Source organism: Arachis hypogaea, chromosome 2 (genome assembly GCF_003086295.3).
Source record: "Arachis hypogaea cultivar Tifrunner chromosome 2, arahy.Tifrunner.gnm2.J5K5, whole genome shotgun sequence".
Taxonomy (NCBI): Eukaryota; Viridiplantae; Streptophyta; class Magnoliopsida; order Fabales; family Fabaceae; genus Arachis; species Arachis hypogaea.
The window spans coordinates 7,045,389-7,189,567 of record NC_092037.1 but is presented as its reverse complement, the minus strand read 5'-3'; the positions used below and the strand labels follow the sequence as shown (position 1 = coordinate 7,189,567).

General features: G+C 32.9%; 9 protein-coding genes across 16 annotated transcripts; 1 reads left to right on the top strand and 8 right to left on the bottom strand.

The window, feature by feature from the left end:
* Nucleotides 1–14,195: 14,195 nt before the first annotated feature.
* Nucleotides 14,196–17,064, bottom strand: LOC112735481 (UPF0481 protein At3g47200). 5 transcript variants are annotated; one of them, XM_025785022.3, is made up of 3 exons: nt 16,842–16,972; nt 16,538–16,683; nt 14,196–15,740 (listed from the first exon to the last, which is right to left on the bottom strand). In XM_025785022.3, exon 3 carries the CDS (start codon nt 15,717–15,719, stop codon nt 14,271–14,273), a length of 1,449 nt encoding a protein of 482 aa, XP_025640807.1. In that variant the 5' UTR covers nt 15,720–15,740; nt 16,538–16,683; nt 16,842–16,972; the 3' UTR covers nt 14,196–14,270. The 5 variants fall into 5 exon arrangements, with proteins under 5 accessions (XP_025640807.1, XP_025640802.1, XP_025640815.1 ...); XM_025785017.3 differs by lacking the exon at nt 16,538–16,683 and having other exon boundaries at nt 16,842–17,064; XM_025785030.3 differs by lacking the exon at nt 16,538–16,683 and having other exon boundaries at nt 14,196–15,736; nt 16,842–17,064.
* An 8,423-nt stretch (nt 17,065–25,487) lies between these two features.
* LOC112735473 (hydroquinone glucosyltransferase) lies at nt 25,488–27,318 on the bottom strand. The gene has a single exon (XM_025785010.3). The coding sequence runs from the start codon at nt 27,026–27,028 to the stop codon at nt 25,547–25,549; it is 1,482 nt and encodes a 493-aa protein (XP_025640795.1). The 5' UTR covers nt 27,029–27,318; the 3' UTR covers nt 25,488–25,546.
* Nucleotides 27,319–38,008: 10,690 nt separating this feature from the next.
* On the bottom strand, nt 38,009–42,682 carry LOC112735467 (UPF0481 protein At3g47200). Its single transcript, XM_025785005.3, has 3 exons — nt 42,440–42,682; nt 40,015–40,937; nt 38,009–38,858 (listed from the first exon to the last, which is right to left on the bottom strand). The coding sequence occupies exons 2-3, from the start codon at nt 40,896–40,898 to the stop codon at nt 38,198–38,200; spliced, it is 1,545 nt and encodes a 514-aa protein (XP_025640790.1). The 5' UTR covers nt 40,899–40,937; nt 42,440–42,682; the 3' UTR covers nt 38,009–38,197.
* A 13,671-nt stretch (nt 42,683–56,353) lies between these two features.
* LOC112735460 (UPF0481 protein At3g47200) lies at nt 56,354–58,525 on the bottom strand. The gene is made up of 2 exons (XM_025784997.3): nt 58,173–58,525; nt 56,354–57,901 (listed from the first exon to the last, which is right to left on the bottom strand). Exon 2 carries the CDS (start codon nt 57,876–57,878, stop codon nt 56,466–56,468), a length of 1,413 nt encoding a protein of 470 aa, XP_025640782.1. The 5' UTR covers nt 57,879–57,901; nt 58,173–58,525; the 3' UTR covers nt 56,354–56,465.
* A 4,431-nt stretch (nt 58,526–62,956) lies between these two features.
* LOC112735440 (uncharacterized) lies at nt 62,957–73,331 on the bottom strand. 2 transcript variants are annotated; one of them, XM_072205914.1, is made up of 6 exons: nt 72,311–73,288; nt 71,613–71,690; nt 71,013–71,112; nt 69,024–69,145; nt 68,835–68,934; nt 62,957–68,429 (listed from the first exon to the last, which is right to left on the bottom strand). In XM_072205914.1, the coding sequence occupies exons 1-3, from the start codon at nt 73,145–73,147 to the stop codon at nt 71,107–71,109; spliced, it is 921 nt and encodes a 306-aa protein (XP_072062015.1). In that variant the 5' UTR covers nt 73,148–73,288; the 3' UTR covers nt 62,957–68,429; nt 68,835–68,934; nt 69,024–69,145; nt 71,013–71,106. The 2 variants fall into 2 exon arrangements, with proteins under 2 accessions (XP_072062015.1, XP_025640765.1); XM_025784980.3 differs by having other exon boundaries at nt 67,926–68,429; nt 68,835–68,955; nt 72,311–73,331.
* Nucleotides 73,332–92,137: 18,806 nt separating this feature from the next.
* On the bottom strand, nt 92,138–94,548 carry LOC112735433 (oxygen-evolving enhancer protein 3-2, chloroplastic). The gene is made up of 3 exons (XM_025784972.3): nt 93,427–94,548; nt 92,582–92,877; nt 92,138–92,355 (listed from the first exon to the last, which is right to left on the bottom strand). The coding sequence occupies exons 1-3, from the start codon at nt 93,740–93,742 to the stop codon at nt 92,257–92,259; spliced, it is 711 nt and encodes a 236-aa protein (XP_025640757.1). The 5' UTR covers nt 93,743–94,548; the 3' UTR covers nt 92,138–92,256.
* On the bottom strand, nt 94,544–97,166 carry LOC112735424 (transcription termination factor MTEF18, mitochondrial). Of its 3 annotated transcripts, XR_011867129.1 has the most exons (3): nt 96,794–97,149; nt 95,133–96,532; nt 94,544–94,995 (listed from the first exon to the last, which is right to left on the bottom strand). XR_011867129.1 is itself a non-coding variant. In XM_025784966.2 (2 exons), exons 1-2 carry the CDS (start codon nt 97,108–97,110, stop codon nt 95,392–95,394), a joined length of 1,458 nt encoding a protein of 485 aa, XP_025640751.1. In that variant the 5' UTR covers nt 97,111–97,166; the 3' UTR covers nt 94,544–95,391. The 3 variants fall into 3 exon arrangements, 1 of the variants encoding a protein (XP_025640751.1); XR_003168506.3 differs by having other exon boundaries at nt 95,133–97,160; XM_025784966.2 differs by having other exon boundaries at nt 94,544–96,532; nt 96,794–97,166.
* A 22,118-nt stretch (nt 97,167–119,284) lies between these two features.
* Nucleotides 119,285–122,869, top strand: LOC112735414 (homeobox-leucine zipper protein HAT3). Its single transcript, XM_025784955.3, has 4 exons — nt 119,285–119,858; nt 120,064–120,404; nt 120,847–120,926; nt 122,191–122,869. Exons 1-4 carry the CDS (start codon nt 119,657–119,659, stop codon nt 122,546–122,548), a joined length of 981 nt encoding a protein of 326 aa, XP_025640740.1. The 5' UTR covers nt 119,285–119,656; the 3' UTR covers nt 122,549–122,869.
* Nucleotides 122,870–124,530: 1,661 nt separating this feature from the next.
* LOC112735406 (actin-related protein 2/3 complex subunit 5A) lies at nt 124,531–127,307 on the bottom strand. Its single transcript, XM_025784948.3, has 4 exons — nt 126,876–127,307; nt 126,672–126,744; nt 126,175–126,275; nt 124,531–124,777 (listed from the first exon to the last, which is right to left on the bottom strand). Exons 1-4 carry the CDS (start codon nt 126,971–126,973, stop codon nt 124,642–124,644), a joined length of 408 nt encoding a protein of 135 aa, XP_025640733.1. The 5' UTR covers nt 126,974–127,307; the 3' UTR covers nt 124,531–124,641.
* Nucleotides 127,308–144,179: the final 16,872 nt, after the last annotated feature.

The window sequence follows — 144,179 nt, the reverse complement described above, 5'->3', positions numbered from 1 at the left end:
TGTTATTATCTTAAGGTATAAGCAATATTTTCAAGTCTGTAATTTATTGTTTGTGTTGAAATGTAGCTTTCTTTGGATTGAAATTGAATTCAAGCATGTGTGATCCTCTGATTTGTGGATGTTGTTTTTTTATGTTGAAAATTGAATTCTAGCTTTCTTTGTTATTTATCTTCCATGAGCAATTAAGATATGATTGGTTATATGATTAGAGTTGTACACTTCAGCTTATGCCTTCTATAAAATAGTAGTTAGTCTCTTTATGATTAAATTTGGGGATTGGAAGCAATAGTGAAAAACTAGAAGCTTTTATTGATATGAATTCACAGTTTAGACTTTAGTTGCATTAGTTCTCTTTGTTTTTATTTGCATTTTAGGATTTGACTTTATGTTCTCTAAAAAATTAGAAACTTTTATTAATTTTTCGGGTGTTTCTTTCAGAATAAATGGATGTTATGCTGTATGAATGTGAATTATATGTGCCATTTGAAACTTGGTTGTTGCCTAAGGAGTCCAACTCTCCATTTTGGTATAAGATAAGTGGTTTAGGTTGATGATTATGTTTCGTAATTCTGGAATATAGTTGGTGCTCGATTACATAAGTTACTAACCTTTAAATTTAATTTGCTTATCTGTATTAGCGAATCATATATTGGGAGGGGCAACTGAATCAAATAGATTAAGGCATCCTAATCCATATGAAGACCCTGCGGTGCCCTCTGACGCTAAGCCTGACTAAAAGAATAATTAATTGATTTGTTTTAAAATGTTTCTTAAATCTTTTAGTGAGATTTTTTGCTTTTTGTATAGGTGACTATGAAGCTGTTAATATTTTTTTAAAATTAGATGCCTAAAGTATGATAACTACAATGTATAGTGGTGTTGTTTACAAGTCTTTTATTCAGGTATGCTGTTTGCTCGTGTATTATCAATCTCAGAATATGACATAATATAGTACTGTTGCTTACAAGTATTTTATTTAGACATGTTGTTTGCTCGTGTATTATCAACCTCAGAATATGACATAATATTCTTCTCAAATTTAAAGTTTATTGTTTAGTTTGAAGAACTGTAAACTTTGGGTTGTAGTTAGTTATGTTAAGATCATATGAAAAATAATTATTTATTTCTTTTTTATTTTTGTAGTCTTAATCAAAAGTTGGTCCTCTTTACTAAAGGCACGGGCTTATATTCAAAGATTAGATTAGGGTGCGCCAGAGCAAATCTAAATTTTATCTGATTTTAAGTAGTTATGAAATTAATAACACATTCAATCAAGTTTTAAACAAAAGATACATCCATAACAGACACAGCCAAAAAAGTTTGAAACACAAGACACAACTATTAAGGACACATCTAAACATTGAAGACACATCCAAATATTAATCGGTTAAAATAAAATAAGTGTTTAACAAATGTAAAAAAATATATTAATATCTTAATAGAGGAGACACATTCACACTTAAAAAAATTTCACAAAGAGTCTCAATAGAGACACTCACTAATAAGTCCAACAAGAAAAAAAAAATCCGGGTCATAACCAAAGAAAGTCCACAAGCCTTGAAAAGTACTTTTGAAGTTCTAAACAAAGGATGCATCCATTAACAAGACATTTGAATAAGTTTTAAATAGATGACACATCCATTAAAAGTACTTTCAACAAAAAATACATTCATTAAAGACACATCCAAACAATATTTAAACAGAAGACATATCCATTAAAGATACATCCAAAGATTAACCGGCTAAAACAAAACAAGTGTTCAACAAAAGCACATATAAATAAGCACTCCTTAATATATCAAAAAAATTAGATATGTACAGTGTGTATGATTTTGTAAGTTCTAAAGATAAAGTTCCACATGTTTAATTAAGGACTTGTAACATTTTGAATCTTTGAATTAATTATTATAAAAAGATTTACAGTATTATTCTGTAACTTTATTTGTTACTAAATTCAAAGTACATCAAACAAAGCAAACACCATTAAGGTTAATTAAAAACAAAAATATAAATTTGTCACAAAATTATTATTTTAAAAAAATTTAAATTAATACAAAAAATACATAAATGATTGTCTTCATTTTTAACAACTTTTCCTTGTATGCTAATTAATCAAACAAAGCATCTTAAGAAACTATAATACAATAATTTAACTAAAAATAATAGCTCTACCAAACTAGTACTATTTCTGCTTAAATGAATTCGAAGGACACAAGGGAATGTTATGACATTCTACTTCTTGTTTTGAAGAACATACAAGTTGGCTTTCAATAAATTTTTTGAGCATCTCATCATTTGTAAGATCAGGTGAGACAAAAGTCCTATCAAAGAATTCTCTATACTGCACAATCTTTTGTTTCTTCTTCATCTATGCATCTCCCAAAAAATTGAAACAAGCCTTCTCTTAGAAATTTATGTCAAGCACCATGTGATCAACCATTTACAAGTTCTTACTTTGCCCCTAAATCAATAACAGAAGAAATTCACCATGGTTATAAACAAAGACTAGCTATTCATGACTAATTCAACATCTCATCATAAGCATATAGAACGTATAAACATACTCTGCAAGTGGATCAATTAGGTAGATATTAGCAATAAAGCTTTCCAAAACAAATAACTTGAACCTTAACTCAAATTGACACATCTATCCCAATAGTCTAAACTAAGCTGCTAGATACTTGTCATGATTCATGATGGTCATTACTTCCCCTTAATTGGTGATGTTCATTACACTGAAAACTTATGCACCAAATAATAAAGCCTCATTTTTTTTGTTATTATCTGAATTCTAAATGCAAATGCTACTACACAATTCTAAGTTCTAACACCTAGATAATGACAGATTTTAGCTTGTTGTAACTAGCTTTTGTGTTTACCAATTAAGAGTATGGACTATGAAAACAAAAAAGTCTACATAGATGGTGATCAATTTGAATAATAACCAAAAATATTCCAAAGAACTTACCTGAGGCAATGTAACCATATGATCCAGCAACCTTGGACATGTCATTGACACCAGCACTAGCACCTCCTTCGCCAGCCTCACGCTGCAAGATCTTTGCAAGCCCAAAATCCGCATCATGAGGCCTAAACTCATGATCAAGCAATATGTTATTGCTCTTCACATCCCTATGAACTATAGCAGGCACACAATTGATCTAAAAATCATCTTGATGAAAAAGTTAAAAAATTAGTTATAGTTATTTTTATTGTTCATTATACATCAATCGTTCATAGACATCTACATCTAGGTTTGTGAGTCCTTAAGATCCATATATCATTACACGCACAAATTAACTCGTTTATCCTTTACCTAAAGAAGGAAATTAAAAAATATATATATAAAAACATGTTTACTCTGTAACTTATTAAGTTGGTGTCGTGAATATAACTACTTTCTATTTGCAGATCCACTTCTTTTCAATGTTGATTATTGAAGCATAATCTTAATTCAGAAGTTGTGGGTGCTCATAATAAACCAATTTCATGTTAACAATTAAATTCAAATCATATATCAATCTCCCTAAAATTACATAAAATTAGCATTCACAAAATCAAAAAGAATAATCTTGTATGAAAGTGAAACCCCGTGACATGCACCCAAGATAAACCAGGAACAATCTCTGTTTATCACAATTAGGAATTACCATTAACCTATGAACGCGACGACGGCGGCGAAGGAGGGACACCATGCGGGACGTGTCTCGGAGGCGAGGCTGGGAGCGTCGCTGGCAAGGGATGTGCATTGCGAACAGCAGCAGCACTTGCTAGTGCTTCGACGATGCAGGGAGAATTCCACCGCGGATGGATGCATCTTATTTAGTGGGAAAATTAATTGATAGTTAGGAAATAGACATTTCTATTATGCAGTATAGTAAATTAGGTAGTTAGGAAAATTGAGCTAATGTAGTTGCGTAAATTACTGTTAAGTAGTAGAAGCTAATTTAGTTGCGTAAATTACTGCTAAGTAGTAGGTTAGATAATTTTTAATTATGCAAATTTTGCTGTAACAGCCACTATATAAGACAAGTGTGACTGTTAGTGTAAAGTGTGATTTGATCATTATTTCAATTGAATTCATTTCCATTTCTCGTCTTCTTCTCTCTGCTCTCTCATCTAATTGTTTTTTTGCATCACCTTGCAGCACCTACAACATGGTGCGGTGAGCGTGGAACCAAGGAGGTGATCGCAGTTGAAGCAGAGATTGAGGAAGAGAAAAGCTCAAGAATTTGAACCTACCACAGTGCGAGATTCGAAGCTCAATGATGAATCCCCATCAACAATCTTCCAATTCCAGTGGAAATCCAGATCCAGATCGAGCAAGTTCTCTCCAAAGCTTGGATCCTCAAAGAATCGCAGCTTTCTTGAGTTAAATCTCGTCGATTCAAGCTCACCTCAACAAGAACAATGGCAATCCGAATCAGGATCCGTCAAGCCCCTACTACCTTCACCCATCCGAAAATCTTGGTATTTCTCTTACCTCCATAATTCTTGATGAAAAGAAGTATAATAATTAGAGTAAGGCTATAATATTCGCATTGAAATCCAAAAATAAGATAGGGTTTATCGATGGAAGCTTAGAAAAACTTGAAAGAGCCGATCTTTTATTTGCTTTGTGGGATAGATGCAATACTTATGTTTTGGCTTGGATAAATATTTCTTTATGCTCTGAAATTTCTCAAAGTGTTATTTGGAACAACATTGCCTATGATCTATGGGATGACCTGAAGCATAGGTATTATCAAGGGGATAAATTTTGAATAGCCGAAGTTCAGGAAGAATTGTATGCAACTAGATAGAGAGAAATGAATGTAAATTTTTACAACATTAAAGGCATTGTGGAAAGAACTGGACAATTTTAGACCAATACCTTCATGCGAGTGTGGAAACCAATGCAAATGCGAACTAGGCAAAATGAGAAAGTTTAAATCAGAAGACCATGTGACAAGATTTCTTAGGGGATTGAATGACCATTATGAAAATGTTAGATCTCAAATAATGTTGATGGAACCCCTACCTCAAGTGAAGACAATTTTCTCCCTCTCAACTCAGCAAGAAAGACAGAGCAAAGTCTTGGAAGATACTTTTGAACCCAAAATTATTACCTACTCTACCAATTTCTCAAACACTATTGAAGCCTCGCAAAGCAGAGGGGGAGGGAGGGGTAGAGGCGGTAGATTCCAAGCTGGTGGAAGGGGACAAACCGGACGAGGCATAATGCAATGTTATTACTGTGGAAAAAGTGGTCACACTATTGATGTGTACTACAAAAAACATGGTTTGCCTCCCCATTTGAAACAAAAATATAATGCTGGACGAGTAGGTGCAGTGAATTTAGCCCAAATTGGCACTGAGAGAAGTTTTATTGAGCACTCAGTTGACTCTAGTTGTATGGAAGGAAATGAAACTTCGAACTTTGACTTTACTCATGAGCAAAAATCAGCTTTGTTGGCTTTGATTAGTAAGCAAGATACAGAGCATATCAATAGTGCTAACCAACTCATAGTCATACAACAAGCTTCTCTTCCATGTAGCTTAGTGCACATCATGCATTTCAAATCCAATATATTGGCCTTAAATATTTCTGCATCAAAACATGGTTCTTGGGTGTTAAATACAAGGGCTACAGCTCATGCATCTTACTTTCTTGATGATTTTCAAACTCATTTTAAGATAGCTCCCATAAACATTCAGTTGTCTAATGGTGCTCACAGAATTAGCAACATAGCAGGGACTATCAAATTTTCAAATGAACTCTATATCACAAACGCATTATATATCCCTTCCTTCAATTTCAAGTTAATTTCAGTATCCAAAGCCCCAAATCATTTGCAATATAAAATGAGTTTTACTGATGATAAATGTGAGATACAGGATTTACAATTGAAGAAGATGATTAAAGCAGCTGATGTCTGTGGTGGTCTTTATACCTTGAAGGGAGGGGTAATGAAATCTGAAGCTGCACATGTTACAATAAAGGTTTGCACAATTGCGTCAATTCTCAACATTTCCAACACACACCTATGGAACTATAGATTAGGTCACATTCCTTTATACAAATTAAAAGAAATGAAAAAAATTCGATTTCATTAGTTGTAACACTGATGTACAGCCCTGTGATTCATGTCACATGGATAAGCAAAGAAAATTACTTTTTTCGAATAGCAATAATATTTCAACAGCTCCTTTTGAATTGATTCATATGGATATTTGGGGCCCTTTGTCTATTCCATCTATTAGTGGTCACAAGTATTTTTTAACTGTTGTAGATGATAAAACCAGATTTACCTTAATTTTCTTCATGAAGCATAAGTCTGACACAGCTCATTTTGTCAAATTCTTTGTGAATTTTGCTAAAACTCAGTTTGGCAAACAAGTTCAATGTATAAGAACATATAATGGGACAGAATTTTTAATGCAATCTTTCTTTTACGAAATTGGAATTTTGCACCAAAAGTCATGTGTTGAAACTCCTCAACAAAATGGTATTGTTGAGAGAAAACATCAACACATACTTGCCATTACAAGAGCAATTCTATTTCAATCAAATGTACCAAAATATTTTTAGCATTTAGCCATTGGCTATGTTGTTCACATCTTAAATAGATTACCATCACATTTTCTTAAAAATTCATCCCATATCAGCTTTTATATGACACACTGCCGACCATTTCACACTTAAAGGTATTCGGGTGCTTAGCATTTGCAAATACTCTTCATGCTAATCGAAAAAAGTTGACCCCAAATCCAGGAAGTGTGTGTTTCTAGGATACAGGAAGGGTATTAAAGGATACCTCCTCATTGATTTAAAGTCTAGGAAAATATTCACTTCCAGGAATGTTTCCTTTTATGAAAATCCATTTTTTTATTTTTCGTTCAGTAATGCACCCAACAATAATAATCAAACAACTCACTCTCCTCACTCATGCATTGATCCTTTTACCTATGATATGTATTCACCATAAATTTCATTCAATCCTAAATCCACACACACACAACTGAGATACACAACATTATCTCACCACAAAATGAACATGAAAAACAACCAGCACCTATTCCACATGATCAACACACAATAACACCACCTTCCGAAAATCACAATGTAACACAATCTCCCACACCACACACTGTGCAACAACATCTCCAACAACACCATGTGCAAAGAAAATCCTCAAGAATCAGAAGGCCTCCGTCTCACTTGAGCGACTATCAATGTTTAAACACCATCACTGACCAGTCTCTAACTTCACACTATGAAAGGTATCCAATATCTAACTATTTGTCATATGAAAAATTTTCTGCATCTCATACTGCATTTTCTTTGGCTATCTCCTCAAATATTGAACCCAAGCACTATAGTGACGCCATAACTCAACCTTGCTGGATCAAAGCCATCAAAGACGAACTTACTGCACTTGAGCAGAGCCAAACTTGGAAGCTTACTTTCTTTCCACATGGCAAGAAGGCAATTGGGTGTAAGTGGGTGTTCAAGGTCAAATACCATCCTGACGGAATAATAGAGAGGCACAAGGCCCGCTTGGTAGCAAAAGGGTTTACTCAAGTCCCTGGTAGTGACTATCGTGACACTTTCAGTCCAATGATGTGTAATACCCGGTCTAACCGAAATTAATTAAATAATAAGTTAAATAGGAGCGAATATGGTTGGAAGATTTGACAATTGGAATTTGATAATTTAAATATGATATTTGAATTCAGTAAATTTTTTCGAGTCAGAAAACATAGTTTTCTGCGTAAAAATGCGCAGTAGAATTTTGACCGGCAATACCGGCTAAGATTTGTCTGGTACTGCAGCTGAAAAAATTGATTATGAGTAAATAAGATTAAGAAATGAGGAATTATAAATAGGGAAGGTAGAAATATTTAAAATGCAATTTAGAGCGCTAATCTTAAAGGGTTTTGGCCCAAAATTGGGCCAACGGACAAAATAAGTGAACCGAACCTAAGTGAGCCTAAGACCCAACATATATAAACATTAGTTATGAGCATTTCAGCTTATTTTACCCTAAAAATAAGAGGAGGGGTGCTAATTTGGGAAGAGAGAAGAGAAGAGAGAAAACCTAACTCTCTTTGATCTTCAAACTACCATAACTTGAGCTACAGAGCTCCGATTGACGAGCTGTTTGCAGCCACGCATCGCTCTTCTCATCCTCTACAATTTTATCTAAGTTTTGTGGTGAGTATTCTATTCATCTCTGTCCAGTTTTTGAAATTCCCCACTCTTACATATTTTGGGTAGTTAGTGTTAAAATCTTGTGATTTTGGGTGTTTAGGGATACTCCAACATGGATTCTAAGCGGGTTCTATCCCTACTTCATATAGGCTGAGGTAAAAAGTACTCAAACCCTTGTGATTTATCATTTTTATGAGCCCTAGGTTGATGTATATATGTGAAATTGGTTATGTTAGTGTATTTGGTGATTTTGATGCACAATTGGGAGGTTGGTGTTGCTTATGGAGCTTTGGTGAGGCTTGGAGCTAAGGGTTGGTGGATACTTCCATAGAAGAGGCTCAATTGGTTTGGCTACAAGAGGTACGGTTTAAGTTTCATTTAAGTATCGTGTGGTGTGATGAGAATTCCTAGGCTAGATTCCCCTAAGATTAAGTTTGGATTGTATAAATAGTTGGTGCTAATATACATAGTTGGTATGTAATGTGAATTAATGATTGGGTTGAGAATTGTGTGGCCTTGTATGCTTGGTGTATTGAAAATTTGATGTATTGGGTAATGAGTATTGATTTTTAGTTTATGCATTTAAATTGTGAAATTGGGCCGGAGGCCGGAAAGAGGTAAGGAAGGTAAGTTGATGTGTCCTTTATATGATGACACAAGTGATTGGATGAATTTCAGATAATGAATACATGAATGATTGGGTTGGTTATTGAATAATAAGGTTTGAGGAGTTGAAGTGTGGAATTTGGTAATTTGGGGTGAAATTATGTAGATGAGGTATGTTTGGTTTTGGTTGAGATATATTATGTGGTCATATATGTGATTATGATTATTGATGCCTTGATGGTATGATGATGCATGAGAGATATGTATGTTGTGATATATGCTTGAGAAATGATTAAGGTTGATTTGTGGGTGAAACCATGTGATAGTGAGTATGATATTGATTATGTATAATGATGGTTGATTGAAAATAGTATTGTTGGAAATTGGGATGAGGAAGGATGTATGACATGTTAATGTGTTTGTAATTTAGCCATTTGTTTGAAATGGGTAAAAATGGTTATATGGCGGTTTTGTGAATTGTGGTAAGGTATTAATGTATGAGTTGAGGAGGCTTGATGCTGATTTTGGTATATTTTGATTGATTTCAAAAAGAGTTGAAATTGGCATGCTTTGGTTGATTTTGAAAAGGGTTGAAAATGGCTTGTTTTGAAAATGGCACTTTGTGATTTTGTATGAAAATATAGTTTTTGGGCATACTTTGATGGAACATGACTTGGACTCTGGATCCTCGTTTTGTGCCAAACTTGTTTTAAAATAAAATTAGATCCGGGGTGTCTATGCCGTTTGAAGAATGGGAGAAAAATGATTTAAAACGAAGAAGTTATGTCCGTTGAAAGATTGGGGGTTTAATCTGTGAATTCTGCAGCTTTTAACTTAGAAAAAATTTTCAGCAGAATGCCCCCTACGCGTAGGCGTGCTTGACACGTACGCGTCACTTTTCAAGAAGGCACCATCCACGCGTGCACGTGGTGTGTGCGTGCGCGTCGATGCGCTGCACCCAATGCTGAGCCATTTTTCCCGAGAGTTGTGCCGAAGTTGTGCCAGTTTTGTGCGTGGGGCACAAACGCACCCACGCGTATGCGTGGCTGACGCGTGCGCGTGCCTTTGCTATTTTTCCACCCACGCGTACGCGTGGGCGACGCATACGTGTCGATGAACATTGTCCCCATCCACGCGTGCGCGTGGAGGAGGCGTACGCGTGGCCCTGTTTTCATGCCAAATTTTATTTTTGAGTTTTAAAATCCAAATCTCATATTTCTAAGCCTCCGATCTGACCCCTTATGTATTAAATCATTATGATATGCCTAGCAATGAGAAAGGAGCTAGGGGATGTGGTAACTTGCGAATGAAGCAAGGGGAAAAGTTATGATCAATGATGATAAAAAATGATTATAAGAGATATGGAGGATGACGGTGGAAGTACCGTGCATGCCATGAGCCGAAGAGCTATATTTATTGATAAATTGGCTAGTTCTGAATTGAACTGTGAGCCGGATGGCTGAGTTATTGCCGGGTTACGACAAAGCCATTATTGATTATGGCTGAGTATAAATGCATATATGATTAATGAACGAATATGATAAATGAATAATGATGGAAAATGTTGAAATGTGACGTGTGACCTCGAGTAGTAAGCAGTGGCATTGTTCACTTGCTCCGAGTATGAGACGGGAAAGGATGTTTATGATAAATGAGTTTAATTATGGAGTTTTGAATGAATGTATTTGTGATACCTGGGTAGTAGCGAGAGTGGTGGTTCGTCTCGCTTGCTCCAGGTTAATGTTTGAGATTTGATAACAATGATGATTACTCTTAAACTGAACGAATGTATGTTTTGAGATCCTGGGCAGTAGCAAGGGTTGTGGTTCGTCCCACTTGCTCCAGGTCAGAGATTATGATGCTTGGGTAGTAGCGGCAGTAGTGGTGAATCCACTCACTCCAAGTTGAGCTTTTAAACATCCGCCTGGGTAGTAGCCGCAGTAGTGGTTATTTCACAGGCTCTGGGTTGAGCGAGTAGTAGTAAGGGGGTTGTAGCTCAAACTACTTGCTCCGCAATGGGTGTTTCTGTCCAATGGTTAGCTACCAGGACATGTCGGGTTGGCTATATAATCGACAGATGATATCATCAGCCATAGGGCAGGCATACATCATTTGCATATGTTTGAATTGTTTGGGTTTGCCTATTTGTTTTGGATTTCTACATCATATATGCTATGTTATCTAATTATGTGCTATTTGTTCTACTTGTACCTTATTTGTGTATTACTTGCCTATATTGCTTGTGTTTGTACATCTGAGAGGCCCCTCATGCTGATGTCGGTAGATGTTGAGGGCTGTTCTTGATGAGATGAATTGATGATGCGATTGCATGATGATGATGATCATTGAATGAGATAATTTGAGCTCCCTGGGTAGACGCAGTGATGTGGTTTCACTAGCTCCAAGTGAGGGTATGATGTATTGATATAAAATTTCTGAGGTAAAACAACTGGTGATTGTTTTGCTTATGATTCTGAGTCTGATTCGTGGAAGAGTCAGCGAGTTGGGAAACATGTGAAACATGAATTAGATTTAGCACTCCCTTATGACAGTTGCCTATTCATGGATTAGCGAGAACCTATGATGGATAATTGGTGAAGAAGTTTAGGATGCTTAGTGAATTTTTATTGCAGTGCATTGTATTTATTTGGCACTTTTACCGTTCTGGAACCCATGGGTCCGGGGTTCTCATTCCGTATATATCTCTTATTTTTCAGATACAGGTCCAGGTGCTCAGAAGTGAGTTGTGGGTCGTCTGAGAGACGGCAAAGATCTTTATTTTCTCTACTTTGTGTTTTGCTTAGAATCTCTCCACCTTTGTTTTAAAAAGATTATATTATGTATTGAACTCTTTTGAACTTGCCTATAGAGGCTCTCATGTTTCCTTTGGGAGAGATTAGGATATACTGTTGTCAACTACTTTCATATTGTATCCTAGCCGGCCTAAACTTCGCGGGTCGTGACTAGTGGCTATTTACTTATGTTATATATATCTATCTGCTATCTATCTCTTAATCTCCTTTATGCCTTGTCCGTATATCACTTTCGGCTTCACGGTTTATCTTTTTGTTGTCGAAACGTGAGTGATACGTCTTCGCGATTTTATTTCTACTCTTTACAGGCTTCTCGATTAATACTCCTTTCGAAATTACCTATATTTATATATTAAAAATCCACCTGAGAGTCGTACCACTGTGGTATCATTGACTTATGACTCGAGTATAAGGATTTGAATATTAGGGTATTACATGATGAAGCTGACTAGCTTGAGAATTGTGCTGGCTATGGCTGCTGCCAAGGGTTGGTATCTCAAACAAATTGATGTTAATACGGAATTTTTACATGGTGATTTGGATAAGGAGGTGTACATGCGACCACCACCAGGATTAGATGTGAAACCTGGCCAAGTTTGTAAGCTTGAAAAGTCTTTATATGGTCTCAAACAGGCAAGCAGACACTGAAATTCAAAGTTGAAGTCAGTTTTGATTGAAATTGGTTATGTGCAGTCTAAATCAGATTATAGTTTGTTTACCAAGAGATCTGCTTTGGGTTTCAATATAGTCTTAGTTTATGTTGACGATTTAGTCTTAGCTGGTAATGATCTAAATGAGATCAATGCTATTAAAGCTACCTTGGATGATCGGTTCAGGATAAAGGACATAGGGGACTTGAAGTTTTTCATTGGTATGGAAGTGGCTCGGTCCAAGAAGGGCATCATGCTTTATTAAAGAAAGTATGCTTTAGATTTGCTTCGGGATGCATGTTTTGAGAATTGTAAACCATCCACGACTCCTATGGATAATAGCAACAAGCTAAGCAAGGATAATGGCACCCCACTGACTGACTCTGGTGAATTTCGAACACTGATTGGTAAATTACTCTATTCGGCTAATACACGACCAGACATTAGCTTTGCAATTAGCAAGCTAAGTCAATATTTGGATCACCCGACTAATGCTCATCTCACTGCAGCTCACAGAGTATTAAGATACATCAAGGGCTCTCTTGTCACAGGCATATTTTTTTTCTGTTGATTCAGACCTTTGTGTCACTGCGTTTACTGACTCTGACTGGGCTGCATGTGCATATTCAAGACGATCTATTTCTGCTTATTGCTTCTATGTCGGCAGTGCTTTAGTCTCTTGGAAAAGTAAGAAACAAGTTAGTGTGGCATGTAGCTCAGCTGAGGCTGAATATCGTGCTCTTGCTACTGCCACCAAGGAAGCCATTTGGATAAGCTTTCTTATGAAGGATCTTGGGATGCCTCTCACCAGGCCTATTAGCAACTATTGTGATAGTCAATCAGCCATTCATATCGCCTCCAATCCCGTCTTTCACGAGAGAACTAAACACATTGAGGCTGATTGCCATCTCGTTCGAGACAAGTTCATGGAGGGTCCCATTCATTTGCTGCCAATCTCCACAACCGAATAGGTCGCAGACATTTTAACGAAGCCATTAGCCCCAACTACATTTCATACATTGTATGGCAATTTAGAATTGGTAAATTTTCACACTCCTAACTTGAGGGAGGGTGTTATCTAGTGAAAAAATTAATTGACAACTAGGAAATAGATATTCCTATTATGCAGTATAGTAAATTAGGTAGTTAGGAAAATTGAGCTAATTTATTGCATAAATTACTGTTAAGTAGTAGAAGCTAATTTAGTTGCGTAAATTACTGCTAAGTGGTAGGTTAGATAATTTTTAATTATGCAAATTTTGCTGTAACAGCCACTATATAAGACAAGTGTGACTGTTAGTGTAAAGTATGATTTGATCATTATTTCAATTGAATTCATTTTTATTTCTCATCTTCTTCTCTCTGCTCTCTCATCTAATTATTTTTTGCATCACCTTGCTGCACCTTCAACAATGCGTCTTCAAACGGGGGCCAACGGCGACATGCAGGGAGCAGTGGCACTGGGGCAACTGCGAGGAGCAACTCGCGAGGGCGCTGGCTGGTGTTCTGGCGGCATTGACTACCGTTGACGGCAGCGGCCGTTGATGACTCTACTGGAGAGGGTTTGCGCGATGGTGAAGCTTGAAGGTGTGAGTTGGGGAATATAGCTGCATGGTAAAATAATTGGTAAATTAGGTTTACAATAGTAAAGGAGTGACATTAGGATTAACTTAAATTAATTGGAGATGTGACTTTTTAAATGAAATGAATTTTGGAGTCCAACCCAATGAAATTGGCAAGAGTTGGGAGGATCGTGTTGGTAACGTAGCGGAATTGCTAACTATTATTAACTCGATAAAAAGTCTAAAAAATTTTACAAATATATAACGCAATTAATAATAACATAGGCATAATTATGTATGCTACAATCTATTAATCTACCTACTTATAAATCGCACCAATATTTAGATAAATACAACTAATTAAGGATAATTTGTTAAAGTAACTTGCATTGTGGCTTACACAAGATTTATTCATACATAGATAGATCATTAACGTGTAGAGTAGTCAAGTAACTAACAAAGGGAATCCACGAAGAACACGATAGAAGTTGAAAATGGCGAATATAAAGACAGCAATGCCAACAAAGGTAGAGCTACATCTCCAAAGATCACGAAAGTAAACCCTCCTGAGTGTCCCCATTGTCCACTTCCAATTGCTGTTATAATGTTCATTCAATTCACCCATTAACTTATGGTAACATGTCTTATTCGTCACAACATGCATGCAAAGACTATTAACCAAAGTTGCTACTTCATTATCACTTCCAAGTTCATGCACAATAGCCTCCTTCTCAACCAGCAACTCTGCATCATCTTTGGTGTGAATCAGAGAATCAACCAAGGAAACATAGTTGCATATGTAAGGCTCCTCAGGGTAGTGGCACTGCTCGAACGCAATCAGGTTCCGAAGAACACATTCAGTTCTGTGGTCTATTCTCAACTCCGGGAACTGAATTCGAGCCTTGAAGAACTTAGACCATGGAAATGGACAGCAGCCAAAGCAGAGTAGGTAGCCGTAGAAGGGCCTCGTCTCGAACCTGATGTCGAGAAGGCGTCTGTGTCGAACCTTCTCGAAGCTTACCCCGGCCTGGTTCAACTTGCTTGCTGTTCTTATGAAACAGCAATCTTGATGAAGATCCTTCTTCTTCTTATTATTATTATTAGGGTTTTGGTTATTATCATCTTTCATATAACCCAGATCCTTCGGGTTGGGAACGTAAGCGCGCCGGATCAGATCAGTGAAATGCAGAATCTGGTGGTGGTCGAGGTCTTTGGATTTCTCTGTTAGTTCGGAACAAGGGTCCCACGATCGAAAGTACTTTTTCGCGAGATCAAGAAAGGCTGCGTGTTTCTTGAAATCCACAGCAGCCGTTTTATAGAGCCTCTCAAGAACATACATTGGGATTTGATTCTCAAGAAGTAACAGATCCTTCTGAATGCTTTTGCTGAGACACGGTCGAGTTGTTATGTAATCATCTTCTTTGTTTATGTGATTCTTGCACTTGCAGTGGTAGTCATCATCTTCTCTCAAGAACAGCTCCATGATGAAAACAGAGTCCAACTGCATCATCTCTACAAAGCTTTTGCTGTTGATAGAGTCGAGTAGTTGTGATTTTTGGTAACAAGATCTTATGGTTGTCTCTTCTGATTCGAGGAAGGCTTTGTATTCCTCTAGAAGATGATCTTTCCGGAGGGAGACTAGGCGGCCGCGAAAGGAATCGAAGTAGCGGCTTTTGAGTTCTTGCATGTCCTTGAATTGTTTTCTGCCATAGTGAAGAGGACCAATGGAGATCAAGAGAGGAGTATAGGCTTCTCTTTTCACAGTGAAGAGACTCTTAGGAACCTTGTAGATGCATGGACGAGAAGCAGGACACTGTGAATGATCAAACTTTTCTGATGTGATCTCAATAATTCTGTGCTCCAGTTTCATGCCATTCCCTACACAACATGCCATGTTCTTTTGCTCTGCTCCTACCTTACTTAACATGCCAAATTTACCATCAAAAGCATATTCCATTAAGGAAAAGTATAATTAGACAATGAAAATACTAAATAATGTGAATAATGGATATATTGGATATTCATTTCACTACGTGTGTGGATGTTTATTCTAATATTAAAATTTAAGTGGATAATTTGGAGGTGCAGTGTGTTTTTATTTTATTGGTGGTTATTTATGTTGTTCAAAAAAATCATTGGTTACTTAGCATAACTCTTCTATTAATAATTAACAATTTAATTGCAATTAATTTTTTTAAAAGGAGTTGAATTATCACTAATTGTATAATTATTTGATTCAATCTAAAACTAATTCAGTGATTCAACAATTTCACTGAATTTGTCAATTCCATTTTAATATTTTTATTGCATGTATACTTTTTTTTTCTTTTAAATTTAAAAAAAAAAATAGAAGATAAATTTGTCTTCTAAAATAATGATAAAACAATTGACCTCTTCTTCTAGTAATAGAAAAGATTTTTTTCAATGCTTGTTGAAATAAGAATAGTGGTTGGTGTTTGAAAATAAGCATATATGCATATAGTTAGAGATGAGAGGGAAGGAAATAGAAGTAAGAGAAGCCTTTTGTTAAATAATAATTTAATCAAATCTATTAAATTATTTAACAATTCTCACTTAATAATTTCATTTGAAATTAATTATACCTGAATTTTTATCTCTATATATTCACATGACAAAGAAAAAGTAAATAAGTGCACATATATTATATTGCTAACTATGACTCCAAGCTAAGCTGAAAAAATAATGAAGGACCTGATGGAAGCTAATGTGGTTTAGTCAATAAGCTAAGCAAATTCTCAGTCCCACGCTGCTCCTTCTATCTTGAGCTCTCTCTAGCTTAATTTTTGCTTTGAACAAGGACCACATATAAGAAGAGTATGCCTTATACAAGTAGCGTGCTATTATATATTTTAAATGAAACATAGAAAATAACATTTATTAAGAAATGAAATAAAAAAAAGTGGCAGTATTTAGATCGACGAGAAGAAGCAGAATAATCAAATGCAAGAAAAACAAAAAAAAATCACATAAAGCAAAAATAAAGAAAGGATATTACCCTTTATTATATATAGGATGAGAGGTGAGTGTCCTCCAAGAGCAAGAGTTGCCTACATGATAATTTTGCTCCACGGAGAGAATAATAATTGAAGGAAAAGGAAGAATTTTGTATGTGCTTTTTAGTTGAGCGAGGTTGCCACTATATTTATATATACACTCATTTTGTTATATTTAACTAATCCCAATAATTAGCTTACAATAGCACCTTAATACTCTGATCTACTACTATACTAGATATTTATCTATATATGTATGGAGTGTGTTCATATATATTATATTTTATAATTATAAAGGGCTCATCAAATTCTAAATAATGTTGACCTTTTTCGTTAGCTATAATGTAGATAAACAGAAATGATGAATAAAATTTGGGAAAAGTCTAGGGACAGTAATTTTTGTATTTTTTGATCAGCACTTAACCATCAAAATAAAAGTAAGTGATCTCTCACTATTAAATATAATTTTACACTATTAAAAATATTATTAATAACTAATAATAATTATAAAATACCAAAATTATTGTCCCCTAACATTCCTCTAAAATTTATGTCGAGAACCTACTAATATGACCCACAGGTGCAAAAATAAATAAAATGGGGACAATGAGGTCACAAGGAAACGCAATAGCCATGAGGTCATATATCACCAACAATGCGTTTAAATTTATTTATGTTAAATATATAAAAAATTAATCATCAAATCAGTTATTTATATAAAATATTATTAAAAATAAATTAAATAATACATTCAACGACAAAACAAAGATGTCTAAAGTGACCATGATCCTCAGATCCTTCTAATTTTTTAAAAAATTACTATTATATATAATATGTATATCATTGATTAACTACAGGTTAATATATTAAACATAAGAAACTATAGGTAAAAAATTCAATATGTATAATATATATTGCAATATAGCAATAGCAAGTAGTTTTTTGAAAAATAAAATAAAAAAAGTATAAATGTATTATATATGCATATGTAATAAATATAAGCCAAAATAAAAATAATAAGTTAGTTTATTTAAATATTAAGATGGTCTAAACAAAATAAAATTGTAATTTTTTAATAAAATTTCATTCTTTGATATTTTTCTATAAGCTCCAAATAAAAAAATTTAAATTTTTTTTAATCTTCCTTTGATAGCAGCATCAATTAATGAACTTTTTAGCTATGAAAATTATTTAAACAAAGTTTTAAAATAAGATAAAAGTTTTTTTTGGTAGAATATTATATGATCATATATATTAAAAATAAAATTGCTTCAAAATGTTGATAACTAATGATTTTAATTCCATAAAATATTGGAAACAAATCTAAAAATACTAAGATCTTAAAATATATTATTGAATATTAATTTTTATATAATATAATTATATATAAATTATATTTTTGTTAATTTTAATTATATTATATTTTAATTTGTTTAATTTTGTATTTAATTTGGTGTCTTATAAAATTTTTCATTCTATCCTTTAGCACATATATTTTTGTATATACATAATATTTATATTTTAAGTAATATAAGAAACTTTAAGCTGTAATCGTTACGTTATTATACAAGTAAAACTTTAATTAAAACCTCGTCATATTAAAAAAAATAAGAATAATTTATAAGCATAAAAAATTAATTATCAAGTATTTATATATATTTGTGAAATTTAATTATAAATACAAATATAAAAATATTCTGTACTTTAATAAATAATTAATTAATCACTAATGTTGAGTCTTTATGTAATATGATTGTATTTAAGGAATGTATTTTAGTCGTAATTTTATACAAAGTAGTATGAACATATAAAATATTGAAATTAATATAAAAATATTAAGTATCCAAGTTTTTTGAGTAACTAAGTTTAATTAAGCTGTCAATGAGTTATAACTCAAATAGCATAGTTTTTTCATATTCATGTGAGAGGTCGTAAATTCGAGTCTCCTTATCTTTTGTATAAAAAAAACTAAGTTTAATTAAGTTGTTAAAATTTAAAAATTATTCAGGCGTCACTCTCTCTTTCTCCTTTAATTTAAGAATAGTTTATTTTAGTGTATAATACATAAATTTTAATGTACAGCATACATAAATTTTAGAGAATTACATACTTAAAATATTAATTCACCCAATTATAAAATATATTCACAAAAAAAATTTGTATACAATGCATAAAAATTTGTATAATTTCAGTTTCATTAATCTATGACCAAATTATAATGAAAGATTTTATAAGGAGGATAATAAACAAGAAACCTTTAATTTGTACCAAAGTAAAAAAAAAATAAAAATATAAAAAAATAAGTTAAAGTAAAGATAAATAATGATATAGAGAGAAAGAAAAGAGACTGAGAGAGGGAGAAGAGAGGTGGAGAGAAAGAGGAGAGATGAGTTGAATCTGATTTTTTATATATTAAAAACTAATTTTAGCATATAAATTAGTTTAAATTAATTTATTAAATTAAAATTAGTTTTATTTTTATGAATTGATTTAAATTAGTACACTATAGTATAAACTGGTTTAGAATTAATTTTTATGTAAATAGCTAAATCACATGAACATTCTTAACTATATCAATGAATTTGTGTAAAACTTTATGTGTTATATTTTGAAAATTTATGTACTATATTTTAAAAATTTATGTACTATGTACAAAAATTTATAGACTATATCAATAAATTTGTGTTATGTGCAAAATTTAATATAAAATACTTCAAAAATTTGTGTACTTATACTTCAAAATTTATATATTTCTAACAAAAATTTATGTACTACAAAAAATACAAAAAAATATAATACACGTTCTAATTAAACACATATACGTGATATTTTGATAATATCTTTTATTGTTAATGAACTAACTTAAATTTAGTTACTAAAATAATTTGTACACATAACATCACTGAAATTAATATGCCTATTAAGAATGTGTCCTAGGTGGGTGGGTTTGGTTCATTATTTATTCCACATGACCCAAGTAGAAAACACGTTTTGATTCTGAATCAAGATATCAAGCTAGAAACCAATTAGGGGTGAAATTGGAAATTAATGGTTGTACTGTTATGCTGTAAAAACTTAGTATTCTTCTCAGATCCAGTACAAACAGCTATTACAATTTACATACACTCCTGACCTCTGTACATTTTTTTTTTAATTGAAAAAGGTTAATATATTATTTTCTTTATAAAATTCGTAAAAATTAATGATTTATAAATAAATTTTATTTTATTTTATATATATAAAAATATTATGTATATACAAAAACTTAAATACTAAAATAATTATCGTATATTTATATATAAATATATATAATATTTAATTTCTTAATATATATTTTATATTTTAATATATATTTTATATCGATAACGATTGATTTGTTAAGTAATAATTTATATATATATATATATATATATATATATATATATATATTACTTTAACCATTATATTAAGAGAAAATCAGATTAATTTTTCTTCTCTCTGTATTACGTGAAGAAGATCTAGCAAAAAGAGAATTTTATTTATTAATAGTTTTAAAAATTATATAATGATTTAATTTAAATAATAATTTAATTATAAATTAACTTTATTATAATTAAGATATTAACTATTAAGTATAATTGTCAATAAATTATAGCTCAAATAACATAATTTTTTATATTTATTTAAAAATTCACAGATTCGAATTTCTTTATTATTTTTAGTAAAAAAAACTATTAAGTACAGTTAATAATTAAAATAAAAAGATATTATTTTATTAAAAATTGATACGTTATAAAAAATAAATTATATATTTTAAAAATATTGGAATAAAATTTACCTTAATATATACGTACTGAGATAGAAACATGTCTCTAATAATTGGTGAGACCCATATAATAAAAGGTGAGAAAATGAGAAATAATGAGAGGAGGAAGAAAATATTTTGTCCTAGCGGAGTAAAATTATCACGGATCAGAGGTCTTCTTTCTTAATAATGGTGGAGGCCCAGAGGCTCAGAATTGAAGGCTCATGACTCATTCATGAGTTTGTCCCTTTCTGTTTAGCCATCGGTTCCACATCATCATGTATTATCCATAGATGCATATTACAACGAAGTTTTATTGTTTTTATGTAAAAATATTTTTTTTTTAACTTTTAGATCATAGATTATGTTACAATATGGATGGATAAGGATGAATACTTATTTATGGGTGGATCTGATTTTCTATGTTGGAAGGAGCAAATTCACATGACATAGTATAATTAATAAAGTTTGAAAATTAGAATATATTTGCCTATAAAAACATAAACGAGACAAAAAGATTATACACATATAATTATAAATATTTTCCTTTCTCTCTCTTTACAGCAATAAAATTATCTTCTCTCTTTGTACGCTATTAATAATTTCTTTCTATCTATCTTTAGTATATAAATATATAAATTATTTTATCGAGTTAATTATATTAATATTAGAGTTTTCTATTTACATATCTTTATTTTATATTTAGAACATCTTTCTTATTTATTTTACAACACGTTATCAGCACGAGACTCTGATCAAATTTTTAGGAAGACTCATATAACAAATTTTTCATTATATCGAAACTTTCTCATCTTGAATTCAATGCTCTTGATATATCTGGAAACAATTATTTATCATAGATATTAGATGTTGAAATCCATCTTGATTCAATGGATCTTGAAAATACCATTAAGGTGAAAATAATGCATTCCAGAAGGATAAAGCCAAAGCCATGATTTTTCTTCGTCGTCATCTTAACGAAGGGTTGAAAAATGAATATCTCACATTAAAAGATCCTGCAGATCTTTGGAAAGACCTTGAAGAAAGGTACAATCATAAAAAAACGGTGATACTTCCTCAAACTCGATATGAATGGACGCACTTGCGTTTACAAAATTTTAAATCTATAAATGAATATAATTCTGCAATGTTTCGAATCACCTCACGAATGAAATTATGTGGGAAAAAGATAACTGATCATGATATGTTGGAAAAAACTTTCTCAACCTTCCATGCCTCGAATGTGCTCCTGCAGTAGCAGTATCGAGAAAAAGGGTTTAAAAAATATTCTGAGTTAATTTCTTGTCTTCTTGTTGCTGAACGCAACAATGGGTTGCTCTTGAAAAATCATGAAACGCGCACAGTTGGCGCCGCCCCATTTTCTGAAGTAAATTCGGCAAATCATTACCCCAGAAGAGGTAAATGGCAAGGTTTTAATAACAAGAAAAATTATGGAAGGAAAAAGAATTATATTCAAAAGAAAGAATCTCACCAGAAGTGGGATAAAGAAAGAAATATTGGACAGAATAAATCAACAGAGGATAAGTATTTTCGTTGTGGTGGAAAGGGCCATTGGTCACATACCTACCGTACCCCAAGGCACCTAGTCGATCTTTACCAGGCATCCTTGAAAAAGGACAATAAGGGAAAAGAGTCGAATTTTGTTTCAAATGATGTTGAAAATTCCACCACTCATTATGATGTATCTGATTTCTTTGAGGATCCTGAAGGAATGATTGGACAAAATAAAAAGAAGCCATGAAGGCTGAATTAGACTCACTTACAAAACGTGAAGTCTTTGGATCTGTAGTCCGTACACCAAAAGATGTAAAACCTGTTGGATACAAATGGGTATTTGTTAGAAAACGAAATGAGAAAAATGAAGTTGTGCGCTACAAAGCCCGACTTGTGGCACAAGGTTTTTCACAAAGGCTCGGTATAGATTATGAAGAAACGTATTTCCCTATAGTGGATGGGATAACATTACGTTATTTGGTCAGTTTATCTGCATATCATAAACTGCATATGCATTTAATGGATGTGGTAACAGCCTATTTATACGGCTCATTAGATCAGGATATCTATATGAAAGTCCCTGAAGGACTAAAGATATCTAAACCATCCAATTAATATTCGCAAGGGTTATACTCAGTCAAATTGCAAAGATCTTTATATGGTCTGAAACAATCTGGACGAATGTGGTATAATCGTCTTACAGAGTATCTGGCCAAAAATAGATTATTCAAGAATGATGATATCTGTCCATGTGTTTTCATAAAGAAATCTGCATCTGGATTCATTATAATTGCTGTGTACGTTGATGATTTAAATATCATTGGGACTCGTGAAGAGATTCCAACGATTATAAAAACTCTAAAAGAAGAGTTTGAGATGAAAGATCTTGGAAGGACTAAATTTTATCTCGGCCTGCAGATCGAGCATATAAAAAATGGAATCTTTATTCATCAAACAACATACACAGAAAAGATCTTGAAAAGATTTTATATGAATAAGTCACATCCCTTAAGTACCCCAATGATCGTAAGATCTTTGGAAGTGGAGAAGAATCAATTCCGTCCTAAAGAAGAGAATGAAGATATCCTTAGTCCTGAAGTACCATATCTTAGTGCCATTGGAGCGCTAATGTATATTGCTAATAATACGCGACCTGACATATCATTCGCGGTGAATTTACTAGTAAGGTATAGTTCATCTCCAACTAAAAGACATTGGAGTGGAATCAAGCAAATCTTTCGATATCTTCATGGAACGGTTGATATGGGATTGTTTTATCCCTATGGATCCAAGTCACAGCTAGTTGGCTATGCAGATGCTGGCTACTTTTCTGATCAACATAAAGGGAGATCTCAAATAGGATACATGTTTACATATGGTGGAACAGCTATATCATGGAGGTCCATGAAACAGATGATTGCTGCAACATCCTCTAATCATGCTGAAATACTAGTGATTCATGAAGCAAGTCGCGAGTGTTTTTGGATCCGGAGTTTGATCCAATATATTTTGTTATCATGTGGATTGATTGATCATAAGATAGCTCCAACTGTCCTTTTTGAAGATAATACAGCATGTATTGCTCAATTTAAAGGCGGATATATCAAAGGTGATAGAACAAAACATATTTCTCCCAAATTTTTCTTCACTCATGATCTTCAAAATCAAGGGACAATTGATATCCAACAGATCCGCTCAAGTGATAATCTGGCAGATTTGTTTACAAAGTCACTCCCAAAATCCTCCTTTGAAAGATTGGTACATGAGATTGGGATGCACCGATTTCGAGACATTAAATGATGTCCGCAAAAGGAGGAGACTGTACTCTTTTTTCCTTGGTCATGTTTTTTTCCCATTGAATTTTTTTTGACAAGGTTTTTAATGAGGCAGTCCCCATCACAAAGGATATTATACTCTTTTTCCTTCATTAAAGTTTTTTTTTCACTGGATTTTTGTTTAGTAAGGTTTTAATGAGGCATATTCCTAAATGAGCATCCAAGGGGAAGTGTTACAACGTGGATGGATAAGGATGATGCTTATTTATGGATGGATCTGATTTTTTATGCTGAAAGGAGCAAATTCACATGACATAGCACAATTAATAAAGTTTGAAAATTAGAATATGTTTGCCTATAAAAGCATGAACGAGGCAAAAAAATTATACACATATAATTATAAATACTTTCCTTTCTCTCTATCTTTACAGCAATAAAATTATCTTCTCTTTATACACTATTAATAATTTATTTCTATCTATCTTTATGTTACTGCATATAAATATATAAATTATTTTATCGAGTTAATTATATTAATATTAGAGTCTTCTATTTACATGTCTTTATTTTATATTTAGAACATCTTTTTTATTTATTTCACAACAGATTAGATAGTTAAATGGTTAAATTTTAATATTTATAAAAGTATTATTTTTATTTAAAATATGACTAAATAAATAAATTATACTTTTAAATAAAATATCTTCATAAAAAAATATTTTTATCATTTTTATTTAAATAATTATTTTATCAATACGTAGTGATTTAATAATTCTATCAATTCTTATAATTTTATAAATTTTTAATTAAATTTTTATAATTTTTATATTTTATTAAATTTTTATAATTTTATAAAATTTATTATGATATAAGAATTTAATAAAAAGTATAAAATTTAATTAAAAATTCAATAAAACTATAAAAACAAATCGAATAATTAAACATGGATAGCTAGGTCCGTAGTAGGTGTATACGGATATATGTCCTCCTTTGTTTTATTATTCTTATGGTGGAGCATATGCACTTTGCTGATAATTAACCTAACCATCCATATATAAGATTAACTAGCTTGGTTAGAGTTAGACAAACGATCTTTATCCCTTTTTTTTTTTTGGAATTTTTCTATAATATAAAATATAAATTTCGGCCTTGAGTAGTAATAGTATTATCCATTCTGCAAACTAGGTAACAAAATTGTTAGGCGACTTCAATGTAAATCTTCAAAGTATCTAAATTTTTAGTGAAATTGTTTTGCTTTAATTTGAAGAATGTATACATTAATGTTTTTTTTTTTGGTCCATAGTATTAGATCAAAAACTAATTTAATTTATGATGAATTTAAACTCTATTTAAAAATTTATTATTAGCCAATAAATTGTTATATGTATAAAATAAAATTTAAATTTTCGATACTTATTTAAATAGACGAATAAATTGACTATTCTAACCAACCTAATTAGTTCATACATGCATATTGTTACTACTAATTAATTTGTACAGAATTCTTATTAAACAAAATATTTTTATAAGTAGTACTAAATAATAAAAAAAAATAAGGATCCCAAACTTGGTTGTTTTGACAAGTTACATACATTATTCATTTATAGAATAATATTACACCACATAAATGTCATTAAACAATTTTCCATTTCTGTTTAAGAGTAGAGAATGCCTTAGTAGATGAACCATTTTGAGTGAGTGCAGCAGCAGCAGCATCACTCAAGTGTTCGATTCTCTTTCTAATTTTCAAACCTTCTTCATTCTCCTCCATCATTCTCTTTATAACTCTTGCAATTTCCTCTCTTTTCACTATCCCATCTCCATCATTATCAACAACCTTCTCTGGCATGAGTGCCACTTTAAGCACCTCTTTGAGCAACACTGCATTCATTCTCTGCTCAGCAAACAATGGCCATGCAATCATGGGAACACCATGGACAACACTCTCTAGAATTGAGTTCCAACCGCAATGACTCAAGAAAGCACTTGTGGATCCATGACCAAGGATCTCAACTTGTGGGGCCCATGATGGAACCACCAAGCCTTCTCCTTTGGTTCTGTCTACAAAACCTGATGGTAAATGGTGTAATGGATCCTCTTTTTGTTCATCAAGATAAGCACCTCCACCATATTCATTTGGAGCTCTCACAACCCACAAGAACTTGTGTCCACTCATTTCCAACCCAAATGCAATCTCATTGAGTTGCTCTTGAGAAAATGTTCCACCACTTCCAAAACAGATATACAACACTGATCTTGGTGGCTGATTATCCAACCATGTTAAACACTCTAACCTGTTTACCTCATTACTTGTCTCACTTTGAATGATTGGTCCAATTGGGTAAACAAAAGGAGGAACTTTATCAGTGTTTCTATCATTGGCTTCTCTTTGTTGTTGTATGGCTGCAATGGCTTCTGATTCCAAATGTGTGAAGGTGTTCACTATGGCACCATCAACCAGAGAGTGTGTTCTGCATACATTGAGAAATGATTTGTAGACTTCACTTGATCTCTCATAAAGAACTGGGTCAGGGAGATCCTTGATCTGAAAAGGGACAACACAACCTGGGAAATTCACAGTTTCTGTTAAGGACATAGTATTATTAGTAGTAGAGAAAACGGTTTGATCAAGATATGGAAGATAAAGACAGAATGATAGAACTGAAGCTCCAGAGGCAAAGAAAACATAGGTTAAGAGATTGAATTCCTTGGCAAGATCAAGAACATCGGTTGCAAAGATGCTGAAGACAAGAGCAACTATGTGATGAGTAGTGGAACTCATGAATGAGGTAAGTTGTTGATGGATGAGTGGAAGAGAATGCTTCACTGCAAAGCGTATTTGAGTTGAAGTTTGAGACTTCACAGGAAGGTCTTCAACGTTGACTTGGGGAAGAACAGTGAAGGTTATGTTTGGTGGGAGATCAGAGTTGTTAAGAATGGAATTCATGGAAGAAGAAGAAGAAGAAGAAAGTGTTGGAACTATGAACCTCACATTTAACTCATCATCATCATGAACAAGCATCTTTGCAAACTCAACAAGTGGAATCAAATGGCTGAGACCAGGGGAAGGAACCATCACTATGCATGGATGTTTCTTTTCCATCATGGGAATCATAATAATAAAGATCAGAGAAGTTTTAAATATATAATTTGTTTCCAAGTGAAATTGCTAGCTACTTGCAACAAATTAAATAATGAAACATTATTAGTCAAATGTCTCTCCGTACTCATGTAAGAGGTCGCGAATTTAAATATTTTTATCTTTAGTAAAAAAAAAAAACTGTAGAAGAAAAACCGTTGCTATATACAAAGGATTCATTGCCTGGTCCACTGCAGATACCACACACAAAATATGGCTCTACCGCTTTGTCTAAAGCCACTATTGTTGTTTTGCAAATTAAATTTTAAATCTTAATAATATAAAAATAAAATATTGACCAATATTATCAAAAAGTATTGGCGTCTAATATTTCTCATAAAACTATTATTAAAGATAAATACATGTAAAAAATTATTTAAAAATTATTAAATAATCTAATATGTTTAACAAAATTATTTAGAGTTGTGATTAGGAATTTTAACTTACCATCTAATTATGTTCTTATTAATATTTAAATAAATAAAAATTTAAATATATATTATTTTTTAAGAATGTTAAAAAATAAAAAATCAAAATTTTTCATTAAAAATTAAGAAAATAATTTAAAAAGTAAACTAAAACTTTTAATTATTTTTTAATTACTTAATACAATATTGCCAATAATTTAACTATTATTTTTGTATAAAAATATCTTTATACATGAGTAGTCACTGTTATTAACTAAATACCACTTTAAAATTAGAGCAAAGGGCAACCCTCAACAAATAAAATAAAGAAAAAATTATGGAAAATTATTAGTTTCAACATCAACCGATTTTAAATTTTAGAATTTATAATTTAAAATGTATGGTTAAAAAATTATTATTTAAAATATAAAATAATTTTAAAAAATTAGTTAATATTGACCGAAAAGAGTTCGTTAACTATTATTACTCTAAAATAAAATAAACTATGACGTCGATTTTTAAAAATGAAATAATTTTTTTAACAAAACATATTAGTATTTCTTTTTCTCTATAAATTTATCTCACAATTCTTTTCAACATATACTTATCTTATTAATCTTTAATTAATTAATTTATAAACAATATTCATCGTTAGAAATGATATACGTGTGTGTGTTTATTTTTTTCATGAGGTGCATGGTTAACACGTTACAATCAAGATGCCATCCCTACCTTACATACAGCCACAGATATATAAACTGGAATAAAAATAATCAAATTAAAATAACATAAAAAGCCAGAATATACAGCATCATCAGTGTACTCATCAAATCGCGGGACCTAATGATTTGGAATTGAAGGGACCATTTTCTCCAATAATTATAGGTGTCGATGATGATGATAAACCTGAAACAACTTGCACTACTGATAAGCCTATCTAAAACCGAGCTTTATTTAAATGTGCATTTGGTCCTTCAAGGTTGAAACTTGAAACAATAGTGTGTTCCATCCAAGTTTAAGATTTTTATTTAATTTGTTATAAAAGTTTGGGTTTAACCATCTTTAGGGTATAAGATAAGGTTATTGTTAATAGTTTTTTTTTATTTTAATAAAAACACAATATATAAAATGAAATTTTAAATTTAATTTTTTTATAATTCTTTAATTAAAATCTTTGTTAAAACTTTTTGTATATTAGGAATAGATTTTTTTTCTAGAAATACACTTTTTGTCTCTCAGTTATGAAATCATTTTAAAAAAAATTAAATTAATAATAAAAGAAATATAAATAATTATATTTTTAAGTATTTTTTAGATTTTTTGATGATCGAAGTTCGAATAATATTCCTTAAAATTATTTTTCTAAAATATTTAAACTAATATAAAAATACCTGAATAATAATATTTTATATGAAAATGCAAACATATATTAATTATATTTGTATTTTTAGTTTTCGGTATTAAAAAACTCATGTTAATAACACTTATAAATAAACAAATCATGTAAATACAACATTATTTTTCTATGTACAAGCATCTAGAAAGGTTTGTCGTTTCCCTTTCAATGGCGATGACTGCTGAAGGGAGGCCCATTAGTCCATTACTGTCATCTTACCCTAGAGAAATTATATCTTTTTTATTTGCTGCACCTACCTTTTTTTCTTTTTTTGATGATGTTACAAAAGGGAATTTGACCCCTTTCTTTTCGGAGAAAAAGTAATAATTAAAAATATTAAAAATATAATTATTTATATATTTTTTATTAATTTAAAATTAAAAAATAATATAATAATATAATATCAAAATTTTTATAATTTAAAATCTAAATTTAGGTTATTATTGAAAAGAAAATTAATATAAGATCATAAGAAAAACTAAAAAAAGGAGTTCACAGCAAAACAAAAAACGCTAGGGTGCCTCCTCCTATCTTTCACTGTTGAAATCTCAACGGGATAAGCTAAGGCCCCACGGCTATTGACAGGCGTATTCAATACAAGGACCCATTCCATATAAACACAGCACTACAACAAAATTATCGAATAGAGTTAGATTTATTGGCGAATTTATTAAAAAATCTAATGGTAATATGTTTACTATTAGATTTAGTGACAAAATAAATTTAATGTTATAAATTTTGTTGGTAATTATTTATTAATAAATTTTTTTATTTGTTATTAATTACCGATGAATTTAGTGGCAGATATAGATTTTTATTTGACAAAATTCTTGAGTTTATTACCGTCGCATTAATGCTTTAGTAAATCCGACGATAAATTTAAATTTAATTTCTTTTTTAAATTTGAATGATAAAACTTCTTTAGATGGTAACATTTTTTTTTACAATCTTAACAACTAGGGCTGCACACGGGTCGAATCGGATCGGATATAGTCTAAAATTCTATCCGTTCTGCACTGCACCCATCGGATCGGATCGGATCAGATACGATATCCGCATTTTTTTAGGTCAGATCGGATATCGGGTATATCCGCATAATTCAAAAACCTATTTTAAGATTCTGTTTGGCTGTTTTTACAAAAAAATATCCAAAAAATTTATTTTTCACCTGTTTAAGCCTATTTATTTCTAAAATATTATCAATATAAAAGTTCTCTTAAATAACAAAAACAAAATAATAACACAAGATTTAAGTTTAATTATTTTAAGTTGAAATACAACATAAAAAATTAAAAACAAGATATCATAAAATTCATAAAATAACACACTAAAATTCATATCACATTATGATTTACTTTATTAACCTATGCTATTTATATGAGATGTGCGAATATGCGGATCGGATCTGCGAATATCACTACTAAATCCGCAATCGATCCTATCATAGTACGGATCGGATAATATCCGCCAAATTCAAATCAGATACGAATAATTACCGCGGATATGCAAATAGTATCAATCCATGTGCAACCCTATTAACATCCAAATAACAATACTAAATCTCACTTGTATTCTAATATAAAAAAGATAAGACAGAACTTTCATTTTATTTATTTTCAACCCAACAAAGCTTTATTTCTCTCATTAGCTCGCTCTCTATTAAGTAATAGTATGAATTATATGTATCAGGGTTAAAATAATTATAAAGCATCATAAATATATATTTTTTAATTTAATTCTTTGTCCTATATCTAATTTACTAACTTTGTAATAATTACTCATAGACAATTGCTCTTCTAAAAATGAGGAAGTCACTAATCAAGTAGTGTTTCAAGATCTAATGGTGACCACATTCAAATGTAGAATAAATTGATGTTCAATGTTAATTACTATAACAACAACATCAAATTATGTCATTAAAAAAAAAAAGAAAATAGCAAGCTCATATTTGTCAATTCATTCAATTTATTTGTCTAAATTAGGTGATTTTTATTTTTTAAATTTTAAATTAAAGTAACCTGAACCTTTTTTAAAATAGTATGAATAGAAATAAATTATCAACAATTTATTTAATTCTGTCAGTAAAATAATATCAATTCAACTTTTTTCACATAAATGACATATAATTCAATAACAACAAAAAATCATTCATATATTTTTTTATATTCAAAATTTTAATTGTCAATTGAACTAAAAAAATTAACATATTTAATATTATTACATACCATTCATCTGAACGTATCACAACTCATCAGTATCCTCATCTTCAACATATGGTTCAATATTTAATTTGATAATACCTATATAATACTTAGAAACAAACCAAAATAACTTAACACAAAACTAGAATAATCTAATAAGCAAATAGTTAACAAAAATGACAAAAAATTATCCTGTCTAAAATAACTCAATAGCAACATGAATATTAAAATGATAAGTTGCCTAAAAAATTACAGCACACAAACAACTTATTTAAAATAATTTTAGGTTAATGAATAAGAACACTAAAATAAAATTTATTATGATAATAATAAAGAAACATAAACACACATTAATAAAATAAAATTAACTGAAGAAAGTAAAAACGGGATTAGAATAAGGATTCAAAAAGGGGTTACGGTTTTTTTTTATTGAAAATGAAGTAAAAACGAGGATGGAATAGGGAGAGGGATGAGGACAACCTACCTAAAAGAAGGAGGAGAGACGCAGCTCCGGCGATAGAAAGTGCAGCAGTAGCGACAGAAACAAAGAGAGAAGCTCCATTTCAGACAACAAAACAGGATCACGATGAGTTCATGAAGTTTTTGGAGAAGAATGCAGGTAGCCGATGCTGGCAGAGGGTGGACAGAAGGACTGTCAGAGGTAGAGAGAAAGAGAGAAGAAAAGAGAGAGAGAGAGAGAGAGAGTGTGTGTGTTTCGAAAATGAAGGAGGAGGTTCACGTTTTGAATTTAGGGCAAGTTTACGGTCAGATTTGTATTGCGGGTCACCAAAACACAGTGTTCCACTAATTGGGTTTATCGACAAAAATTTCTACTGGTAAATCCCACACTAAATTTCGCGTCTATTTTTTCTATTTTTCCTTCAATTATTACCAAAAAATTTATCGTCGAAAAAGAAAATCTGCCGATAACAGTTTGACCTGACGAATTTAACATCTAAACTGTCGATAATAAAGTCAATATTAATGTGTGACGATAAATCCGACCATATTCAATATTTTTTTACAGTGCAGGTTTCTACTTTTCACTACCCTTAATTATTAATGTAAGTACCAAGTATATCCAATTGATCGAATGATTAGCATTTTTGTTCATAGTAAATATTAGAAGTTTAATTTTTATTTTATATATATAATAATTTATTAACTAACAATAAACTCTTAAATAAAATTTAACTTTACAGTATATTAATTTAGTTTGTCAAACTAGACGATAAAAAAAATTATTGATGAACATATGTCACTCCTTTTATTTAACTTTACAGCATATTAATTTAGTTTGTCAAACTAGACGATAAAAAAATTATTGATGAACATATGTCACTCCTTTTTCTTTTTTTTCGTCTCCATCCAGGTGATGGAAATATATTTGTCACCACAAGATTATTATTTTTATTTTAAATTAATTTGAGTTAATGAAATGGTCAATTCATTTATCTGTTTAAATAAATATTAGAAGTTTAAATTTTATTTTATATATGTAGTAACTCATTTATTTATTAACAATAAATTATTAAATAAAACTTAAATCTATAATCTATTAATTTTTGATTTGTCGAACTGAAAAATATCGTGAGACACTAAAAATTTTTTTATTTTAAATCCTCGATCTCGTATAATTGTATTTAGGATGTCTACTATGTGAATGTTATTTTTTTATTTTTTTAACAAATACGTAATGAATATATTAAAATTTTAAATAATAATTTTAACAAATATTCTAAATTGAACTGCATGTATTTATCTCCGTTAGCAAGTTTTATCATATCTAGCTAGATAATACATCGTCAAATCATTTAATATAAATTTTTTATTTAATCAATTTGAGTTAGATTAATAGTTAATTTATTAATTTATTTAAATAAATATTAAAAATTTAAATTTTATTTTATATATACAATAATTTATTAGTCAATGACACATTTTAAAATAAAATTCCGATTCACATCAAATTAATTTTTAACTTACTAAACCGAAAAATACCGTTAGGAAAAAAAAAAAAAAACCTTATTCCGAGACAGTATTCATCTACTTTTTTCCCCTTTCCTTTTGGTTCGAAATATTCTTCTACCTTCGTCATAAAATTGTAGGTTTTTTCGTGGCCCGGTGACCAGGGACGGATCTATTCTTACGGGTGTGGGGGCAAACGCCCCCATTACAATTTGGAATTTTATTGAGTAGTATATAATAATAATATTTATTTGCCCCCACTAAATTATTAAATTTGACCCCACAATAATTTTTTATTTAACTTTCGACACTTAATAGTCAATTTGAGAATTTCATATTAGATGTTCAATATAATGATCAATTTTCAAATTTAAATAAGATTGGTGTTCTTTCTTAAAAATTGACTCGAAAGAATATTATTTATCCATTTGTATTTCTTCTTTTAAAATTAGCTTTAGTTTTTTTATAATAACTTCACTAATTGAATAAACTTCTTCAACTATAAATATCATCAAGTGCTAATTGTATGAAAGTTGAGTTTTAAATAATTATTTAACGACATATAAAACATAAAAAATTAAATTTTAAATTATACATTACTATTTAAATTACTATTTTAGTATTTTAATTTATAACTAAATATTTTAAAATTTAATCATATTTTACAATAACAAAATATAATTATAACAACAATTATCCTATGTATATACAAAATAATCACTTGTACAAAATAAATCTTAAAATACAAATTTTGAAATACAAAATACATATTAAAAATAAATTAAACAATATATGTATTTATACATAAATTTATAGTAGATAATTTGATAGTTAATTTTTTATGTAACCACAATATTTTTATTATAAAAATTATTATCATGTTATATATATTTCGCCCCCACTATCAAAATTTTCTGGATCCGTTACTGCCGGTGACATAACATATATCTGTAAAGTTAATGTTAGTGCTTCAATAATGAAAATCACCCTTCAAAAATCAAAAGCAAAGCAAAGCACGGGACCTTGATCACTTATTTTATATATTTGCATGCATGATAGGAACTTCACGTCACTTTATCTTTGTATATATTATTATGATTAGCTAAAATAATTTAGTTAATATAAAATATTATTTTATACTGCTACAGCATTAATATTAAATTCAAAGAGTATCACAATCAATTAGAAAATGAAAAAATCTTATATGACTAATGATTATTTTTTTAGTCAATAGTTAACAACCTCATTTATTTTTTTTTATTTACAAAAAAGACATACTTGATTAATAAATTTATTATTTATTATATATTATTAATTTTACAATTAAAATGTGCCACATGCCACTCTCTTATTGTAATTAAAATCAAAATTTTTTCTTTAAAATTAAAGAATTCTCTCCTCCTTTCTCTTTTTTCTCTATCTCTCTCATTTTTTCACTTTCTCTCTCTCTCTTTCTCTCTTATATATCATTATCAATGACTAATTATAAATTTGATAATTAAAAGGTACAATATGACATTCTTTAATTGTAATTAAAATTGAAATTGAAATATAGCTATATTATATTACTAATTTAACAATTAAAATATATTACATAATACACTCATTAAAATTAAGATAAAATTTTTTTTTCTAAAATTAATAAATTCTCTTCCTCCATTATATTCTCTTATCTACCTCTCTCTCATTCTCTATTTCTCTCTATCCTTCTCACTATATATATATATATATATATATATATATATATATATATATATATATATATTATTAATTTGACAAACTAAAATATATCATAGATATTCTTTTATTATAATTAATATAAAATTTTTATCTCCAAAATTAAAAAACTATCTCTGTTTCTTTTTTTTTATCCTTTTTTTATCTTTTTTATTCTTTATTTCTTTCTACCTTATATGCTACAAAAAAATAAAATTATATAATTTTTCATAAGATTATAAAACATATATATTAAATTTTATAATTAAATATAATTAAAAATAATCACACAATATTATTCACATAAAAATATATTATTATTATTATTATTATTATTATTATTATATTATGCATATTTTTTTATTTTTTATTTAGTTTTAAATTTTTACCATTTATGGTTCTAAACGAATTTTTATTTCTCTTTCTTTAAATATTTATTACATATAATTTATAGAAAATACTAATGTTGTGATTAATAATTACTAATTAGAGTCAAGATTCAATTGTTTCAAAAAAATTAATTTTGTGTTAATTTATAACTATCAATATAAATTTTTTTATTCTAATATCTAATTTTATATATATATATATATAATATTATTTTTAAATAGCAAGTATGGAAATTAATTATTTTTATTTATGTAATAGACTTAACACCTAATTAAATATAAAAATATATACATTAACTTCTTTCGTAATGAATGTTAAAATTAATTATTAGTAAAAAATTAAACTCTTTCACATACAAATTAAATAATAACTAAAAAGTTTATTATTTATTTTTTTATTTACGAAGATACTGTTCTTCTTAGTCGACGAAAACTTTTGTCCCTGCAATCGTTTTATAAAAGTAGTTTAATTCTATAAATCTTTTATGCTATAATATATAATGTCATGACAAAAACAACTAGTATATTACTAATTTTACAACCAAAATATGACACATGTCAATCTCTCATTACAATTGATATTAAATATTTTTCTCCAAAATTAAGAGTTCTCTCATCCTCTCTCTCCCTTTCTCTAGCTCTCTCGTTCTTTCACCCACTCTATTTATTTTCTATATCATTATCAATAACTAATTACAAATTTTACAATTAAAATATGCAACATGATATTTTTTAATTATAATTATAATTATAATTATAATTGAAATATAACTAACTATATTATTATATTACTAATTTAACAACCAAAATGTATCAATGATATTCTTTCATTAAAATTGAGATGAAATTTTTTATATTACTAATAATTTGACAAATTAAACCAAAATTTTTTATATTACTAATCCTTGTCTATTTCTCTCTCCCCTTCCTACTATATATATAATTTATAATATATATTTTATATTACTAATAATTTGACAAATTAAACCAAAATATGTCACGAGATATTTTTCATTACAATTAAAATAAATTTTTTCCTCCAAAATTAACAAACTCCCTCTCTCCTTTTTCTTTATCCTTCTCTCTCTTTTTTCTCTCATTTTCTATTTTTCTCTATCTTCCTATTCTATAAAAAATAAAATTAATAAAATAATATAATTCAAATAAATTCATAAAATTATAAAAATATATTAAATATAATTAAAAAATATCCCACAATACTATTCATATAAAAATTATATTGTTATTTTATACCTATATTTTTAATTTTTTATTTAATTTTAAATTTTTATCACTTATCTTTTTAATTTATATTTTTATCCTTTTTCTTCAAATATTTATTGTATATAATTTAAAAAATACTAATGTTTATTAAAATTTAATTATTTCAAAAAAAATTGAGTTAATTTTATAACTATCAATAAAATCTTTTATACGAAAAAAAACTAGTGTTCTCTATATCGTTTACCAACTGTTGGTGGCACATATCATACATGAATTTCACTTGACTAAAGATGTGTCAAGGCATAAATCGATTATCTTATAAGAATAATGTGCTATATTTGATATTAATATAATGTGTTGGGAGCAAGCTAGCGAGATGTGCTTACATCTATTATTTTACATTGCAAGCTTATTCAATTTCACATAAATTTTAACGTGATTACTCATATCAATATTTTCATATAAATAATAGTTAAAATATAAATATATATTATATTAAATAATTTTTAATAAATGTATTAAATTATTTAACATTTTTAAACTATCATGCATCACCACATAAAGATGACGTAATCACCAACTTGAACAACATAATATTTTATAACTACTTTTAAACGATCAATTTTGTACGTCAAATTCAAGTTTCTTTTATGGCATACTTAAAAAGTTTTTTTGCCAATATATATAACTAATTAAGTAACTAACACTCATAGAGATGCAAAATATAATAATCCATATGTGTATGTTCTTGTGTGTTTCAAGATCAAATAAACCCACACTTGTTTTGTTGTTTCATCTCAGCAATGTGAGTTAGTTTGAAGGTAGTTTTTATTTTATTAATATTTTTAAATTTAAATTAAAAATAATAATAGATCTATAATGTTAGCGTAAAAGACAATTAATGGATTATTAAAATAAGAGCACTAATTTCTCTCTAAATATCTAAAAAATTTTCAACTAGACAACATGGTTATATTACAATTCAGGACATACGCATAATAAAATAACTAGCATTTTTTATGTATATTGTTTTCTTTTTATATTCTCTCGTTTTTTATTAGTAATTTCTAATATCAAAAATAAAAAATATATAGAAAGAGATATGCAGAAAAATAGAAATTAACTAAGTATGTTATTAATTATTTTTAAGATATATTTTATATTTTAATATGTATTTTATATAAATAACTAATTTATTGACTGATTTTTTATGTACATATAAGATATGCACAAAAATAGAACATATAAAGTGCCTTTGAAAGCTTTAATAAAATGGAATTGAATTGAATTCTAGAGAGAATTCTCACACCAATTCTTAAATTTGAAACAAAAAAATTAAATGAAAAAGAAATGGTTGAAATATATATAATACTACTATGTTGCCCTCTAGCCTCAATAAGAGGGATCGGATGAGAAAAAGAAAAAAAAATGGGTATATTTGAAAAATCAAATTATGTTAAGGTGGATTTAGATATTTTAACTTCAAATACAAATTTTATTAAGTTGGATTTACAAAATCAGTAGACCTATTTGATTTGATTTATTTTTGTCTTGAAAATGAGAATTAAAATTTTCAAAAGAGTTTAAATTTATGTATTTTTTATGTTTTAAAGTAAGAAAAAAATTCAATTCTAAAGATAATTCTACTTCTATACTTTCCAAACACAATAGTCACATTATTATCTCTGTAATATATAATCCAAACTCAGTCTTCGTTAACAAAAGAAAAATCTTAAAAAGGCAACGCTATTTTTTTATTATTAATCTACATTTTAGAACAAGGCCTTATTTTTATATTATTAAAATTTAAAAATAACCGAATAAAAAATAATAAATTTTGTTCATTACTTACCATCACTCTTAACGAAATAATTAAGAACCCGGAGGAAGTTGAAGACAGCAAAAACAAGGACAGCAATCCCAACGACGGTGGAGCTTGCTCTCCATGGATCTCTAAAATACACCAACCACAAGGCAGCCATTGTACGGTTCCAAGCGTTCTGATAATGCTTGTTGAGATCATTTATGACACCATAGTAACATGTCGTGTTGGCCACAACATGCCTGCACAGACCATTCACAAGAGTCGCAACTTCCTTGTCGCTTCCAAGCTCGTGCACGATCACTTCCTTCTCAACCAGCAACTCCACGTCCACCTGCGTGTGGATCAGCGAATCAATGAGTGACACGTAGTTGCATATGTACGGCTCTTCAGGGTAGTGGCACTGCTCGAACGCGATCAGGTTCCGAAGGATGCATTCTGTTGTGTGGTCAACCTTCAACTGCGGTATCCGAAACCGTGCCTTCACGTGATTCATGTATGGTAAGCATCCAAGGCAGAGGAATGAACTCAGGATTGGTTTCTTCTCGAAGGTTATGTGTAGCAACCTTCTGTTGAGAACTTTCTCGAAGGTTATCCCAGAGTCTTGGAGCTTTGTTGCTGTTCTTAGAACACTCTCTGGGCAACCACTCTCTTCAATTTCTTTGTCCGGAAGGTAGAAGTACCTGATGATAAATTTTTATTGTTCAATCACCTTGCTACAAAATTACATTGTCCCTCAACTTTAGAGAAATTATTTTTCCAATAAATAAAAAATTAGAAAAATCTTGTCCAAAATAAAATCATTTTACTTATATATAAGCAGTAGATATACATCTCTTATTATTTTTTAATAAAAATGTTATTTGCAAATAAAAAAAAAGCAATTATCAAATCAATCACTACATATTTGTGTATAAATAAATATAATTTAACTTATTTTTAATATATATTATTTTAATATGTATTATTTTTAATATATATTATTTCAATATGTATCTTATATTAATAATTAATTTTAATGTGCATTTAACACAATTATTTTTTTAATGTACCTTAAAATCAATTATGTTAAGTGTACATAAAAAATTAATCATCAATAGATCGCTACATATAAAAATAGCGTATTTAGTATCTCACAAAAATTTTTATTATACTACGGTGTAAATAAATTTGGTTATTCGTCTATTATAAATTTAATTATTTTACTAACATATTTGATTATTTTAGTGATTGATTATTCATGATATACACATAGCAAATTTGCTCAAAAAAACTATATACATAAAAAGTTTTTAAATGTACCTAAAATATTGGTATTTCAATTATAACTATTAATTTTAATTAATATATATTATATATATTTTTTATAATTGAGATCTGACTATTAAAATGATTAAAACACCAATATACTTAATACATTTAAAATTCTGCGCTACATACATATCTTTAAAGATATCTTCTCATTAAAGATTTAGTGTGTACTGTAGTGCTTATAAATTATACATGTTCCAACTTCCTAAAGAGTGAGCTCCATGATAAACAAAAATATTACTTTTATACTAAAATTAATAGTCAAAATCATTTAATATAAATTTGTGTATAAATATATATATTAATTTAATTTATTTTTGATATATATTTTATATTTTAATTTATATTTTATACCAAAATTTAATTTTAGTAATTAATTTTAGTGTACATCTAACATATAATTTTACTTTAAAGATTTTATTTTCTGGAGATGTAATAATTGTGACAAAATTTTTCCATACTTGACAGATAATGCATTTCTCCATTTAACGGTTAAACTATTCTGAACTAGTTAAGAAGAAAACGTACCTGATCAAATCAGTGAAGTGCTTGGGGTTGCTGTAGCCATTGTCTCTGTCCATGGACTTAGTATTAGCCTTCTTTCTAGAACCAAGAAAGGATCCATTGAGGCTATCCTTTTTCTTCTTAGATTGATTCCTCTCCAATAACCTCTTGGTCTCTTCACAAGAAGACATCTGAGTATCATAGAAAGCAAAGTAATGAATCGCAAGTTCAACAAAGCAACTATAGTGCTCTGTCATTTCTCTGTTCCTATCATTAGGGACAACAACATCATCGTAAAGCTTGTTCACCACAAAGAACGGAATCTGGTTCTCAAGAAGAATCAAGTCCCTTGTTATGTTCCTGTTAACCCAAGACTGTGTCACAATGTAATCATCACTGTGATCGCTCTTGAATGATTTCGTTGCACGGTACTCTCTCTCGTGTTTCGATCTATCCAGCTTCCAACAACTGTTCCTCAGAAGCAACTCCATTATGAACACCGCATCTAGAAGCATCATGTCCACGAACTTCTCCTTGCTGATCTCCGGGAACTTGTGCGCGTAGCGCTGGCGGATGGTTTCTTCATTGCTTTCGAGAAACTCTTTGTATTTCTTCATGGCTTGTTCGTTGGAGACGCGGTGCCAGAAGAAGTGGAAGTACCTCTGCTTGTGCTCTTGCATTGGCTTCAGTCTTTCTTTGTTGAAGTGGATGGGACCAATGGAAATCATCTCAGGGGTGTAAGCTTCTTGATTCACCTTCCTAAGGTTGCAAGGGACATTGTAGATGCTGCACTCTGATAGCTTCAAGTCTTGAAGGACTCTAACATCGATTACATGTTTCACCATCTCATATTCTGTTTCGGATAATGGGAATGTTGAACCGGTTTCAGTAGCAGCAGTAGTTGCCATCTTGATGCAATTAACCAAACTTCTCACTTTCTATGGTCCCTATAGCAGTGGAGAAAAAAGATCACTTTAAAATAGAAACAACAAGAATGACAGTTCTAGTTTTATTTCAGTAGATGAAGCCAGCTATATGAATAAAAAAACATGATTATGGTAAGTGTACTCTAAAATTAACTACCAAAAATAGTTATTAGTATAAAATATAGGGTACTAATATATTATCTATTAATTTATTATTAACAATAATTAATTATTATATTTTAAACACATATATAAGGAGACACATTCAAGAAATACATCTATAAAGATACTTCTATTAGACACAGCTATAAAAAAAACATTTTTATTAGACACATTTACAAAGACACTTTTATTAAACATAGCCATAAATAACAATTGGCAAAAATCAACAAAAATGCTGTTGGTAACATAACGGAATTGATAAAATATATGTTAGAATATAAAATATACATTAAAAATAAGTAATTAATTTTAGTGTATAAATAATATTTTCGATAAAAAAAATTAAATATTATGTACACAAAAATAATTAATATATGTGTAATTTAATTTATTTTTAATTTATATTTTATATTATAATATATATTTTGTATGAATAATTAATTTAATAGTTAATTTTTTATATATCTAGTATGATTGATTGAGAAATATAAAGTTATCTAAAGGAAGAAACAGATATGGAAGTAAATATAGTATTATATTCTTGTATAAAGATAAGTAAAAATAGTAAAAACAAAAAATGAAATAAATATCTTATCTTTGTTTCAATATTTTCATCCTAAAATATTGGCTAGTTAAACACAGCTTAAATGAGTGATATATATATATATATATATATATATATATATATATATATATATATATATATATATATATTATAATAAATGGAGTCAAGACTTTGTGTTATATATATCCAATAATGTTCACCTTTTAAAATCACTTATTTAATATATACAAATACAAACACTGTCACACCAAATAAAATGGGCTGTTACATCACGGACAAAAGTTAGATTAAAGATATTCAATTATGGCAGAAACATTTACCCCACAAGGAACAAACTTTCAAGGGCATTATATATTCAGCAGTAGCACTGAGTCTGACTTATTGGTATACTATAGAAGACATGAAGAAAAAAAGAAGGAAAATAAAGCAAAGAAAAAATAAAAAGGTGAGGAAAAAATATATCAGTTGATAATTGATCTTTAATAAACTTTAGTAGACCATTTAACCAAACAGAGCCTTTATGTGTGTGGTGAACATAACATATCAGAAAGGAAATTACTTGATATGGAAAAAAAAGAAAAGAAAAAACATTGAGGAGATCTTGCATTAGATCTCAATATAATTAAGAACAACAAATTGAAAAGTAATTAATGCATTTTGAAGGAACTAATTATGCAGCAAGTTACTAATCATCAGTTCTAAATTATAAAAAGAAATTACAAGACAATATCATTAAAAATCAAAGAAAAAGAAATGGACAACATAGTGAGACTACTAATGGATATAGACTAAGAACCTGTTTTGTGAGAAGAAATCAAAGTCTCAGGTGAGCTCTTGAGTAGTGACCACCACACTGAGTGTTTCTGTGCTTGGTTCTTGTGTTATGTCTCTTCTCTTATGTTGGTTGAGAGTGATGACCTCAAACTCAATCACTCAAGTGAAGACTTCAATATACTTCATGCCACTTTAAATTATCAAGCTTTATGTTTGTTTGGTATCTGAGCCTATCAATCTTTTTTTTTCCAAGTTTTTACAAAATAACATTTTCATTGAAACTTTTTTAATATAAACATTAACAATATTTTACTTTTATATATATTCTAAATTATTAGTAACTTTAGAGTATTTGTTTACAATCTTTTTTGTTAATTTATTTTCAAGTATATTCGGTCAATGATCTAATATCATTTAAACTATTTTAGTGAAAATGACAGATGTTCATAGTCGATTAATCAATTTTGTTGATGATGCAGGTGGTGATTTACTTCAGATATGCATCACATTATATAAAGAAATAATTTACTATTAAATTATTAATCTATCATTCATTCAAGTCTATAAGTCTATGGGTAAACATTATTTAATTAAAATAGTAGGTACATACAAAACTAAACACTTAATCACAATTTTATATATACAATAACCAATTTGATGGTTTATTTTTTATACACATAATATTTTTATTATTGATATTGGGATTTGGGAGTCTCTCATTGTAGTGTCATTGTTCCCTTTTTTTTTTATTTCTTTGCCTTTGCTTTTTGAGTGGCATTGACCGCTAGCCCCTTTATTTTGCACTATGATATCTTCTCAAATCAAATTAATTAAGTGGAATGTCCCTCTCTATTTTTCTCTCTTCAATCATACAGCTAGATACATATAGAATAGTATATACGAGTTAATGCATTTTTAGGTGAAGCCTGAAGATAGAAGGTGAAATATGGATTTGATTTTGATGAGCTGGGTGGTGGGTGTGGAACGAAGCATGTGTTGCGCTGCGAATTGAAGAACTCATAAATATATTACTGGCTATAATAATATATAGTACTCATCCATAAATGAAAATCAATCCCTTCAAAGTCCAATCACGTGTATCTTCCACCTTCCATGAAATGATGCTTAAACCATTGTTTAATTTATCACTACTTCTAATCTAAAGCAGATTGTTATAAATTACTATTATCTATGTTAAAACGTGTTTTTTAACCTTAAAATTAATCCCTCAAATCGGTCACTAATAATAAATATATATATTATTTAATTTATTTTTAATATACATTTATATTTTAATATATATTTTATATTAATAATTAATTTAGATAATTAATTTTAATTAGTATATACTTAATATGATTGATCTGTATTTATATTTTTTAACACAGATAAAATATTGTTTTTCTACTTATATAACTTTTTAGTTAAATTTTAATTTTGTTTTTATGATTAAATTATTTTTTTAAATCCCTTATTATTTATTATTATTTTTTATTTCTTTTACCATTTTTACTCTCAAACATAACAACAACTATAATATCAAAAAAAAATAACAACAACTATTATAACTACTATAATTATGATTGAAAAAGTATAGAGGTCAGCAACTTTTATATTTTGTGGCTAGCACTTAATCATCAAATAAAAAGTGAGTGATCTCTCATTATTAATGGTCAATTGATAATTACAAAACATAAAAATTGTTGACCCTCTAACACTTTTCATTATGATTATTATTGATATTTAAAAAAATGATTATAAAAAAATAAAAAAACAAAATTAATTTTAAATAACAGACTAAATAAGATAATAAAATATTTAAAAAATAGATTATAAATATTAGAGATAAAATTCATATTTAACCCAATTATTAACACAAACAAAACAAGTATTTTGTCTTTTCTAAAACTAAATATACTTTGAATTTAATTTTTATATATTTTTAATATAAAATAATTTTATACAAATATTTAGTTGTCATATTAATAAAAATAATTATTTTTTAAATATTATTTAAAAAATTATTCAAACACATAAATCTAATTTTATAACTGTATCTTATGTCAAAATCAAACTTATGTGTTGTTAGTAAAGTATGATAAATTCTAAGTAAATGTTATGTTGTTTAAGATATGGTGTCTAATTTATTAAAAAAGACAAAGAAATAATATTTAATAAATTTTAAATATTTTATTTTTATTTTATACATTTTATTTTTTATTTATAAAAATAAGTTAGACAATTTAAATACCACAATAAAAAGACACCATAAAATCTACCTAAATTCTAATAGTAGCGATTGAAAATAAAAGTTGATGTTTAGAATTTTAGGAAAAATCAAAGGCATGTGCTTCACGACAAATTAAAGGTGCATATTTAATTATGAAACTGTTCATCCTTAGACATTGTAGTCCAGCTGCCCAACTCAATGCACACACTCCAATTCTATTACTATATTCTGAAGAATTTTCAATGCACATTTGAAAATTTTTTCTATAGTATATTCTAATAATCAGTTGCATACTTGCATCTTTCATTCCATGTTTTTTCGTCAGGGACGACGACAACTTGGATCTAATTTAATGAAAATATTTCTAGCTGAGTTGACTATCTTCACTTACGTTCCCTCTTTGTACCTTCTACCTTGTACATGCTAGCTCACACTATTTTCACATACACTAGCTAGATATCTATATTATCAATTATATTATGTGTACATTAAATTAGTCATTAAATTAAAGTTAGTCATTAATATAAAATAATATATATTAAAAAAGTTAAACTATATATATATATTTATACATAAATTCATAATAATTAATTTTAGTGACTATTTTTAATATACAAATATCATTTTTTGTTATATTATATATCATAAAAAAAAGACCAATATCTAAATCAATTAATTTTAAATAATTTTATTTAATATTTATTAATTTTAAATCATTTTTCAAAATCAAAATCTGATTAATTGGCATTAATAACATTTTTGAATAATAAGAATTTGATAAATTAAGTGCACTCTAAACACTTCTCTCTCGTGCATACTGTGACTTTGCTATTGTTGCAGTGCACCATTGTTCTCGCCGCACAGACGATTGTGTCGCTGCTTCCGTGGTGCACCGCCGTTCTCACTAGTAGAGGAAATTCTCACACGAGTTGTGTCTGTGGTCCGTCACGCATTTCACGTCACTGCTGCAGTGCGTCACCATTCTCGTCGCACAGACCGCCGCCTTGCTGCCATCACATTGAGCCGCACAGAACGTAGTTCATGTTGCCGATGCAGGGATAAGAAACATCCAATCTTAATAAAAGAAACATCCACTTTTGAATAAACATCTAATCTCGAATAATAAACATCTAATCTCGAATAATAAAAACCTCTCATACGAAGCATTCTACCTAGTTTCCGAACCTCGGAATAGAAAAGAAACATCTAGTGAACCAAAAAAGGAACATCTACTAACCTTTGGAGTGATACAGTTCGACGGCGTGACGGAGTTGAAGGAGGACGCGCTGGGCGGTGGAGACGGGCGAGGAGTAGATGCGATGGCATGGCGTGGAGGTGGAGATGCGGCCCGATGGAAAAATGGAGGCGGCAGCACGACGTCGCGGGTTTCAGGTGAGGAGGAGCCCCCGCGGCGACATTGATGTGCGTCATATGTAGCGGTGGCGATGCTGACTTGCATCGTTGACAATGACGGCGTGCTCACGGGTCTAGGCAATGACAGCATGATTGCGAGTCTGGGCGATGACGGCGTGCTCGCGTGTTTGGGCAACAATGTCGTGATGTGCATGAAGCGGCGGAGACAGCGCTGAGCAGCGTTGTTGACGGCGACGGAGATGGCGTATGAGGGAGGGTTAGTAATGCGACTGTAGTAAAAGAGTGGAGAAGATGAACAGCACATATGTGGTGGTGAAAAAGGGGTAAAGTGAAAAAGTGGAGTGAAATCTGAGTTAGGATTTAGGGTGGATAAATAGGGTTTTTTTTGTAGTGAGCTTTGAGGTCCAGCCCAATAGGAGTTGGCAGGAGTTATCATCGAGCTCCGTTTGGCGTGAGTCTCCACTATCTGAGATTGTTGCAGAGTGCGATGGACTGCGCCACCGTCCTCATTCCTAATCGCTGCAACGCGCCATTCTCCATGCAACATATCTTCGGTGCGATTAGTCCCTCCCCGTGGAGCGCCTCTTGCTATTTTTAGGTTGTCGCATGAAGCAATCACAATTGCAAAGGCTCCATAGACAAGGTAACGCTGTTTGTGTGGCGTTTTTTTTCTTGAACTTTTTACCATTGATGGTTTCAGTGGCTAAGAGAAGGGGGGTTGAATCTTAGCCCCCTTTTTTGCTTGTTAACACTTGCTGGACTTAGAGAAAACTTTTCTGTTTTTAGCTCGTCCCTAGCCACGAGACATTTTCATTTTGTCTTGTCACTTTACACGAGACATTTTTTATTTTTCATCTGAACAGTAAAAACAGAATTGAGTAGGAAGAGAGGTAGAAGATTACACCCAGATATATCCTGGTTCAGCTGCTAAGTGCAGTGCAGCCTACATCCAGTCTCCATCACAACAATGATGAAATTTCACTATAATAATCCAGATTACAAATTGTAAAGTGCTAACCCAACTTACAAGGGGATTCCCACAGAATCATGAAACACAACACAGATGTACAAAGGAACTCTAAGACATCTATGGCTTTTTCTTTTAATTTTGCACTCTCTGCCTTTTTCCGCTCTATGGCTTTTTCTTACAAACCTCACTGTTTGCCTTTTTCCATGAGACTCAAGACATGACAAAATTAAACAGAAAAATACAAAACAGAAAACATTGAAGGAGAAGAAGAACTGTTAGCTTAGGTAGCTCTGAGAACTCTGTGTCTTGCACTCTCAAATCTTATTCCTTGCTCCAAACAGTGGCCGTTCTCTCTTTTTAAAAAAGAGGGAAGCCTCCACACTTGAAGCCAACACCCAAACCAACTTCTTCCTCCTTCAAGAAACAGAACCGATTCGGCCACATAGAGAGAGAAGAGATAACCATGCAAAACCCAACATGCAATTACCTCTAGTCCTTTCTTGATCATCACTCTTCATCAATCAGAGCAAAATATTCATAACAGAGTAACAAGAGTGTATCAAAGTAACACAAAGCAGTGAGTATCAAGTCATGCTTATACAAAAAATAGATTGAGCCTAATGAAGCCAATATCAAATAAAAGTAAACAGCAGCCATCAATCATCAGAAAGATTGTATTCTGAACCGGAATCAGCTTCAAAATTCCCTGTTCCCATTTCATCATCAAAGCTCTTTATCATGAAGCCAACTCTATCATGGCATTTCTTCCAGGTCCTTTCCTGTTCATATTCCAATTTTCTGGCAGTCTTGTGGGATTTGAACATTAACTTGGACATGTTGCGCATCTCATTGAGAACCTCTCGGATTGATGTAGTAACATTTGAGGGTTCAGGATGGCTCTCCAGATCACTGAGAGATGGTTCAGAGGGAACAGATTTCTTGCCTTTCTTGCCCAAAATTCCTCCTCCTTTAATCATTGAAATCTTGTTCTCAACAGTTTCATCAGTCAAATCAACCTTAAAATACTCAAATATACATGTGAGAAACATGCCATATGGAAGGTTAGCCTTTTTTGTACTTTTCACTGCTTCCCACATATGGCGTATCATAACATAAGCAAATGAAATTTGGGAAGAAGTAAGAAGAGCAAATAAAATTATAGAATCAGAAACTGTTACTCTGTGGTGAGAACCGCCTTGTGGTGTGAGAATGTGAGTGATGATACGGTGCAACAGAGAGTTCTCAGGACCGAGTGCTCGATGAGTTGGAATTAGTCCATCCAAACCAGAGAGATTTGCACAGATGTGTTGCAAGACCGTTTGTTGTGCAATGCCAACTTTATCATCCCACTTATCAACCATGTAAACTTTTGGCCCTTCTTCTTCATATCCAAGAGCAGCGCCTATGGTTTGAGGATTGAGGGTCATGTAAACACGTTTGACATAAGAGTGAATTGAGCCATCAATCAAACGCATGTTTGCATAAAATTCCCGGACCAGCCCCGGGTACACAAGTTTCTGAATGTGAAGCAGTGGAGTCCACTTCAGAGCATCAAATATGGAAGAAAAGTTGATTCCTTTGGTTGCCAGTTTCTCAAGATTTACCAGGTATGAAAGACAAAGAGGGCGTTTCAGCAAAACCTCTTTATGAAATTCATAGAAAGCACATGAGTAGAACCGAGAGGGATCAAAATGGGAGTGTGTTTTGTGAAATTTGTTCTTGAAGTCGAGAGACTCCAAATTTGCAGGTTCTCTTGTATCATGCAGATCAAAGCTTTTCGGCCTTTTCTGAGAGCTTTTTGTGGTTGAAGTAGATCTTTTCGGCAGTGATGGTGGTGGAGAAGTATGTGATTCCTCTTCTTCTTCTTGAACGCTAGGCTCCTTGTTCTTTCCTCTCCCTGAAGATTTGTGAGCGATGACTTTGCGACGCATGGTTTCGGTCCTTTTAGAAGGAGGTGATGGAGTAGAAGAGGAGGTAGAATGAAGATGGATATGTGTATGAGTTTGAGGTGATGAGAACGGTGGACTTTTTGGAATGGTGGTTTGGCCACTTCTCTTTTGTGCCGTTTTCTTTTTCATGTTAGGAGGAATGGAGAAGTTGAATATGAAAGGGTGGGAGTGCCGAATGAGAGTGAGGAGAGAGGAGGTTAGTGGTGCAATTAATGAGGATTGGAGAGAGATGATGGAAAAGTTAATAACCATAATGGTGCGGTTATTAACCAAGGGGTTTTGAAAAAGTGGTTTCCTAGTTTCAAGGGATTAGATGGAGAGAGGGATTTGATTTGACAATAACCACTTCCAATGAGATTTGAAATGACAATCAAAAGATTTGATCATCATAAAATGAGGAACCAGTAAAAATTCAATGAGGGGTCAAACTTGAATATGTGGGGCCCATTAGAAGCAAAGTCTGCGCAGCCTCCCCCTTAATCATAGCTCCTCCAGCATGCCTTGTTTTTATCTCGTCCATTCCTACGAGATAAAACTGGACAGAATCAGAAATTCACAAATTTTCAACATGATTTAAATCAATCATTCCCAAACTTTTCCTTAACAAATAGAATCTATCTTCACAGAGGGGTTTTGTAAAAATATCAGCAAGTTGTTCTTCAGATTTTACAAATTGAATATCAATAGTACTCTTTTGCACATGTTCTCTAATAAAATGATATTTGATTTCAATGTGCTTTGTTCTTGAGTGCAGAACAGGATTCTTGAAAATATTTATTGCACTCATGTTATCACAAAATAAGGGTATGCTATTGATTTTTAATTTGTAATCTTCCAATTGAGTTTTTAACCAAATTAATTGTGAACAACAAGCAGATGCGGATATATATTCAGCTTCAGTTGTGGATAGAGCCACTGTGGCTTGTTTCTTGCTTGACCACATGTTGAGTGAGCTTCCAAGGAAGCAACACATGCCCGAGGTGCTCCTTCTATCCACTCGATCTCCCGCATAATCTGCATCACAAAACCCTACTGCACAAAAATTATCAGATTTTGGATACCACAAGCCATAATCACATGTTCCCTTAATATATCTAATGATGCATTTAACTACCGATAAATGGGATTCTTTTTGGTGAGATTGAAATCTTGAACATACACCCACACTTTGAACAATATCCGGTCTAGAGGAAGTAAGATACATTAGTGAGCCGATCATTCCCCTATACCGTGTCTCATCCACATTTTGGCCATCATCATCCTTTTCAAGTTTAGTGTTAGGATGCATTGGTGTTTTCATTGGTTTGGAATTTTCTAAGCCAAATTTCTTTATCAATTCTTTTGCATACTTTCCTTGGTGAATAAAGGTACCACTAGGAGTTTGTTTAAGTTGGAGGCCAAGAAAGAAAGTTAGCTCTCCCATTAAACTCATTTCAAACTCACTAGTCATGAGTTTTCCAAACTCTTCACACAAGGACTCATTGGCCGATTCAAACACAATATCATCAACATAAACTTGAACAAGAAGGATGTCATCATTAGAAGCTTTAATGAACAAAGTAGTGTCAGTGGTTCCCCTTCGAAAATGATTTTCTAATAGGAAGGCACTAAGCCTTTCATACCAAGCTCTAGGAGCTTGTCTAAGGCCATAAAGAGCCTTTGAAAGTTTAAAAACATGATTAGGAAAATCTTTATGTTCAAAACCGGGGGGTTGAGCCACATACACTTCTCTATCAATAAAGCCATTAAGGAAAGCGCATTTAACATCCATTTGAAACATTTTGAAACCCTTATGGGCAGCATAGGCAAGAAGCAACCTAATTGCTTCCATTCTAGCTAAGACTCATCAAAATCAATTCCCTCTTCTTGATCGTAACCTTGGGCCACTAATCTAGCCTTGTTACGAACAACTTGTCCATCCTCACCAAGTTTATTTTTAAATACCCATTTAGTACCCGTTACCTTCTTACCATTCGGATGAGGTACTAATGTCCAAACCTCATTCTTGTCAAATTGAGCAAGCTCTTCTTGCATGGCCTTGACCCATGATGGATCTTCAAGAGCTTGTTTGACATTGTTGGGCTCCATTTGTGACAAGAGAGCAAAATTGCTGGGTTCGGTTTGCCTTTTGGTGGAGGATCTTGTTGTTATTCCTTGAGAGGGATCACCAATGATGAAGTCATGAGGATAACCCCTCATAGACTTCCATTCTCTAGGCTTTCGGACAGGTGTAGAAATTTGATGAACTTCTGGTGGTCTCACTGTTTCAGTTGCTCGTGTCTCCTCAGGAGACAAAATGGAAATGTCTCCTCCAATCTGATGAGACAAAACCGGGCTGACAGATTCTTCATTTTGCACAGATTTGGGATGTTCTTTATTTGTTCCATCTTCTTCACAATCTGATTCATTATCCTTTACAGTACTGGGAATTAAGTTAGAATCACAAAAAATAACATGTATAGATTCCTCTATGGTTCTATATTCTTTGAGATAAACTCTATAGGCCTTGCTTGTGGTGGGATATCCAACAAACATTTCTTCATATGATTTTGGATCAAATTTTCCAAGGTTTTCCTTATTGTTAAGAACAAAGCATTTGCATCCAAAAACATGGAAGTACTTAAGATTTGGAGGGGTTCCTTTCCATAGCTCATAAGGAGTTTTCTTTAACCCTTTTCTAATGATTGTTCTATTTAAAATATAGCATGCTGTGTTCACAGCTTCAGCCCATAAAAATTTAGGAATTTCATTCTCACATAGCATGGCCCTAGTCATTTCTTGAAGGCTTCGATTCCTTCTTTCAACCACCCCATTTTGTTGGGGGGTTCTAGGGCATGAAAAATTATGAGAAATCCCCAAGTCATCACAGAATTTTTCAAAGTCTTGATTTTCAAATTCTCTTCTGTGATCACTTCTCAAATGGGCAATTTTCAAATCCTTTTTATTTTGAATTTTTTTGCAAAGGGTAGAGAAGGCATAAAATGCATCATTCTTATGAACAAGGAAAAGTACCCAACCAAATCTAGAGTAATCATCAACCACCACAAGACCATAATGTTTACCTCCCAAACTTTGAGTTCTAGTGGGACCAAAAAGATCAATATGTAACATTTCCAATGGCCTTTTGGTTGAGATTCCATCTTTTAATTTAAAAGAGGATTTTACTTGTTTGCCCAATTGGCAAGCATCACAAGTAAGATCCTTATCAAACTTGATGTTTGGAATTCCTCTAACCAAATTTCTTTTGACTAGCTTAGAAATTTGGTACATGCTAGCATGACCCAACTTTCTATGCCAAAGCCATTTTTCAGATTCAAGAGAGGTAAAGCATGTTACATTTTGTTCTTTTAAATCCTCAAGAGTTAATCCATACACATTATTGCATCTTTTAGCTTCAAATAGAACATCCCCAGTTTTCTCACAAACAACTAAGCAAACAAGCTTCTTAAAAATAACTTCAAAACCCAAATCACACAATTGACTAACACTAAGTAAGTTATGTTTCAAGCCATGTACAAGAAGGACAACATTTATACAAGATGAGAGATTTTTACCCACTTTCCCAACAGCCACTATTTTTCCTTTTGCATCATCACCGAATGTGACAAATCCTCCATCATATTCATCAACCTTTATGAAGAAGGTTGTCTTTCCGGTCATATGCCTAGAGCATCCGCTATCCATGTACCACATATTTTCCTTTTTCTTGGATGCTAGGCATACCTGCTCTACCTCATTTGCCATGAGACAAGGCTGTGACTTAGTCTCAGATTCTTCATCATCATCATCTGAGTCATTTTCCAAATCTTCCCATGAAGCCATCAGTCCCTTTTTCTTTCCCCTTTTTGGCTTTTCTTCCTTTTTTAATTTGGGACAATCAGATTTGAAATGCCCCATTTCCTTGTAATTGTAACAGATTACTTTGCTAAGGTCCTTCTTCATCTTCCTTGAGCTGCTGCCTTTGCCTCTGAGTTTCACCATTTTCCTGAATTTTTTTGCAAACAACACAAACTCATTTTCAGAAGAATTATCACTGGATTCATCATCCAGAGGGTTAGTCACAGAAGAAAAAGCAATTCCTTTCTTTTTTGAATCCTTTTTTAAATAAGTGTTTTCAAAGGCAAGAAGATTTCCTCTCAAATCATCAAGTGTCATGGAATCAAGATTACTGCTTTCAGAAATAATTAAAGCTTTTGTTTCCCACTCTTTAGTGAGGCATCTCAGCACTCTTCTCACAAGCACAGAATCAGAATGTGTAATTCCCAGAACATCCAAGCCAACAATAATAGTGTTGAACCGTTCAAACAGTTCATCAATGGACTCTCCTTCCTTCATTGTAAACATTTCATATTCTCTGTTCAACATATCTGTCCGAGTCTTCTTTACAATAGTGGTTCTTTCATGAGTGATTTGTAGCTTGTCCCAGATTTCCTTTGCCGTTATGCATCGTGATACCCGTCGATACTCCTCAAAGCTGATAGCACAGTTAAGCAGATTTACTGCCTTGGCATTTAACTCTACCTTCTTTCTATCTTCCTCGGTCCATCTTGCTTCGGGTTTGAGAGAGACTACCCCTTCAGCACTTGTAGTAATTGGAAATTGAGGCCCTTCAAGGATAATCTTCCAAAGTCTGTAATCTACTGCCTGTACAAAGATCTTCATCCTCTCCTTCCAATAGGTATAATTTTTCCCATTGAAAAGGGGAAGTCTGTTGCTTGATTGACCTTCAGTCAGACTGTAAGACACCACATTTGCGCCATTGTTTTCCGCCATGAGGATCTTTACTCTAAGCTGCAAAGCTTGATCTCTTTGAGACCAAGCTCTGATACCAATTGATGGTTTCAGTGGCTAAGAGAAGGGGGGTTGAATCTTAGCCCCCTTTTTTGCTTGTTAACACTTGCTGGACTTAGAGGAAACTTTTCTGTTTTTAGCTCGTCCCTAGCCACGAGACATTTTCATTTTGTCTCGTCACTTGACACGAGACATTTTTTATTTTTCATCTGAACAGTAAAAACAGAATTGAGTAGGAAGAGAGGTAGAAGATTACACCCAGATATATCCTGGTTCAGCTGCTAAGTGAAGTGCAGCCTACATCCAGTCTCCATCACAACAATGATGGAATTTCACTATAATCATCCAGATTACAAATTGTAAAGTGCTAACCCAACTTACAAGGGGATTCCCACAGAATCATGAAACACAACACAGATGTACAAAGGAACTCTAAGACATCTATGGCTTTTTCTTTTAATTTTGCACTCTCTGCCTTTTTCCGCTCTATGGCTTTTTCTTACAAACCTCACTGTTTGCCTTTTTCCATGAGACTCAAGACATGACAAAATTAAACAGAAAAATACAAAACAGAAAACATTGAAGGAGAAGAAGAACTGCTAGCTTAGGTAGCTCTGAGAACTCTGTGCCTTGCACTCTCAAATCTTACTCCTTGCTCCAAACAGTGGCTGTTCTCTCTTTTTAAAGAAGAGGGAAGCCTCCACACTTGAAGCCAACACCCAAACCAACTTCTTCCTCCTTCAAGAAACAGAACCGGTTCGGCCACATAGAGAGAGAAGAGATAACCATGCAAAACCCAACATGCAATTACCTCTAGTCCTTTCTTGATCATCACTCTTCATCAATCCGTGCTCTCCATCCTTGGCTTCCTCTCCAAGATGGATTTCTGGCCCTTGATGCTTCATGATGATGATGACTTCATCTGCTTCAATATCTGCCTTAGCCATCACTTCGCCACTCTAGCTACTTCCTGTGGTGGTTGAGCAGAATCAAAGACAAGCCATGCTTCAAGAATCTCACCTTGCTGGCCGAATCTTCTTCTTTCCTTTTTGAGTATGAAGGATCCGAGATTACCTCACTAAATCTAACCATATTTGGTGATTATCTCAGCCACAACATACTTTTAGTATTCTTTTTCTTGCCATCATTAACTTGATGGCCTTGATGCATGCAACTTCTTCTTTTTCTTTTTGGTAGCTTAGTGTAGCTTCCATGGTTTCCTGTGTAATAACCGAAGAAAAGAGAAGGAGAGAGAGAAGAAAGAGAAAACAAAAGCAAGGCTATGAGTGTTATGATGAATAAAGTAATTAGGTGCACTTCTCCATGCTTTTGTGTAGTAGCGTGTAAGCTACCATTAATTGCCATCAAATCACTTTGACATTTTCTCTCTCATGTTCCCCATGCTAGTGAATTAAAATTCAAATCCTTCCAAAGAGTGAAATGGAATCCGTTGGAAGCATTTAGGCCTTTTTCTTTGTTTCATGGATTCGGATAAAGCATGGAAACATTTATTAATGTTGGGCTTGGTAGCAATAGATTTCATTTTGGCCCAACTTCATTTTTCTTTCGGACCATAGCATGCATAAAACACATTGGGCTATTGAACTTTGGCCCACTAAAAGCATTTGCCTTCCTGGTAAGTTTGGTTTCGGATTAAGTACAGGAAGCTTTCATCAAAAATAAATATGGGCTCAGTTGCAATAACATTTTGTTTTCCGGCCCAATTAAGAAACTGCATCACAAAATTTTCAATTAACATATGATTAATGAAGATTGAACTAATAATTTTGCAATTAAATATTTTAATAATGTTTGTTCATCACAAATATTAATTTGGAGTTTTCCAAACTCATCAACCATTTTTTTGAATGTTTCTTTCTGAGTAAATAGATATTTTTTATAGGGTTTCGAATGTTTATTTTCGAGTAAATAAATATTTTTTAATGTAAGTTACTAGATGTTTCTTTTATATGGTTGGGATGTTTTTTTTTCGAGAGATTTGTTCTTTTTTTTAATTCTTTATTTAATTATTTTTTTAAATATTTTTTTTGAGTAAATGGATGGTTTTTTTATGTGGATTACTGAAGGTTTTTTTCCTAGATTTTGGGATGTTATTTTTGGGGAAAGGATGCGGCGCACGATGGGTAGGGGTGGTAATAGGTAGGATAGGGTAGGATTTGGAACTATCCTAACTCTATCCGTGGATTTGGAAAGTGTTCGAGAGGAATTATAGATGAGTGCATGACGTCGTGAGAAGAGCAAAAAAAGAAAAAAAAAAAAGGCCGATGAATTCAAAATTAAATAATTAAAATATAGTTATTTAAAATTAAAAATTTTTAAAATTTAAAAAATTTATTTTTATTGGTATCCAAATTAATTATTTAGTAAAATTATTATATTTTTAAATAATTATTTATATAATTAATATAAAATATAATTATTTTTTATGTAATATTATATAATTAAATACATACATAAAATTACTCGACAAGGATCAAAATTAAATTTATATATATAATTGGTATTTTACCTATTATACTTATTACTTTTCTCTATGAAAATATTTTAGTTTAGGCACTATTATAAGTAAACTAAATTTCTACTTAATTAATAAATAATAACTAGAGAGAAATTTAATCATCACATACATTAATCATTTAGTAATTAAACTGATCACACAATTATGCATAGTTTCATAGCTAACTGAAATTTCTTAGAACATACACTTTGAGTTTTAGGGATGAAACACACCAATGACCCTGAGGAAATTGAAAATAGCAAACAAAAAGACAGCAAATCCAACAATACTGGAACTGAACCTCCAAGGATCTCGGAAGTACACTGATCTCAGCATCCCCATGTAGTGCATCCAACAATTACTATAATGACTATTCAGTTTCTTGATAGTTTTCCCATAATAGTTTGAAGAAACCACAATATTCCTGCAGAGACAATTCACAAGTGCTGCTAATTCAGTGTGGCTCCCAAGTTCATGAACAATGGCTTCTTTGTCAACAAGCAACTCAACATCCTCATGAGTGTGAATCAATGAGTCTATCAAAGACACATAGTTGCATATGAAAGGTTGATCTGAGTAGTGACACTGCTCCAATGCAATTAGGTTCCTCAGAACACATTCTGTTATTTGATACACTTTCAGCTGAGGAATTTGCAAACGTGCTTTGAAATATTTGGTCAATGGTAAGAAACCAAAGCACAAAAACCAGCTTAGGATTTTGATCTTGTGGAACTTTATGTCTAAGTAGCTTCTACCTTGAACTTTCTCAAAGCTTACCCCAGCTTCATTCAATCTTGTTGCAGTTCTAGGGATATGATAGTCTATTGGATAAGGGGTAAAATCGTCTTTTGGGTTCACACCATTTGTCTGAATTTTTCTGGGTAGGTAGGTGAATCTGATTAAATCAGTAAAGTGTTTGCAAGTTTTGTAATTTTTGATCATATCTGCTATATCACGAGGCTCATTCTGTGGATAAAAATCTTCAAAGTATTTAAAAGCAAGCTTAAGAAAATTAGCTTCATGGTTTTTCTTGTTGTCACCATCACTTAAGAGTAACACACTATTGTATAGTTTCTCCAACACAAACATTGGAATTTGATTCTCAAGTAGCAACAAGTCCCTTTGTATGGCTTTGCAAATCCATGATGTTGTGAACATGGGATCATGTTCATCTTTTTTCTCTTCTGAATTTCTCAGAAAGAGTTCCATGATGAACACAGAATCAAGTAGTATCATGTTCATAAAATCATTATCATTGCAAGGCTCAACAAGCTCTGAATAAGAGTCTCTTATAGTTTTCTTTTCTTGTTCAAGATAGATTGTTCTGTATCTCTTCAAAGCTAAAGCCTGTGAGTTATTTAGGCGCTTATAAAAAGCATGGAAGTACCTTTGTTTCTGATTCTCTTGTCTCAGTTTTGAATCTTTGCTGTGAATAGGGCCTATTGAGATGAACTTTGGTGTGTAAGCTTCCTCATTTAACTTGAACAGATGAGAAGGAACCTTGTAAATGCAACATTCATCAGACACCAATGGTTCAAAATGTTCTGGAATGTTAATCAATATTTCCTGAATCTTAGGTTTTGTTTCTCCTTCTAAAGCATTATTGTTGTTAATGTTTGGAGAAGCCATTGCAACCTAACTTTTCTTCTTGCCTAATAGAATCCATCACAAAGTGAATATTCAATAAATCACTTAGCTTCAAATATATTATTAACATAAATAATCTTGAAAAGGTAGAAAACTAAACTGAATTTCTTTTAATTTATACAGATTAGACATATAACAAAAACAGATAAACTTGAAAAACAAAGAAAATAAGCATATATAACAACCCCAAATAATAATGAAATTTGTTTCTTTTTCAATGAAAAAATAACCAAGCAGCAAGCCTTAATAGAAATAAATAGTAATATATATAATTACCTTGAATGAAAAATATTCACTGATATGGTTGGAAGGAATGGAATTATTTCTTTCAGAATATGTGACTTAGATGTAATGCTAATTCTCTCAATCTATATGCTAGTGCATGTGGTGATGTGCATCAACTTCTCTCAAGTGTGTTTCAAAAACTTACATAAACATATATTGATTTGATGCATCAGCACTAGCTTCTATTTATATATATACCTATATATGTTGGATTTGGTAGTTAATTATGATGGCTTTACTTGTTGGTTGATATTTATGATGTTACTTCAATTCATTCACCTATTGTATTAGTTAGTATTTTAATGAAGGGCAAAAAATCAACAAAGACTTCTAGACCAAAGAGCAAGACTTTTAGGTAAACTGAAATATTGATATATATGTTTTGTATGTACTGTGTTGTTTTTGTCACCATCTATGATGGATCATGGAACCTTGTTACAATAATGAGTCCCCCACAATTAGTAGGTAGTAACCACTTTTTGTGAATATTAATACACGATTCAAACAACTCTTTTTGAATTAGTTTCACCATAGCCAGCTGAAACTTAAAATTATTTTTATTATAGATGATAATAAAAAATACTATATAAATTATAGATATAAAAAAATTAGTCATTAATATATATGATTATATATTTTTTTACATAAATATATATTTTATATTTTAATATATAAAAGAATATTAGAGAATTAACAAAATTTATTGTTTTTAGTCAAAATTTAAAAGTATAGACTAAAAATATATTATTAAATTATTTTACTAAAAATATTAAATTAATGACTAAAAATAATAAATTTTACGATCCATAAACATTTTTTAATATATATTTTATATATACCTAATAATATCATTGTTACCAGTAATATTCTCCTTAATTAGGATTGCTGTGTGAAGCATGCATGATATATATCATTATCATGAGGTGACTACTTTGGTGTAAATTTAAGGTGTTTATTGATTTGAATTAATGAGTACATACAAGTTAAAAGAATTAAATAAAGGATAATTTAGGTTACAACCGGGACATGTTTAATTTAGACGTTAAACCTCCTTAAAATAAAAGAAGAATGATATGTATGTATGCCATAATAGCAACAAAAAAGAAAAATAATAATGTGATATCTATCTCAGCTGACTTAAGAAGATAATGATATATTTATAACAGTAGAATTTCTATATCCGTACTCCATTTCAGATTATTTATATTAGCCACTATCTATCCTCGGTCTTTGTTTAATTATATATCCATTCTCTCTTCCCACATGCATATATAATATTTGTATAGTTCATCTCAGTATTCTCCTAGTTGCAATTAAATTTTACCAGAGTTGTCATTTTGTTTAGTGTTATTCAAGTTGCAAATTTTACCAGGTCAGAGTTGTGTTATTCACTCTTAGTTAAGTAGTTTTCAATGCACTGAATTATATTAAGTTGATAATCATCTTATAACTTAAGTTGGTTGATTGATTGGCTCACTTATTAGTTTAGTTAATTATTAAGAAATTTAAATTTTATCTTGTACATGTAACAATTTATGTGATTGATTGATTGACTCACTTATTATTAGCTTAACTAATTATTAAGGGATTTAAATTTTGTCTTATACATATAAAAATTTATTAATCAACAATAAATATTAAAAAATTTTATTTTCTTAATCTTATAGAAGAGTTATTATTCAGCCTCAATAAAATTTTATTAGATTTTAGTTAAAAAAATCAAATAATAATTACATATTAGGATTTGGAAAAATAAATCAACATGATAATCAAGCTAAAAACTGAGTCTAGATAAAGAATTAAATTCTTTCAATCATACTTAAGAGTCGTAACAAATTAGTTCTTGTCCTACTAAATTGAGAGACATCTTGAAATTAAAAAAAATCTTAATTAATTGTTGCAAATTTTCCCACTTAACTTCTGTCAATTTGTTTTATAGCTTTGTGTTCCTACATGCATTTTTAGTTTTTTTTTTTTTTTTACATAATCATTTGTGAAAAGTAATGCATAATTCACACGGGGTCATTGTGCTGACTTTCTTCGAAACTAGCTAGGTAAATAGTTTAGGTTTACTTTAAAATTTAAATCATGGTCAATGCAGATTGATGGAATGGTGAACATATTTTTTAAGAGTATGAACTCATTCATAAGAAGGACATGCCTGTAATATAATGTCAAGAATTAATTAATAATCCGCAACTTGTTTGGCAAAGAAAAATCAACCATTTTATATGTGAGGTTATTAATCTATAATCATTATTTTACTTTATATATATATATATGTACACTTCTTTTTATGTATTAAATTAGAGTGCACTGTTATGAAACGGAAAAAGTAATTAAGATTGCAATGCTGAATAGCAAATAAAAAAGAATAATAATAATGTTATATTCATAACCTACCTTATAAAATTATTTTACAAGACTATAGACGACATCATTTGGTTCATAAAAAAATTATAAATAAATTATTACAATTAAGTTCAACTTGTTAAGGAAAAAGTAGTATATAGATTATTTATACTAACACAGAACCCCGTCGAGTGTTTATTAAATCAACGATTATGATTACACATTTTTACTTTTTGAAAGCACAAAACACTAGAAAAGTCAAATTTTGAAGGTACTTACTTGTTGGTCAATATTACCAACCCTAAATTTGTCCATTTGTGTGGAAATAGATAGGAAAAACTTGAATCAAATTCTTCAATTTGTGTTATTCAGTTATTATTATTTCTTTTTTATGGATATTCAGTTATTATTTTTGTTATCCAAATTTTTATATTTCAAAGTTAAAATAAGAGTTATGCATTCTTCATAAATCATAAGATAATGTTAAGGAGACAATCACAATAATTTAAATTATTTTATTTATAATTTAATATTTATAATTCTATATATGTAATATTTATAATTATATATTTATTATATCTAATTAATATTACTCAACTAATCTAATAATAACTAATGAATATAAAATAAGATAAATAATAATTAAAAAAATTACAAAATAAAATAAACAATTAACTCATGAGTTATTAGCACTTAGCAGCCAAACATGTTCTAGATTTCCTTGTTTTTCGTCACTCTCACATGTCATTAACTTTCCTTGTCAACGCTGCTCACATACTCTCTTCTCACTTTGTCCAAAATAGAAAATTTCATATTAGATCTCACGCTTTCATATTTTCCTCAAATCCTTAATCAATGCAACCTCAAATTCTTAACTTGAAAGCGTGGCTGCAAATACCACATTCAAAAATGTAAATGCTTGCGCTATATACATAGAGCAATGTTACATCACTAGTAAATATTATATTTTTATCAATATTTAATTTGGTCAGTAATAATTTATATTTATATTTATAGACATTTTATGCATAAAAAAAGTATATAATTTGAATTTATATTTATCAAAATTTTGAACACATAAATCTATATAATTTTTACTTACGTTTTTCAGAGTTTACACATATAAATTAGTAAAATTTATTTGTCAAACCCAATTTAATAATTTTACTGGTTAAATAATAATAAAAAATGCTAAAAATTATGATTTCCAAAAATTTCTAATACACATATACTACTTTATCTTCCTTGTAATGAAAAAAAAAGGATTATATTTACTAGAATAAATGTTCATTATAATAATAAAAGAAAAGTGTACATCCAACAATCATCTAAAATCTTACAAATAAAAGTGTTTGTTATAACAACTAATTTAAATTGATATAATGATTAGTTTATTAGTTTTTACTAGTCTGTGTAAGTAAGGGTCAGAATATTCGAATATAAAGCAAGTGGATGAGGATGTTAGAGTGAGGGTTGAATGTGATGGGTTGTAAGGGTTGAGTACAAGAGCAGTGAGAATTTTGTGACTTGAACGATGTGAATGAAGTTAGAGAGGAAACATCGCAGATGGAGTGAATGACTGAACGTGTACACGGTGTTTTGGGGGTTTTTGGGGAAAAGGTTTGAATGGATTTGAAATTAGTTTTTTTTTTTTACTGTGAATTGGATCCCAAGACAATTTATTGGTTGAATGTTGCAAAAATTTTCCTCAATAAATAAAAAATATCTAATCAAGTTTTCAAAGTGTGATACTTAGAGTTTTTAGAATATTATTTTAATACTTTCAAGAAGTGAATTGATTTATAATTGAAATCCTGAAATTGAAATTAAAACTAACATTAAAAATACTTTTAAAATTAGGTTATAAGAATGTGATTTTTTCTTTTTTTTTTGTCCGCGGTATTTCTTAACCCAATTTAAATCCCTAACACTTATTTAAACAGATGAATAAACTATCCCTCAACCCAATTCAAATAAACGGATGAATAAACTGATCACTCAAAGTTCGGTCAATTGTGAACTAAGTTACACACGAAATGGAATCCTGTCGTGTTCTTCGTGATAGTCTTTAATTAATAATTTAGATGGTGTAGTGTTCTTTGCATTTTGGTTCTAACTAAAAAAAGTAAAAATTACACCACATATATCACTTTCTTTATTTTCAAACATCACTTTTTTTAACACTATAAAAAATTCTTTATTGTTGTAACTAATTTTTTATTTCCTTTATTTAGGTGAATCAGCCTGAATATTGCAACCAGAAATTCGTTTTTTCTAATGAAATTGAAAACCTTTTTATATTAACTAATAGTTTATATAATATAGTGGTAAATACATATACAACATGGTCTTAGAAAGGACCCCAAATCCCAGTTTAATTCCCAAAGATAACAATACTCGAGAGAGAAACAACTAACTAAATACACCTGAACGAATAATGATTTGGAAGCCTTTATATTATTTGATTCATACATGATTTGAAAGGCCTTATATTTGACCAGATATTACAGGAAAGATATGAGGATCAATAATAACATAAATTAAATAGATAGTTCAACTCCCTAAATCCATGCCTTCCCATTGGTTAAAGCTTCTACTTGTAGTTGCAAAGGCATGTTTCTGAGACTCACCTTCTCATTATATTGTGATTACTCCCTGTATTTCAAAATAAATATGATAGGACCAGTAATAGCAGAACGGTCAAGCTTTATTGATATACAGGGATGGTCAATTAGCTCTCCCTAAAAGGTTCTACACAGTTGAAACTATCAACTTAGTGAGAGATTCTCTCTAACTTCTAACAGGATTCCTAACCTAAAAATCTCCTCTACTAACTATAACCTAGTTATTTATAGGCAATGAGCACTAGGGTCTAAAAACCTATCAGCTAGCTAGACATGCTAACAATTCCTACTTGACCTCTACTTACCTTTCCTTTTGTAACACAACCCAAATCTGTTAATAGTAGCCTTTTTATCAATACTCTCCCCTTGGACAACCACCTTGTCCTTAAGGTGGAACTCCGGAAAGGTGGCCCGCAATGTCGCCGCTCGCTCCCAGCTGTCCTCACAAGGAGAGAGGCCCAGCCAGCGCACCAAATACTCCAAAGCCCTGTCCTTTGCGGTTTGTGATGCCACGATCTGAGATGGATGCATCACCAGCTCGCCATCCTCAGCTAGCCCCGGTGGAAGCGTCTGTACCTGCTGCTGTGGCGGAATGGCCTTTTTCAACTTGCTAACGTGGAAGACCGGGTGGAGCCTGCACCCTTGAGGCATGGCTAACCTGTATGCCACTGCCCCTATCCTCTCAACCATCTCAAACAGTCCATAGTAACGAGGGCTTAGCTTTTCATTGACCCTCCGCGCTAGTGTCTGCATCCGATAAGGTTGCATTTTCAAATAAACCCACTCACCCGACTTGAACTCGACATCCCTTCGATGTCTATCTGCTGCTTGTTTCATCCGCTGCTGAGCCTGTACCAAGTGCGTCTTCAGCTCTGCCAACACTGCATCCCTGGCTGCAGTCAATGCTGCCACCTTATCAACATGCGATGGAAACGTCTCTCCACGGAAAAGAACAGGTGCTGGCACACCATAAAGTGCTTGAAATGGAGTTGTTTGTGCTGAGACATTGTAGGAGGTATTAAACCAAAACTCCGCCCATAGTAGCCATTCTAACCATTTCTTTGGGTAGCCCCCCACAAAACACCGCAAATAAGTCTCCAAACAGCGATTCACCACTTTGATTTGGCCATCGGTTTGCGAATGAAATGTCGTGCTGTACTTCAATTTTGTCCCTGCGGCTTGGAATAGTTTGGACCAAAACTTACTCGTGAACACCTTATTCTTATCTAATATGATTGACTTGGGAAACCCGTGTAGTTTAACCACCTCCTTAATAAAGGTTAGTGCCACCTCCTTGGCTGAAAATGGATGAGCTAAGGGGATGAAGTGAGCATACTTAGTTAACCGATCGATCACTACCAGGATAGTGTCCATGCCTTGGATTTTGGCAATGCCACCATAAAATCCATCATAATGTGTTCCCAGACCCTCTACGGGACTGGTAGGGGCTGCAACAGCCCTGCCGATTTCATCGCTGCATGCTTGTTTTACTAGCAAGTGTGGCAGCCCGCAACATAATCCCTGACCCGTTGCCTCATGCCGCGCCAATGAATCGCTACCGCCAGCCTCTTATAGGTTCGAAAGAAGCCTGAATGTCCACCTGCCCCACTATCACGAGACTCAGCCAGCAAAAGTGGGATTTGAGAAGAATTTGCAGGCAACACTGCTCTCCCTTGATAAAACAATCGACCCTTGTGTAGAGAATACCCTGGATATCATCCAGCCCCTGCTGTAGGGCGGCCACAATCTTTTGTAGCTCTTGGTCGTGAGCCATCTCCTCTTCCACCATTTCCCAGAGGTTCATGTGCACTACTGAGATTGTCCTTGCCATCATTTGTCGTGACAACGCATCTACTGCCTTATTCTCAAGGCCTGGCCGGTATCGGACCTCAAAATCCAAGCCTAACAATTTAGTGGTCCATTTCAAGTAAGCTGGGTCCATGAGTCGCTGGTCCGTGAGGAACTTCAGACTTCGCTGATCTGTGAGAACAATAAAATGGCGACCCAACAAGTAATGCCGCCACTTTTGGACAACGAAGACAATGGCAATCAACTCCTTCTCATATGCAGATTTTTGCCGGGCCCTTGGAGATAGTGCTTGGCTTAGGAATGCTATTGGTCTGCCTTGCTGGGACAGCGCTGCACCCAACCCCTCACTCGATGCATCAATTTCCAACATAGTCTTGATTGAAATCCGGGACTGTTAGAGTCGGTAGGTCTGCCATCAGTCTCTTCAATCTCTCAAAAGCTTCTTGGGCCTTGTCATTCCATTCAAACGCATTTCGCTTTGTTAACTCCATCAATGGCTTGGCGATCATCCCATAGCCTTGCACAAAACACCTATAATAGCCGATAAGTCCCAAGAATACCCTTAACGCCCGCTGGTCCGTAGGCACCGACCACTCTAGCATCGCTGTGGTTTTGTTAGGATCCGCCGAGACCCCTTGTGCCGAGACAATGTGACTCAAGTATTCCACCGAGCTCACTGCGAATGTGCTTTTCTTCTCATTCAGCACCAGCCGGTTCTCCATTAAAATCTGGAAAACTTGTTGGAGGTAAAGGGCATGGCTCGCCATATCCTGACTATAGATGAGGATATCATCGAAAAAGACCAAGACGAATTTCCGCAATAGAGGCTAAAGAATGTCATTCATCAAAGCTTGAAAGGAGCTCGGGGCGTTGGTAGAAATTCATAATGGCCCTCATGAATGCAGAAAGCGGTCTTGTGGATGTCTTGATGCCTCATCCGAATTTGGTGGTACCTTGATTTTAAATCCAGTTTAGAGAAAACTGCAACTCCCATCAATCCATCGATTAGCCTATCAATGACAGGGATAGGAAATTTATCCGGAACCGTAATACCATTTAACGCCCTATAATTGACACAAAACCTCCCGATGCCATCCTTTTTCTTCACCAACAATATCGGGCTAGCGTAGGGGCTGGAGCTTGGCCGAATTATCCCTAAGGCTAGCATTTCTCGCACCATTTGTTCAATCACTGATTTCTAATGGTGCGGGTAACGATAAGGTCTTATATTCGAGGTTGCAGCTCCTCTCAATGGAATGGCATGATCATGGCGACGATGCGGTGGCAGCTCTAGTAGTGTCGGAAACACCTTAGCATGAGAAGCTAACACCGATTTGATCACCTGCTACACCTGTGATATAGTGGCCGCTTGCAAAGTCATGGGCCACAGTTGGACCATTAATCCTTCTCCCCCTTCTTGAATGGGCAAAACTGCAAATTGAAGGTGCATACCTCCATAGCACAGCTCTGGGTCCCCCTGCAAAGTAACCATGTTGTCCCCATTCCGAAATTGAACGCATGATTTTTTGAAGTTTACGATGACGTCTCCCAACTTATCTAGCCATGCAAGCCCCAGGACAAACTCCGCTTCGTTAGTTGGGAAGATGAAGAAGTCTTCCTTGATTGCCAATTCCTTGAATTGGAGAGTGACACCCAAACACCATCCTTGTCCCCCTTTATTGCTGTTGTCCGCTACCCTGACCTGGAACTTACAGGTGTTGTCAATCCTTAAGCCCAACTCGATGACGATCTCCGGTGTCGCGAAATTGTCCGAAGCTCCACAATCTATGAGAACGCGTACACTGCGGCCATTTATCTCTACCTAGGCTTTGATGGACTTGTGATGTCCACTCAAGCTCACGAATTTGAGTTCCAATTGTCCCTGCTCCCCTGTTTCCAGAACTACCTCATGCTGTAACCAATCCGCTTCAAAGTCTGGCTCCATGATTAAAAGCTTGAACTCCCTATTCTTGCAAATGTGATATGTGGTGTACGGTTCATCACAGAGGAAGCATTCCCCCCTGGCGCGCTTCGCTCTATACTCCTCGTTGCTGAGATGTCTCAATCCGCGCCGTCGCAAGGGATTTATCGTCAACTCTACACCGTTGCTTGCTGCAGAGTTGGGCGCTGTAAAGGGGTGCACTGCTTTGGTGGCGGTTGAATTGGCGATGACGAAGTTGGGAGCCAGTGGTTTACTGCGTCCCAATACCCCTCGCAAGGCAGCATTGCGGTTTTCTACCTTTTGTGCCAATTCCATTAACTCGTCCACTGACTGGTATGGGAACAGTTTACATTCTTCCCCCACTTCCGGTTTCAGCTAATTCAAGAAGAGGTCCATCAGCAATTCTGGCGCAATTCCGCGGAGGGGCCGCGCGTGAAGCACGAACTGGTCACCGTAGTCCCGTACCGAGTTCATCTGTTTCAGCTTCTGCAGCGCTTGATATGGGCTCTGCAACCGTTCCGGTTGAAAATGCCGTAGCAGCACCGCACTGAGGAACCACCGCTACAGCACCGACGTCGTCCCCTCCCACCACCTAAACCATGTGAACGCCCTTCCTTCCATTGCGAAGGTGGCAACCGTGAGCCATTCCTCATCTGGCACTGTGCGCAGCAAGAAGAATTGCTCCATGCGTTCAATCTAAACCACCGCGTCATCTCCGCATAAGATCGGAAATTCCAGCTTTTGCCATTGCTCCAGCGCGCCGCGACTTCTGGCCGACGAGCCTATAGCCAGGTGCTATCCCGTTGAACCACGCTCGTTCTGATTAGGCGCGCGATTTTCGAACGAATCCATTCGGGAATCGAAGCGCTGCAGCGTCTCCTGCATCGATTGGAACATCTCCATGCGCGACTCGATTGTGTCAAATCATGTCTCCATTTTCCTCGATCTCGATTGGACCATTCAGCGTTCGGATCCTCAAGCTCTGATACCAATTGATAGGACCAGCAATAGCAGAATGGTCAAGCGTTATTGATACACAGGGATGGCCAATTAGCTCTCCCTAGAAAGTTCTACACAGTTGGAACTACCAACTCAATGAGAGATTCTCTCCAACTTCTAACAGAATTCCTAACCGAAAAATCCCCTCAACTAACTATAACCTAGCTATTTATAGACAGTGAGCACTAGGGTCTAACAACCTATCAGCTAGCTGGACATGCCAACAACTCCTGCTTGACCTCTACTTACCTTTCCTTTTGTAACACAGCCCAGACCTGTTAGTAGTAGGCACCTCTCTATCAATATGTCACCTTGAAACTTTGATAACTTGAAATATCAATGTATTCTAAACATATAACAAAAATATAAATAAAGGTGGCGTTTGTTTTTCAAAGGGAAGTAGTACATCTGAAGAGTCAACAAGTAGCGAAACCAACGACTGAATCACTCTCAAGAAATGCAGCATCAGCTATTTTCCTTTGGCCTTTCACATGAAGCGCACAAACTCGAAAAAAGTTTGATCTGAATAACAAATATAGAAAACAATATAAACACTGAAGAAGCCAGATTTCATCAAAATATGGAAATGGTATAAAAGTATGAAAGTTGGTCATGGAAAGAATAGAAGGCAAATATGGAAGTATCATTACTTGGATATCTTTCTAAAAATCTAATAGGCCAAATATGCAAGGATCCGAATATAAGTATAAAATATATGACCATAAAATACTACTAAACCCCTCAAAGTTTTAACATTTACAATATTTACACATATAACATCTTAGATTATGCATCCATCTCATACAAGCGCACGAAATCCTGGCCAAAACATTTTTAGGACCAACAAGAACCAAAATGGAATAAAATTTAAATGTATATACTTGATTGCATTACTTAGTTTACAAGTTTGGCAACCAAATATTTTACCGGTTGAGGTGCAGGAATCGTAGTGGCATTCTTATCTGCATGTTATTGATAAGCTGCAGCATCAAGATTCTTGTCCATTGTAATCTAGAATATATTTGATCTGATGGAACAGAGACAGAAACTAAACATACTAGGTAAGTTTTTAACTTCAACCAAACCAATAAGAACTTAGAATGCATTAATGCATACCATTTCATAATGAACTGTGTTCAATGGCAAACGCGCAGCACATGAAGAATTTGAAGCATCCAGTGAGCAAAGAATAGATCCATCATTCTGTCATATCAACCCTATTATACTTTCTCCATTTGCTACAATCAGAAAACAAGTACATGTTATCCTCGCGGCGTTTCATAGTATGATACATTATAAATCCTGTGCACAAAAACACATCATTGACACATGATGGCTAATATCAAAAGTTCAAAACAAAACAAAACAAGTATATATTATATCATATACTTGAAGAGCAACCAAGGACTTCATATTAAACTAGTTATTAGCTACTAAGCCATTGTTATTAGCTATTATGCCATCCAGAAAAATTGGATAACAATAAACTTTTTACATCATTTAATCAATCTTTGCAGGTTACTCATTTATGCAGAGGCATTGATTAGGAGAGAGAATGAAGCACAATGGAAGAAATTTACTAAAGAGACAACAATACAATACTTCATGATGAATCAAGTTTAAATTAGGGTTTTCATATAGTTTTCTAGGCCTTCCTCTTCCTCTAACTATGGACTACTCTCCATCTGATTCACTCTGCTTGCTAGGGCTTCTACAGGCCTTTTCTTCATATGTCCAAACCATCAAAAGCAGGACTCTACCACCTTTTCAAACAATAGGCAAGAACCCCCATCCCCCTTCCCCCCTTTTATTCATCAACATAGCATCCTCATTTCTGTCATATTTATCTTATTTTCTTGTTAATTTCCTTTTTAGCCACCTGACAGTTACTCTCATGATACCATTGGTCTTATAGTTGGTGCCATTAAGAAAAATCTTAAGATTTTCTGATTCTTATTTTTAATCACAAATGATGAGCAAAGCACTCATTCTTTTCAACCACCAACTTGGATTCTATAGTTTACAATCTTTATTGAGGAAAGGACAATGCATAAACAATCCAAGGGCAATGAGAGTATATCCTGCAAACAAGTAAAAATAACAGACAAGAAAACTAAGAATGCAACTCAATGACAACAATTATGCGTATCACACAAGAGTCAAGAATGAAAGAATACTTTAAATAGCATCAATGTACAAGCAATTTCTTTGTCTTGTCTCAAATATGATAAAAGAAACAAATATACTATTAACAGCAAAAGATAAAATGTTCTGTGGTTTACATATTCGAAAGTGCCAGACAAACAGGCCCTGATATCAAAAGAAAACTATGCACTAAAGGAACTCTTTCAGATGTCAGAACTATTTAGTTTTCTTAAGGGTTGAATGTAACAGTTAGATTAGATGAATGCACACGGCATAAGTAAAATTACAAATTACATAAAGTCCAAGAGTTATAGTGTTTTGTTTCCTGGCATTAATGTGCCAGCTCGTTCAAGCAAAAAGTTAGAGAGAAACAATGTGGAATCTAAAGCCCTTAGATTTTGTATAGACATAAACATGGTGATGACATCAATATCTGACAGCGCCAAAATATTTTAAAGAGATATAGAGAAAGATTGTGCAATTAGATTCACGCGCACATTCCAAATACCAGAGAAAGGGAAACTAAACAAATCAATACCATCCTCATCCTCCCATTAATACATTGAAATTTTACTGGATCCTCTCTAGTATGTCAAATATTTAAAGTTATACTCCTTTTATTATTTCTAATAAAATTAGCCCATGAACACATCAATAGTGATATGCTTGCAAGTAAACCACGATGTCAAAAGATAGGATGAATTATAGGGAAAAACGAAAATATATAATATATAGATATAGATAAAGATACTACTAGAAGTCCATAAATTATAAATACTTTGACAAAGAAACCCGACGGAAAAGCATAAATAATGTACAATGCTGACTGACTACTTATAACCACTTGACTACTAGAACAGGTTGGTTGTTTCTTATTAGGTGCCTCGAGGAACAGATAATAGGCACAGAAACAAACATTTATTTTCTCTTCTTCTTATGATCTGCACTATATGGTAATACCTTCTCCGGATGTCACTAAGACAGAACAGTTTGATATTCGAAGATGTCAGAATTTCAGAGAACATTCTGATCCCAGAACTAGCAAGTGAACACCCTAACCCTGTAAAAAACAAACAGATTATCAAGATGATCACCATATTGCTCCAAAGAGTAACAATATCATTTAGTGAGAACTTGAATGAACACTTGATTGTTGCTAATAAAATTTTAACACATCAAACAATTATTTTTTGTTCTCTTTTTCGCTCTTGGAACAAGTGGTTTAGATTAGCTTGGTGCTTATTACAATAAACACCAACCACTATGTTCAAATAAAGCTCATCTAAAGTGAATTTGTACCAACATGAACTAACAAGGGTGTATCCACCTTTAATTCAAGCCAAAGTGCATCAGAATCTTAAACCATACATGATTGAAAGGAGGATACACCTTTATATTTTCCCTTTAGATACAAACTCACTTTAGATACGTATTGTATTGCCCCAGATGATCAGTTAAAAGCACAAGGATCTTTTTCTTCTTCCTTTTCGCGTTCATATTCATTTCTTCATCATCTAGGCAAACAGTCAGAGAAGTAAAAAGATATATGAAGGTGAAAACCTTAAGAGGTGGGTCAGGAACTTGGTATAAATCAGGGGTCACACTCACACTTGTCAACCAAAGGCCAGGAAAAACTGCCTGCAAAATCACAAACATTAAGATCTGCATTATCATCCTCAGGAAAACAAACCAAACAATCCTACCCCTACCGTCATATATCATATAACACAACACATCATATAAACACAAGGAAAACCAAATCATCATCACGTCATGATTATATAATTAAACAAAGGGTTTATGGTTCAAATAAAAAACAAGCTTCAGCACATGAAATCCAATATAACCAGCAAAATGGATCAAATAAAAAATTAAATAAAGGGAATTGGTGAAATTGATCGATGATTACATCAACACCAGCATTATCATACAAATCAAACAACATAATTGTCTGATCATATCAAGCATTGGGGGAAAATATTTAAATTCATCAAATGAATACCACAACAGCATCTAATTACAGATACAACAACTAAGCATGTGAGGTTGGCTACATAAATCACACAAGATTTAAGAGTATCATATTCTAAATCATATCAGCATCCAAACCAATAACCATATAATCAAATAGCTACAAGGGTAAAAGCTTAACAAAACAAGCAGAAGCAGCACATGAAATCCAGAACAACCATAAAAAAAAAAAAAATAAAGGATGGCAATGGAATAATGAAATTGAGAGAATGAATGTATGATTTTACATCAAGCTGCTTCTGAACAGCCCTAGGTCTCTTGTTGGGCTTCTTGGGGGGTTTGGCAGCAGTGACCTTGAGAAAATCCTCCTCAATCTCCTCTTTTGTCAGTGTCAATGAGAGCATTGCCGTCTTCAACACCACCCCCTCTTCCTCCTCCTTCCTCCTACCACCATTCTCCTTAAGCTCCTTAAGCCCCCCATTCTTACCCCGACTTGATGAACCATGCCGCACCCTGCTTCTCGTTCTGCCAGCATCATGGCCCAACGAGCCACCATTCCTACCCTTCACTGCAGTTTTCTTCTCCACAACCTTCCTCGGCCTTAAATTCCATGTCTTCACCAAAGGGTTACTTTCTCCTTCCTCCAAAACCTCAGCCTCCTCAACCTCAGCCTTAGCCTCAGCCTGGGGTTCAGGTTCAGGATCAGCACTGGGAGCAGAAAGGTCCCTCTTTTTCACACAAAACCGGAGCAAGAGGTTGTTTGTGCCCTTATCCTCAGGTGTATTCTCCGAACCCTCAACCGGTTCAACCAAAATTTTCTCCTTTGGAGGAGAAGCAGCGAACCGGTTCGGGTTAGAGTTGGGTTCAGGGTTGATAAGGAGAGCGCTACGTCGAGCCGGGTTCAGAGGCGACAACCCGAGTCGGAGAACCGGGTTGACACCTCCGGTGGTAGGGAGTGGCAGCCTTCCGAATTGGAACCGCCTGGGGATTTTGGCGTTGCGGTTGCGGTTTCCGAGCGCCCACCTTAAAGAGAAGGAGGCGGCAAAGGGCCTCGGTGGCACAGGTGGTGGTGGCGGCGGCGGTGGTAGCTCGGGGTGAGAGTTGGGTGGGTGATGATGCACCATTGGAATTGGGATTGGAATTGAAATGAAACGATGAAAGTGAGTGAATGAATGAATGAGTTGTTGTGTATATATAATAGTGAAAATGGAAACATTGTTTATGCATTGAATTGAATTGGATTGGATTCAGAGAACAGAGAGAATGAATGAATGAATGAATGAATGAATGAAAGAAAGAACGAAGAGTGAAGAGTTGGCATTTGCCATGCAAACCTTATTAATGACACTTTCTTCTTCTTTCTTTTTTTGTTTTTTTCTTATCTTTTTTTTAAATATTATTTGACTTTTCTCATTCAAAAAATATTTTCTCTTTCTTTCAAAATAAATGCTGTTTTGAATTTCATCATAAAACAATGCTGTTTTAAATAATTTATTTACATTATTAAACAACAAATATTTATATATGACATTGGTTTTCTTTCTTTGTTCGACAATAAATTGCCACTCTTTTTTTTATAAAAAAAAAAACTTATTATTAAATTATCAATTATATCCTTGTTCAATAAAAATCTTGAAATTGAATTTTATCATTTTCTATTTTCATTAATTATGAATTGTTTAATAAAAATTACTCTTAATTCTCAATTTACTAATAAATTGTATATTCAATCAAAGTGAAAGATAAATAAAAAAAGTATATATTCAAATATACAGATACATAGAATTAAAGATGTATAAATCCAAATCTGATTTATAATATTGTAATATTTATCTATATTTGATTGTAATTCGTAAATATAATCCAATTTACTGGTTTATTGAATCGGATTTCGATCTAATTTACAATTAAATATGGTTAGATACAGATCCACAAATATAAATAATAAATAAAAATATAAATAATAGGATATTGCACTTTTTTGAAATGTTAATATTTTAAAATTTGTATTATTATTTGGTTGTTGTTGGAATTCGAATAATTCGATTTGGTCGTTTTATTTTTATTATTATTCACATATGTTTGATTGTTTATTTCTATCATTTAAAAATATTAATAATATTTTAAAAATAAATAAATCTAAAAAAATCATTTTTAAATTTGTTTTGAATTTTTTAATAATTTTTTTAAAAAAATTATCAATAATATCTGATATCTAATTCGATTAAATCTATAAATTTTGGATCGAATTTGAGCCTAAAAATTAATAACAAATTAGTCATTTGATGATTTTTTTTATTTTTTTTTTTGAAATATATTAAATGCTCCAAACAATGAATAAATCTATTTATAATTTAAAAAATTTAATTATAGTCTACCGCAATTTAAAGAAGGATTCTAGTCTACCAAAATTTTAATTATAATTTAGCATTAATTATGTAGGTCAAGTCAACACAAGTATTTAATTCGAACTTCCGACACTTATTTAAACGGACTAATAAACTAACTATTAAATTAATCCAATTTAATTAAGTGAATAATTATTTATTAAAGTAAATATAATATATCCTATTTACTTGTGTAACTTTTTATTGCAGAAAAAATATTTAAAAATGATTTATGTTAAAAAAAATATTATTTAAAATTATCTTATTTAGTTTAATATTTTAAATTTTACATATAATATTTATAATTATACATGTATTGTGTTTAAAATTATTTAATTATTTAGTAATTATTAAAAATATAAAAATAAGATAAATTTTGACTATTTTAAATTAATTTTTTTCAAAATTTTTCATTCAACAATAATATATATATATATATATATATATATATATATATATATATATGCAACAAAATAAACTATATATATGAAGGTGATATTATTAGAAAAAGCAGCAGGTAGCCGATATTATTGCAATATTTAATTTCTATCTCTCTTCAATAAGTGCTGGAATTTTGAATATTATTATAACCACAATTTTTGTAAAACTTCATAATATATGTGAATTATTACTAGTGAGATTTTATTAATGACGAGTGGTAGCCTAGAGTAGAGAGTAGAGACCCCGCCTTGATTGAACTCACTCTTTTTTCACTCGAAATGTTGACATGTTTCATAACTAGGTCAGAAAACATTATTATTATTATTAAAGTTATTTTTCTGATGTTTGAATTTTAGACATAAAATTAAAAATAAAAGAATGAATCTTATATTTTTCTATTTTTATTTTTAAGTAATCTAGACAAAAAAAATTATAGATACTAAAAAATCTATTATTAATGGATAATATGTATTAGTGTGTTTTTTTTTTACCATTTAATGTCTGTACTACCAAAAAGAATGTAATATATATATATTAAGATAGTATAATTCTTGAAAATAAAAAATTATTATGTATTTTTGTTTTAAAAAAATGGATACCCATTTTTTTATCTCTATATATATACTAGAGTGTTAATAGACATTATTAATTTATATTTTATTTATTGAATATGTAGTATAATAAAAAAAACATATTGTGATTACATGTTATTATAAAAGTCTGATAATTTTGTAATTTACGGTTATGAGTTTAGGGGTAAACTAAAGGCAATCAAATTTTATAAGATTTTATCAGGATTTAACTGACCATTCTCACTTGGTAACAAAATATAACTCGTTTTTGCTAGGGTAAAAACCCAATTATGGCAATTAAAAAAAAAGTCTAAAACATTGTTACCATTATCATGGAGACCGCGTATTCATTTAATAGCTAGAATGTTTTAAGTGTAGAATAAAGAAAGAAATCTCATTTCACTATATTATGTATTTATGTTTGTAAAACATAAATTCGTTACGGATTTCATGCCATTTATAAACGTAGAAGTAATTATTTACCATTTTATTATTACCTATATTTTTCATTTGTTAGCACACTGATTATAACAAGTTATAAAACAATATGATTCTATTCCATAAATATTTTCTTCATGAATTTATTCGTGACCTTCAAATATTTTCCCATAAAAGAAAAAAAGAAAACTTCAGATGTTATATACGTTAAGGGGGAAAGGAAAAAGCAATTGATCATATGAGGGGCAGGGAGAAATAGATTAAAAAAAAGTATTTGTACTTTTTAGAAACATACAAAATATCTTAAAAGTTATGAATACTTTTAAAAATATCTAAAAATATATTTTTTAAAATTAATTTATGGTTATCATAATTAAAAAATTTAATATAATTTTATATATTAATAAATATTAAATTTTTTATATTTATATTTATTATGATATTTAAATTTTAAAAATTATTTTATTAAATATAATTATTATTATTGTTATTTATGTTTATTAAAAAAATTTACTTTAATTTATTAAGTATGCTATAATTTTTTAAAAGGTGTATTTAACAAATTAACTTTAATAAATTATTTTTAAAAAATAAAAACTTTATCAAAATAAGCGTTAAAAGTACTATCGGTTGCGATTGGAAAAATAAAATATAAATCAATATTCTCTAAAGTAAAAAAGTTAGTATAAAATAATAAAATAAAAAATTAATTATTTTTAAATTAAGATAATGTGACATATATTTTATAAAAATTATAAAAAATCAATAATAATTAACTTCACAAATTATCACCTAACTTTTTTATTTTAAAAAATTTAAATTCATAAAATATACATCAACAAATAATATATAATATTCAATGCTTTCTACTTGTAATAAACTAATAATATGTTAATATGATTGAATTATTAACTTTCATAAAAATTAAATTAATGAAAAAATTGAATTTTTCTTTTTTTTTTCTTATGGAAACAAATTGGATTGTTTTAATAAATTACTTTCCTCACTATATTGTTCTCGTAACGTATGCACAAACTAATGCATGTTACTTTCATTATTCATATTTTTAGAAAGGCACTTATTTTCTAAAACTTTGTAATTTTTTTATTTTTATTTCTTGCCATACTCATTACATGTATGACACTTACGGAGTTATGGCGTTGTACATTAGTAAGGGCTATGCTACACCGCACCGGATTCGATGGTCTCAAAACGTTTGGACTATTAAATAATCATATAACAAAATATATTTTTAAGTTTTTTAATAATTATTAAATAATCTTTTTCTGATTTTAACTATAAATTAACTCTATATATTTTATTTAATTATAAAAACTATTTTATAAATTATTATTTTATCATTCATCTATTATGTTTATTAACAATCAAAAACAAAAACAATAACGAATTAGATCTTCGATTGGTCGTAATAACTTTTTGGCAATTCTAATCGATTAAAAGTTTATCTTTGATCCGTTACATTCCTCGAGCGTTATAAAATCGTGTTGCAGAGAGAATCAATCAATTGGATTAACAAAATAATCGATTAAATTTCAGGTTTCCCATAATTCAATATATTGGATTGGACTTCAAGTTATCACAAAACAATCTATTGAAATTGCAAGGCAGTATGGTTTTCGCAAAAATCAATCGATTGGTCATACTACCCAATCGATTGAACGATGACTAGAATGTGGGTTTTTTATAATTCAATCGATTGTTTATATTACCCAATCAATTGAAAGCTTCAAAGCAACTTTAGGTCTCACAGTTCAATCGATTGGTTGTGTTGCCCAATCGATTGAAGTTTGTACGTGACTAATGGTATATTCCAATTCAATCGATTGGTATGAGAATTCAATCGATTGGAATGTGATGTAAATAAGTTTTTTTCTGCATTCAATCGATTGGTAAGATAATCCAATCGATTGAATTTTGAATTGCGTTATATATTAAACCTGGTAATCATGCGTATTCAGACTCTCTCCCCGTTTTAAAACATAACATCACCATTTCTGCACCTCTCTTCTCTTTCTAAATCCAGAAAGCTTCTCTCTTCTTCTTCTCCAATCTCACCAACATCCACTCCAAACTACATACATATTATTAGTCCTCATCCAAATCCTTACAAAATCCACCGAACCAATTTCCCCAAAATGGTCAGAACTAAGAATGCCAAAAGAGTTAGGATTGAGGGTGAAAGTTCTGCATCCACCAGACTAATTGTTTCATCCCATTACATGGCAAGGTGGCTGCCGTCTCCGAGGATATTGAACAACTATGTGGAGAAGTTCGAGCCAAGGGCAATTGTTCCTCCCAGTTACATAACAGTCGAGTTCATTCATGATAGACATTATAATTTGGTCTGGAATACTTTGCAAATACAGCACTTGACTGATTTTGTACAAACTAAGGATGATTATTATCCGCACTTGGTTAGGGCTGTTTATGGTACTTTAAATTATGTTGTTTCTGAAACTGATGAAGATGATGAGGAAGTAATGTCGGTGATTGAGTTTGATTTAGGGTCACGACATTATAGAGTTACTTTGGAACAATTAGCTAAACAATGGAATTTAGTTTATCATGGGGCAAAATTTACTGGAGGTATTGCGGCAAATGAGAGATGGGGTAAATATAATAGATTGGTTGGTTTGCAGAGTTTGCAGTATGAGAATCCACATATGGATGCTAGAGGTAATATAAGTTGCAGTGGTTTGGGTAATGAGCAGTGTGTATTTTGATGTATTTGTTTTTATACATGTTGATTCCAAGAAAACATAATCATGGAATCTTGTTTAATAAAGATATTCTAGTGCTTTGGACTATGGTGACTGGAAAGGAGATAAATTTGCCTTATTTTATGGTTCATCATATGCTTGAAATGAAGAAAGGAAAATCAAGTGTTGGTTTAGGATATGCTTGCCAATGGACTAAGATTTTCAAATGGCTTGGAATTGACTTGAGTGAAGAGAAAAGTATCGTCTTGAGTAATGTAGCCAAGATTGATGACAGCACTCTAAGACAGATGGGAAGAGATTCGGATGCCCAAGAACCTCAGATCCAAGGGCAACCACAAGACCCTGAGGTGCAAGCACAATCCCAGTAACCCCCACCACCACCGCCTCCTTCGCCAACAATGCGAGATTTGATGGATGAATTGCGAAGCATAAGATTATATATGGAGGGGCAATTTGCTGTGAGGCAACGTCAAGACAGGCAAACTGAAGCTATCAATCGTCAAGGAAAAGCAATTGATCTTCTATACACTAATCTAGGCATCACAAACCCAAGGGGTATCATCCTAAGGCCTGGACCATGAAGAAAATGTGTCGAAGAATGAAGAAAATCTGTTTCAGGGTCTTGAAATTGTTTCAGTTGTTCTTGAAATCAATTGATATGCATTCAATCGATTGAGTTAGGAAACCAATCGATTGAAGAATGCTTGCAATCAGGAGTTTGTATGTATTTAATCGATTATTTTGTTAGTGAAATTGATTGATGTATCGTCAATTGCTGATTCAATCGATTGTTTTGTTAGTGCAATCGATTGAAGTATCCATAATTACTGATTCAATCGATTGTTTTGTTAATGAAATCGATTGAAGTATCTAAAATATTTTGTTTCAATCGATTGGTAAGTGCTTGAACACGTATAATGCTATTCAACTAGTTTAATTAATTATTAGTGATTTCTCTAATCTTATTATTATTATTATTATTATTATTATTATTATTATTATTATTTAAGTATTTATTACTTAAAAATAATTATATATAAGATAAAATCATATGAATTAATAAAATTTACTTTGTTAAATTATAAAATAAAAATCAAGATAAAATTTAATTTGTATTTTAATTTTAACCAAAAGATAAGATAACATAAAAAATTTTAGAATTGTTCACTTAATTTAAAAGTTTAAAAAAAGATAGAATTAAAATTTGATTATTTTTATTGAGTGTATATATATGTGCTCACTCCGACTAATTTTTTATACTTTGACCAATTATTTTAAGTATTTGCCTTTCAACCAAATTTGCTCATACAATATTCTTCAGTTCATAATAATCATGGATATTCCTCCTAACGAAGATTCAGTCCCCAATGATGCATGTAATACACAGAATATGTCACTGGTTAGAGGCTGTGATCTTATCACACTTGATTTTGGTGATCAAATTGGAACTACAATTCCTAACGCTAAGGTAAGACGTAATGGGATTTTAATTTTTAGTAGAATATATTATGAGTAATTTAATCTATTATGTTTTCTTTTTACAGTATGACCTAGTTATCAATGACGATGTTATTCAAAACAAGGATCTAAATAAAAGTGAAGAATTTCTAGTAAAGTGGAAGAGGTCCTTCTTAGCATGCATGTAATTTAATTTGGCAAATAGTAATGCAATTTATATTATGTAATACATTTTATATATTATAAATATTTTTAGGCTATTAGTTGTGATTAGAGAAATCTTTGTCTTATTCCATTGACAATCTCATCAGAACAACCATAACTCTTTTTGTATTTTTACATTTATATGAAATTATTTTACCTAAAATATTTACAGTCAATGAGAGTTGTAAACATGGCTCGAGATGAAAAAATTGATTAAATCCTTAATTCTGTAAGCCGCATTAAGACAATGATATCACAACTGAGTCTGAACAATGATTTCGAGACTCCGACAAAACTTTCTTCATAAAAGACACGTCCATTCTCAAATAGATTAAAGGCTAAGAGTTCGAATATTGATATTCATACTGCTATATCAGACGATGAGGATGATCTTATTGAACTAGACAAAAGGACTTTCACTCATGATGATGCGTTCAACATCAAAATCAATATGGACACACCAGTATCCCCAACTATAAGAGCCGCAACGAAAAAGAAAAATATACCAAAGGTATATGCATGTGTAGTAAAATTCATGCATCATATTTTTTACTAGTATATTCCTAACATGATAATAAGTGTTTATTGACCTATTATTTTTCTTAGGGTAAGACTATTATAGGGATACAGAAAAAATTACTGTTCACTCCCCCAGCCAGAGTAAGAAAGCTAAAGATTGAACCCAAATTATTCAATAAATCCAAGGCGTCTTATGCATTGAGCCAACCCACAAAAGACTATAGAAGACCTATTTATTTCTTTTTCATCACCAACGTAATTACCTCTTAGGCACCAATCTTTAATTATCTAATTTGTTATGAGTAGTGCTAATTAACCATCTAGTCTACAATGAGTATTGCTAATACTCTTGTGTTAAACTTTGTAGTCAATGAAGTGTAAATTTATGCCAATTTCAACCATGCGTCTTTTAGAAGATTAGATAAAGGCCTGTGCATATGCATTTTCAGTCTCGCTAGATCCATCGTAAGTTATTTTGATATTATCCGTCTTGTCGATCAACGAGGACCCATCTAATTTGTTTTGATTTTTAATTGAAACAGTGAAGAACTTGTGGTAACAGACACAATCAGAGCTACTAGATCAAACTTTGATCATTTTCTACTTGACAGACCCATTACGGATAAGGTACATAAATCATCTATTAATTAATTTACATTTGATTTTTCGCTCAATTCAGTAATATATTTAGATTATGGTTCAGATTCTTGAATTAGTGGCAATGAGATGCACCGATGAGCAATTTGATGTAAGTTTTAAGACAACATGGCAACTTCCACCGAAATTTGTGGTATGTTCTATAACACCTAATAAGATCATTTTACTAATTATAAGTTATAAATGTAATGCTGATAAAGAATCATGCTTTGTCATGTAGTAACAGTTATATGAATGCATTAATGTTTTTAGGTGGATGTCTTCAACAAGATACATTTAGAACAAAAGATGCAACACTATATATACAAATTTATGCACCCTGATTTAAAATTTGTAAGATTTTTTTTGATATTTTTTGTTGAATATAGTTTTTCCTTATCAACATACATAACACACGGGTAAATTTTATGATCTAGATATATGTTCCTATTCAAGAGGATGATCATTGGTATCTAATGGTAATCTCGGTTGACGATCGTACAATCTATCACTTGAACACCTATTTTAATGATGACAGAATTTACTATCATGAACGTGTTATCAAGACCCTAATAAGGCCATAAAAAAATTTTATAAGCTTATTTGCTTTGTATTTTTCGTTTCTATTATTTAACTAGTTAATTGAAATCAGGCAAACGTACTATAGCAAATCATCATGTCAAAATTTTACAAAGATAATGGCATTTAAGAGTATAATAAACAATTTCATGACTACAAAATTATAAGGCCAGAAAATATACCTCAATGTAGTTCAAGCTAAAACTCTGTAACATGGATAATGAAGTGGATGGATATGACTTTTGAGTTTAAACCAAAAGGTAATAATAAGGTGAGCAGCTTTTACAAATCCTTAATATTTATACTCTATTTTTTTGTCCTAATTCATAATAAATAAATTACAACTTGAGGATCATGATATTCGCATAATAATCACTGTGCATTTACTCAAGAGTCGGATCAACCAAAAGAAGTCACGAATTATAGCGTCGGCCAATGAGTTTTGGAATATACACACAAACCATGAGATGTAAAGATAATAGTAGTTATTTTGATAAATTACAATACTTTGGTTATTGATTATTTATTTGTTAGGTTTGGTGGATGTGCTTCTTTAGTTATTTTAAAATGACTTTTTAAATAGATATTTTTTGTTTTGTGGCTTTTACAATTTCACTCTATTTCTATGCACTATATAGATATCTTAGTTTAACAAAACTCATATTTTTATGATGAAGTAATGTCATTTTCATTTATTATTTCAGCAACAATGACATACAAATATTATGTATGGTGAATTATATTTTACTTTATACAAATAATTTACTTTAAAGATAAAATTTCATATTTTAATTTCTGTGCATTCTATTTTTATGTTTTCATATATTCAATATTTGAACTAGTATGATAAATAATCTTTCACTTCCCAAAGGGTTTTTTTCTTAAATCCTCTTCCTTATTTATATTTGTGAGGCGTACATTAAATTTATTCAGTCCAAAATAAAAAGAAATTTCTATTAAAAAGGATTTTTAAAAATCTATTAACCGATACTATAATATTTTTTATGCAAATGAGATTGAAATTGTCAATTAGAAACTAGCAAATTTAATTAGAAGTATTTATTACAATGGTTTATGTTAACCGTTCAAATATCAAAAGTAGTTGTAGATTACAAGTTTACTAAGACCATTGTATTCAATCATCACACTCAAACATTTTTTTTTCGAATCATGTAATTGACACAGAGCGTATTTCTTGATATTTGATTAATCTTTATAATAAAACTCAGAAGTGAAAATAGGAGAAGAATAAGAAAATTGAGTGAGAAAAAATGAGAAATATTTTATTTAGCATAACAAATAATATATTTCTTTCATTTCCATCCAATGAGAAATATATGTGGTTTTACTTAAATTAAAATTGTATTATTTTATTTAACAAAGATTATTAGGAGAATTTTAACAACAATTATAAAATGATATAAATTTGTAGTTTTGAATTAATTTTCTTAACAACAAAATAATTTTAATAATTTGTAAATTTATATAATTTTGAATGATTATAGCTCAATGAAAATTCAGTGTGCTTTACTTCTTTAAAAAATTATGGATTCTGTAATTCCATAGTTCCATGCAACATAACTTAAGTTCTTATCCATATTCTTCCGATATCAAATTTCAATTGACATGATGACAAACAAATTTTTTAACAATATGATCCTCCATTGTGGCTGAGAAAAATGTCTCTCTACAAAAAGGAAGAGAGGTTTGAAAAGCTTTTGCTGTCAAGCTGCGTGTCACCTACGGCCAGGTCAATGGATATATACATATAAGAAGGTAGATACAGAAGAATCACATTCTTGAAAAAGTCTGTTCAAAATACCTTGAAGGCAGCAATTGGCTTGATAAAGAGATATCGCCAGACAAGACCACTAACAAAAATAAAAAAGAATTCTTAACAAGTGAAATCTCAATTGAGTTAGGGTACAATCACTTTATTCAAAAGTAATGATAACGCACTAGTGATCTTAATTACTAACCTGTTACCAGAAGGAGGCATAGAGCAGACAAGGATAGCTCCTCTAAGCTTTAGATATGTATTTTCTAGAGTTAAACCTCAAAATGGTCCCTGAGATTGGCGTCGTGCACTAAAATCATTCTTGAGATTCCAATTGCACTAATTACGTCCCTGAGATTGAGAAAAGTGCACCATATTAGTCCCTGACGTGATGACATGGCTTGATGACGTGGACGGTAAGTGACACGTGTCACTCCATGATTTGGTCAGGTGTAATGATATGATGATGTGGTGACCGGTGACACATGGCATGTTGATGTGGATAGTTATGCCACGTGTCCATTTGTGCCACGTGTTGCAACAGTATTCGTCCACGTGTCATCCATTATGTCATCGTTGTAGATGCACCAAATTAGTCCCTCACTTTGCATTAAGTGACCCATTTTAGTCTTTGAAATTGAATGTCATGCACCAAACTAGTCCCTTCACCAATTTTTTCTCAATTTTTTTTAAATTAAAAATTTCAATATCTTAGATGCACTAATTTCAATTCTATTTTTTCATATATCGTTTAAATACAAGTTCTTTCATAAAAAAATTTTAAGATTTTAGTTTTAATTATATAATTTTTTAATAATTTAACATTGGTAAATTTTATGATTAATTGGACACATTTTTTTCATAAAAAAACATGTGCTTTTAACAAGAGATCAATAATTAAAATATACGTTTTTTTTATTCTTATGAAATACACGTTTTCGTTATATGTAAATGAACTAGATTGAAGGTACTTCAAGCACTCTCACTATCATCTCCGGCCTCTGCAGTATAAACGAAAGAGGTCAGAGATGGTAATGAGGGAAGCTTGAAATGCCTTCACGTCAACTCCAAGACGTCGGTTAGGGGTATTTTCAAGAGAAAAAAATATTTTATAAAAGCACTGAATGAGGTCGGAGATAGTAGTGAAGGTGTTTGAAAGGCCTTCACGTCAACTCCAAGTTGGCGATTAGGATATTCGCAAGAGAAAAAATATTTTATAAAAGCATTTTTATTTGAATAACATGTGAAAAAATAAAATTGAAATTAATGCATTCAAAAATATTGAGAATTTTGAATTTATAGAAAAAAAATGAGAAAAAATTGGTGAAAGGACTAGTTTGGTGCACGACATTCAATTTCAGGGACTAAAATGAGTCACTTAATACAAAGTAAGGGACTAATTTGGTGTATCTATAACGATGACATAATGGATGACACGTAGACGAATACTATTGCGACACGCGGCAAAACAGGCACGTGGCCAAATAACATTGTGACACGTGGCACAAATATCCACGTCAGCATGCCACGTGTCAGTGGTCGCAACATTATAATATCATTACACGTGGCCAAATTATGGAGTGACACGTGTCATTTACCATCCACATCATCAAGCCATGTCATCACGTCGTTAAGAGAAAATGGGTCAGGGACTAATATGGTGCAATTTTCTCAATCTCAGGAACGTAATTGGTGTAATTGAAATCTTAGGGACGATTTTAGTGCACGACATCAATCTCAAGGACCATTTTGGAGTTTAACTCGTATTTTCTATTAGTAGAATCAAACTCAATCAGATGAAAAGCTTCAAGGAAAGTAGGTATCTGAGACTAAAATGATATATATGATATTCATATGATGGGGGGATTAGTAACATACTGGTACCTTAATTGACTACAAAAACATGTAGCAGCAGAATTAGAAGGAAATTGGAAAGTACCTTGATGGTTGTTGCTTCCCAAAGAGGAGATATAATACTGAATGATAAGTACTCCAAATGAATGTCCATTCAAGATAGGTGGTGACTGAACCTTATGATGGACGAAATTTGCAATATCTTTTACATGCGTCTACTGCAAAATCAAGTGTATTCAGAAAATTAAAGACAATAATTATTTAACACCTAGAAGATAGAAGCATAGAACAAAGCAGATTCTTATCAAGAGGGAGAGCAGCTCTGACCGGTGAAACAGAGATGGCGCCGGCGACGGTGGAATAGAGCTTCGCGACGGAGGCAGGAGGCGAACCCGGCTACTGTGCTTCCAATGCAGAATCGTTAGCTGCACAAGAAGGAGTGAGGGAGTGAGCTTTGAAGGTCCACCTTGCGATGCGGTAGGAGAAGTCCGGCGGCTGAATGGAAGTGAGGGAGTGAGTGAACTGGCATTGAGAGGAACAACGAGCTCGAAGCTGATGGGAGGGAGGGAGTGTGTGTTGCTACTGCGTCGTTGTAGTGAGTTAGGGTTGCTGCGTTGGTAATTGTTAGGGTATTAGGGGATCAGCACACAAAACGGCAGCGCTTTTGGTCAAATTCAAAAACCCAGTCTGGTTCCGGTTCGGTTCAACCTATTGGTTTTCGGCCAGTTTAACGGTTTAATTCCGATTTTCTATTTTTGTGGTTTTAATATATAACCGAATCGTAATTTATATCGGTTCGCGGTTCGACCGGTTTGTCGATGCCAATGGATTCAATAAAACTTTTATTAACAATAATTCATATAAATTAATAATTCTATGAATTAAATAAATCATTAATTTGTTTATTGTCTAACCAATATTTATTTGACAATCATTTCAACTAAAAATATAAGCACGAATATTGGAAGAATATAGAAAATTTTATTAATATAGTAAAAAAAATTTAAACATGAATATGTAAGTGATTCTCTATGCAAAAATATTAAGTTCAGGGAGGTTGCTAACTATCACTATCTAAATCAGGAGTCAGTTCAGTATACATGTCGCCGTTATCTGAACCATTAGCTTCATCTTTCTTAACGTGGTTGTCAATATCCTTTTGCCAAGGACATGTTGTCTTGTTATGTCCTTCCATTTGAAAAACACTACAACGTTGCCGCTTCTTCTTAGATGGTTGTCCTGAGCTTATATTGGTTTGATGTACATACAGATTCCTACTTTTAGCTACACCTGACTGAGGTTGTGTAGTGCCTTCGTCTGCAGTCTTGTAAGATGAATACAATCCCATAATAATGTCACGTGTCTCTTCAAATCTCTTTGGGACTTTAGCAGCAATAGCAGCCAATTATTTAGAAAATTCTATCAAGGCACTTTGACGACTAATAACAACAGCATCCCTAGTGAACCCACCTGCATCATTGAGTGCTGATTCACCTTCTTTGTCCATCTATCCAACACTAATGATGGAGAAATCTCACAAATGTCTCTGTTAACCAGAATTTTCACAATATGTTCTCAAGGAATTCCAAATGACTCCATTCTTAAACAGGAACACATGAAGATCATTTTTTCTTGACGAAATTCAACGGTCCACAGAAAATCAGGCCTCCCATACTTACACACAATATACTTTGAGCGATCATTGTTATTCTTTATGTTTAGCACCCGCATTGATCCAGTTAGATATAAAAAGAAATGGCCGAAACAATAGAAATATCTCATGAGTGTATACCTCAGTAGCAAATCTCTCTAGCAGCTCTATACAAGTCTGCATGACGGGTACCCCACGTGTAGATTCATAATCAGCATTAAATTCTTTAAAGTGCAAGTGTGCAACACACCTTTGAAAATGCTCTACAAAATTTGTCAAATCATACTGCTACCCCACATACCTTGCCATAACTGAGTGTAAACCTTCACATCTTGAGGTAGTTCTAAAGCCAGCAAAAAACTTACCTCTTATATATGCAGTAGCCCACATATGCTTCTCTTCATACATGTTGTTCACCCACGGCTTATCCTCAAGGCCAAATTCTTCAATAAGTTGAACCCACTTATGCTTAAACACGGTAATCTCGTAGTCTCCCAACATGATTTTTCTGAATTTATATGTAAACAATGGATTTCCAACATTGCTAGTCGCATTTCGAATAAGGTGCCAAGCGCATAATCAATGTCTGACTTTGGAAAATACATCTCTTATTGCATTCCTAATCGCCATTACCCCATCAGTTATTATTGAGGTCGGGGTCTTACCCTTCATGGCAAATATGAGGTGACGCAGGAGCCAAATATATGTATCAGTAGTTTTGTCCACAATTAACGCAGCAGCAAAAACAATTGTTTGGTTGTGGTGGTTAACCCCGCTGAATATGACTAATGGACAATTATACTTGTTCTTCTTGTACGTAGCATCAAAAGCAATGACATCTCCGAAGAGTTGGTAGTCTAGTTGGCTAATCCCATTAGACCAGAACAAGTTACGTAACAAACCTCTTGAATCATGACACGCCTTAAAATATAATTGTGGATCCTTCAACCGCATATTCTCCAACTTCTTCAACACTCATTGTACATATCTCTGGGACCATAGCCGACAAATTCATATCCGCCTGCTTAACTAGCTAGAAGACCAAATATCTGTGAAGTGCTAATCCCAAACTTTAGCATGTTCATCATTTGCATAATATCTGCCTCTGTCATTTTTCTGTGGGCAGGCAACATAGCACTAAATTGTGTATCTAATAGATCATGGTTGTGTTCATCAGAGAAATAAAAGATATGCCACCTTCCAATTTCAGATACAAATTTAACATCAATTCGGGCTTCACACCAGTTCTTGCTTCCAATCTAGGCTCCTTCTTCCTTTTTTCTATCGTGTAATATTTCTCCTCCCGAAATCCTTGTCTATGACATACAAACTTTTGTTTGTAAACCTCGCCAATACTATTCTTGAAAATCTTACTCTTCCTTGCACTAAAGCCCTTCGACTTTGAGTACTTCAGATAAAAATCAAATACAAGCTGCAAAGTAGAAAAGTGATATTTACCAATTTTTTCCACACAATTTTCACTGAAATTCAAAGTTGTAATGTCTTCCATAGAGTCAACCGCATAAGAAGCTTCAAGGGTATCTTCTGACGGATCAGATTCAGAAAAATACGCTCCCTCAGTAAATTCATCTCCAAAATCTTGTTCGAATTCATTCTGTTCATCCATCATATCTTGGTCACAAACTAGCTCTTCTTGTTGGTTAATATCATCCTCCTCCTGGTATTGCTCATCCATCTCAGTGTCCGTAAATATATCTGACATCTTAAAAATGTCCAATGAAAAAAAAATTTTCAGTACACTCCATCCTATAACATTACAAAAAATAAATAGCTTCTAATATTGCTACTTTGCTAGCTAATGAATAATAAAAAATAATAAAATTTATTTACCTTTTAGTATTTCTCAATGTCTGTGAATTATTAAAAGATAAAAAAATATTTTTTTATTACACAATCAATTTCATGAATAAAGTATCGAAATGAAGAATTGCAAAATTAGAGATTCTATTTACTAACCTCGATTTTGTAATCAAAACGGTGGATTGTTTTCTGAACACTACAATGAAAAAATTGATTGGACCTTTGCTGATTGTTGCAACTATAATTATCAATTAATGATGAACAAATATTGGATATTAAATAGACGGATAAATAATGAAAAAAATTGGATATTAAGTAGATGGATATCCAAAAGAAAAATAATGAAATTTTTTATAATCAAATAGATTGATACACGATTCCAATTGTGGGATTGACTAATTGGTGATAGATCACCAATTTATAATCTTAATATTAAAGAAAAGATAAGATTAGAGTATCTAAATCAAAATAAAAACTTAAAAATTGAAGATAGAATTTTAAAGATAAGATAGATGAATAATAAGATAATTTATAAAAATGATAAGAAAAATGAGAACAGCATAGTGCATAATTCAATCGATTGGATAACACAACCAATTGATTGAATTGGACAAATCCATATTGCTTTGAAGACTTCAATCGATTAGGCAACACAATCAATCGATTGAATTGTGAGACCTCGAGTTGCTTTGAAACTTTCAATCAATTGTTTATATTACCCAATCGATTGGGTAATATGACCAATCGATTGATTTTTGCAAAAACCATACTACCTTGCAATTTCAATCGATTGTTTTGTGATAATCTGAAGCTCAATCCAATTGACTGAGTTATGGAAAACCTAAAATTCAATCGATTGTTTTGTTAATACAATCAATTGATTCTCTCTGAAACACGATTTCACAACGCTCGAGGGATGTAACGGATTAAAAGATAAACTTTTAATTGATTACGATTGCCAAAAAGTTATTACGATCAATCAAAGATCTAATTCGTTATTGTTTTGGTTTTTGATTGTTAATAAACATAATAGATGAATGATAAAATAATAATTGATAAAATAAAAAATAGTTTTTATAATTAAATAAAATATATAGGATTAATTTGTAATTAAAATTAAATAAGGACTATTTAATAATTATTAAAAAACTTAAAAAACATGTTTTGCTATGGGACCATTTAATGGTCCAAACATTCTGAAACCATCTAATCCTTTTCCATGCTACACCCAAATATTTTTTCATCCAAATTTTATTTAAGTAGGTATAACACCTCACCAACAAAAATCACTCTCATTAAAATAGTCTCATTACACGCGCTTTATATTCTTTTCCTCTCCCTCGCTTCTTCTTCTCCCCTATGCTTCTTCTTCTTCTTCTTTCAAATACATGCATACATCATCTTCTTCTTTCAAATTCACGTATACCTCCTCATTCTCCTCTTCCTCCTCCTCCCCCTTCTTCTTCTTCGCGCATGCAGATTCTTCTTCTGCTTCTCCTCCTCCTCCTCATTCTTTTTCTTCTTCTCTTTCATTATCGTCATCACCAACAACACCAATATTTTGTTAATGGATTATTTTTTCAATTGAATTGAATAGACGCAGGTGTTCTGAATCTGAATTGAATTGAATTGATGATCTCTAAATTGTAGACACAGGTGTTTCAAATTTGATTTTATATAATGGATTATGTTTCGTTCATTCAGTATTATACAATTGTTTCACCATGAGTATGTGTTCGGTTCATTATGCATAAAGCTGTTTGAATTTGATTTTATATAATGGATTATGTTTCGTTCAATCAGTACTATACAATTGTTTCATCATGAGTACGTGTTTCGGTTTATTATGCAGAAAGCTGTTCAAATTTGAATTTATATAATGGATAATGTTCTATTCATTTAGTACTATATAATTGTTTCACCATAATAACATGTTCGGTTCATTTCTATTCTGCACAGTTTAAAACTCTTCCTCCTCACCTTCCATTGCTTTTTCACCAAGAAGAGAAGGAGGAAAAGACAAAAAATACAGCAGTAACAACAACAAAAGAATAACGATAAGGAAAAAACACATGAAGAAAAAAAAAGCAAAAAAGAAGGAGGAGGAGGAACGCGAAGAAGAAGGTGAAGAAGAAGACGCTCCGTACGTAAACGAGTGTGAAAAGAAAAAGAAGAAGAAGAAGAAGAAACGCGAAGGAGAAGAGCGCGTGACCTAAAATTATTTGGATGAATTTGGATGCCAAAATTACTTGGATGTGGAGAATATCTTTATTTTTTTATTTTGTGTTAATATATACGTTTCGCTTTATCTTTTTTTTGCTTATACGTACGTACATACATATACATACATATAGGGCATGCATATACATACGTACCAGAACAAATTTCATAAGAAGCAAGGGAGATATGAACTTATATTAGAGATAACAAAATAAATGTAGTTAATAAAAAATCTGACCTTAATAGATGATGATACAAACAATATTATATTATCATTTAATCAAACTCATTATACATGTATAATTTTTGTAGTAGTGAATGATTACTTTTAAGAAAGATGTTGATATGACAATATATTAAGGAAATTTTATTTGTCAAAATTATGTACACAGCAAAAATTCATCTGGCGATTGATTTTTAATATATATATATATATAACATTATTGTTTATTTATATAGTCATTTTTTTTCATAGTATTTTGCAGTTCAGCAAATTAAAATTAATTTACTGCGAATTTGATATATATTTAAGGGTTAATTATTAACTAATAAATTACAACATACATAAAGCAATATTCAAACCCTAACACACAGTTTAAACGTCCGAGTGAATGAAATTCCCGGACTAATATCTTATGAGCCAAATATTGATACAATTCTTATTTACTTACTCTTGTTTTGTAATAAGAAATTAAACATTATTGGTTATTCATTTTCTATATTGCAGGAAGAGTAAAGTGATGATAGGCATTGATCTTGTTATTAGGCTGTTTCATTAGAGAAGCTAGCTAAGGCCAATTGATGATAATTTCCACATTATTCATAATGAACTTGCCCTCTTTTGATTTCCTTCAAATATCATCAGTCAAACAAAGTGTCTGAGAAGATCATACACAAAGCTTAGACAGGAAAAAGCATGAAAATACTAATCATATTTAACCAAGTTTGGCAAGAACATCATTCAGAGAAGATACAGTCTCAGCATAGTATTTCTCTGCTTCTGGGGTGCTCTTCACTTTTGCTGCATGATCAAGCTGTTAATCACACATAAAAAAAAAAAATTTGATTAGTCTAACTCTAAACTCTAAACTCTCACAACAAACATCACTAGTAAAAAGCTGTTTTCTCTTTTTTCTTCATAAAATTCTGAAAACAGAAAATACTAAAAAAATGAAAACGGAGAATAAAAATGCAAACCAAACGCACAAATATTTTAAAATTCTCTCATCTCTTTTCGCAGTGTGGCCATTATTGACTTACATTGCTGATATCCTGGAAGAGCTTGCCAATGAGATCCTTGAGGGGTTTCTTCTGATCCTTAGGCTTTGCAGAGACAACAGTGTTAAGGTCATATCGGAGATACTCGGCGCGGAGACGGAGGTCATTCTGAACATATGGCCATGCCTTCTTGTCTATCAACTGCTTCACATTTACAATTTCCTTTGCTGACTCCTTTGCCCTTTGTGCTGCCTCACTTGGTGACAATGGCTGAAGGAAGAACCTGTCTTTCAATGGCAACTTAAGGTCCCTTGCTTCATCAGAGTTCAGTGTTCCAGCTGCCAAAATTTTCCATAACACAAAATCACCATGGTTATAATTTTCAGCCACAACAACAAAATCTTATCCCACTACATAAGAATCACCAGTTTCAACTATAGTTAAGTTGTGCTCTTTTTACTTGACCCTCGTTACATAATATTAGATAACTATATTTCAACTAACAAATTAGTCACTCATATAAAATTTATATTAAAATATAAAATTATATATATACAATTGATTTAGTAGCTGATTTTTATGTGTGCTAGTGAGACATATCACTTATCATAGACTAATAGAAACTAGAGTTTAATTTTGATGCGCTCAATAACTCATAGTCAATGTGAAAGGTTATTTTTGCTGATGTAGCGATACATAATTAGATGTACGTGTAAAACTGATTGTGCATCAAAATTAAATTCTAGAAACTATATCTAATGCCAATTGTGTGACTATTTTTCTTCTCTCATAAGTCATAAGCACATCTGGTATAAAGAGATGTATCCATGTAAACAACAAGAACAAAAAAGGAGGTTGTAGAAGAATGAAAGAAAGTGAAGACTTACGGAGTCCACCGGAGGGAGGAGGAGGAGGGCCAACTTTGATGGGTTTGGCATCAGCAAGAACAGCCTGAACAAAGGAAGCAGAAGCCAAACCAGCAGCAGCAGCACCAAGCATGGCTCTTCTGCTGCTCTGTGGAGAAGCTTCTTGATGTTGTGCTCTCACACTCACTGATCTTGCTGACGTGGCAGCCACCCTGCTGCTGTTGCTTCCACTTGCCACATTCATCAACCGGTTTGAGCCACTCAGCTGGATGCTCCCTTCAAGCACACCCTGTGATGATCCTCGCAAACCTGCCATTGATGCCATTGCTTGGGCCATTCTTAAGATACGTGAGTGCGTTTGTGGAAACTTGAATGTGAATGTGAATGTTAACTAAGAGAAGAGAAGCTTCAAATATGATTGTTTTGTTTTGGGGGTGTGTGATGGAGAGTTGTGGAGTGGAATGTGGCTTATCATATCTGCCATTTGGATAAACTTGGATATGCTTTTGCCCAATCATGTTCCAAGGATTGTTCTTCTTATATGACATGCTGGATTGTGTTTGCCTACGTGGACCCTTTAACACTTTGACACGTGGATTCACAGATTATTAACACTGTTTTTTTTTTCATTATTTAACACATCTCATTTTCCTTTCTATTATTTGTTTTTTTGTCATTTAGTTTAGTTACTTGTAAAAGTTGAATGAATTGACAGATGTAAATAAAAATTTATCCTTATCCTTAAACTTTTTTTTAAGCGTTGGATTTTATTAATTAAATAAATTTTAACTTTTTATTCATTATATTTTATAGCAATAATTTAAAATTTATATATTTTATATCAATAATTTAAATTTCTTTGTTTAGATTTTGCACCAATTAGTTTTTATATCAGTAATTTAAAACTTTATAATTAAGTTTTTATGTTAAATATTTTTTTAATAAAATCCTTACTAACAATTGGCTTTAAAAGGAATTGAATATTTTTAGAATATTTCATTCTATAAAAAAATTAATAAATACTTAATTGAAAACTTTTATCTAATAATCTACAAACACCTAACAAAACATTTATAAAACTATAAGAGTCTACTAAGTGATTAAACCTTAATGCTAGAAATTTCAACTAAAAAAATGAAAAATTGAAAACTTTAGTATCAAATTTGTGGATAATATAACAGTTTCCATATTACCATATGATGAACAACCTCAACAGATAGAAAACCAGGAAAAAAAATAATTGCTCAATTTACATTTCTTGCTTCTCTCTTTCATAATGAAGCATTTGGTTAATGATGAGAATGTAGGCCAATTACTTTGCCCCTTATACAAGTGCTCAGTTGATCTAGTTACCCCATAAATTCATAATGATCCACCTAGTGTTACTTGCAATCATATCAAATTATCAATGCTTGCACTTTGTGAAGAACTTGGTAGCTTGTTTTCTTTCAGGAATGATCACAGATTCACAGTTACAAGGTTTCTTTTACTTTTGGGAGCCATAACCATCAAAAGAAAAGATTTGATCTCAACTCCAACACCTTCCACAAGCACCAACATCCATGGTTTAGGAAGCCATTCCCAGTCTTGCTGCAACAAATGAAGTTTATCAAATGGTATCACATTTCTCCAGCAACTTTTCGGGGGCGAAAACCAAAGAAACAAAAATCCAATTTACATGATGAAAGGAAACAAGTCCTAGTGAAACATTCAATTGGCCTACTTACATAGCTCCCTCTAACATAATCACTTTGTAGAAGCATGACTAAAGGTGCACAAAATTCATGGTTTCTTTCTCTCAAATCCGAGATAGGATGTCAGTAAGAACTATGCAAGATACTTGCAGGTTGTTCTTGATGTCTATCTCACCGCCACTGCAAAGGAAATGCATCTCTGTAACAAGTTTTCTAGCAATATCTCAAATGTTTTTGTCTTCAACTCCAGAAGAAGAATTATAACCAAGTATTAAAAATCTGTACAGATTCATCATTCCGGCAATTTGCGGAGATAGAATTGCTCAAACCAATGTTTCGGAGCAGCTGGGTGGATACGAAAAGCATGAGGAACAAAGTTCTTGTCGCTGGTCGCAATCATGGTTGCCATAGAAAAGTTTTTGGCACAATAACCCTTTTCTATCATCCACATATAGAATCTGAACCTAGGTTTAATGCGCTTTTCCAAGTCAAAACATAAGAATGCTGGAAAAGTGTCCAAAAGCTCCACAGAGGATCCCATTTCCTCATAGAGGAACTTAATCTTTTTCTCAATGATTTTCGGGTGTTGGCTTAGAACCTTAGGTCGAATTGCAACTATCTTGGAGAGCTTTGAGAATTCAATCCCTAAATGAAGAAGGCAATCGAATCGTTCCTGTAACTCGCTGCTAGTCCCATTCAAGTAAGTTAGGACAGCCATGGTCAAAGCAGTTTCTCCAAAGCCTAAGGCATGCAAGAAATTCAGTTTATTCATGGTGTGAACTCGGGTTCTCGAAGCACGAATCGCCTTTAAACCATCTTGATATCCTTTATCTTGGTCTTCATTGGGAAAGCTTGTGACATAAGTCAGTAAGAGTTGATGCTTCCCATCCTTTATCCTATTAAAGAACCACTTACTTAAACCCAAAGCCCTCATTACATTAGGCAAATTAACCATTTTTATTGTTCCCAATGCATGAGCATAGTTTTGCTGGACATCCTCAAGATCCTTGGAGCTCATGCCAAAGTGTTTCAACAGCTTCAATACATTGATCACCGGCGTTTCGAAATCAAAATTCAACAATTCCGAGTCATGTAGGATCAATCGAGCTACTTCCTCCTTCTTGACACCAAACCTAGAAAAATACTCAGCGTTCTGCATCAACTCCTCTTCTCCATGCTCAAGAATCACATTCTTATACCTTCCAATGAGTTCCCCCATCTTACCCTTCTCACCATTCGAATTGTAAAAAACCCGAATTTTCCTACATACCTCATACCAAGAATCTGCATTCCCCTCAACACACCCTGCCAAATCAAAATCCAGAAAAACCAACTTGAGATCAGCAAGTAGCCCATCAATCTCAGCTTCCAACACTCCTCCCTGCTCACCAAAAACAAAAGGGAAAGCCAAACATATCCCAATGACCTGAACACTGCAAAAACCATAACTTTTCAGCACACACAGCCTGCCCTTCAACTCATCAGTATTACACCTAAACACAGAACAACGTTCCACATAAAGCAAACCAAGCTTATCCCAAGGGAACCCAAATTCATAGAGCACACAAGCAGCATCCAAAATGGAGCCATCTTCAGAGAAGAAAAACTTATGGGGTGGCAACAAGTTAGGAACTTGACTATACTTTATGCCAATGCTTTCAAAAAAGAACTCAAATTCATTGATGGGGTTGTACCTGAGGAACTTGTTGAGGGTGTGGGAGAAAGACGGAGCTGAAAATCGCACCTTTGCAATGAGGTTGGAGAGAGAAGTGTGAGAATTAGCAGCAATCTGATCAGCAAAGGCATAAGGGATGGACCTTGTGGAATGAAGGTAATCAGTGAGGATCTTCTGGGCTTGAGAGAGAGCAAGGTTCTTGTACTTTGAAGGAACCTTTGAGAGGTTTGGGACCAGTGTTCTGGTGGCGGTGGTGCATAGACGGCGGTGAAGGAACAACATCGTACAGTGCGGAATGTTTTCCACTTCTCCTTCCCCTTGCATCATTGTATTCATGGAATCATGGTGTCCTATCAACACAGTAACAATGTCTAGTGTTTAATTTCTTTTCTAGGAGAGTCACAAATAAATCCGCTCTATTTATATTTCACACAGATTTATTTTAAAAAAAATATTAATAAATTTTTTTAGAGACAGATATACTATTTTTAAATTAATTCTTATGAGTATGATAAAAAAAATTTAATTTAAATTAATTTATGTATATTTATTATTTTATAACACATTATTGATATTTTTTTAGATATTAGATTGGATATGTAAATCTTTGAAACTTATCCTTTTTTTTTTGGGTTAAGGTTAACACCACAATTAAGGGTTGGTTCTATATATTATAAAGGGATTTGGATTCTTAAAGTTTAAATTTTACTTTCGAGAGTAAAGTATAATTTTCTATCCTTGAATAGTTTCTCTTTCATATTTATTCTTGGTCACACCTATGAAATTAATGGTAAGAGATTACACTTTACTCTCTAAAATGAAATTCAAACTTTAGAGGATTCAAATCCATTATAAAGTATTGTTTTGATTTTCAATATTTGGAATGAATTTTATTTTGATTCCTAACATTTTCATCGTTTTATTTTTATCATAAAATATTTAAAATAATATTAATGTTATCTTACTATCAAATCTTTCACTAACATTTAAGTAGAATTGTCAATGAGTAATAGCTCAAATGGTATAGTCTCCCCATACTCAATTAAAAAGTTGCGGGTTCGAGTCTATTATCTTTGGTAAAAAAAAAAAAAAAACATTTAAGTAGAATTAGAACTACCGACACTTGCTTTTTTTTTGTTGAATGAATTGGACTATCTACAATTTTAGGTATTACTATATACCCACACTACACACTCACCCACACAATACTAAAGAGTTCCTTTTCAACTTGGTGTTGAGGATTAGTCATTGGATTTCTGTCCTGATGGATACCCTGGTGCAAACAAAAAAAAAAGAGTTCCTTTTTAACTTGGTACATATATAAGGTTCGAACCCAGAAGTAGCGCACTAAGAGGCACATGATTTATCGGGAGTGGATCCTCCTCAGTGGAAAAAAAACTGAATGGAATTCAGTAGAAAATCTCACTCTTCATTGCATTCTCTCTCTCATTTATTTCTGGTCCCACTTGTAGAATTAAAGGTGAGAGATTATACTTTATTCTCTCCAATAACAAAAAAATAAGAGAATCCATTTCCATGATTTACCATCTGACCTAAGTCTCAGCTACATCATCAATACTTGTTTAAACTGACCACTCAGTTAATCTAAGTTAGTGACAATACTTTACCCTTTTTTTTTCGGTTTACTATTTTAATCTAATATATGTGTTTTAGCTTTTAGGTTATTGATCATTTTGGTCATAGCATGCAATCAATTTTCGGACCCGGAACCAAATCTAAACTTCATTGATATGTTGGCTAAACTGTTCGAATTCGAATAATTTACAAGGGTGGCCGGTTTGATCCAACTAATGTTGGGCCTCATTGGACCAACACATTAAATACAATACCCAGCAAGTTTCCAAAACATAATGCAGTTGAAGAAAACAAAAAGATTCTTGACCCAAAAAAAAAAGAGAACAAAAAGATATTCTCGTATTATTGTCTCAAGTTTCTCAATGGTATAGTTTTCTTTAGAATATTTATAGAATATTTACAAGTATGAATATGCAAAATATCGCCCATCTCTTTTACTAATTTTTGAAGTTGAGTTATGTAGCATCAGAGTTTATCTGATCTAATTTAGTTCGGTTACTCGAAAATATTCATTACTACAAACGGTAGGATTTAAATTTTATTTGGGTTCCTTGGGCTTTAAGCCCCTTCTAAATACCCCCAAAAAAATTCTACTATAATTCTATTCGTAAATTTAAAATTTTTTCAAATATTTTCTTTTTGTCCGCATGTTGAAATTTTTTCAAACCCAACCCACTCCCATGCTGCCCTAAAAAAATTAAATTATAATCAACTCAATATTAAAATTACAAACAACATAATCATATCAATTCATCATCAAGTCTTTGCTAACAATAATTTTTTTACAATATACACTAATAAATCCAAAGTACAAGTAGGTCAAATAAGATTAAATTTAAATTCAAATTTTACTATATTCGGAACTCAACCCATTCTATTTTAAATTCTACTTGCCGCTAATCAAATTAAGTATTCACAGAATAAAATTAGTATTTAGCCGTGACGTATTCATTTCTAAGCGTAATTGATATTTACATGAAAACATCTTTCACCATTACTATTAGTATTGAAATTGTATGAGAAAATTGACACCTTACATTTTACTTTATTTTTGCACTTTATTGAAACTATAAACGAATAGGATTCGAGAAGTGAAAAATGATAGAATATATTTGAGTAGCACAAACAAGCACATCCAAAAAACCAAAACATGATTGTGTGTAAAAGTGAGGGTATTGATTCCCTAATCTATGCAAAATAAAACGTGAGATGGGATCGGATCACATGAACAGAAGAGGACCCACTCATCAATATTATTAGGTTCCCTCTGACTTCACAAAATTCGCATCCCATGCATGCTTCGTGGGCTCTACCATTCCATTTTCAACTCTTTCATTCTCATCTTACATAATACATAGTACATACCATACACATATTCTAATACTTCGTACCAGCTAACCTCACATTACCACTGTCTGCATCATTTATCTTTTAATAATTAAATCTTTTTTATTGCAAATTATAATAATAGTGAAATCTCAATTAATAACTACAGCCGGATCGGATAATATCCGCATATCCGCAGTCATTATTTGCATATCCACAATAATTATCTGCATCCGATTCGAATTTTACGGATATTATTCGATCCGCAGAGCCATCGGATAGGACCGGATCCGATCCGCACTATGGTAGGATGGAATTGCGGATTTGGCGGTGATATTCGCAAATCTGATCCGCAGATCCGCATATCTGCACGTCTCATATAAATAGTATAGTTTAAAAAAGTAAACCCTAATATGATATGAATTTTAGTGTGTTGTTTTATGAATTTTATAATATCTTATTTTTTATTTTATATGTTATACTTTAACTTAGAAGAATTAAATTTAAATCTTGTGTTATTATTTTTTCTTTTGTTATTCAAGAGAATTTTTATTGATAATATTTTAGGAATAAATTGGCTTAAACAAGTGAAAAAACATATTTTTTAGAGTAAAAAATGGCCTTAAAACAAAATTTTTTAAATTATGCGGATATACCCGATATCTGATCCAATTCGATCTGATCCGCAAGTATGCAGGTTGGATCGGATCCACTTGAAAAAATACGAATATCGTATCCGATTTGATCCGATAAGTACAGTGTGGATTGAATAGAATTATAAGCTATATTGGTTTTCAATATCCGATTCGTGTGCAGCTCTATTAATAACTAATTAAATTAAAATGGTATCAAATAAAATAATATGATGGTGGATGAAATAAATTTTTTTTTTCCAAACCAACGAACCATACTAGTCATCAATTAATTATCACATAAAAAAATATATTTAACATTTCATAAATAAATTATTATATTATTATTAATAAAATTAATTATTCATTTATTGTGGTTAAATTAATATATATATATATATATATATATAAATATATAAATATTTAGTAGCTAATTTTTAAGTATAATTAATATTTTTAATATACAATAATACCTAAAAGATTATATATCTATATTGTGTATTGTTGTACTATTTATATAATCCCTTCAGTTCTTCTTTTGAAGCAAAATGATGTTCTTTTGATAATTAACTGTCCCTCAAGATTTTAAATCCAACACTTCTAACCATCATGACCTGAGGTGTCGGTCAGTATATATATATATATATATATATATATATATATATATATATATATATATATAGTTGAAATTCATCCAAAGGCCATAAAAACAGCCAAAAGAAACGAGGAGAGGGGGAATCATGTGACGATGTTTATTGATAGTACTATTATATCTCTTTATCACAGCCAAGAAATGTAGCCTGAAAAGGAGTTAGAAATTAATATGTCATTAACGCTAACTTAGAAAAGCGCTATGAACTGAAAATTCGGAAGCGGACAAATGTTTTTTTTTTATTTTGGGAAATTCATGTTATTAGATTGGATCCGGTCTTAAAATGTCACTATGTCTATCTTAATCCGATTTAAAAGTAATTTAAAATAAATTAAGTTCATTCTATATAAAATTAGTATATATAAATTTTTTAAAATAAAATAATATTATATAATATAACAAATATTAATTAAAATATAAAAATATAATATGACATGATTAATTTTATTTAAAAAAATATTTATTATAAAAATAATTTTAAGTTAAACCAATAAATGAAAGCATAATCTAATTTCAATTTAAAAATAATATCCGATAAAAATAACAAATCTAAACCTAAATAATTTTTCCTTAGATCCAAACCGGATCTCGGAATCAGAACGGAACTCGAACACCCTAGTTCCAAATACACATGTGGACAAATGAGATTACAAAATAAGAGTATATGACAAGAGTAGTGATGGTTAGTTCCAAATACACATGTGGACAAATGAGATTACAAAATAAGAGTATATGACAAGAGTAGTGATGGTTAATTATTACACAATATAATATATATATATATATATATATATATATATATATATATATATATATATATATATATATATATATATATATATATATATATATATAGAAAGCATATGTAAAGTATAAGCAACGCACATACCTACCTAGTATGTATTTGAAGTTGGAAAAATGATTGGGCATTGAGTTTGACAATAATGTCCTCACTCTTCACCATACATGTGACCACAGGTGTATGTGCCTCCCACCCATATAATATTTTTACCATTATTAATTGGATACTTGAGAAAATTAATTTATTTTAAATGAAGAAATAATAATTAAGTGTTTTGTAAATTTGTTAACAAAAACTTCATTGTTACTTATTATTGCGTTATGATGCATGCATTAATCCAAAACCAATTATACATAGCTTTTGAGAATAAAGTATACAAAATTCTAAAATTTACTAAGCACGCGTGAAGATTTAGTTTAGAGTATCCAATGATTGTAGAGAGATTGTGTGTCTGGTTGTGAAGGGGACAAAGTGACACGCACGAGTGCAATTATGGGACCACGTGTTGCCACGTGACTCCCTCTAACTCCCTCTCCATATTTTTCAATTCTTGCTTCACTTTACACGTGAACCTAAATTAACAACACTATGTATACTACTACTACTACTTAAAAACATGCAACAAAAACAAATCATATGCTATGCGCTTTGTTTATTAATAAACAAAGCTTAATATTCATAATACAAAATCAAAAGATTGCAGCAGCCCAAGTTGAGAAGGGTAAATGCTATGGTAAGTACAACACGCGAGAATCAAACATAGTGTTAAGGTTCCAAGCGATGAGATGATGATGATGGGTGGAGAAAGAAATTTATGGGTAGTGCAAATGGATTAATCTTTATGAAATTATTAATAGAGATTTTAATTTTTATACCGTATAAAATAATTTTATATAAATATTTGTATTAACAAAAGTAATGAAGATTAAATTCATAATTTAAAATATATTTAAATATTTAAATTTAATTTAATAATCATTTTATAAATACATTAAAATTAAACTTATTTTTATATACATATAAATTTGTAATATTTTTTGAGTTTAAAATATAATTTTATAAAAAAAATTAATATTTTGTAATTTATTAGATCATCCTTACACGTTTTTCTTACTAAGTTTGTATTTTTTTAACTAAACAAATCTTAATTTTTTATTTATTATATTTTATATTAATAGTTCAAATTAAAATTTTAAATTTATAATTTACAGTTTAAGATAGAGTACAAAATTTAAAATTTAAAATTTAAAATGTAGACTATAATATTTAGAGTGTTTTATTTTTTCTTCCTTCAATATAACAAATAAATTTTTAAAAAAATATGATGCTTTTTATTTTTTAAAATGTATTAGCATTTGCATAATTATTTTATGGGGTAAGTATGGTTTTGGTCTCTAACATTGAAGGCCAGAATCGAAACCGTCTCTCATTTAATTTTTTATTTAGAATCATCTTTAATGTTGCATTTCTAATTAAATTCGTCCTTTCCATTTTTTTGGACAAAAATGCCCTTTTTCATCGTTAGGAGTAGTTATCACAGAAGACAAGCATAATAAAAAAATGTTTAATATAAAAAAATGAAAAGCATTATAAATATATATGTAAACGAAAAAAAAGGGTTAATTGGTTTGAATCTCCCACTTCTGCAGATTTCACCGTTGCCGACCTCGTGGAAGGAGAATGCCATGGATGCCGATAGCTCAACCTCATCTCGAAGCAAATCTTCCTCGCATAGTAGGTTCCTACTTTGTTCCATGGTGAGAGGCCAGTGCTGCGAACCTCGGGGATGAAAGAGAACCCTGATCGCAGATTATGGGACTGTGTTTACTATGAGGTTTGTTTTATTTTCTTTTCTTCTGAGTTGAGCTTTTTGGGTTGAGGATTGAATAGTGAAAGCTGTGATATTGTGTAGGTGCATGAAGGCTGCGATTTCTTTCGTTGGGTAGAGTCAGAGAGAGAAGTGAAAAACCCAAAAATTACAAGAATGAGGAGGAAGGTTGCCTCGCTGAAATCAAGAACGAAAATGGCAGAGTGAAAGTTAATGGTCGTTGCTGTGTTAGAGATTTTTGGGTAGGTTGGGTTCCTGTATTTGCTGCTGCAGAATTCATCTATGTCTAGGACTAAGTGTGTAATTCCATTGAACCTTGTGTGAGAAAGGTGTACGAGTATGATGTTGTTATTGTTGCTGGTAAATTGTGTTAGGATTTAGTTATTAGGCTGTAACTTCCCTGAATGTGTTCTGTTGAAATGGTTTTTAACATGTATGAATGAGAATTATGTAAGTATAGTTGGTTCTTGAAATCTGAGTATCATTTCTGGTTAGCAAATGCCTGGTTTCCATTACTGAATAATTCCATAACAATGACATAAACTTGAAACAAATACAAGCTTAACTCAAGCTTTGGTAAATGTCATACTAACATACATAATAAAAAGTGTCTCACATCCAGAGTTAATCCCAAAACATCTGGCCGGTCCAGGCCAGTAATTAAGTACAACACTTCAGATGCTCATAGGCAAAATATCACCAACAAAAAGTAGATAATAAGTCACATTGAAAGTACCAGAAAGTTAACACAAACATAACTCAAAATAGACAAAATGCATCATATACAATCAACCCGATAGGATGCTAAGTTTTCCATTTCCCTAAAGCATGCCTCATTTCTTTGGAGGCAACTTTGCCATTAACTTCAGTTTCTTTGGAGAAATGTGAGGTTCTCCAGAAAGCCTGACAGATAAGTGATCAACAGGTTGGTTTGAAGATGTGCCAAGGGGAGGTTGAGCTGAAGGAAGAGTTCTGATAGTTGGCTGTGATGAGGATGAAGGAGGTGCTGAACTTGTTGGGCTGACAATCTTGTTAGGCTGTGAATCATGTTGGGTTGAGCCTAACACCTTGGGCCTGCCTCTAGGCCTTTTTGGATATGCTGCATTGTTGGATTGGGCTGAAGATGGTGGCTGGGTTGCTGAACCAGCTTTCCTCTTGACAGATAGCTTAGGAATAGGCTGGGAAGAAGCAGTCTTCCTTCCTCCCTTAGCAGTTGGAGGCTTTGATTTGGTGCTTTCCTTCTGCTGCTTGCCTTTGTTTTTTGACTGCTAGGCCACACAAACATGTAAACATTTAGCATACCAATATTATGCTTAAGACAAACCAAAAAATAGAAGGAAGACACATAAAAAATCATACCAAATCCTCAATAGGCTTGGGGCATCTGCTTTTGTTGTGTCCAACAGATCCACATATAGAGCACCTTTGTTTCTCTCCCTTCCTTGATAAGTGAGTGCAGCTGCTCTGTTCTTCATCTCCAGCAGCTGCTCTCCTCTTTTTCACTGGTTTGTGACTAGGCCTTCGATAGGGGGAGGCATAACATCAGGATGTGATGTTCTCTTCCAAAGATCTAGTCCATTCAAGGGCTGTATGATTGACTCATAGCACCTCAAGTACGCTTCTATCTTATAACAGCCATCCACAAAAAGGTTCTAACTCAAGCCCCTTAAATTTGATGCAGCTAATAGCATGGACACAAGGTATGCCACTCATTTGCCACATTCTACATGAATATTCATGGGTGCCTAAGTCAACAGCAAACTTGTCTAAACTGTTAACAACCTCATATTTCTGAGCTGCAGACCAGTATGGTCGCCACTCCCCAGTTGACCTAGATCTCTTCTCCAACCTTAATCTAATCCTAGGTAAGATTGTCCCTGAATAATTTTCTGCAAGTTTTCTATTTTCTGCCTACCTAGTCATTAGTTTAACCCTTATCTCCTCTAATATCGTAACTATAGGCTTCTCTCTAGCATCAACTATGGCAGAGTTAAAACTCTCAGACATGTTATTAACCAGTGTATCTACTTTAGAGTTATAGGTGAATCTAGATCTAGACCAATACCTAGGAAGGATAGCATTTAGGAACCGAAAAGCTTCCTGATTCACAGCTTTCAGCTCGGCCATGTGCCTCTCCTAAGCCTTCCAATGAGTCGTCTTAGCACACTTCCACATCAATTTTTTCAATTGTAACCCTGGAAACCTTTTCTTGAAGTTGCTGTACAAGTGTCTCACACAGAACCGATTATCAACTCCTGGTATAACATCATGTTTTAACTGAATTGTATTATGCTTACTTTTTGTTGGTCAGACATGAAGATAGATCTTCCCATCTTCTCAACTCCAACATCAGATGCAAGATGACTTAGAAACCAAGTCCATGAGTCATTTGTTTCGGCCTCTACAACCGCATATGCAATGGATAGCATTTGATTATTCGGATCCCAACCAATTGCAGTGAGCAATTGTCCTCCATGTGTTGTCTTAAAAAAGTAGCCATCAAGACCAATGAACGACCTGCAATGCTAAAAGCTCTGCTTGCATGCTTCCAAGCAGACATAAATTCTCTGAAAGATACAGTAATTTGTTATGGATGATGCTAGTGCTTCATTATCAAGATTTGGGGACCTTTGAACTTGTATGTGAGCAGAAGAGCCTGGATTTGCCCTCATGAGCTCATGTCCATAGTCATAAATTCTTTTATATTGCTCTCGAAAGGTTCCCTGAATTTCATCCAGTGCAATCTGTTTGGTCTTACTTGCCAGTGACTTAGTGACAGTCAAGTTCTACTTTTTTTGTGCCTTTGAAACCAACTCCCTTATCTTCACCTTCAGATTTGCTTCAACCTTCTTCTTAAACGCCTTCCCAAGCCATTTCAAGTGCAGAATCTCCACCCTGTGTGCTTGTGTACATGTGTGAGTCAAATTCATCCTGCGAAATTGCCATGTATCCTCATCTCCGATTTTGGAAGCATACAACAAAAAAGGACAATCACTCGAATAAACGGCCCTAACCCTCTTCAGATCACACTTCCTAAACTTGATTGCCCTTGCGGTATGCACAGCATAAGCAGTCACAGTGTCCTTGAACTCCTCCCAAGATGCGTACACTGTACCAACTTCCTATTTGTATTGACTCATATCTTTTTGCCTCACACCCTGATGCTCTGAATTAGACCCCTCAGCCCCAACCTCGTGGTCCAAATCTAAGTCATCATTGTTTTCTCTCTCGTCATTTTCAAAGTCCTCATTACCTACAACATTCTTTTTCACATCCCTGCATTTTTTACTCATGACATTCACATTTTGAAAACCACTTACATCAGGATCAAGCTCATCATCACTGTCAGTAAAGTGCATATCATTTTTACTGTTGTCCTCTTCTCCAGATGGTTTATACTTTGAATCAAGACTGTCTCCATCACTAGAGTTACCATACTCAACTTCGTTGTCATCCTCTAACGCAGAATCAGCACCACCTGGTCCAGATTGGTTTTGCCCCTCATCTAATCCACCATACACAACCAGCTCTTGCCCCTCACTACTAATGTCACCCATCCCATCTTTCTCTCCAACATCAATGTAGCCAGCAGCAGGAAATACCTCTTCTTCCTCAACCTTATGGACCACATACAACTCTACGTAGTCTCTCAACTATGCTATTTTACACATCTCAATGGAATCCGCATCACTTTTAAACAATTTTAAATTTGTCTCCAAATCTTCATGTGTTGGATCCTTGAACCACAACGATGGGATTTTCTCCTCCACGTAACCAAATTGCTTTAGCTCCGCATAGGCTTCAAATACAGACCACCGATCACCATCAATCTCTTCAATCACTGTTGTTTCTCCACCCACATACTCTAATGGACCGTTCTTATAAGTAAACCATCCTCCATGGTAGACCTTCACTTTAAAATAACCCATTGTCTTCTACAACACCCTGAATAAATTACTATCAGAATACAACAACACAAAGAAATTAATTAAAAACATGAAACACACAGACCTCCCTATTTCACAGCGACGTTAATCCCTAGTCTCCACACACAAGGTCTCTTTTCAACAATAATAAACAGACCACCAAAACCTAAACCATTTAACCCGAAACTAACCACTGCAAGGAGAGTTACCATAGTCAAAACGAGGAAGAAAATCATACCTACGCAAACCCTATCAGTACTGCTTCAGCGACTCCTGACGTCCCTTCCTTCCAGTTGTTCGTTCTCGCCTCCTCTCTTCAGTTTCAGTCCATGAACAGCTTCGGTCCTTTCCGCTTCTGAGTTAGGGCACAATGCAATGGGTTTAGTTAACGAAGCCTTGTAAATAAAGGGTGTTCTAATTAACGTTCAGGGTTTTCATCCAATTTAAGACAAGAAGTGTTTCGCGTGAAACACTAATGTTGAAAAGGGTAGATTTGTCATTAAGAAAAAAATTTAATCAGAAAGCACGAATTTAATTAGAAATGCAACATTAAAAACGATTTTAAATAAAAAATTAGATGAGGGACGGTTTCGATTCTGACCCTCAATATTAGGGACCAAAATCATACTTACCCCTTCATTTAAAATATAATTAATTACATAATTTTATTGTATTATATCAAATTTTGTTAAAAAAATAAAAATTTATTTTTTCTAAAGTTCAATGAACGTAGTGTCTTATATCAATTGCAGACTAGATACGTTTTTATTAATCCTTATTTATCATCTCTTTATTGGACGAGATATGTAATAAAGTGCATAAATTTTTTTATGCGTGCCTATATATGAAATTTTTTGTATTTATTTTAGGTGACGTCATTAGGAATGTACGAGTGAAAGTGGTCGTATATTTTAGTCTTGCTTACATCAACTTAGTATCATACTCCTTTTATTATTAAAAATATAAATAAGTACAAAATTCATACAAACAAGACTAAAACATATAGTTACTTTATTTTTATATTCTTAATGACAACATCTAATATTTTATCCACACTTTTTATAAAATTTACAAAGTATAAATAAATAATCATACATTCTTTATAAAAAGTTGTCTTAATAATAGTTAAAAATAAGAATTTTTAATTTAAATTTCAATAAAAAATTACAAGATGTAATAAAACAAGATAAGGTTCGCTCTCTTTATCATTGTTATTAGTAAAATTTTTGAAGATTACACCATATGTACAGATATAAGAGATTTTTTTTTAATATTTATCTTCTCTTCCTAATTGAAGTATTATATATCATCATATTTTTATTAAAAAAATCTCGTCTAAAATTTTACCAAGTTTTAATATATCATGGTCAAACCTTATTTATCCATTGATTAGAAGCAATCTAGAGAACACAATAGATGTCTTAAATTTTTATAAATGAATCACTTTTTATATTTTTGTTTCATTAGTATTGTCATTGTTATTTACAAAGCAATTAATGTTTATAAAACGCTACACGTAATTAGATGGATCATCAAACTGTTTATTAGTTTATTAGTTTAATGAGTCTAATTAGTAGTTCAATTTAAAAAATCGTTTTAAAAATAATAAATAAATTATAAATAAATATCTTAAAATATAATTATAATTTAATATAATTTTTAAAATATCTTTAAAATTTAAAATATTATATAAAATATCATCAACCAAATTTATATAATCTTATCAAAATACAAACTCAAAAAATTATAATCTGATTCAAATGACTTTTCTAAGTAATTAATGAATATTGTGTATGTCAAACACTTTGGATACAAACAATTAACAAGAAGAACTATATATTTCAATCGTACAACTCAAAAATGAAAAACATGTTCATATCATCAATTACACTTTAGAGATTCTCTTTCCCTAATAATGATTTCACTTAAAACTTATTTTTGACCTACTCGGTATAACCCCTTCCATATCCTTCACATCCTTGTAGCAGCTCTACAAATTCACATTAAATACAAAGTTATTAGTCTTCTCATCTATGGAAAGCCACATACACAACATGATAATATAACCTTATAATACACAAATAAGCATAACCTTTGCTATATATTTGAAGTAGAGTGATAATGACTTCTATATTATATAATATAAGAAAAGAACTACAACTACACCTACATCAACAACAAAATTGGTAGTTTCATACAGAGATCTCACTTAACTTTGGCAATTCTAAAATACAAACAAAAAAAATTGGAAAAAAAATAACAAACTGAAAACTCAAAATGAAGAAGAAGATAAGAGTTATCCCAATAAGATGTTCTTCTTTGTTGCAAACAGATGAAATCTCTTTTAAAAAGTCTGAATTCTTTACCTTTCTTGCACTTCAAAATCAAAACTTGAATAATCTCAATTCACCGAAGTCCTACCATTGTTATGATGATGATAAAATTAAAGAAAGAAAAAGATTGTTACCCTTGGTGTATCCAACATGTATGGAATGTTAAAAACAGCGCAACATTTATCAACAAACATTTAAAGGGTGACACTAAATTAATCATTAGTAACACCATATCTGAACTCAACAATTAGCATTATTCAGCAATTACAAAATACTAAAAATAGTAGTATATTATAAAACACTAAAACAACAACACCAGTACATTACGAACAGCAACACCATTCAGCAAGGCAGTGATGACACTAAATTAAACAATGAATTGAGTTTTAGAAATTAAATAGAACATTAGCAAGGCAGAAATTAAACAGAACATTAGCGAGGCAGAAATTCAAAAGTTCAAAACAACACTAAATTAAATAAAGCATTAGCAAGGCAGAAAAAAAACATTAGCAACATTAGCAATAACATTCAGCAAGGTAGTGATGACACTAAATTAAACACTGAATTAAATTTCAGAAATTAAACAGAGTATTAGCAAAGCAGATATTAAAAAGTTCAAAACAACATTAAATTAAACAGAGAGACACGGACACTTACCTTCGACGGAGATACGGACAGCAACCGGCGAGAGACGAGACGACGGCAACAGGTGAGACGACGACAAACGACAAGCTACTCCAACCTCCAAGCCACAAAGAGAGAAGCCAGTAGACGACATACCGAGCTACCTGAGTTCCGAACCTGAGGAAGAGGAAGAAGCGGAGGCACCGAGAATGGAGAACCTGGGGACGACGGCAGCAAGAAACCCGAGGAAGAAGCGGCTAGGCTTTTGCTTGAAACAGGGAGGTTCATGAATGATGGGGAATGGGGGGGGGGTTTCACGAATGGAATGGACGAATGGCTTCATGCTTCAGCTCCTTACACATTTGGTTTTTCTTTTTTTATTTTTTTTAAGTTTTAACACAAAACGGCGTCATTTTTATAGAATTGGTCGGTTAGCAATTCGATCCAATCGGCTGATTCAACGGTTTTTAAACGATTCTCTAATCAACAGTTATTAATAGCGAACCGAACCATTTTCATTGTCGGTTTCTGGTTGAATCACTTTAATTGGCTGATTCGGTCCGATTTTAGAACCATAAATTTTGTGTGTAAATCAAAGTTATATGTTTCTATTTTTTCGTAAATCGCTACACATTATTTCACTCACCTATTTTTTGTATATTCTGTCCTAAGCCACAGTAGTTCTTTGTTAGTATTTGAAAGAGATATAAAGATTGAGAAATTAAGATTGAAAAACAGAGATTAAAAGATAAAAATTGAAATAAGTTTTATTATTATATTTGGTATAAAGTAAAACACAGAAAATAAAATAAAAATAAAATTTTAATTTAATTTATACAAAAAATAAAGTTAAAATTAATTAATTAAAATGAGAATATTTTAAATATAAAATATTATTAAAGTTTATTTTCGTTCTAAAAAAAATTTAATCTCTTATGTTTTTACTCTTTAAAGTACTAAAATATTGACATTTTAGATATCAAAACTGAAATTTTAATACTAAATTCTAGATAAATAAATATAATATTAAATCTTAATCCATTAGTTCAAAATAAATGCTACCTTAAAATTTTTTTTTGTGCATAATCCGTAATTTTCCTTTACCCTAGCTCAGCCATAGTCTGCCACTAATAATTTTTTATGTGTAAATACTTAAAATTTGGTGCACTGTAATGATTTTCATAAAATAGAATTAAGACTGAGATGTATTTATTTTAAACATGTGATTTATTTTATTTTATTTATGAATTTTGTTAAATTAAGATTATAAATTAAAAAATGATAAAAATACAAAAAATTTAAATTGTCAATATATTTATTAAAAAATATTTAATTTTTTTTATTAATAATAGTTTTAACATTTTTTATTTTTATTTTTTAAAAATCCATTTAACAAGCGAGCATAATGAAACGGATTATTTTTTGGAAAAACCATGTTAAATGTGGGACCTGCAACTCTGCAAGCACTAGTGCCGTGCATGATGAGGTCATCATCGTTCCCAGCGCGTTGTTCTCACGGGCGCGTGAAGTTCTGTTACTGTTTCCCGCTCCCTCAATTCTCCGGTCAACAGTCAACCTGCCGAAAAAGCCGTGTATCTTTCTTAACAGAACCCTGTGATATGAAGAACACAGACTGTGAATCTATCATCTATCTATCGTCATATAAAATGTAACTTTACTAATTTAACTTTGAAGACTTTTTTTTTTTTTTTTATTTCAATGATTTGTTGGAACTCAGCTAAAAAATGGAGAAAAGTTTAAGTAATAATAAATACCACTTGACAAAGAGATGAATGTTAAAAAAGGAAAAAAAGATAATAAAAGAAAAATAACTTTTAAATATATCATTTAAATCCCTTTTGACTTTGTCATTAAAGAGAGCGAGAGTTTTTACTTTTTACAATGAACAACCTAACTTTCAAACAAGATAAATAACATTAGCAAAATAAGTTATTTCGATAAATACAAAGGCTAATGGAAACTTAATACCTAATATTAGTTTAAGGAGAGCCAATCAATTTATACACTTATTTTAATCAATAAATTTATTAAGTACTTATATAAAAATTATCAATTCATTAAGTACTTATTTCATAAGTTTTGAAAGATTGTCTGTACTTATAAATTAGTATTTTCTAGTCATGATCTATGTCATTTTAATTATTTTTAACATAAAAATAACAATTAATTGTAAAATTGTGTTATTAAAATATTTTTATTTAATAAATAAATTTAAAAAATATAAATGAATAATAAATATTGAGGAGAAGATTGGACGTACTTTCTATATTTTTAACGCTAAATCAAATATAGTTGGATTTGGTTGATAAAAATTATAAGATGTGTAGTGGAATTAATTTATAATATCCATGCCAAATTTTTAATTGACTAAAATATTAGTACATCAATTAAAACAACCAATTTATTATCATTTTTTAATCTTTTTTATAGAGGTAATATCCAAAATAGTTTTTGAAATTTTTAACTCATTTTAGATTAATTTTTCACTTTTTAAAATGATCAAATAAATTTTTCACTCTTAAAATCGTGAATTCCTATTAGTCCAAAAGTTATTAGACGTTTTAACGTCGCTGATGTGTATAGTTAAGTACCAAGTTGGCACTTAACTGCACGCTGATGTGGACATATAATGAGTTCAGCTCAAATTGGTGTCTTAAATTTGATTAAAACACCCAAATTAATTCATTGACACTTATAAAACCCTACTCGCCAAATATTCATCTTCATCATTTAGTACTGCAAACTTCAAACCCCAAAAGAATGAAGCTTTGACCCTTAGCAGGGATCGCAACTGACTCATCAAGGTTGCCGTTGATTTCAAGTATGCTCTTGCCACCGCACATGTTTCTTACATTCAATCTCTTTGAAACATCCGCATTGCTCTTTGGAGGTACTTGAAAGTCAAGGTCTTGGTGGAGTCTTCTCTCTCAATTTCAGGTTAAAACCCATCTTAATGTAGCTATCTTTCTCCAACATCACCACCTTTACATCTTGCTAAGGTAGAGCTTGATGCTTCTGACTCAGCATTGCCAGAACTTCATAGTCTCCTTTCTCTTTCTGTGACTCCACTCAATTACATGAGGTCAGAGAAAAATGCTTCTGTCACTGTTAAGGTCAATGCTTGTGGGAGTAAAAATTTTTTGGATGATAAATTAAATTTGTTCCAATGTCTCTGCCACCACCTCCTTTTCCTGAGTCAAGAAGAATTTAGAATTTCTTTTATCATGTGGAGGACAATGAGAACTTTAGGTTTGTAAGGAATGCTATTAGTGAATGTTGGCATGAAGAGAAAAGTGTTTTAACTATGTTTGGAGCTGCTAGGGATCAATGGCTAAATGTTTGTTTGGATAGAAATTACAAATTGAACTCGTATGAGAAGTTTAGCAGAAATTTTAGTGATGTTACAAAGAAAAATGAGTATGTTAGTTCATATGAACATGTTCTGATCATTTAGTAGTTTCTAGAGGAGATGGAGATAACATACAAGTGGTTGATGTTGGAGTGAAGCGGCTAGAATCAACTAGCAATAGGGTTGTTATGAAATTAAATAGCTTTAAGAAATTACAGTGGATACCAAATTACAATAACTCAGATTCAAACAATGAATAATAATCACTGACTCATTCATTCAAAACTAAAATTGTTCATGCTTAAACTTCCTTGACTTCTATCACCACCAATTTACCGTCTATCATGCCTCTCGCGTGTTATAAGAAAAATGCTGCGAACTGTCGGATTTATCGTCGGACATTAGTGGCGAGTTTTCTGTCGAAATTGGTAATGAATTCGTCACCCTAAAATATTACCATCGAAATTGATGTTCTGACGATAACATCAACGATAACAATTGGAGGGAAAAAGTAAATTTTGGCACGCTAGCTACCGTCGGATTTATCGGCGAGTAATTCCAATACTGAACCTTGTTTAGTGAAACGTTGTGTTTTGATTACATGCACAATGTTATTGTCGGATTAATTCGCCGGTAAATTCGACAGTAATTGTGCCCTAAATTTGAACCACGAACCCTCTTCTCCTTTATTTCGAAATTGGTTTCTCTCTCTACTCTCTCACCTTCCTCATTCTCTCTCTAACCTCTCACCCCTCAGTCTCTCTCAAACCCCTGCCACCGCTGCAAAGACCGTCGTTGCTACTCTAATCGCCGCTGCTACCCTACCCTGCTGTTGCTGGAAAGACCATCGCCGTCACTGCTCGAAATGCCCCCTTCTCTGTCTTCTATTCCCGCCGCTGCTGCCCTGCTGCCGCTGCTCAAACCGCCCATTTTTGTTCCAGGTTTTCTCTCTTCTCTCCTCTAATTAGTTTAATTAGATGGATTTCTGTTCTAGTTGATTTTAGGTGGTTAGGAATTTTCATTAATTTTAGGTAGATTAATTTCTGCTATAAATTATTTTTAGGTGGTTAGGTTAGGATAATTTAGTTAGATTGATAGGTTCTGATCTATGCTCAATGTATTTGGAATTAATATCTGAGATTGTCAATTCTTGTTGTTGGAATTATTTGAATTGGTCTGAATTATCAATTATGCATTTTACTGTTAATTTGGCTGAAGAATTGTTGCTGGATTTGTTTGAGTAATGCTTAACTATTTTGATGGTTTGCTGGTTGCTGTTGCTTTGTTATGAAATTACTATTTTAATGCTTATTTGGCTTATTCATATTATTGCTGGAACTGCTGGTTTATGCTGATTAATTACAACACTTTGTTATATGCATTGCTAGTGATGTTTCATCATATGATTTTGTGCTTTTTTGAGCTTGCATAAGATAAATTTTTTGATTGTTAGAATGTTTTGAAAATTAGAATGTTTTCAAAAATTGTTAACAAAGTTAGAATGATTTAAGAGTTAGAATACTTTGTTAGAATAAAGTTAGAATGGTTTAAAAGTCTAATTTAATTATTTTGAAACTAAAACACTATTTAATTTTTTTTCTTTTCTTTTTTTGATTTATTAAACTAAATCACTTTTTGAATTATTTGTTATTTCTTGAGTTTCTTCTTATGTTATTATTTATTGGTGTTTGTTATACTATTAATATGTTATTAATATATTCGCTGTACAGACATGACTACAGAAAGCAGAGGTAGGTCGAGTGGAATACGTGATCGTGGTAGAGGACAGGTTGCCACCAAATTTCCACGGCTGCTCAGTCATCGCCCTTTAACCTGGTACCCCCATCGACCCCTGTGACGTCACAGACGGGTCTATCAGATTAGCAATTTATCATGGTCCCAAACTCGAACTGGTTGCTTCCTTCTGCTACGCCCCTGCAGATGCAGCGACCCCGTCGACAGAGCCTGTGATGGGTAATACCTCCAATGCCCCTGAGCAGGATGCTCTTCCGCTACCGCCTGTCATTCAGCTGAGGATTTGACCCAATGGCATGCAGACGTGAGTTTAATTTTATAATATTAAGTTTGTTTATCTTTAGTTTGTTTATGTTAAGTTTGTTTATCTTATGTTAAGTCTGTGACAGATTTGCACCAAACCTCAATGCTTGCACATAGGAGATATCCGAGGTCATTAAGTTCATATATGACCATCCATGAGTAACCTACACGTAGATCTCAACTGAGATTAGAGAGCGCTGGTTTCATAAATGGGCGGGAAGAACCCAATTTGGTTAGAATTGATTTACTGTATTTGAACTGTATTTTATTTCAACTAACTAATGTTGGTGAATCACTTTGTGCAGATGAAATTCATATGGGATGGGAGCATAAACTCATGATTCGGAAGATCTACGACCACCGGGCAGCCAAACATTTTCAACAGATGATGAGCGATGTTTGTTAGGGAAAAGACCATCTGACGTCGTGGATCTATCAAAACATCAAGCGTGACCTGGAGGCTCATTTTAGAGATAACGAGGGGTTTAAGTGTCAACGTCTGACGAACATCTCCAACAGAGCTTCGCCTAGGTCGTCGAGGTATACGGGTAGATCGGTGACCTTCATGAAGACAAACACGAGACTGGTAAGAATTTTGGTATTGTGTTATATTATAGTAGTTATTTGAATTAGTTAGTAGAGTTTACGGTGTTTAATTTTCTTTTTTATTACCAAGTTATCCAATTTAGTTAGTAGAGTTTAGGGTAACTAATTTTTCAGTTTTAGTTACGATAGGTTAGATTAGGCTCTTAGATTGATGAAAAATGTTAGATTATTTAACCGTTTTCTGATTTCTACTACTGAAATTGTTTGAAAAATGCTTGACTGTGAAAATAATGATGTTAATTTTGTTTGGATGGAACCCTTCAAAAGTGGTTAAATCCGAATATCAGGGGAGACTCTGTCAAAATTTTTATAAGATTTTTATTTAAATTGAAAAAATTAAAATTATATTTTCAAAACTAGAATAGAGATTTCCTGCTTCATATATATTTGTCTATCATTATTTAATTTATTCGTTTATTTTATTGTTTGGTTGATATATTAGTTTGCAGTCTAAGTCGTTGGATCGTGAGGCTACACTGGCGGAAACTTTCAAGTATACCCATGCTTTGAAGGCAAATAAGTAGATTTGCTGACGAGCGGTCAGCGACCCATTATGTGAGTTTAAATTAATCCTAAATTTTAGCTTCACTTGGTTTAAAGTCAATTATTTAACTATTATCCTAATCACAACTAACGTGTGTGACATAGGAGGAGTATCAACATAGGTTGGAGGCCATAACTCAGCAACCCCAGCCGCCTGGTAGGGACGACGAAGCCGGCTTCGAGATTTCAGTCATAGATCCCGACAAGATTTAGCGGGAGACCGCCTTTGAACCCTACAAGAATCGCCGATTCGGGTTGGGCTAGTTCTTCGCCAATGGTCTCTGCTCCTTTGCATTCGTGGTTTTCTCTACCTCTACCTCTGCCACTAGCCCTGCTATCCTCAGGAAGTTATCTACCTGAGGGAGGAGGTGCAGAAGCTAACACAGGTGTTTCACCAGTAGCAGAAGCAGTCTGAGGAGAGGTATCGAGAGATTTTTGCGCGCGTTGCCGCCAGCTCGGACCTGACAGAAAAGCTGGAGCAGCTTGAACGGCTGCGACAACAAATGGAGGAGTACAGCCAGCAGATGCGTGCTGGAGGCAACGACGCTGCTGGTTCCAACGGCGACGCTACTTGTGGGGCACCGACGGCTGCACCTACTCCGCCGTCGATGACTACCAGGATCTATAGGGGTTAGCATTTTATGCAGTTTTGTTTGTTTAGGGTACATTACTCTATTTTTGTGACATTTTAATGTATCCATACCATTTATTTTTTATAAAATAATTTGTTCATTTCTACTAATTTTAGATTTCTAATAACAATTTCGTTACAAAAATTTTAATTTGATTTGACTGTTAGTTGTGGCTAAACTGTGCTAAAAATAAAAAATAAAAAATAAAAGTCCTATTGGTGAATGTATTGTCGGATTAATCCGACGGTAATCATCATCAACCCAGGCTCGACAATTCATTGAAAATAGCGACAAAAAATTCACCAATAATTAGCGTCGAACTAAAAAAATCCACCGGTAAGGGGTTTTCAGCTAGGGGTGCCAATGGGGTGGGTAAGGGCAAGTTTTTGTCCTACTCGACGTCGTCTTCCCATACAATAACCCGTATCAAATCCGCCCCTCTTCTACTGCCTGGTAGTAAAAAGTTAAACCCTAACTCTCCTCTACGGATACCTTCCTTATTCCTACCTGCCCCTATAATTATTAAAATCCAACAAATAAAATTAAATTTTAAAATTTATATAACTATCATTACATACATAACATAAATTAAAGTAAAAATTTTAATATGATACAATATTATTAATTATTTTATATATATTACATATATTCTATATTAAAAATATATATATTTATATATACATATATTATATATACCGGGGCGGGTAGGAGAGGGTTTAGCCTAAACCCGACACCGTCCCGCCCTGCACAAGAACTCGTCCCGGTGCGGGGGCGGGTAGTTACCCCTATTTCCATCGTTATTTCCGGCATCTTTTATACCGTCAACTACAGGACGATGGTAAATCCGACATTAATGTACTTAGCAGCGGATTTATTTGATTAATCCAACGATAAATTTTACAGTAATTAGCGTTTTTTTTTGTAGTAATAAAAAAGATGAGAACAACAACAAAAATTGAGGAGGAGAAGGACAAATTAAAAGAGAAGAGGAGAAACAAAAATTGAAGAAGATTTAAGAGTTAGGACCTTATAATTGTATATGAATCAATTTAAGTGTTTTACACAAATTTGAGGTATTAATTTGAGTTAAATTTATTGTTCGTTTACATTAACTTAGAGTAAATTATCAAATTGACACTTAACTATATACATCAGTAACATTAAAATGACTGATGATATTTAAAATAATATAGACTCACATTTTTTTAAAAGTAAGAGTTACATGTAGTCATTTAAAAAAAAACAAGTTAAAAATTTTAGAAATAAGTTGAGACATTACCTCTTTTTTTTATATATTAAAACTTAAAAAGTTAATACAGAAAGATAATAATTAATTTAAAAAAAAGTAAATTTTTTTACCATAATTAATGTTTAATTTTTCTTTAAAAAAGTAAAAGGATCATATTACCCTCTATCAATAATATTCCTGCACAATTATTTAATATATTTAACAAAATTCTTCTTCATTTTTTTTGATACTTGCAAATACCATACAGTAGTCTACAGCGTATAGGTGTAATTGGAAGGCATACGCATTGGGTAGCGAAAAACAGGGTGAAGGGTTAAAGTGTGGTACATAGTTAAACCCGAAAGTGAGAAAGAGAAACTCAACCCAAAGCAGAGGAGTAGAGTAGGGTTGGGAAAGTAACCAGATTTGGACTTTGAAGAAAGAATGAGAGACTGTGAATAAAGGAGTGGTGCAGGCAGGCAGCTATTGCCATTTAACCCTAACATTAATAATTATTATCATGATTGAATAACCAATGTGCCTCTCTCTCTTTCTCTCTCTGACACCCCTCATCATTACCCCTATTACCCCTATTCTACCTCTCTTTTTCCCATCTCTCTCTGTCTATCAAAATACACTTCTCCAATGTATGTATAAATCGCATCTAATCCTTCGACCTTTTTACTGTTGTCCCACTCTCACCCCACTCCTCCATTCTCTTAAACCATGGCTACTCCCGATGAGAAAGAGAAGATGAGTTTGGGTTTGAGTCTCAGCTTAGGATTATTTGGAGATAATAATAATAATAATAACAATAATAATAAGAACGAAGAGCAAGAAGCTTTGAAGCTCAATCTCATCCAGAAGCCTCTACCTCAATCATTTCCAAACCATAGGCTTTCCTTCAACAACTTGTTTCCTTTTCATGGTGTGTATTTATGTATCTATCTCATCATGCATTTTTTATTTTTCTTTCTCCCTTTTTATTATTTATTTATTTTTTTTGTTCTGAAAATTTTTAATGCGAGATTTTTTTTGGATGGTTTGGGAACATAAGAATATAAGATGATGCCCTTGAGTGTTAATTACAACATTGCCACTAAATTACTCACGTGCAACTCACGTGTTTGTAGATCTGAGCTCCGACACGAGGTCGTTCCTTCGCGGAATAGACGTCAATTCGGCGCCGACGTTTACGGCGGCGACGGCGGCATGCGAAGACGAGAACGGCGTCTCGTCGCCGAACAGCACGGTGTCGAGCATCAGCGGTAAGCGGAGCGAGAGGGAACCCAACGGAAACGACGAGAACGAACCCGCAGAGAGAGCCTCGTATTCTCGAGGGAGCGACGAAGAAGACGGCGGCGGAATCGGCGGCGATGCCGACGGGGATAGTTCGAGAAAGAAGCTGCGGTTGTCCAAGGAGCAGGCGGTGGTTCTGGAAGAGACCTTCAAGGAGTACAACACTCTCAACCCGGTGAGTGGCGGCAGCGGTAATTCCGTAAATTTAGTAATGACAATTGGACATTTTTGGGATTTCACTTTGGCCTTATTCATTTTTTTAATAGTGTTTTTGGATTTAGATAAACTGTTTTTCCATTTTAATATTTTTCAATGATTTCAATTTTGGTTTTTCAACTTTCAGAGCCTTGGGTAGTACTAATAATATTTTTCCATAGTATTGTTGTTCTGAAGCATGTTATTTTTTAATTTTCCTAAAACAATATATATTTTTTCATGTTAGTTGGATTTTTTATAAATATAAATAGAAATAAAATAGTTACTAATTAGGATTTGGTGTGATTCTATTCTAATTAAATTAAATCGTTAAAGTAATCAAAATCTAATATATTTTGGTAGATTAGATGAAATAAGAAAAAAAAAGAGAGATTGAAGTGTTTATTTTGTTTAATGTTTAGAAACAAAAGCAAGCATTGGCAAAGCAGTTGAATCTGAGGCCTAGACAGGTGGAGGTGTGGTTTCAGAACAGAAGAGCAAGGTGAGGGTTCTTCATCTTTAGACCATTATTATTGGAATATTAGGCATTTTTATTGTTATTATTGTTAGGCATGTGCTTTCTCATTCGTCATAATTACCATTCAAAACTAGAGAAATGAGAAAGAGATCAAGGTAATTCCAATCACATAGCTTTAATATTGATAATAATGGTATATATTTGACCAAGTTGTTGAGTCCAGATTTGAGAATTGAGTCTCGTATATATAAGAAAGAGGAATGTTAGGAGGCAATAATTTTTGTGTTTTGTAACCATTAATTGATCATCAATAATATTTTTAATAGTGTGAGATTACATCCAATAGTGGAAGATCACTCACATTTTTTTATGGTTAAATATTGACTACAAAATACAAAAGTTGCTAGTCTTCTAGACTTTTTCAATGTTATTTGTACATTCTGAATTAGTGTATAATAATAATAATAATATTTTAGACACTCAATCTGCAAATCTTATTAGTCGGTGGTCCTAACTTGTCACACAAACATTACTTTTATTCTTTCCCAAAGAAAGAATACTTTTGTTCTTTCCATCCCTTTTTTCCAAACTTGTTAAATGGACACCAAATTTTCTTTTTTATTTGCAATTAATAAAACAACTAGGTCCTTAGAAATTTTGTAGATAGACATAGACTTATTAATTCTTAAAAAAAATAATTATATAGACATATAAGTCTCCACAAAGAAAAAAATAATTATAACTTTTTTCCCAGAGAATTATAAATCTATTTATTTTTTTAAGAGATTTCCATCACATAATCTTTTGAGACTTACTTGTTTTAGTACTAAAAACAGATAACATAATTTCTAAATATCAAACACGTGGCTACACGTGTATGCATGGCCCAAGGCGCACGCACAAAAACGTAACAAACATGTTGTAATCTTGTGATGATGGAGGTGCAAGTCAATACTTCAAATTTGGAATCTTTATAATTTGCAGATGTTCCTTCCTTTGTCATGTGATGAGACAATTCACTTGAATCTCGAGCATTTTGAAAAATACTACCTAAAGTGGTTTTATTTTTAGATTAAGAATGTGACGGGTTATTGTGCACTTTAACTTTATTGATCTAAGCGTGGATGGTGGATACTCTTCCCTCTTATCACTTGTACATGTTCAAAAGATCTTCATCCAAAGTAATGTTGTGAAATAAAATAAATATTGCCTCTGTAGTATTAATATATCTTGTGTTGTGTAGTAGAAGAAAATGATGTGAATGCATTAGATTCAATTAATAATGCAGGACCAAATTGAAGCAAACTGAAGTTGATTGTGAATACTTGAAAAGATGTTGTGAGAATCTAACTGAAGAGAATAGGAGGTTGCAAAAGGAAGTGCAAGAGCTCAGAGCATTGAAGTTATCACCACAACTTTACATGCACATGAACCCTCCCACCACCCTTACAATGTGCCCTTCATGTGAGCGTGTAGCCGTCTCGTCCACCGGATCCTCCTCCTCGTCGGCCACCATGCAATCCGCCCCTGCCTCAGCTAGTCAAAACCAAATGGGCCCTAACGTTCAGCGGCCGGTTCCTGTCAATCCATGGGGAGCAATGTCACTTCAACGCCGGCCGATCGAGAGCCCGACTACCCGGCCATAACTATGAAGCTCAGAATGAGGACAAGGGCATTGCTGTTTTTCTAGGCAAAATTGCATAAATGAATTGATGCAATTAGGGAACACTAGGTTTACAAGGACTTTTTATTTAAGATTATGACTCTGGTTAACATTTTCAGTCTAGGCTCATTTTAATTATGCTAAGACCTAGCTAGATATAACATGTTTTAAGTGAACCTTAGGATATGTAAAGTGTGGACATGCTAAAGTAGGTTGTGTCTTCCATATGCTGAAAAGTTTTTTTTGTTAGCCTTGAAAAGATGAAGGGAAAAAAAGAATCCAAATCTGTTTGGTATTTCTCAAAGATTCTTTAATACCACTTGCTCATGGAAAGGTGGGATTTTGTGCAGATTTTGAGGGGACAATTAAGGGAATCTCATGTCCAAAATGACTGTGGTCTCCATTACAAATGATTTTGTCCAACTTTTGTTCAGATTCCCCATACTTTATGGTCTCTAATTCACCATTCTTGAACATGGGGTCAGATATTATTGTGGGACTCAAACTGTAGATGGTTCTGTTCAATTGTTCATTATCTATTTGAATGTGGGTTACTACTGATGCCACTTAGAAGAGTTGACAAAACAAGTAAATAAAGGTCAATGGTTACCACTACTAACAGTTGTTGCATTGAATTTTTATTTTCTATTTTTTTATAGGTTTTTTTTAGCATGTGCATCAAACTTTGTTTTTTTCTTGTTTGAACAACGAAGCAACCAAATGTAGTAGTTGCATTCTTGTGTTTTTTGACCAAATTACAAAATCAATGTTCATTGAACTATGTTAATTTTAGGAGTTAACTATTATATGCTCTAAGAATACATACTAAAATTACTATTACTGTAAATAGAAAATTTTGAACATTTTACTTTAATAAATGCAAAACATATGTATTAAAAATTTACTTTTTTATGTTTTTTATAAGAAAATTTCTCCATTAATAATCTTAATATGTAATTTCAGAACACATGTTAACTAAATCTTTAATTTTATTGTGGCCTCAGATTCATTCTCAATTTTTCTTGCAAAATCATGTTATCCTAAACTGTTGCTTCATTTAATTATTACCTTGGTGTTATGCCAAGTGTCAATTAACAGTCACCATAAATTGGTGAAGTAAAAGATAATAGTTTAATTTGACTTTAGTGAAAATTATCATGCAAGATGAGATTTTTTCTGTCATAAGAAGCAATGTTTAGTGGCAAATTTAACTCTTGCTTATTCTAGTGAATTAGCTAGCCTACACACAAGATGATAAACGATAATAGTCTGAGCAAAAGAGGCTGCAAAGCTTTGGTTTCATCCTTAATTTACTAGCCCGGCGGCAAATTAATCATAAAATTGTGTGGATAGAAACATCAACACTACTCTATGTGAGTTACAACCTTTTTTTTTTTGGTTTGACAGGATATGTAAGTTACAACTTGATATTTTATAGAATGATAAGTGTTTGATGTAGAAAAATTTTCCTATACAACGTGATGGGAATATGATGAAACATAATAGTGTGTATACATGTTTTAGCTTGTGGACTTGATGTTGCATCCAAAATTTATACCATAATACTAAATTAAGAGTATATCCCTTTGTTTAACAAATATAATTAATCAAGTAATGCATAGTTTTAAAGTTAAGAAGCCCGAATATTGGTTACATCTATAATATAAGTGTGAAGCCATTGCAAAATTTACTCTTGTCGTTTATGTAAAAACAATAGAAAAAATCATCTAAAGTGAAGAGATTTGTAAAGTAATAAAATAAAGTGTTAATTACTATTAAAAATGTAATTTTTATTATGTGTGAGTCACACAATCTTGATTTAAGAGTGATTAGTCTCACTTTCTCACTTTATCAACTTATTCTATTCAGAAGAACTTAATCCAAAAATAATATATACCCTTTCGCAAATTCAAATTTCTCAAGAGATTTGAAGACTTAGAAACATTGCAGGGCAAACATTTCAAATGAGTCTAAAATTCAACATCAATATATTGCACTACATTGATTCTGTGGTCTTGCAAATGCATACAAGGGAACTCAAAACAAAAACAAAAAAAGAAAAAGATAGTCCAGCGATCAAACAGTATTTACAGTATCAGTTAGGAAGCGTAGAATGCAACCGAGTCCTGCTTTCTCTGTCAACTTTTCATGAATCCGGAGACATTGGTCACATGTGGGACGATCTCCAGTAGCTAAGCCTCTATATAAGTACCTGTAGTGAATAAGAGCATCTTAAGTGCCTCTTTGGTTGGTTTACCGTTTGGTATATATATAAAAGTACTTTTCATGAAAGTAAAAAAAAAAAAAAGAAAAAATTACTTTCTCTAGAGATGTTGTTTTCTTAAGAGGTTCTTATTTAATCTAGATTACTGACTTATAAACCTATCATGTCAATCTCATCAAACTACTCATCCCCGAGCCACTACCGAAACTGTTAAGATGGCTAACCAAACAGTCCAAATCAAGAAAAACTTTGATGATGTAGGCCAAAATCCTTGACTGAAATTTTAAGCTAATGTATTATATCTCACTTCCTGCAACTCAACCTGTAGAAGATTGCATGAGTGAATGATTCAACCTTATAAAAGTTCTTTGAAGATGAAAAGGGGAGATGAAAGGGATTAAAACTTACAAATTGGGTGCCTTAAGTAGGTTGGAGGTTGGATGCTGAGAATGGGATACTTTATGTACAACAAGGTAAAGAAGATTCAGACTGAAGATGATAAAGGGGTGATTAATAATAGGGTGGAGAGAGAGAGAGGCACCAATGCAAGATTGGGAATAGAGATAATTAATAATAGGGTGGAGAGAGAGACTCAAGAGTCCATTGCTTTGAATATCAATATGCTTTTATTTCTCTACCATGAGGTGATGCCTTCCCAGTTCCCATAATTATATAGATGGGTTGTATTGGAATCCTGTTGATGTGGATAAGCTACAGCCGACAAGGCTAGATAACTAAGAGACAAGCAGAAAAGAAAGGAACTCTAGATGCAGCTCTTGTGGTTAATGTAATTACAAAGGATATTGAGCATAGAAAAAAAAAGGGAAGATTTAGCATTTGAGTTCGAATTTCCAACCTTGTAGACCTGTAGTTGGGATTGATGGTTAATTTACAAAGCCAGCACAAAACATTCCGATTCCAGAACAAAAAATTGTTGAATCCAGAATTGTTACCTTCCCAATATTAACATCACTTGGAAAGCTATTCATGTAATCATATCTAGGTTATCTGCTTATATGAATAGCACCCCGTCTCTTAAAAAGGTAAGAAAATTATTTATATTCATTATAGTTGCATATTCCGATTTCTAGCTAAGTTATGCTTTCCAATTAAGATTTGAATAGCGCAATCCACATATAGGATCTATATGTGAGCTGGAAAAGCAAAAGGAAATGGAAATACACTTGTGCCTTTGGGATTGGGATCTATAGGTGAAGTGGAGGAACAAAACTATATTAATCACTAAGTAACTATATATACTGCTGAAATTCAACATAGTCCAAGTAAATTTAAATGTATGCTCAAAGAATGGGAAGCTATCAAAGTAAAACTAACATCATATTAGAATCATAGAATGAACTGAAACAAAATGCTTCAGCACTCACTTCATTAGTATATCATAGTACTCAGGATCCAATGAAGAAAGCATCCCATCCACATCCTTTATAGCCATTATAGCCCTATGTACCACAATCCAATGTGCTGACTGCCAAAAGAAAATTCGAAAGCACAAGAAAATATGTTGTGATTTTAACAAATTAGAAGCCCCTTAACTGCAACTAAACTCTAATTACAACAAGAAGCAAGTCTTTTTGCACCAGGCAACAACATGAATCAATCAAACAATGGAACTGCATCTGCCCTATTTGGTAGTTGAATTCAGCTTAAAAGATACCAAAAAAATAGAATACTATTCTTGTTCCTCATCAATCCAAATCAAATGTGTGCATTCAGCACAAATATGACACATAGATAGAATATGCTGTGATTCCAGAATTTAGAAAACTTCCATTGCCACAAAAATCCTCCTCAACACCCTAAATCATTTCCCCTAAAAAATTGAGAAGCAATATAAAGAGAGATAATGGGAGAAATTAAAAACCTTGCAACGCTCATCACCAGTCATGGCATACGTGCCTTCCAGAGCAGTTTTAAGTGCTTCCACAGGTTTATACCTGAAATTTCATCGAAGGGAAAATTTCCTATTTTCATATTCTAACCATTTCATTCATCGCAAATGGAAACAAAATAAGAAACATTTTTTTTTATAGAAAAACAAAAGAATAAGGAAGATAGGCATTTGTACTGCTTGAGTAAGCTTTCGATCTTGCGGGATTTGTGTTCAATTCTGGTAATAATGGCTTCTGCATTGTCCGCTTCCACGAACCTTTCAGCTTTTGCCATAATACTTCTTCTTCTTCTTCTTCTTCTTCAAATCAGCCCCTTTTCTATTTGATCTGAAATTTTTGTGATAAAAAATGTGATTTTGATTTTCTCTTCCCTTTCCTCCGAACAAATCTAAGGCAGATGCAGTGGATCTCACGGTGGCAGAGAACAAGATGGCGGCAGAAGTGTGTAGCTATTTGAGTGTCCCACCTCCTATGGTGGACCCTATGCTATTGGCGTGTACGTCAGGAAACACTATTTTTTCAGACAAAACTAAATTGTACCCAATTCCTAATAGGGTATTTTGCAGTGTGGTTTTGATGGATTTTGAATAAAAATAATTCATTTGATCCGAATGTTAATTTTATTTGTGGTGTGATTTAAATTGAATGATTAAAAAAAGCAGATATAATTCGATCCCATTTTAAGCAGAGTTTTTTTTTTTTATCAAAGATAGGAGACTCGAACTCGCAACCTCTTAATTGAGTATAAGAAGATTATGTCATTTGAGCTATTACTCATTGGCCAATTTTAAGCAGTTTGGATTGGATTAAATTTGCGGTTTTATCATTAAAAAATTAAATATATATAATAAGTCTCAACATCAAATTTAAATAACTAACAATGACATAACAAATCTCAACAATATTTTAAAATTTTAATGATAACATAATAATAGAAATAAATTTATAAATTAGTTAAAATAAATAAATAAATCACATTTTGAACATAAATATTTATTAAATAATAATAATACATGGATAATATAAAAATGTATAATAAATTGAATATGTTATAATTATAATTGTAAATATAATTATAAAATAATAATATTATAGTACATTATGCGGTTTGAATTGGATTAGGTCAGTTATAAAAAGTAAATTTGAAATCCGATCCGATGCAGCAGTTTGTAAAAAATAGAATCCAATCAAATCCAAATTAGTGCGGCTTTAATCAATTTTCGATTTGGATTGGATTGAATGAGCGGTTTAATTTGGATTAGTTTGGATTTAAACACCCCTAGTTCCTAAAAGAGATTATATTAAATTTCGTTCTACTTTTTTACTCTTTCTTTTTTGGTCTCGCTCTATTACTCTCTGTGTTTCTAACTCTATGAGTAGTGGGGTTGGTCCAACGCGTTAAAATAAAGGTTCTGAAAATCGGATCAGTCATCGAATCATTTTAGTTATCGGTTTATTGGTTTATTGGTCCAATAAATTCAACTAAAATAATCATTTTATAATAAAATAAAAATTAAATATAAATAAACATACTAAAATATAACCTTTGTTAAGCTTATTGATATTGATAATATACTCCAACTTAAAATAAAAATGACAAGGGTTGAACTCTAGATTCATATTTTGATACCATGTCAATGACTATCTCTCTTCCATGATTAAATTCTAGGAAAAAGTTTAAGATTCTTCGTATATCTAAAACTATTCGAAAAACTTGCACAAAACAAGGAGATCTATAAAGTTAGTGTCCAAAGTTATCATTTATAAATACATAACCTTACTCATATTATTATGCACAAACTTACCTAGTGCTAATTTTCAACTAAAAATATAGTTCTTTTAAATACGTAAAACTATTATTTCTCCACATGTATTTTTTGAATATTATATAGTGACAGAATCACAATCTAAACTTAGGTTCTTTTGATCCTGCACATCTTTATTTTGTCGTTGAACATAATTAAAAATACAAAACAAAAATACAAGTAAATTCTAGTTTCTAACCCTGCCAATTCAAATTTCAACACCTCTAAATTCTATTAAAGGCTCAGTTACTAATATGCAAAATCAACTATTAAAGTGTGATCTTCAAAATTTTAATAAAACAACACATAATTTCAATTCAACAATATTAAACTAAAATAGTCCATATTGATCAGCAGTTTAACACTATGCCATAATTCATCTTTACAAAGTTTTAATTTATTGTAGACTATATATTTATAAGCATATATAAATTTATTGTCAGAGATTGAAATTAATTTCAACATATCTTCAAAAATCAAATAAGAATTTACTGAAGTTATTTATGTCCTCCAAATTGCCTCCATATTTATGCCACGATGGAACTTATCTCATATATGCAATAGTTAGCATTTTAGCAACTTCTTATGATTATTTCTCTTTAACAAATCATTCCTCTTGTCTAGAATAATTTCTATTTAAAAAACAGTTTTGTCGAAGTGATGAATTACTATAGCTATAGGAATATAAGAGCAAGAATGAGCAGTGAATCAATAACACAGGTCATGCAGATTTTTACAAACCACAAACTAGCAATAAGTGCATTGGATCGTATCACGTAATATCACGGGAGTGGGTTATCATTCCTATAAAGATTAACGGATTAAGTAAGTAATAGTTAATTGATTATTCTAGTTAGACGGTCAGAATTTAGAGTTTCAATAGTAAAAACCATAAAAAATAGTGAATTGAAGAAAGAAAACAGTAAATGTGTGGAAAGATAATATAAGAGGAGAGTTAAGGTATCGGAGATATTTAGATTTTTAGATTAACAATTATTCTCATCTACTTTGATCATGCAAATATACAATTCATGGCAAACCCTAGGTAATTGAACTCCAATTCTTTGGTAATTCAATTTCTTCTAACCTAATCAACCGTTAATTCCTTGATCAATTAATTATGCTAAAAAATTAAGTACCATCTCTGATTTATAACCGCATAATTCTTAAGAACCCAAAAGAAACATGATTTTATGTCACGTATCAAATTAATTTCAGATAATTGAAGAATCATGAGAAAAGAGTTTCAGCCTAATTTCAATGATTTAACTTTTCCAAGATTCAGAAGAATTTAGTCAGATTAAAGTTATTTTTCAATATATTATAATCCTTAAAATGAAGAACGAAACTCAATCCTTGAATAAAATACTAATGCATTAATCAAAATAGAAAAACAATAGTATTAATCCATCAAAATAAACAGAACTTCTAACCTTAAGAATGGAGATTTAGTTGCTCATGTTGCAGAGAAAATCCTTAAAGTGTAAAAAGTGTAAACTGACCAAAAGTGGAAGAAGAGAGGCGTGGATCTAATCTCTCCTCATTTTATATCTCTAATTCTAATTGATTCAAAAATTAAAATTAAAACCTAATAGTATCTTTTTTATTTTCTATTTGAATTTAGAATGGGATCCGTGTGATTTGAGTGACCAACGTGGGGCCATTATTGGATACACTGTCGGCGCTAAACGCCAATGATGTGACGTTTAGCGCCACCCATCCAGAGACTATACATGCACGTTCCAAGTCCTGGTGCTAAGCACCGATGATGTGGCATTTAACGCCAAGGTGGCAGAGAGGAATGGTAAGCTTCTGGTGTTCGGCGCTAAACACCAGTGATGTGGTGTTTAGCGCCACCAAGGCAGAGGGCATTTCTCTTGCTTTCTTCTTAATGAATTCTGCCAAATCTTTACTCGAATGCTACCTGAAATCAACAAAAGGCCACAACAACTCAAAAGTCGCATCTACTAGGGTATAAGTCACCTAAATCCTCTAACAAATCAATAAGACACCATACAAATTATACAGAAAAGATATTTATGATGCTCATGCATCACAACACTAAACTTAAAGTGTTGCTTATCTTCAAGCGACTCAAACAGCAGGAAATTGAAATGGGTTTGATTAAGAGTTGAATTCTTATTGAAAGTTCATGTCTATCTTATGAGTGGGGTTTAGCAACACTGTGATAATGAGTGTTTCTTTGCTTATCACTACTCCTTAAAATCTTGGGAATGTCAATATCTGAACAGAACTAGAACTTGGATGATGTTATGAAGTCTCTCTTTCCTTAAACTTTGATTGATCCTTGAATTCCTTTATTTAAAACAACGAGAACTTTTTCTGTCGACAACTCTTAGTGCTCTGTCTCAAGGCAGCTCTTGATGGTGAGCGTTCGATCGATAATCCCGAACTAGTTGGTCCAAGTTATCGGGTGATGAGGCACCCTACGGATCTAGTTACTCAAGCCTCTCCTTGACACGGTCGCATCACAAGCATATAATTGAGGTTTTAAATTCCCAAACATCGATGTCCAGAGTCTCTTTGGACTACTAAATGTCTTGTTTCAAGGCAGCTTTTGACAGTGGACTTTTGATCGATAATTTCGGACTAGTTGGCCCAAGTTACCAGGTGATGAAGCACCCCTCTAATATAATAATCTTAGCCTTCCCTTGGACAATAGACACCACAGAAACATGATTGGGTCTCAGACATTGATGCTCAAAGCTTTACAATTTTACTTTTCTTTTTCTCTTTTCATCATTCTTTTCTTTTTCTTGCTTTTTCTTTTCTCTCTTTTCATTTTTTTGGTTGATTCTTTTGATTCAAAGAAAAATCTCTTGTTTATTTTGGAGATTTCATAACACTTCTCTAAGTCCATGTTCGTCACAAATTAACATTCCTTTTTTCCAAGGGCATTCATACATCATTCTCTTCTATGCAATCATAATCACAAGTAAATAACACCACATGTGTTGACAAAACATTTGTTAAATAAACTTAATTTCTAAAGCATTAACACCACTTTTCTGTTTTCTTTTTTTTTTTTGAATAATTCTTGAAGAATAATACACGAGGCATCATTAAAACAAAAGCTAACTAAAAGAAAACTAAAAAGACTAGAAATCATGCAAATGACAAAAATTTAAACAGAAAACAGAAATATAATATAATCATAAAGGAAAGGAGAAATAATAAGCATGAAAAGAACTCCACCACCTCAGTTATCATGGTCGTCTTCCGCCTCAGCCTGTTGACTCTCTATGGCTCTCTTGGTCTCAACATCCTAGTCTCTATATCCCACCTAAAGTTGTCGAGCTCAACTCGTTGGTTTTCTTATTCAATCCTGATCTGGTTAAGGAGGGCACCTTGGCTGTCTTGGTTCACCTTGATCTGTTGAAGGGAGGAGGTTATGCCAATACTCTTGTGGTTCACCTTGATCTGTTTAAAGGAGGAAGTTAGTTGTTTCCAATACTCTCTTGTGGTGGAAACTATTGTCCTTGAGGCATGAGGGGTTGTTCTTGTTGTGGTGGAGGAGCTTGTGAAACTTCTTCTTCTTCAGCTTACTCTCTTCTCTGAACCACAACCCTTGCATATTCTATATTCTTTTTGGAGATTGGCCTCTCAATAGGAATGAGGAAGTCATTCTCCAAGTTCACCCTTGCGGCTTCGCATAGGTGATGAATGAGATGAGGAAAGACCAACTTAGCATGCGAGGAGGGGTTTAAGGCGATGTGGTATATTTGTTGAGGAATTATTGCACTCACATCTACCTCATGCCCGATCATGATATAATGGATCTTGATGGCTCTGTTCACGGTGATCTCGGAGCGGTTACTTGTTGAAAGAATGGATCGTTGGATGAACTCCAACCATTCTTTCGCCACTGGCTTGAGGCCACTCTGTCTCAATTGATTTGGGAGTCCGTCCACACCCATTTTCCACTAAACTCCCGGGACAAATATCCTCAAGCATATGATCATATCTCCGATCTCGGCTCCTACTCTCATCATAAGCGTCCAACCGTGAGGGGTTACTTGGAGGTGATAAGTGGAGCATCTCCTTCACGCTCCTCGGACTAAAGTCGAGGACTCTTCCTCGCACAAAGGTGCGGTAGTCCTTTACATTCACACCACGGACATCTCTATATGTGATCCAAGCATTTTCATAGAACTCTTGGACTTTCAGTTGACCGACCTTGGTGTGTGGATTACATAGGAGTCCCCAACATCTCCTTTCAATTTGTTGCCAGATTTTTGGATATTCATCCGGCTTGAGATCAAATTTAACCTCTGGAATCACCATTTTCTTGCTCGTGAGTTCAAAGAAGTTCTCCTCAAGTAATTTGGTACGGAACCGTGTTGCATCAAAAGGGACTGTTTCTAGTGCCTTCCCTTTTCGCTTCCTCGATGAAGATTCTTGACCCTTTGGTGGCATTGATAAAAAAAAAATTAAGAGCTTGCTTGACAACACCAAACTTGAAGATTTACTTCTCCTCAAGCCAAAAAAGAATAAAAGAAAGGGGAAGAACAAAAAAAATAGAGGGACGAAGAAGGGAGGGGGTATGAGTATCGGTTATTGAGGGAGAAGGGAGAAATAGTGTGGAGGAGGCTAGGAAAAAGAAATAAAATAAAATAAATTATAGAAAAAGAGAGAGATAAAGGGAGGGGCGTTGATTGTTGTTGGGAAGAGAGGGAATGGATTGGGATATGAAGAAAAGATTGGGGCTGGTGGCATATATAGAAGGGGTAGGGAAATGGGGATTGGGGGAGAATTGCACGAAGAGGGGGGATTAATGGGGAGAAGTTAGGGGTTGGTAGGGTGTATTGGGAAAGGGAGGATTATGGGGAAGTGGGGAGTGATTGGATGGAGGAAGGATAGAGTGTAGGGGAGAGAATCAGGGGTAGGGTTCAGAAAAAAGGGGGTCACAGGACAAAAATTTGAATTTTAAAATGGAAGGGTTGAGGTATGCGATGCCAGTGCTAAACGACGGGTTGGTGGCCTTTAGTGCCAACCTTCCCGAGGACACCAGACTTAAAATTTTTATACCGGCGCCAAACGTTGTTGAGTTGGTGCTAAATGCCAGCTTCAAATCCTTTTTTCTTTTAAGTGACATGAAACTAAAGACCAAAAACTAGCGTTAAACGTCAGGACTTCAGAAAATAACTCCCTTTTTAACGCACCCCTGGTGCTAAACGCCAGGGTGCCAGTAGCATCCTCCTCATGCGTCGAACACCTGGCACTAAATGCTGAATAACGGCGCTAAATTCCAGGTGTCCAGTGGCCACTCATTTTTTTCACCCATACTTGGCGTTAAACACCAGGTACCAGAATGCAACATCAGCTTCAAAATATTCCCATGCCTGTTCCAAGCTTCCCTGTATCTGTTTCAATCAATTTGCATGACTCAAATAAAGGTAAGAATAAAGAAAGCTATGAACTAAGAAAACAAGACAAAAAAATAAAAAAATATAAATAAAGGATACTAAAGATTGGGTTGCCTCCCAAGAGCACTTCTTTAACGTCACTAGCTTGACGGTTCAACTCTGCTAAGTAAGCAGGTGAGTGGTCCTTTGGCAATCGACGTCGCCACAAAGATAGTCCTTCAACCTATGACCATTTACCATAAACCTCCTGTCGGAGTTCTCTTCGATGATTTTCACATGACTATAGGGAGACAATCTAGTGACCAGAAAGGATCCTGTCCACTGGGATTTCAGCTTCCTTGAAAATATTTTGAGCCTTGAGTTGAAGAGAAGGACTTTCTAGCCTGGCTTAAATGTTCTGGTTACTATCTTCTTATCATGCCACACTTTTATTTTCTCATTGTAGAGCTTGGCATTTTCATAAGTTGAGGTTTGAAATTCATCAAGCTCATTGAGTTGGAGGAGCCTCTTTTGTCTTGCAGCCTTGGGATCAAAGTTCAGAAATTTAGTAGCCCAGTAAGTTCTATGCTCCAACTCCACTAGCAAGTGACAGGTCTTGTCATAGACCAACTGATAAGAGGACATACTAATAGGAGTCTTGAAAGCTTTTCGGTAAGCCCAGAGAGCATCATCTATCTTCTTAACCCAGTCCTTCCTTGAAGCAATCAAGATCTTTTCTAAAATCCATTTGAGTTCTCTGTTAGAGACCTCCACCTGTCTACTTATATGAGGGTAATAGGGGTATCTACCTTATGTCAGAGCCCGTATCTCTGAAGAAGAGAATTCAGTTGTTTGTTGTGGAAGTGACTGCTCCCATCACTGATTAAGGTCTGTGGGACACCAAACCTACTGAATATGTACCTCTGGAGAAAGCTAATCACAAATTTGGCATCATTGGTAGCCAATGGCACTGCCTCCACCCACTTAGATACATAATTCACAGCCACCAAAATATAGTTGTTGGAGTATGAGGGAGGTAATTGTCCCATGAAGTCAATTCTCCACACATCAAACAACTCTACTTCCAAGATAGCTTGTTGTGGCATCTCATTATGCTTGGGTAAATTTCCAACTCTCTGGCACTGGTCACAATTCCTGACAAAATCCCAAGCATCTTTAAAGAGAGTGGGCCAATAAAAATCGTATTAGAGGACCTTTGTTGCAGTTTTCTCTCCACCAAAATAGCCACCATATTCGGAACTATGACAATGCCAAAGTACTTGCTTTGTTTCTTCATCTAGTATTCACCTTTGGATGATCCCATCTAAGCATCTCTTGAATAGATAAGGTTCCTCCCATAAAAAATACTTCGCATCATGGAATAGCTTCTTAACCTGCTGTTTAGTGAATTCTTCGGGGATGATCTTGCTGACCTTGTAGTTTGCTATGTCTACAAACCAAGGGATTCCATGTATAACAAAGAGCTGCTCATAAGGAAAGACTTCATTTACTGGAATAGGATAAACTACTACTTCTTCAGGCTCAATACTGGAAAGGTGGTCAGCTACTTGATTCTCTGACCCCTTCTGGTCTCTGATTTCAATGTCAAACTCCTGAAAAAGAAACACCCACCTAATCAATCTAGGTTTAGCATCCTGCTTGGTCAAAAGATGCTTAAGTGTAGCATGATTAGTGTAAAAAATAACTTTTGAACTAATCAGATAGGACCTAAACTTATCAAATGTATAAACCACAGTTAGACGTTCTTTCTCTATTGTTGTATAATTCTTTTGGGCATCATGTAAGACATGGCATAGTATATAACATGCAATAGCTTGTCTTGTCTCTACCCCAAAACAGCTCCTATAGCATAGTCACTAGCATCACACATTAACTCAAATGGTAAATCCCAATCAGGAGAAGCTATGATAGCTGCAGAGACAAGCTTAGCTTTCAGAGTCTCAAAGGCATGCATGCAGTCATCAGTAAAACAAAAAGGAACATCAGCAACTAAGAGGTTGATCAAAGGTTTAGCAATTTTTGAAAAATCCTTTATAAACCTTCTATAAAAACCAGCATGGCCAAGAAAACTCTGTATTGCCTTCACATTAGCAGGTGGTTGTAATTTCTCAATTACCTCTACCTTGGTTTTATGAAACTCTATTCCGTTGCTTGAAATCTGGTGCACATGAACAATACCTTCAGTCACCATAAAATGGCATTTTTTCTAATTTAAAACAAGGTTTGTTTCTTGGCATCTTTTCAAGACTAAGAAAAGGTGTTGCAGGCAAGTATCAAAAGAATTACCAAAAACAAAAAAAATCGTCCATAAATACCTCAATAAACAACCATATTAGAAAATATAGAAAGCATACACCTTTAAAAAGTTGATGAGACATTGCATAATTCATACGACATCCGGCGGTAAGCAAACACACCAAAGGGACAAGTAAAGGCTGTTTTCTCCTGATCTTAAGGGTCTACTGCAATCTGATTATATCTTGAATAACCTTCGAGAAAGCAATAAAAAGTGTGTCCAGCTAACCTCTCAAACATCTGATCAATGAAGGGGAGAGGGAAGTGGTCCTTCCTAGTGGTTGTATTGAGCTTCCTATAGTCAATACACATTCTCTAACCAGTGACAGTTTTTGTAGGAATCAGCTTATTCCTATCATTGGTAACTACTATAACTCCTCCCTTCTTGGAAACAACCTGCACGGGACTCACCCAAGGGTTATTAAAAATTAGGTATATAATCCCTGCATCCCACAACTTCATAACCTCTTTTTGGACCACTTCTTTCATAGCCAGATTAAGCTGCCTCTGTAGTTGCACTACGGGTTTTGAGTCTTCTTCGAGTAAGATTTTGTGTATATACATAGCTAGGCTTATCCCTTTTAGATCACTAATGTCCCACCCAAGAGCTATTTTATGGTCTCTCAGGACTTGTAGCAACGCCTCCTCTTTACATCAGTTCAAAGAGGAGCTTATAATCACTGGATAGGAATTCTCATCTCCCAGAAAGGCGTACTTGAGAAAAGAAGGCAGGGGTTTCATATCAAGCTTTGGTGGCCCTTTTTTCTTATTGAGCACGTGTGGCTCCTCCCTGGGTTGTGGAAATTCATTAGTCTCAGTCAAATTGTCCTCTACAGGGGGGCTCTAAAGAATTGTGAATTTTTTCTGCTTCTAAGACCTCTTAAATCAATGGCTCAATCAAATCAGTTTTCATGCAATCCTCAGAGTTACTGAAATGTTGCAAGACCTCAAACACATTAAGAATAATCTGTTCATTATTGACTGTCAGAGTTAACTCGCACTTTTGCATATCAATCAGGGCTCTCATAATAGCCAAAAAGGTCTTTCCAAAATAATAGAAGCATTAACATCTTCCTCCATATCCAAGATTACAAAATCAGTGGGAAATATAAAGGTTCTTACCTTTGCTAGCAAATTCTCAACAACTCCAAGTGAAAATTTAATTGAACGGTCAGCAAGTTGTAGAGAAATTCTAGTGGGTTTTACCTCATCAATTTGGAGCTTTCTCATCAAAGAAAGTGACATTAAGTTGATGCTGGCTCTAAGATCGCACAGAGCTCTCTAAATAGTGACTTCACCAATGGTGTAAGAAATTAAAAAGCTCCCCGGATCCTTCATCTTCTGTGGAAGATTTTTCTGAATTATAGTACTGCATTCCTTGGTAAGCACCACTATTTTATTTTCCTTCAAATCCCTCTTCTTTGTTAATAGTTCCTTCATGAATTTAGCATATAGAGGTATTTGCTCCAGAGCCTCAACAAAAAGAATATTAATTTGCAACTTCCTGAAGACTTCCAAGAACTTTGAAAATTGCTTGTCCTTGGTTGCCTTTTGAAGCCTCTGGAATATGAAATTTTTGGATTATACTTAGGCATTAGAATCTTCACCTTGGGTTGCTCTTCCTTGGCTTTATTTGGGTTCGAGGAGGAGCTTGCAGGGGTATGCTCTTCAGTGTCTCTAGATTTTTCCAGAGCTTCTTCAACTTGTTCCTCACTACCCTGGTGTTCCGGGGGTTACCTGAAACTGTAGGTCGATCTCGGTCGAGATCTTCTGTGTTGGTCGGAGCCGACGTGTCCGGCAGGTGCGTAGCGGCCGGAGCTGGTGTGTCCGACTTGTAGGACTGAAAGTGCTACTGATCCTTCATCCCCGGAGGGTGGAGGGTACCTGCAAGGGACTCCGATGCTTAAGTTAGCAAGGGTATTAAGCAGGTATTGAGTAGAATTAGAGTATGAGTTATACCTGGGTGTTCTAGTGTATTTATAATGGTGAGATGTGGCCTTCTGTGGATAAGATAAGTTAGTTATCTTATCTTATCTTTTATCTTTAAGTGAGGTCATCTTATCTTTAAGGGAACCGCCCTTCTCTCTGTAGGCTTGGGCCGCCTTAGAATTTGGGACGTGTTCCTCTATTTGGGCCTTTCCTTGGGCTTTGTCTGTCGAACATCCCGGGTTGGTCATCTCGACCCAGGGTATGAACAGTGCCCCTGCTTGAGCTCGGTCTTCTTTTTTGAGGTTGGCTCTTTGACTTCGGTCCTTCTTTGGTGAAGCCGAACTCAAGCATTTTGTCGATTCCTTTGTAGCTGCTTTTGAATGTAGAACGTTTCCTCTAAAAGACGCGCGCTTTTATATCGACGCTTTTTAGGGAGCGTGCGAGGGATTAATGCTTTCTTTAATTTTGAGCATTAATTGCCCCGTTTCCCCTAGGCTCTTTACTTCTGATTTTGAAAACTCAGAAAATGGTTTCTCTCCTTTTATTTTCCTTGTAACCTCTTCGCAACTTTTTTCCTCTTCTCTCTTCGCACTCTGTCTTTCGTTTGCACTTCTTGCTTCCTGGCGTTTGCGGCGTCGCTTGGTGGTTTCCTGGGCAACTTCCGTTCTTGCATTTTTTCGAAGCTTCTTCCGTCTCCAGGTTAGTCCATTTTGTGCCTTCCCTTTGATTGAGGTTTCGGTTTTGATCCTCTCTTTTTGAAAAAGTTTGGATCTTTCTGTTTTCCTTGAGCCCTAGATTTGTTGAAATGTGCTTTCTGAGAGTTTCTCTATCTTCTGCATGATCCTTTTCGCCTTTGTTGGGTGCCTCTTAGGGCTTTGCATGTTTTTGTTGTTTCTGTTCTTGGTACTACTTGTCCGTGTCTGTTCCTCGTTTATTTGAAGGTTTCTTTTGTCTGCTCTTTAAAAAGGTTGCATCTTTTAATGGTCTCTGCTTGGCGTGCTTTTTGCTGTAATGATTTTCTTGTGTTTTTGCTGAAAAGTATTTGCTGTTTTGGATTCTTTTTGAGAAATGCTGGGATGCAAACTTCACACTATTTTTCTGGAAACCTTGCCTTGTTACTGCCTCCAAAGGATGCCCCAGGACTTTGGTTTGAGTCTTGGGGTTTTCCTTTTCCTGCTTTTCATTGCCTGAGAAGTATTGACCGAGTTGTTTTCTCCTTTGTCCGAGATGTTTGTAGTAACCTCATTTTCTTTTCTTACTTGTAGGATTAGTTGGCCTCATGTCTTCTCGCAATAATATTGTAGAGATGTCATCCAGAGTTCCCGAAGGGATGTCCGATTGGCTGGACTCCCTTGTTTTATTGTGTGTTTCTGTTGTGGATGCTGAGTTTTGCACATAACTGAGGAAGCGCCATAGGATTTGTGGTAACAATGCCTGTGAGGAGGATTACGAGCTTGTTGCCCCTGATTCTGACAAGAAAGTTTGCTTTCCGACTTCTGTTGAGGGAGAGCGTCCCTTCTTTTATGCTTACGAATACTTTTTTAGTCAGTTGAACGTTTCTTTTCCTTTTACTGCTTTTGAAACCGACCTGTTGTGGTTGTGTAACATTGCTCCATCCCAGCTTCACCCGAATTCCTGGGGTTTTATTAAAATTTTCCAACTTCTCTGTCGTAAACTAGATGTAACACCTTCCTAGACTCTTTTTCTTTACTTGTTTGTTTCCGCCAAGCCTGGCGGTTCTTCAAAAAAGAAAGCTTCTTGGGTTTCTTTCCGGTCCGCCCAGGGCCATAAAGTGTTTGCGATGTATGATGAGTCTTTTAAGGACTTCAAGAACTACTTCTTTAAAGTTCGAGCTGTTGAGGGGGCTGATGAGCGGATATTTTATACGCTTTTTGGGGGTAATTTCATGTAGATTTTAGCATGTTTTAATTAGTTTTTAGTAGAATAATATTAGTTTTTAGGCAAAAATCATATTTCTAGACTTTACTATGAGTTTGTGTGTTTTTCTGTGATTTCAGGTATTTTCTGGCTGAAATTGAGGGAGCTGAGCAAAAATCTGAGTTAGGCTGAAAAAGGACTGCTGATGCTGTTGGATCCTGACCTCCCTGCACTCGAAATGGATTTTCTGGAGCTACAGGAGTCCAATTGGCGCGCTCTCAACGGCGTTGGAAAGTAGACATCCAGGGCTTTCCAGCAATATATAATAGTCCATACTTTGCGCGAAGAAAGACGACGTAACTTGGCATTGAACGCCAAGTACATGCTGCTGTCTGGAGTTAAACGCCAGAAAAACGTCATAATCCGGAGTTGAACGCCCAAAACACGTTATAACTTGGAGTTCAACTCCAAGAAAGGCCTCAACTCGTGGATAGCTTTAGTCCCAGCCCCAGCACACACCAAGTGGGCCCCGGAAGTGGATTTCTGCACCAATTATCTTAGTTTACTCATTTTCTGTAAACCTAGGTTACTAGTTTACTATTTAAACAACTTTTAGAGACTATTCTTGTACCTCATGACATTTTCAGATCTGAATTACATACTTTTTGACGGCATGAGTCTCTAAAACTCCATTGTTGGGGGTGAGGAGCTCTGCAGCGTCTCGATGAATTAATACAATTCCTTTGTTTTCCATTCAAACACGCTTATTCTTATCTAAGATGTTCATTCGCGCTTAATTATGGAGAAGGTGATGATCCGTGACACTCATCACCTTCCTCAATCCATGAACGTGTGCCTGACAACCACCTCCGTTCTACATCAGACTGAATGAGTATCTCTTAGATTCTTTAATCAGAATCTTCGTGGTATAAGCCGGATTGATGGCGGCATTCATGAGAATCCGGAAAGTCTAAACCTTGTCTGTGGTATTCCGAGTAGGATTCTGGGATTGAATGGCTGTGACGAGCTTCAAACTCCTGAAGGCTGGGCGTTAGTGACAGACGCAAAAGAATCAATGGATTCTATTCCAACCTGATTGAGAACCGACAGATGATTAACCGTGCTGTGACAGAGCATAGGAACGTTTTCACTGAGAGGATGGGAAGTAGCCATTGACAACGGTGACACCCTACATAGAGCTTGCCATGGAAGGGACCATGCGTGTGGGAAGAGGACTTCAAGGAAAAGTAGAAATTCAAAGGACAAAGCATCTCCAAAACTCCAACATATTTCTCATTACTGCACACTAAGTAACGATTTGATCCTCTTTTATTTTTCCAATAATTTTAAATACTTTGACTTCTTACAATTAAATCCGAATAATCTTATTGGCATCCTGACTAAGATTAATAAAATAAACATTAATTGCTTCAAACCAATAATCTCCGTGGGATCGACCCTTACTCACGTAAGGTATTACTTGGACGACCCAGTGCACTTGCTGGTCAGTTGTGCGGATCAAAAATTCGTGCACCAGGGGCCCGCCCCTTTTTTCTTGATGAAAGTGATGAGCCTGCTTTTCCTCTAGAGTGGCAAAAGAATGTAAGAGTGCCACGTTACACATGGAAAATGCTTAGTGAGGTTGAGCGGGCCTTTGTAGTTGTTCTTGAAGATTTGTGGGGGAAGCCTCCCCACCTGGATACGAAGATATTTTTGAGTGATCCATCTTTGGTTCGAGCTGCTTTGGGTACTGTCTGATTTATTTTATACTTGCTTCCGAGCTTTTATTCTCCTATGTTGTAACTTGTCTTTTGTGGTTGATTTTGTGTTTTTCAGAGATGTCGAAGAATAATGATTCTATGAAGGCCTACAAGAAGGCGAAGAAGGCAACTGCTGCTTTAAACATTTCAGCCAAGGCGGCCGGAGAGGGATCTTCACAAGTTCCAGTTAAACCTCCTATACCTAGTTCTCCCGGGCCGAGGAAAACAATTCCTATTCCTCGGGTTCGTCTGGTCGATCCTCCACAATCTTCTGCTGCAGCTTCTGGTGCCCCTCCTAGTAAGAAGCAAAAAACATCCGAGCCCTTCAACCTGGATGCCCCGAATTTTGATGCTATTGAGTTTGTTGACCAGCAAATTGCCCCCTATAGTGGGCTTTCTATGGACGACGTTTCTCTTCTTCAGCGTCTGGATTTTATCACAAAAAGTAGTATGAAGATGGCTCATATGGGTGCGGCTATATTCTGAACAGTTCAGGGGATTCCGATTCATGCCACAAAATCCTTCATGGAAGAGGCCAAGTCAGAATTTGATCGAATCAAGGGTCTGTAGGAGGATTTGGAGGTGAAGTTGGCGAAGGTGGAGAAGGAGCTGGAGGGTGAGAAGGCCAGTTCTATTACCTTGGCTGCTTCTTTGAAGCTGGCCGAGGACATGGCATTGAAACATAAGGATAGCTATGTCTCGGCTTATAGGGAATTGATGCATCTTCGGGAGGATTTGGAAACTGCTCGAGTTAATTATGGTGAGCTTCAAGGTCATCTTGTGGGTAGCGTAACTGCCGCCTCCGAGAACCTGATGGAGCAGTTCCGGGTTGTTGCTCCTGATGCCGACTTGACTCTCATCAGCCTGGACAATGTCGTGAGGGATGGTAAGATTGTCCCTGATGACCAGGATGATGATGAGACTGATCCTCCCCCAGTGCCTTCTCTTAAGGTGTCGACCTCCTCTGTTCCTCCCGTTACATCTGATCCGGATTGCCAGATTCTGAACCGGGATGATGGAACCGTGGATGCTGTGCCCCTTCAGACTCGCCCTCCATCTCCCCGTACTGATGCTGCCGGGAAGGCTCCTGATCTTAGCTGATCTTTTTTCTGGATATTTGTGTAAATAGCCCGATTTGTGGGCTTTTGAACTTATTTTTGTAAATGATGGTTTGTTGATTGTTGGTACTCTAGTTGCTGTTTTTAGCAACTTATTTTGAAAACAAAATGGTTTCTCTGAGGCTGATTTTGGTGGCCTCTTTGAAGCTTTATCATACTATGCTTTCATTGTGCTCTAGCAGGGTTTCTGTCGAAATCTTGCTGCTTGGCCTCTTTAGATTGCTTTCGTGTTTTTGTTTGTAGCTTGGATCCTTTTGAGGTCGTGACTTGTGGGGGGTCCAACTTGTTTTTCGGTTTCCTCGCTTTTGTTTTGTGTTTTTAGCGCCTTATGACCGATTTCTTTATGTTGGTCCCCTTCTAAGTTATTTTTGTGATCCCCTTTTCTAGGCCTTTACTAGGTCTCTTTAAGGGATTACTTTTATAAATTATCTTTGTAGGAGACCGATTTTGTTTGGTCGATCTCTTCGAAGTTGTTTTTGTAATCCTCTTTCTTAGACCTTTGGCAGGTCTCTTTCAGGGATTACTTTTACAACTTGTTTTGTAGGAAACCGACTTCGTTAGGTCGATCTATTCTAAGTTGTTTTTGTAATCCTCTTTCTTGGACCTTTGGTAGGTCTCTTTCAGGGATTACTTTTACAACTTGTTTTGTAGGAAACCGACTTCGTTAGGTCGATCTCTTCTAAGTTGTTTTTGTAATCCTCTTTCTTGGACCTTTGGCAGGTCTCTTTCAGGGATTACTTTTACAATTTGTTTTGTAGGAAACCGATTTTGTTAGGTCAATCTCTTCTAAGTTGTTTTTGTAATCTTCTTTCTTGGACCTTTGGCAGGTCTCTTTCAGGGATTACTTTTACAACTTATTTTGTAGGAAACCGACTTCGTTAGGTCGATCTCTTTCTAAGTTGTTTTTGTAATCCTCTTTCTTGGAACTTTGGTAGGTCTCTTTCAGGGATTACTTTTACAACTTATTTTGTAGGAAACCGACTTCGTTAGGTCGATCTCTTCTAAGTTATAGCAATTCCTCTTTAATAGGGTTGGCCAGACCTCTTTCCAGGGATTTGCTGATAACTTGGGTTGACTTGGTCCGACTTTTTAGTGTCGGCCAGTCTTTTTAAGTTATTATATAGCAATCCATAAGACCTCGTCAGGTTCTTTTTTGGGATCACTTTCGATAACTTCTTGCATTATTCTGTGTTCATCTTTGCCGATTTGTAGATGGTAGTTTCTGTCCTGGTTTAATCGACCTTTAGGTGAATCGCGTTTTCACCTTTGTCGGTCGATCATTCCTATCGAGATCATATAGTGAATTTG

What these genes read in the sequence shown, in the direction of transcription:
- LOC112735460 (XM_025784997.3), bottom strand. Translation starts at nt 57,878, where the DNA reads ATGGCTTCTCCAAACATTAACAACAATAATGCTTTAGAAGGAGAAACA.
- LOC112735467 (XM_025785005.3), bottom strand. Translation starts at nt 40,898, where the DNA reads ATGGCAACTACTGCTGCTACTGAAACCGGTTCAACATTCCCATTATCC. An exon ending in CACTTCACTGATTTGATCAG is followed by an intron (nt 38,859 to 40,014) that starts GTACGTTTTCTT and finishes ATTTATCATCAG; the next exon opens with GTACTTCTACCTTCCGGACA.
- LOC112735414 (XM_025784955.3), top strand. Translation starts at nt 119,657, where the DNA reads ATGGCTACTCCCGATGAGAAAGAGAAGATGAGTTTGGGTTTGAGTCTC. An exon ending in AGTACAACACTCTCAACCCG is followed by an intron (nt 120,405 to 120,846) that starts GTGAGTGGCGGC and finishes TTTAATGTTTAG; the next exon opens with AAACAAAAGCAAGCATTGGC. An exon ending in TTTCAGAACAGAAGAGCAAG is followed by an intron (nt 120,927 to 122,190) that starts GTGAGGGTTCTT and finishes TTAATAATGCAG; the next exon opens with GACCAAATTGAAGCAAACTG.
- LOC112735473 (XM_025785010.3), bottom strand. Translation starts at nt 27,028, where the DNA reads ATGATTCCCATGATGGAAAAGAAACATCCATGCATAGTGATGGTTCCT.
- LOC112735424 (XM_025784966.2), bottom strand. Translation starts at nt 97,110, where the DNA reads ATGAATACAATGATGCAAGGGGAAGGAGAAGTGGAAAACATTCCGCAC. An exon ending in ACCCTCAACAAGTTCCTCAG is followed by an intron (nt 96,533 to 96,793) that starts GTACAACCCCAT and finishes TGGTTTTTGCAG; the next exon opens with TGTTCAGGTCATTGGGATAT.
- LOC112735433 (XM_025784972.3), bottom strand. Translation starts at nt 93,742, where the DNA reads ATGGCCCAAGCAATGGCATCAATGGCAGGTTTGCGAGGATCATCACAG. An exon ending in TCCTCCCTCCGGTGGACTCC is followed by an intron (nt 92,878 to 93,426) that starts GTAAGTCTTCAC and finishes AAATTTTGGCAG; the next exon opens with CTGGAACACTGAACTCTGAT. An exon ending in TCTTCCAGGATATCAGCAAT is followed by an intron (nt 92,356 to 92,581) that starts GTAAGTCAATAA and finishes TGTGATTAACAG; the next exon opens with CTTGATCATGCAGCAAAAGT.
- LOC112735440 (XM_025784980.3), bottom strand. Translation starts at nt 73,147, where the DNA reads ATGGTGCATCATCACCCACCCAACTCTCACCCCGAGCTACCACCGCCG. An exon ending in CTGTTCAGAAGCAGCTTGAT is followed by an intron (nt 71,691 to 72,310) that starts GTAAAATCATAC and finishes GTGATTTTGCAG; the next exon opens with GCAGTTTTTCCTGGCCTTTG.
- LOC112735481 (XM_025785025.3), bottom strand. Translation starts at nt 15,782, where the DNA reads ATGGAATATGCTTTTGATGGTAAATTTGGCATGTTAAGTAAGGTAGGA.
- LOC112735406 (XM_025784948.3), bottom strand. Translation starts at nt 126,973, where the DNA reads ATGGCAAAAGCTGAAAGGTTCGTGGAAGCGGACAATGCAGAAGCCATT. An exon ending in CTGGTGATGAGCGTTGCAAG is followed by an intron (nt 126,276 to 126,671) that starts GTTTTTAATTTC and finishes TTCTTTTGGCAG; the next exon opens with TCAGCACATTGGATTGTGGT. An exon ending in TACTATGATATACTAATGAA is followed by an intron (nt 124,778 to 126,174) that starts GTGAGTGCTGAA and finishes TATTCACTACAG; the next exon opens with GTACTTATATAGAGGCTTAG.